Source organism: Nyctibius grandis, chromosome 1 (assembly GCF_013368605.1).
Source record: "Nyctibius grandis isolate bNycGra1 chromosome 1, bNycGra1.pri, whole genome shotgun sequence".
Lineage (NCBI taxonomy): Eukaryota > Metazoa > Chordata > Aves > Nyctibiiformes > Nyctibiidae > Nyctibius > Nyctibius grandis.
Genome location: NC_090658.1, coordinates 63,340,029 through 63,484,207, shown reverse-complemented (window position 1 = coordinate 63,484,207; position 144,179 = coordinate 63,340,029). Strand labels below are relative to the sequence as shown.

The window sequence follows — 144,179 nt, the reverse complement described above, 5'->3', positions numbered from 1 at the left end:
GATTCAAGTCAAAAGTAAGCCTGTTTGGACAGTTTTAAAATGTTTGTGCTATGCAAGAAACCTGGCAAGTGTGTGGTACCGAAAATGAGAGTTCAATTAAATCTTTGGAAAGGCACAAAAACATGCAAGCAGAAATATTTAATATCCTGCTAAGCTGAAAATGCATTCAAACTAAAATGAGAACTGAAGTGACTGAATAAGCAATAGGAATAAAGGAAGTGAGTTGTCAAAATAAAATATATTTGGGAATGGCCTGAGTGAAATTTTAATCCTTGATTTCATTTTCTTGCATGTTTGCACATTTGTTCCCAGCAGTGAAAGCATTATGACCTTTGACAAAAAGGTAAGGCAAGGAAAGAAAAGAAAAAGTGCTGATGATTCAGCCTTCAGGCTCTCCATAAAATTTACTGGAAAGCAGGATGCAAAGTTGTGTTTGCATGTCCCACTGTGGTTTGTCATGTTATTTATTTCCCAACACTGCTGAAGAAGAACTGGGACAACTCAGGATAATTATCAGAACACTTTTGGGCATCATTCTTCCATGGAAAGAAAAAAAATACAAACAACCCTGTGCTCAACAGTACTAGGTTACAACATTGTACTGAGGTTAGATTATGTAGTCATTTTACTAGAAGGCCATTACATCTTCAGGACTTTTTGCTGGAGTGAGAGCAATGGACTAGCCTGGCAGGTCCTGCTTGTATGCAACAACTCATCAGCCTCAACGGGCTGGATTCATTTGGATTCCTGACACCTCAGGGAAGATTTTAGAATTGGGTTTATTTAGTTTTGTTTTTTCTTATGTCTGGTTTTTATTTTCCCTGTAATTTAAATGATAACACTACCTAGAAACCTGTCAGGAACAAGGACCACATTGTGTCTCCAGGGTGTAGGACCTGATGTACAACTGCAAAACCAAAAACATGGTTCGTGTTCCTCAAGCACTTCTAATAAGGATGAGAAAGGATAAAACTGAGATAGAGGCGGAATGGGTGTCCAAGAAGTCAATGGTATGTCTAAAGGCAGTTTAAAGCAAAGTTAAATATGGTTACACAGGCTCAAGTCACCCTTCTGGACATATCTGGTGAGACAAAATTGGTCACCTTAGCAGTCAGGAGTTGCATACTTTCTGCGAAAGAGTGCTTGTTTGTTTGTTTGTTTGTTTCGAAGCCATTGAGGCAGAAGAATGTTAAACAGTGACTTAAAAACTGACGAGATTGTTCATGGATGATGATGATGAAGTTCTCTCCAAAACAGGTGGGCTAGCACCAAACAAAATGTAAATATACTTGTTGGAAAATACAGTGGTTACACAATATCATAGGGTGGACAGATGTTAAATTGAGCTCCTGAGAGCAAATGAGAGATGAAAGACAGATGGAGTGTCACGATGAATGAGCTTGACAGTGAAGTCAGGAACTTTTTGTCTGATGAATACCTTTGGATGGATGTAGATATGAGGGTGACAAGGGTGAAATTATGGAACTTCAAGTACACTTCCAGTACACTTGTATTTCGAGTCTATTGACTTGAACAGAGATAGTGGCCACAAAGTGGAAGATTAGTTTCTAGTTGTGAATTAGCTGTTAGTGTTCATAATATTGGGCTGCACCAAGGGTAATAGTTTGGGAACAGGCTCAGGAAGAATAGTTAAGTTTTCATTCGTATCATGGAATGTGTGAAACAAAGTACGTAAAATTCTGCAGCATTTTGAACATGTTCAGAAATGCTTCCAGAAAAGTTTTATTTTTTTGAGCAAAGGTCATTTCTTCCCTTGCAGAAGACATACTGCTGTGATCATTTATAGTCAGTGCCAAGTTCTAAGGTTGAAACCTTAGTTGGAGCTACAGAAAAGTACACACCAGAGCAGACAGTGCCTCTGTTTCTGAGGATCCATCTGATCAGTGGTGATTTAACACTGTGGATTTTTTGTGCTTTTTATGTATTTTTGGATCTCCTGCATGACAATGGTTCTGATCTTGCAAACTGCTGCGTCTTGGCAGCCTCTGACACCAGAGATGGTTGCTGCTGCAGTCAGAAGGGCTGCATGCAGATGGAAAGGTCAAGCTGCAGAAAATAGCTTGCAGGTTCAGAGGCCTGACTGCAAACACTCCTACCTTAGAACAAACCCAAATTGCCTTGTGAGTGCAAGAGGCATTTAAAATGAGACCTGGCAAAAACTGGTAAAAGTTTTGTATGGGGCAGTGTCACATCAACTATCTTGAGGCTTGAGCAGCCATTAGTCAGAGTAGCTCTATCTTCTTAAAATTCTGGGTTGTAACCCAATCTGTGTTTGCTTTATCACTAAACACTGCTCCATCTCTTTGAGAAGACAATTCTGTATTGAGCAGATGTGAATCTAACAACCAAAAAACCCCCTCTGTTTTCCCAACAGAAACACTTATTTGTGTTTGGATCCTGGAAAGATTGTAGCTCTCTTTTAACTCTCTTAAGAAACAACATTATTTTTGTTTCTCCAATTATTTACTTACCAAAACTCCAGAGCATTTTTGTGTGCTGTGTAATTTGAACAACAGTTAATGATGCACTGTTCAATTCCCTACAAAATCTTTACCTCAAAATCTGCATAGAGACTGCATTTAAAGAAATAAAATAAAATAGAATTTAAAAGCTCAGCCCCAGGATAAAGCAGACTCTCAGAATCCTTCGCTGCCCACATTTAAACAGTCCCGACTGAAGCATGATCTATTTGTCTTGCATTTATCCGATACTACACAAAAAAAAGGTAGATTATCATGGGAATATTATAAGGTGACCAGTATAATCTCATTTCTAAAAATAATTACCCCAGTACTGCATACAGTAGCGATGAAAGAAAGCTCTTTTTGCCTAGCTTCAAATTCACCTCAGCTTTCTGGATTTTGCACATTTACCGCAAACACCCACAGAACTGAGTCTGTGTTTGAAATGAAAAGATGTGGAAGGGGGGAAATGTCTGAATGAGAGGAATAGCCTGAAAAATATGGACAACATATCCTCAGAGAGTAAAACTAACACAGGCACACTGTGAATAAAAAGAACAGAGATAGTGAAAGAGATATAGATGAAAATAAATAATATGAGGGCAAAAAAGCAGTGTCAGTTTCCCTATCTATTTAATAATTTGTTGTTGGAAATACGTTTAGTCACAAATTATGCACTAGTAGTTAATTATCTACTTCTAGATTCTCATGTCATTATTCATCTTTGAAAGTATCTGATATCATGGTCATTAATGAGTTCCATATTTTTCTAATAGGTTTGCCAAACCTGTATTATGACTGCTCATTTATTGACCTTCTTTTTGCCATGTGGTTTGATCAACTTTAAATTATTAGCATTTAAATATGCTAACAGAGTATTGAAGTCTCACAATACATTGTTGTTTGTAGCAAAATCATTAATGTGATAAGATCCGGATCAAAAGGAGTGTTCACCAAAGTGAATACAAATGATACAATATGGAATTAATATGAAAAGATGAAACACGGTGAACAATAGACTTCCATTAATGTCTTAGCGAGCATATTAATGACAAAATTGCTAAAAGATATGATGGAAAGTCTCTACTAAGGAAAAATAAGGAACATTTCCTAGAATATAAATACTTTCTTAAATGAGAAAATTTAAAGGTTGATTTGGTATTTTTTCCTGCAAGCATGTGTCAAATTCGCTCATTTGTCAGAAGCACTAGTTTACATAAATAATAAAACAGATAAATGCTTATGGTAATAAACAGTGTTCCAAATGCTACTTTGAAGTGATCGCGCAGACTACTTTCCTCTGGGCTGGTGAGTCATTCAGGGAGTAATACAAATTTACCCCCACAGATTGAAATCTAAGCCAGGGATTCACAGTCTGGGGGTTGATAGATCATGAGTGTTCTTTTAAAGAGAGCTCATTAGGAATCCTCTTGATGAGGCGTCTTTGCTCCTTGGGGTAATTCTGATGTAGATGATGTAGAAACACTTGTGGACACGGAGAACAGAATCTTTCCAGTCCCAGCTTGCTTTCCAAACCAGTGAGTTATTATCTATTCTCTAGTGAATAGGCAGATCTTTCACTAGTGTTTTATTAAAAAGTTTGAAGACTCTCAAAGATGGCATTGCCCACCTGCCACAGTTACATTGTGCTATCAGGAATAGTGTGATACTGACATCAGCTTCCTGATCCTTTTCCCAAAAGAAAACAGGAAAATATGGAGCATACTAATCTTTACAATTAATGCCATGTTTCTTCATATTCCCTTTCTCTAGCTATCCTCAAAATAATTCTGTTTGTGTCTGGATCCTTATAATCTTTAAAGACATTATAACAACATTGTCAATATGACAGATGTTCTTGTGTGTAGTTGTAACTCAAAACAAAAACAGTATATTCCTGATAAGATATATTTTGATATAGATAGATATAACAGAAAACTCACATATGGTCAACCATAAGGATAATATTAATTCCTACATCTTCTGTATTCTGAAATGTAAACTTCCAGCCCTAAATAAGTGGCAAAATTCTCACATTTCTGCATAAGAAAACTAATATTGCCCCTCTAAACCCATGTCTGGCTTTTTAGTAGTATAGACTGGTGGAGCAAATAACTAAATTGAGCCATAAAAATTGTCTTGCTTCTATGTGCTGTTTCAGAGAGAATGGTGGGTAAAATGTATTTATTCTGTTAATGTGAGGTCACTTCATGTATCAGAGATTGCATAGTTGACAACCACACTTGAGTTACAGTAAAGTTTTCAACATAGCCAAATGGCACATCATATAACTTCTGATTTGTTTTAATAAAATCGAAATGTTTGGTAACAATTTACAGTTACTTCTTGAGAGTTTCGTAATCTATGCTTACACTAACTTAACGTGGCTGAGAGAGATACGTGAATTTTAATTCTTCATCTAGAAAGTTATATAAGACAAGTATAGGGACAACATCAAGAGGAATAAAGTCAACAAGAAGAGAAGAAAGATGTTTTTAGGGGACTTTTTAATCACAAATCAGTAGCCCCACCCAAGATAATCAATTGCTATCCAGGGTTTATTCGAGTATCCAAGGCTCAGGACAGAGAAGGACTGGGAAACTGCTTGAAAATTTTTAAAAGCAAGCAGCAGCTCTGAGAAGAAGACAAGAGACTCATAACTGGAGCTGTGGCACACAACCAGTGTTGTGTCTTCCTGTATTATCACCAGATACTTAAAGAGAAAAAAATGAACTCTAGAGATGTCTCAGTAAAAAGGAAGACCTGATACCTTTCTCTTTGCAATACAAATACTTTGTAACGCAGCTCAACTTCACTCAGATCTTTGGAGACAGGGACTTACAAATACAGCCTGGAATGTCTCAGAATATCTGATCCTTTTGAAAAATAGTGTTGATGTGGAAACTGAAAAGTAGGATTACTTGAGCTGTGTTTGTAAAATAGGCCAACCGCATGAACAAGAAAAATCTGAAATATTCACTTTTTAATAAAGAAAAGTTCTTTTATGATTAGGTTATTTACAGAAATTGTATGGGAGTGCATTTGCAGTGCTTGTGTTGTAAAGAGAAGATTGCTCATAAAAGCAGGGAGAAGAGTGTTTTGATTTCTCAAGTGGGACAGAATGGTATGATTATGGGCAACGTATGTTTATAAAGATTTGAAACTGTAAAACTTGTGTTCCTGAAGAGAGGAATCAGTGAAACATGGTTTCTTATGCATTTGTGCCCTGATTCTTTTAAATACATACTGTCAACTTCACAATTACTCTTCTTTTCCCTGTGGTACCCTCCCCTGAGCAAGCAACATTATTTGTGGTGGGTAACCTGGTGCTGCAGGTGTGCTCCCAGGCCAGCTCACTCCTTGCTGCTATGTGGGTCTGTCTGCCTGTCCTTTGGCAGGGGCAATAATTCTGGGCTTTACTCCACCTGATTTTTACTTTTCCTCACAGCTCTCATAATAACTTATCTTTCAGATTCCAGCCTCTCTTTCAGATCTGATTGATTGCAACGTTATTAGAAGGGGATTGACAGACAGACAAGCATGACCAAGCAAGACTTATTTCCTCAGAAAACCAGGTGAAAAAATGAAAATGTAACTAGTGAGAAGTAAAGCAGAGAATGACTGATTTCTACATACACTACTGAGCAAAAAATTATGAAGACATGTTGTTACCTAGGAATGTAGTACTAGTCATGTGCAAATGAGCCAGACATGGAATGGCATATAATTGAACACGGGAAACCAAGCAGGGTAAACCAGGCCAAGGTAACTCAGCATCGACTAACCTTTGTGAGCAAAGGTAATATGAGAAAGATCTGACCAGATGCAATGCAAGTAAGTATAAAAAACCCAATAAAGCCACTGATCTGAAGGAATTGTTCCGAGCTCTTCACTGCTTTACTGAAGTCATACTGTTTTTTTAAATCCCATGTGCTTGGATCAGCCTTTCAACTGTAACAAATAGAATTGGTGGCCTAGATTCTGATAGTTTTTATATTATTGTCGTGGGTAAGTTCCCTGAAGTCGTGGAGTTATTTGGATTTGCAGTGTGAACAAGGATCTGTCATGGGGACTTCTTACACCAGTATCTCTGCTTGATCCTTGTTGTAAAGTTACAGGCTGGCATTTTACTGTGCTTTCTTCTTAAACTAGAAAGATGAAAGAGATCAGGTAAATGCAAAACATTAGAAGTCTACCAACAATGTAACTGATTAAGCAGTGCAAAAATAATATGAAATCAGATCCTTTGCTTTTTTCTGAACCTCATGGTCAGCTTGAAATAATTTTCTGTTTTCATGTGTTTTAAAAAGCATTAATCCTCAGTTAATGTAGAAAACCTTTAAAGTCCCAACTATGGCAGAGCTTTTGTAGGGTTGATTATTCCTGCTGTGCAGTTTTAGCAGTTTTGCATGTGTAACTGTATATAAGCACGCACACACACACACATGCAGAATACAGGAAAATATTCTTCCTTACTTCATTTCACTAGCAGTAATTCTAGGTGTGGTAAATATTTTTAGTACATATATATGTATTTTTAATGAAAGTGTCCAGTTTAACAGTTGCTGTTATTTTAGTGGAGGAAGACAGACAGCCTTTCCAGTTTCCATGCCTCTGTTTTCTATATTTTAGAATAAATTCTTAAGACAGGTCCTTTCATTGAATGTGTTTTCCAATTCTTTGCGCTTATTTATGGCTTCTAGTTGCTATTAAGCTACTTCAAAGTAGCATTTTGCTCAAAATGCAGAGTCTGGGGATTTTCTTAACTCAAATGAGCATCAACTGTGCTCTGAACATGTACATATCTGATAGCACATTTGAAACTAGAATGATAAATCTGAAATGTACTCTGGTCATAAGACAAACTGGCGAACTGCAATGAGTTGTTTGCCATGTTGCTACTAATCCAGTGCCGCCTGTTGCAATGCACTAGCTAAGTGGCATTTCTAGACTGCTCATTGTGTCTTGTTCTTTGTTCATTTTTCTCATTCTGTGTATTTGAACTACTTTAGCTGGAAGTACTTAGCTGAGAGATTCACAGAAAGAACACATAGCATGGGGTGGGTGACCTATGAAGTCAGACACGAAAGGTTCCTGTTTGGCTATTTCTCAATGCTGTTTCAGTTGAATCTGAGGCATTACCAGCTGTGACATTGCACAGCAGTCATTTTGTTTCCTCATAGTAGCTAGACAGATTTATAAATTTCTTTTTCCTTGTTCTTTATGATTTTTTTTCCTGTTGTTGTTCTAAAAGAAGAGGACAGAAAATGTAATGGGATCTGGAAGACAATTCATTATCAAATTCCTTTTACAATTGGTGCTCTAGGAGGAGGGTCGCACTACAGAAGTATTTGAGGTTGGGGTAGAATATCTATTTAATGAGTTCTTTGGCAAGTGAAAAGCTTTTGTTGCTAGCAAAATCTTTTTTTTTTTCTTTTTTTTCTTTTTCCAAGCAAAAGCTGTGCAACAGAGTGGAACTGAGGGTCAAAGTTTAAATACAGTTTGCTGTGCCACCTGGTTTTGATCTAGAGATCAAGCGTGTGACTGGCAACACTCACTGTCACAGCAGGGAGACCTGGTAAGGGGGAAGAGAGCAACATTTCTCTCTTTATTTCTCAAATTGTGAAAGGTGTGAGATTGACAGCCTTGGAAAAACAAGTCTCCTGTTTTATTCACAAAGAAAAAAGATGGCAGGACAATCATAATACAATCTTCTCCCACAGTGCTTTGCCCATTTGTTTCAGGCCTGCTTTAGCTGAACTGTCTGGAGGGGGTGAGGAGACCACTTTTTCTTTTGACTGATTCAGTCTTTGTCCCACTGCTACGACTCCCCACCGGGGTGCCAATTGTGGTCCCCGTCTTTTCTTGGGTAGTTGCCACCTGTCCATTAGAAACTGGACAGGGACCACGAATTCACTTCACATTGGCCACAGGGTACATGTCATAGGCTCAAATTAACATTTTAGATACTGTGTCTGGATTTGAAACAGCAATTTAAGGTGAAAGGCAATGTATCTTCCTTGATTACTTATTTATGGAGTTACTGCATATTTGAGCTACATCCACTTGACTAGTCTACATCTACTGTAAACTTTCTCTACTTAACTATTATTTTTGTTTTTAAAGAGTCGTTAAAGGCCTGAGGCAGATTAGGACCCATTTTGCTACAGGCTGTACAAACCATGGTTTGTTTTCCTCTGCTGACAGAAGAAATTTGCCTCTGAGTCCTATGGCTGGCTCAAGGGTCTCTTGTACCACATAAGTCTCAAAGTACGGCCTCACCCAAGGAATTAAAAAGCCCTGAAAACCCATCCTTAGTAATCAACGAGAAAACATTATTATTTTATTGAGGTATCATGACTACGGGAGAAAGACCACGTGAAAAGAAAAAGAGATCAGTATTAGATATAAGAATAAACATAAAGATGGGCCAGAACATGAAAACAAAATGAACAGGTATCTGGCCAGTCTGACTGGGTATCTTTTTTTTTTTCATGAGTTGTCCAACTGGCTATAAAGGAACTTTTTAGGGGATGAAATATTTGTCACTCTGTATCAGAATCTAGTTAGTGATTTAGAGACTTGTCAAAACTGCACAACTGTATCCTTAAGGGGGGACCGTAGGGTCATAGCAGTGATTTGTCTGTAAGACTGTGGCACTGAAGGAGCTATGATATATAAGGGTGTTGGTAATGTACTGTACAGTGGACATCCAGAACAAGATACCTATGTACTAAATCTACCCCTGTTCTGTCACTGGGAATAGCTATCATAATAATATACAAAGATATAAGCCAGGAGATAAAATTAAAAAAACCTACCAAAATAAGCATTCCTGCCATATTTGCACAAAACCAGGCACACTCCTTCCAGTGTTAGGCAATAAAAGGAAATGAACATGAACTGGGAGACAAAAATAGCAGTGCTGGCAAAAAAGTATTTTCTCATTATGGAAGACAGACATGGGGACAATTCTTTTTTTTAACCTTTATCAAAAGCCAGGGATTTACAATGATTAATACTCAAGGAACTGAATCTGCAGAAGGACATGGTGCTTTGAAATAGTTTGCTTTGATATACCTTGCTGACCAGTGCAAACCTTAGATGCTGTTTCCTGCAGAGAGCGTCTAAAATGCTACACTGCAATAGATACTCTTTTGGTTTGGATAAATTCTGCAAAGCGATGTGCAGCTCTGTGAAGACAGCTCAAAAAAAATCTTACCTCACAAGTTATAAGACACTTCCATTGAGTATTTAAATACCTGTGTTATAATGATATTCTCGAGTGTTGTATAATGGACACTGTTAGTCCACTGGAAGGGTGAGTGGGAACCTCTTTTTTTTTTCTTGTCAGAAAAATGGATGTCCAAAGCTGTCTGGCACTACAGTTGTTACCCTTAAGGTTACAAGTTTTCAGTTACAGTTTGATCTTCTAGGTTATTTTTTGATTTATTTTGTAGCTTGCCTAATTGCCACAAAGTTGTTCTAATCAGGAAAGAACATCTTGTTTGCTTACTCTAAAAGTGCCCACCCAGCCTGCCCACTAGTCAACGTCTCAGCACTGATATCGATTCCATGTTTGCTATCTCTAATGAAATAAAGGACTCCATTGCATTCTTCACAAGGGAAAGATGTATCCACAGTAACCACTCTTAAGACTGAAGAAAAATGTTTTATTTTTCTTTCATTCAGTCTATGCATTACTCATGTTTTTTGTTGGAAATCTGATCCCTGTAATTTAAAAAAGAAAATTCTCACTGCAGTGATAGCAACTGGTTAGTTCAGAAAGAATCAATGTTTAAGACACAGTCATTTCAATGAGATGTTGTATCAGTTTTCCAAACTACACACTTCCTTAGTGCACTCATCACACATGATCAAATGCAATGTTTTGTCAGTTTTTAGACACTTTGCTATTAGAGTAACATCTTTTACTTCATCAAACTAAGGCTCTGCTGAAGGACAGATTGTACAAATAAACATCAGTTGGAATGTTTTTAAAGAGCAATTGTTTACTGATTGAAATACAAAAACTGTTGCTCATGCTTGAAGATCAAATTACGTGCTTAAGAGAAAGCAAGCTACATAATTCATTGACTCATGACTCATAAAAAACATCAGGCTGTATCTTTTGATGTGAAGACTTGCAGAATCTCTTGTCTTTATTAGATGGAGCAGTACATGACAGGTTTTTCTTAAAAACGGTGCCACTATATATAGCAATCTCATAGTCATTAAACTGTAATCCTTCTGTGAAGGGGAGCTGTGAAGAGGATGATCTGTAACATTCAGGTTAAAGAGTCTTTTGTTTTAAGACAAAGTATTATACTGATGTTAAAATCCACCTGAATTTCCAGAGGGAAATTTTGCCACACAGTCTCCTGTTTTGGTTCACTGGGAACTAGTCATGGAGCAGTCATGCAAACGTGGGAGGAGAATTTAATGGATCCCTTTCCTTATGCACCGTGAAGCCAGGCTTCCAAAAAAACACAGTGCAGAAGGGAAGATGTTAGGATGTATCTGGAGGGTATGGAGGGAGTGAGAGGCAGAAAAGTGATATAAAGTCAGATGAAAGGTCAGCTGGGCCCAGACTCATCTCTTGGCAGCTAATAGGGGAAGACTTCAGCAAGGGGAAGCACACAGTGACATTTTCCCCCAGATTACCTCTGCCCTACTGTGGTTTGTGACTCAGGAACTTGAAGTCAGGTATCATGTCTTTGTCCTTTATAGCCTTTAGTGGCCAATGCCACAGCACTATCTAATTGCCAGTAACACTTGGCAACCATCAGGTCCCAAAGAGATGAGCTGGGGTTCTCCCACAGGGGTGTATAGATGTCAGTGTTGGCTCCTGTTTATGCCTTTCAGAGAGGTCCAAACTCTGAGCACAGAGGAAGGACAGGAGTTTCAGCTGAGGCTGTTAGTGGAAATGCATTGAGGATTTGTTCAGAGTATTTTTCCTGTCCATGCCTGTGGATAAATTAGTGTTTTTCCATGACAGTTTTATATGTATGGTTAATAGTGCTGGCTGGGTCACTAGAGCTTTTGTGAGGGAATAAATACACTTGAGTATGAAGCACACATAAGATACATAAAAAATAAAAGGAAAAAGTTGACCAATTAAAAATAATTTTCTTGAAATAGATCTACCTGGTCAGATATAACTGAAATTGGCAGTAGTGGTGTACTTAATGAAGTAGCATTTCCAGTGCTGTTACCTTAGTCTCACACTGTAAGGGGTTTCTCCGAAAATCTCAGGTATTGGAATCCTATGACTCCAAGAAGATCTAAAATAAAAGAACAAATAAGTCTATTTTTCAAGACTGTGGAAGCAAAACTAGATCTCACATTTTTCAAGATTCATAAAATGAAGACAGTGAACTCCAGACAGGTAACTATCTGCTTTAAAGATAATGGGCTATTTTCTATGAAGTGGGAAAAAGGATGGGGGGATTCTATTAAAGAATCTCAATCTCTGTGATTCATGATTCAGCAACATGGTCAGACCTCACAGTTGACCTTGTTTTGAGCAGGAGGTTTGACTAGAGACCTGAATTATACTGTGGTCCTGTGATTCTGCATTTCTGTAGAAGCAGAACAGTGTGTAGACCTAGATAATATTGACTGAGCAAAAGCTTGAGACTCCATACAACTTTGTTGTTATCAAGCCTAGAAGATATAGCCAGACATTTGAAATACTCAGGAGACATTTTTTACTCCTGTTTCATAAATTTCTGTTTGTATCTGGGAACAAACTGGTATCAAGTTCTGAGGTCTATTTTCTAGTTTGTTCACAATAGCCACAGAAAAATACAGGGGGACTGGGATCAGTGTGATCAAACACAGATGTATACTGTACTGTTGTCAACTGTCATGCTAGTCACCTTAGACTATCTTAATAGCAACATAGAAAAATGGGTGCTTTTGAGTACTAATGGTATAACCTGGTTAAGGTATCTCATTTAAGATAAGATGAATTGCTTGCTAGAAGGTCTGTTTCTTCCTCCTGACTAAAAAAAGCTAAGATAACTAGCTCAAAAGTAGAATCCCATCTTGGCTGACCCAGATACATTGTTACCTCCAAAATAAGATGGATAAAAGAGAGAATAAAAGAGGAGCTGATTATTTCATTTTCATGCTGATAATTGAGGGAATGAGTCTGTTGCTGTGTTGCAAAAAAACTGCAAAAGCCTTTGCATCTTCCAACCAAAAAGTGGGAGCTGAATCCCTATCTTCAGAGTCCCATGCAAGTGTATTCCTTACACAACTACATCCTCTTCTCTTGTTGTTCTAGAGCAGACAAAGCATGTAGGCCTCAGACCTGCAATAAGGTCTATACAGGTCTTCTCACTTACCAAGCAGAGCTGCATCCATTTCAGTGGAGACAGGATTGCTGCAGAGGAATGTCTGCTTGCAAGGCCAGGGAGTGAACAAGAGAAGGGGAGAAGGAATTTATTAATTCAAAGAGCAACACAACAAAATATAGAAAGAAGGGATTTAATTTTCAACGTACTAATAAAAAAGAAAACTCATATTTTTGTGTGCATGAAGCCCACAGGCCATCTGCTAAAAGAAGCTCTCCTATGTTTTATTAATTGTGTTGTTGGTAGGTAATAGGACAGTATTTGTCCCATAAAACTCTGTCTTTGTTTTGCATCTCTCTGAATTCTCAGAACACGTTTCCTTTCCTTACACAGCCTTTCCCCCACTGCTGCCCCCACCTGTCCAAGGCTCTGATTCCCCTCTCCTTCTGACTTCATGAGATTATTGAAGGTTTATTTTGAAGCACCAGTCTTCTCAAACAAGCACAGTGTTATCTGAGGTATGGACTGTATTTGAAAACAGTGGATAGGCATAGATTTGAATCAATGAAGGGGCGTATGCAAGATTGAAAGAAGGACAAGGGAAATCTGATGTGATTCTAAATAAATCAGCCTACACCAAAAGCGGAAAACAAAGGGGTTTATAACTTTTACAGAAAGAACTGGAAAAGGAACTGAAAAATCTATATGTCTCTATTTCCCTTACTGTCACTGTCCTTTTCATATTATCTGTTAATCAGTTTTGCAGTTTCTCTGTCAGAATGTCCTGGTTGACTTAGGGATACTGAAATGTATTAAAATGCAGGGTTTACAAGTATTAAGACTTTAGTCCTGGACGTTGCAACATTCCCTGTGGTATTCGGGATCAGCTGGACCAGATGTAACTGCAGGATTTGTGGCTAGTCACACAGCCATGAAAGGATCTGTGCTTCTTTCTACACTTCTGAACAAGCCCCTGAAGTTCAGAGAGATGCTAGATGTGCATGAAGCAGCACCTGATAAACTCAGCGGAACAGAGAACTGTCAGTTTCTATGTCTGTAAAATGTTTATTACAGTTTTGTGACACTCCAAGGGAAATGACTAGACAACCATGCAACCTACAGAAAGGTAGCCATATGTGCTATAGGGCAAACACTACTAATAGTCTGTGAGATGAATTCCCTCAGAAGGTTTAAAAAACGCCACTGTGAGTCCAGAGATAATGGTTCTACTGCGTAGATAAACTTGCACAATTTCTTTCTTTTAGAATGTCTTTACTAAACCATCTAATATTTGAATTAGAGCATGACCATAAAATCTATAAGGTTTCTTTTATTGACTATTATGAAGAAAACCCTGTAAGATAGGTTATATGCCCTGGAGGAGTACCGGTCACTAACGTAACACAAATAGACACATAAAACTCTGATAGCTATAAAATCAAAGTAATGTACAAATATAAGTGTTTATGAGTATATCAACCAGCCTGTTGCCAACAATTCAGGTATGCAGAGGTACATACCTGCTTATAATCTTGCAAAGCTCAAATACCCAGAAAACCTTCCTCATTACCCAAAGCATAAATTATGTTTTTTAAACAAATCTGCCTTAATTCCTAGTTTTAATCTAATTTTCTGTTTCACTTAAAACAGATTTTAACATGGTTAAATTCTTTATCACTATAGACAACATTGTGACAGTGGCCCATTTGAACACAGTAGGAATGAGTTCTGTCTCACCTGCTGAAATAATGGGAGACTCCCCCCTCTCCTGGTTTCATTTTTCTGACTTTCGGGGAGTTGTTTCCAATACTAGTTTGTTCTTTTGCAGAAGATGCATAGTCATCTGAGCATTCAACTCCTGTCAAAATCTGACTGGTTATAACCTGATCTATGACTAAATTTTTTCATCTCATTTGCTTTCATACCCAGCTTTGAGATTTGTTCATGAAAGCCATTGCCAGACTGAACCAGCTTTCCAAACCCCATAGTGCTGGTGATGGCTAAAAGCCATTATGGTCCTGTGGATTAAAAAGCGTTCTTTCTGTCCCAGTGATTTCTTGTTAGCTGCAGGCTGCCCTTACGCTTGCTGACAGGTAACTCAGCATGGAAACCATAAGCATGTGGGAGCAGTGGTATCTCAGAGACCTGCAGCAGACTCAAACATAGAGTGGTGGGGTGAGACCTGTAATGATGAAAAGTTGCTTGAAAGGTGAATTTCCTCCACAGCCGAGCTCTTCCTGGGCACAGAGGAACATTTTTTGTGTGTTTTTATAGCCCATCACAGCAGCTATAGCTGTTGAGTTTATGTAGAATTATGCAGCATGTGCCATTACCAGTAGTCTTTTTTTTTCACCAATAATAGTAATTATTTTAGGCAAAGTTTTAAACTTTTTTGGAAAGGAATTGTTATGAGTAAAGAGCTCCTCTCTTGTCCCATCTCACTGACCTCACTCTTATCTTCAGTGTGATTAGAAGATATCTCCTGAGTTTATTTTTGCCTATGTGAGTTGGCCTCCATCTTTATTGTTGAGGCTACGAGAAGAACTATGCACTTCAGCCAGACGAGAAAAGGGACAAGACAAGTGCATTTTTATCTTTGGGAGTATAAGCAGCTTGGAGTACTGAAAAAAAGTACAGGACTTGGAAAATGACAGAACATGGAGCAATGTCAAAGACAGGCAGTACCAGCACACTGCAAAGGAAACCATTGAAATATCTGAGATTGCCTCATATTTTTTGGTGTTGTGGAAGATTATATGCCATCTGTGTTAGGATGTGCATGAGAACCTTGTGACAATGGCCATCTTGCATGGCCTGAGGCAGGGAGGGTCTGAAATGTACCTAGACCACAGATCAGTGTTGGACAATGTTCAGAGATACTGCACATCCCAGGTGCTCTTCAAGATTCAGATAAAATGGGTCTTGATAAAGCAATAACTCAGTTAAGGTATCAGATTAAAGCATGATGGTTCTTGAAATAAAGTTGTTATTTACATGACTGTATCCTCTCTCCTTCCCCTTCCTAGTGCTTGACAGCAGGGAGTAAATAAAAGCGCCTTTGGATCTTGCCAATTTACAAGTACAACTTGCATGGGCAATCAAAAGCAAAAAAGAAGAAAAAAAGGAAGATAATATTATTAGCAACCCCCAATTATTCCCAAATGCTTGCTTTTGGCAGTGCAAACAGTTGGAATTTCTAGCAACATAAACCAATACATTACTGAAAATCATGCCTAAGCATTCAAATAAAATTCATGGACAATTTAAAATTATCCTTGCAAGCTATCCAGTAACCAGTTGTTTGGACTGCAGGGTTTTTATGAATAAAATTGTAAAGTAAACCTACAATGTAAATATCCAATCCAAAATGCCCTAGCTTTCTAGCTGCAGAGTCCAAAACAAATTATTTGCATGCTGTGTCTGAATTCTGAAGTGGACAGAGAGCTAGTTTGCTGCTGGGTCAGAGGGTGAAGCTTTGAACTGGCTCACAAAATGAGACCAACATGGCTGTCCTTCCCTATTTGCAGAGCTTCAGATTTTGCTTGGCACAGGAATCCTTTTGTTTCCCAGCATAACCTTGAAAATATTTTCAAGTAGTTTAAATCGTGCTTGTATATTCCTGGGGACATATCTACTTGTGACATGCACAGACAGACCTCTGCTCTGGGAGAGGGAGATGGAAACCTGCCCTAATGTATATCTGCATTAACGTCAATTAGAGGTAGCAGGTGTTGAGCAAAGAGCCCCTCCATCCTGGTAGCGCAGCTTCTGAAACAGAAGTGGAGTATTCCTGGCTGTTCAGGAATGTGGGCAGAGATTGCCCTGGGCCATCCGCATCCATGTGGATGTCCTCTCTCTAGGCTGCCCTTTTTCTGTAGGTTGGTAGGACAGCTTTCTGTGATCGTTCTGGCCAGCTCAGAGAGTAGCATTTCTAGGTCATTAGCAATGTCAGTCGGCAGCTTTCTTTGAGCCTTTAATATCTTCATGAAAGACACATCGGCTAAGATCAGTCTTTATCAGAATAGGTTTGGCAATATTCATTCTTGTTTAAATTCTATTTACTTTACACTTAGTGCTTGGATACCCCACAAACTCCCATCATCATCTGAAGCTGAGAAAATTACCCCTGCACTCACCCTGGTGACTCTAGATTGTTATTAGAAAAGCCACGATGATACTTGTTTCTATTCATTATTTCTGGGAAGATTTTTGCAGAAAATTTTAAGAAATTTTCTCACCAATCTTCTTGTATTTGATAAATCTCTAAAAATATCTTTCTTAACCTATTTATTTTCACCATTGGCCTCATTTGAGATATCTGTAAGAGACATCCTCTTCACAACGAATGAAAGACCAATTTTATGTCAGAATAAGAAGAAAAGAAGAAGGAGGGAGGTGTCTACCAAATGCCCAGAAATGTTATGAGCCTGTGACCCTTGATACATAGAAGGGAATGAATGAAAGGCACCAAAAGAAATGTAAGGAATTGCTTCAAGACAGCATGTAGCTCCTGTACCAGAAAAAGCAGATGGTAAAAAGGATCATGTAGAAAAAAGATGCAAAGATTCGTATCCCAGAAGCCAACATGCAATACAAATAACAGTGCACAGCTCCTTTGTTATCCCCAACTTAGTTTCAGGTGTAACATAACAAGAAAGCTCTTCCATTCAGCCTCAGAGGAAAAAAAAATGCCACAGTTATAATGCTTACAGATGTGCCAGTCAGCAGGAGCTGTTGGAACATGCCAATTTAAATGTTTTTTTTTCTGAGATATTTTTGTCGCTTGTCTTGCAATGTCCTATGTATTCGCTTTTCAGAAGTTAATATTTTGCTTTGCTTCATAGAATACTAATTCATTCCTCCCAGAAGGACATTTCTCTCATGAAGTCATACACTATTTTATCAATCACTTAAAATCAAAGCCAAAACCCCACAAAACAGGACAGTCACCATACCCTTAAGGCTGTCCTCAAAGAACTCATACCATGATGTGATTTTGCAACTGCCTTTGTAGCTAACTGCTCAAAATTAACAAGAATGCCTTCCGTGTCTCATTCACTTCTAATATATTTCTTCCCCTCTTTTTTCATAGGTGGTCACAGACTTCAGCAACAACAACAGGGACACATGAAATGCTGAGATCGAGCGTTCTTGCAGTGCATGTCTGGAATGCCTTCAGTCTACCACATTGTGCTTTTGAAAGCAGACTGTGTCTGCTCCAAGACTGCAGGCTTTCTTCATATTGCAGTTCTAGACCCTCTTTTACAGCTTTGTGGGCCAGGGTAGCTCAGAGGGTGCTGGTATTCATCAGTGGCTTTTTAACTGTACTTGCACCCTGTTTGCATTCCTTCCACTGCAGACACTATCACTGCCTTTTGACCACTTACATTAATTTCTGTGAGACTTCCTTGACGATGAAGGTACTAAGAGACAAAGGTAAATCTGAGGACTAAGTAACGGTATTAGAATATGGGCAGCCTGTTAAATAATTCTCCTATTCAGAGGAGGATTAAAAGGGTACTGCTTTGCAGGACCTGGTTAATGACTTTACATAAGAGAGGAAATAGCAAGTACAGCTTAAAAATTAACCAGGATAACTCTTACTTTTATGGACCCCACAGATAAAACTCTCTGAGTTCTTCTGCTTTAAAGTAGGTCTGATTTTAGTGTGGCGCTGCTATAGGGTTGTGGCAAGCTTATTATGCAATACCAAAAATGTGGTCTTCCCTGTCTGAAGTCAGTAAATCATCCCAGCTTTGCATCATAATTCAAATTTAATTGTTATTTCCTCATCCCGGAATGAGCATTCTGCCATATACAGATGGTCAGTGAATGCCCTCAGCACCCATCATTTTCTATTTACTCTGTCATCTTAACACTCGTTTTTCTCTGCTATCATGGTATTCAAGTTCCTGACAACTAAATGTGCTCTCTCTTCACCAGATGCAAACCATGCCAGCAACTTCAAATCTGATATGGAGGGAGAAGCTAGCCCTGAAGACAGGGTGAAGACAGACTGGATTATTGACTGAAACAAGAACAATTTGCCCTCAAATTCTTGTAAACTCTTGGAAGTCACAACAATATCTCACAGTTCACAGCAAAAATAGTCCCCAGTGGCAGCAAGCGAAACAGTGGAGTAGGAATAGTGATGCCTATCCTTCACACGGTGCATCTTCTCTCCACACAGTGACTCATTATGACGTCAGTCTGCATGGGAAAACTGCGATACTAGTACCTGTATTGCAGTATATCTGCTAAACATAATATTATTTAATACAGACACAGGGAAAATGAAGAGTAGGGACTTTCACTTCCTTTCTTCTTTTCTGGGGTGAATTGTGCTTCCAGATGCCAAATCTGTGACAGTAAATTAAGTATGTCTGGCACTGTTCTCTGAAGCCAACTTGAAAGGAGCAGCCCGTGTCCACATTAACTTGCTCTTCTGGTCCCTCCCTGTTCTGAGTCCCTAATAATGCCTAAGCTGTGCCTGAAAACTGATCAAGAGAAAAGATCATTGGCCTGCAACAAAACCATGTGTCTGTGCTAACAATTTAACTAACAGTATCCCAGTGCTTGGGAACATTCCCTTGAGTTATTTAGCTTACTAGTGTAGATGCACTCAATGAGATTGAGGGTTATGAGAGTGACTATTCTTTCCACATGGGTTATTGGCTTTGCCTGTTGCCTTTCATAAGAAGTCTTTTTCATCTGTTTGTTGCAACTTGACCTTATTATAAACGAAGACTGTGTGAAGCTGCTGATATTCATCACCAGAAAACAATGTTTCTCCTTAAGGGGTTTATACCATATTTATTTCATTGCTTGTATAAAAGAGCTAAGTAGAGAGTGCTGGACTGACTACGATTTTTTAATTAAACTTCTACTATATCAATTTTTATTATTTAATTATGGCTTTTATTTCTATAGGCAAGGCTAAGCGGAAATGCCATCAACTTGTATGTTAATTTACAAGCTGAATTAATACTAAATCCACCTATGTCGTGTCTAGAGTTCATCCAGTGAATGTCTATGTTCTGGTGTAGTCACATCTTTGTGTCAGGGTACTTAGAAAGCTGGAGATCTGTCTGTGTCATCACTCTCTATTTGTTTATTCATTTTTCCTATTACTCTTTCATTTCTCTGAACAGCATTTCTTCTCACTTCTAATGAGTTGTGACCTCCTTTGCACCAATAGAGATGGTATTGACAGGGCTGTTGATGTCCCCTGATATGAGATGGTTTGACCTGGTTTCCTGCTGCTTCTTCTCCCTCTTATGTTTGTTTGCGTGCAGTGATATATGCCTTGTGCACAGAAGATAAGAGAAGTTAGAGCAGGAATAGCACGGGAAGACAGGCCAAGTGGCATCAGGAGAGCATGAAGAGCTGTCGTTGTAAGCCAGTGATGACCTAATGTTGTTGTCATCTGACAACTGCTCAGTGACTTACATGAAGTAAGTTTGGAGGTCTCAGCCCAAATCCTTGTGGCCAAGTGACTACATCATAATAACTACTGTTGTAGCTGGCGCTAATTGACAGTACTGGGAGTCTCCACTGGCCGCCCAGGTACTGAACAGGCTTCTGGATTTGATCAAACCCACTGAGCAGGTCGAGGTTGGGCCTATGTACTTTCCCTGGAGAAGGCTGGGTGTTTTTATTGAAAAGTTCAGCTCTTCCATACTCTCGTGGACTCTTTTTCTTTTTTTAAAGAAAAAGAGTCAAATATTTAGTAGTGCAAATTTATACATATTATAAAACATCTGGCCCTTGACGACAAACTCTGTTTTGCCTCCCACTTGGTTGCCAAGAGTAGATAGATTTAATTTTTCTAAAGAACTATTAGAGTTCCACTAGAATCTATTTAACCAATATTTAGTCCTACGAATTGTATTTGGTTGTAGAGCAACAGGCACATTTATTTCCTTGCTCAGATTTTAAATGTCATTTCCTGTCTATTGATTCTCTTGGCATTGGTTACTGATCATATAACTCCCAAATGGTGTAATCCAAGCTGTGCTTATTATTTGGCTCAAACCTTATTTTAAAAATCTGTAGTAATCTGAGTTAAATAAACATAACGCTAGAAAATATACTCTAGGGAATAAATCTGCATTGACAGAGAGGTGGGTAAAATAGATCTTTTCCATCTCTGCATATGACTTTCTGATTAAAGAAGGTAATAGCAAGAGATGGATGACTGCCTAATTAGATATTAGTAAGGAAAGAGTGACACATGTTATAGGATACTGCTAGAGGATGACTCTGAGGGTTACAAAGTGAAGTATTTAGGACAAATGAGCCTGTCACATTAGATAAAGTAAAAGACACAGTTGGGATTCCAAGAGCTTCTCTGACTCACAATTAAGAAAATGTCTCCACAGGAGTCTGGCTAAGCATATCAAAGATAACAGATACAATATGTTGAGGGTTTCTAGCCACCTCTATGGAGGAAGCTGCCTTTCAAAGGTGACCAGAAAATGGGAGGAACTGGAGTTGTTCTTCCCCCTTTTGAGGTTTCTTTTTCACTATGTATATCTGAAAGTATATCTGAAGAAGTTTTTGCATAATTATGATTATTTTTAATATAAGAATGCAATTTTCCTGTGTGAATATCTGTTTTTACATTGAGAAGTAAGACCTTGTTTGTGGTGAGAAAAAAATTATGAGAACCTGGAAAGGAAAATATGGCAGGAACTGAGTAATTGAGACGGGAAGTGTTTTCTAGTGAGGAATTGCTGGCTCTTTGGGTTCATTTTTTTTCACTTAATACTTATGTCAAGGTTTAAAGCTGGGCTGGCTATTAAATGGACGACAGATGCTCTCTATTAACCCTTTCCTTCCCCCAGAAGGGGGAAGGAAAAGAGATAACGGAGAGAGACTTACCGGTTGGAAAGTTAAAACAGTTTTAATAAACAATAACAATGAAAAAGACTATAATAATAATAGAGAAAATAATTGAATATATACAAATATACACAAAACCAAGATCAAGCTCCCCTGGTGATGTTCATGTCACCACTGGTGCTACAGGGCAGGCTCCGGGAAGTCCTGGACTGGACTCACTGGCAGATGGGAGGTGGATTCAGGAATGCACAGATTGGGATCAAAGGAAGGAGAAACGGACAGAGTCCTCTTTGGACACCAGCCATAGAAGAAGAGAGAGCGACTATTGTGATCCCTCAGCTTTAAACTGAGAAAGATGTGTATGGGATGGAATACTTTGTTGGTCAATTTTGGGTCACCTGTCCTGTCCACTCCTCCCCCCAAATGTGACTCTTCTACGGTCTGTCACTTGTGGACCATAAGAAACCTAGCAATAACTTTGGCTTCTCTAGGAATAAGTATAAGCAAGAGCCTTTCTGTATACCATTCCTACTGTTATCTTAGTAATAACTATAAACTTCAAGCATTATCAATCCTAGAAGTGGACACTGTCTGAAAAACATGTATTCAGCTTCAGAAACTGCAGTTGCTTAGAAGAAACTTAACTGAAAGGAAAATCACTGAAAGGAAAATTAATTCTGTCCTAGTCCAAACCAGGACACTTAAAACACGGAACTGGCAGAAGAACAATGCTTTTGAAACAAACATTTTCTTTTTTCTTTTTTTTTTTAAAAAAATGTGGTTTTTTTTAAATTGTTTTCAAATAAATATATGAATTGGTTGACTTAATTAAATAAAAAAATAGATGACAGCTTTCACCTTTTTACAATTTTTAAGCCCTGAGTTATACAACCACTTTGTATGGAATTTATAGGGTCCTGTTCACTTCAGTGAGTGCCCCACAGCCTTTATTATACACAAGAACAATGAAGGAACAGTTTTTTTGAATCCCACTAAAATCCTCTCCTGCGGTTAAGTAGCTAGAGACTCTGCAGGCTTAACTTCTTAAAGTCATTGCTAAAATGAGGGTGCCCAGTTCAAATACTGTTGAGACTTCAGACGGGACAGTTCAGGGAACTGATCTCTTGGTTTCTCGAGGCTAGCATCTTAACCATTTGTCAAACGGAGTCGTCGAAGTGCTGACTTCATTCTCATTTGTTATATGACAGATGTCCAAAACATTGCTATCACCTTGGAAAGGTCAGAGTAGATACTCTTCACTCAGAGTGGCATACCAGCACAATCTGGAGACCATTTGAAATTCAGTGTATTTGGGAACACTCCATACTGCACCTAGGCACTATTTACTCTGGAAATCAGTAGACTTTTACTTCTGTTGGGTTACCACTTGCGCTAAAAGCTGTGACCACTCTCGATCCCTCCAGTTTTGCAGCTAATCCCAGTAGGTCCCATAGGTTCAGAAAATTCAAACAACCTAGGTGTGAAATGAAGTATGAGTTGAAAGGTAGGTCACTTGAAATTGCTGTCTGTAATGTTAGAAAATCTAAAGCTGTACTGCTTGTAGTATCAAAACAGAAGAATCAATCTAGAGATGTACAGGAAGAATGAAATACCTCTTTAATCGAAGATTAACAGATGGACTATGATGAATTTGAGAACCTTGCACCAGATACCCTGTTCCCTCATTGTCCTACACAGTCAATACAATCCTCTATCAGTACAGCCCAGATAAACATGTCTGTATTTGTTAAGGAAAAAAAAAGAAGAAAGATTAATTCAAATTTTCTTCCAAGGAACATTTTTATGTATGATGCACATAAAGGTTAAATGGCATAAATCGCATGCATGCATATAGTATTGAGTTATTTATCACCTATTAATATTTTTTAACTTACACTTTCTTTCTTTGTTTTCAAACTCTACAATTAAAGTAAATAAAAAAAAGCCTAAGAAGCGAAACAGTATAATTTTTCTGAAGCATAGGTGGAAAACTTGAGGGCTTCTGTCAAAATGCCTTTTCAAATTGAAATAGAACAGAAGTCACTTGTGTGACATGAATCTTTATCTGATATTCTCATTTATCCATCCAAATAAGAGTTTGTCATGACGTTCCAAAGTATATAGATTTTAGTGAGAATTGTTTAAAAAAAAATTGAGAGACCAAGAAACAGGACTGAGTTTTCTGACGTAACATTTACAGTGTTGAGAAGAGAGGGCGTGGGCCATAACTCACTAAACTGAGATCTTACTGATAAGTAGAATGGAAATGTAATCATGTGATAGGTAGAAAGTCTAGAAAGGTTTCTAGTTGGGAATGTGTGTTGTTTTAATTTCATATCTATTGTTGTATGATTGATATATGTCTGAAATGAAACTTCGTACACTTGCAATGATGGTACAGTAACCTGTCTTGGTGCCTTATGTTTCTACTGTGAAAGTGGCAACAAAACCCATGATAGCTGAAAGCGATGTTTTTAATTTTGACTGCTGGGTCAGCATTGCTGGGATGCGTGACCCTCAAAGCCTGCTGTCAATTGAAAATAAAGTGCTGCAATTTCAGTTTTCCTCTTCTAGCGATTCCTAATTTTTTTCCAGAAATGCAAATATCTCAATATTTCCCCGATATTTATGGCATTAAGCAATTTTTTTCCCTTTTGCATTACTGGAAAAGGTAACTGCAAAAAATGAGAAACATTCTTTACCTTATAAATATTAAGGAAAACAGAGTTGTGATGTAAAATTGTAGCAGTATGTGGAGTGAGTGATGTCAGAGTATTTAGGGCTCTTTTATTATGAAAACAAAATAATTCTGTTGGAATTCATTGTAGTAAGATGCATATCACTGAAGTGAACAATACAAAATTTCTAAGCCATTAAGTGAAGAAAAAAACGAAGATAAAGAATTGTATAGGAATTAAAAATTGGCAACCAGCAAGATGTTTCCATGTGGAAAAATTATTTCACTGATCATTCCACATATATTATGCATCTGCATAGGCAAAACATTAGGCCCTATGGAGTATTCCCTAATAGTGTGTCACATAACTTCCTGGCAAGCATGCATGGAAAACAGAAGTGGGAGAGAACGTTTTCTTCAGTTGATGTGATTTAGGATCTGCTGTCTTTAGATGTTCCCGAAAGGGTGTATTCTGAATTCTTAGTACCATCAGGCGAGTAGAACTCTAGTGTATAAACCCATATCTGAAAAAATTTCTGCATCGGTATCCATTTTACTGTTTGAATGATTTTTACATACCATACATTTTTTCCTGTGCACGTATATTATTATACTGTAGGGCATTATTTCAGTGCAAGTTATTGCATTTTGTATATGTGCCTTGGGACGTGTTAGGGCACATTTTCTAAAACAGTCGATACATAAATGAGGCTGTTCAACCATTACTGGTGAAATACCGAGGTAGGTGTTAGAAAAGGAGATTATTATCACTAGTGTGGACAATGCTGATTTACACTCTTGGGTATTAAATGTTCTTAATTCTGGCAGTTGATTTGACCTGTTAATTAGTTAACAAACTGGGAGGTCAGGTATTTGCTGTCTGGATAATTTAACAGTTAAATACATCATGAGTTTGCCAGAAGATTTTAACCAATTTGAGAAGTTGTAAAGCGAAGTTTCTAGGGTTAGGAACTGATATTTCTCATTTGCTGCTCTTTATAAATACCATGAAGAAAAACTATGATAAGTGAGATGAGGTTTGTTTGGAAACCAGATACCTGCATTAAACAAAGTGTTTTTTCTTCCCCTGAGGTCATCTGTGTGTGTCTCCTTATCGTTCATTTAAATGTTGAGTCACTTTGTTTTTCCTTACTTATATTTTAGCTATGAAGCAACTTAATATAACAATTAGATACCTTTTTAATATGTTGTTCTAACTGTGTTGCTTTTAGAAATAATATTATAGTATTATGTGCTACAATCAAGCTGCATAGATCTGTCCCTTGACATTTAACTTATGTATATAGTTCATTTTAATAATGTTTAATAACTTAGGCATCTAATAGCTAAAACTTAACACACAAATGTTCTTTCTTAAAAAAGGAGTCAGGATAATTGTGTGTATGCACAGGTCCACAGCATAAGTCTGTTGTTTAACGTCTGACTTCTTAAAATTTAAATCTCACATTGTTGTGAAACTCTCCTGTTGATTTCTTTATACCTTCCATAAAGATTTAGCCATTAAAGGATTAAAATTAATAGTATTTAATTTTATTTTATTAGTATATAAACTTATCAGTAAAACCATATTAACTGTGGTTTAAAACATTCTTTGTGTACGTAGTGTGTGGCTTTGACTCAACAAAATACTTAAGCATATGTTTGAGCCTGTAACAAAGCACTTTGGGCCAAGATTTCATTCCAAATAGTCATTAAAGACAAAACTCCCTCTGATTTCAAGGTGCCAGCATTTTAATTTGTAGAAAACTGTAGTTGTGTATTTCATTTATATATAGATTAAAACAGTCTGTGTGTGTCCAGATCCAAAAGCTGCACTGCGTGTGTAGAGTTCCAGTCATGAACTCTGAGCAAATCAAATCATCCCATTGATCAGTGATATACATCTTGTTAGTTTGAGAAGCTTATACTACCACAGTGGAAGCGTTCATGGTATAGCCGCTATTTGATCTAAAGATAAAGTCGCTAAAGATACATGGTGCTGTGCAGGGACGATACATGCAGGGAGACTTGGATGCAAACACACATGCTCATACCTTGACCACACAACTGGGCACACATGTGGTAACGCAGAAGAGGAGGCAAGCATCCTTCAGGAGATGACCTGTGCAGCATGGTCCAGGACAGGACCAAATTTACAAACAGTGGCTTGACACTGACTAAATTTTGTCAAGTAACATCAGATAGCTCCTTACTATGCAGGTGCTGTGAAAACATGTCAAAGAAAGGGAGCAATTCAGAACAACTCATCAGACCTTCTCACTTCTAAGAAGTTTCCTTGGAAGAATTGTGTAGGGAACGGGCCAGGCAAATTGTTCTGGTAAGCCATCAGTTGTTTTTTATACGTGGAGGACCTCCTCCAACAACTCAGCAAAGAGTGTATGGCATTCAGTAGCATTTCAATAAAGCGTTAGTTTATTTTCCCTTTTCTATTTCCTGCCACATGCATAATAAATGAAACAAAAGCCTCCCTAGTCTATGCCCCTGGATCTCACAAATCTGTAGGAAGTGGCAAATGCTTAGGTGTCACTCCTAAACAAATGCAACATCCTATTCCAGACAGTGCTGGAAAGACAAATCAGTATAAATGTCCTTCTGAGCAGTAAGTAAGCATATTAAAAAAGGGTAATATGCAAAGGTGGCCATATAATTTGAACAGTTGATGTCCTGCATTTGAGCGACATTTGGACACTACAAAATCTTGAGTGAGCTTTATAAAGCCTTATTCTGACTTGCAGAATTTTTAATGAGTAACATAACGTAAACTTAAAGCATTGCCAGATAAAATATGCAGAGCGTTATGGAACTGTTAACACATGTAATACAGTAGATGAAGTATGGGATGTCGAACTTAATGATCTTGTTCACCAGACAAGTGTATAACACATGTAGCTGTGCAAGACACCAACTGAGGAAGCAAGCCAACCTTTGGAAGCTAGTTAAAATGTTTATACAAGTTTCTTTCCACCTCAGAATCTGTAGCAATTACTTTAAGCTAGAGGGTTTCTAAAGCGTAATGAAAGTCCCACTGTCCAACAATTTGGTGAATGGAACTCCTTACCCACTTATACCCTAACCTAAAGACAAGCTTTAACTATTGAATGGCTACTCTGCCATTGTTGACTTTATAATACCTTGTTTGGACATGCAAAGCCTAATAAAATTTTGTAACAGAATAGAGATAGAGAACTCCAGAAAGTGTGGAAGAGCACAAAAACTGTGAATGTGAAACTTTCTCATTCTGGGAAAGTATATGCCACACCACCTCACCTGAATTTCATTGTGGCTTGCCAGTACTACAAATCTGTCTTTGAACTTTATAGTAGTGAACAAGAAACACCAGTATGATGGCAAGCAGATATTTACCTGATAAAAACTTGTTCTGTTGGTCCAAATTTGTTTAAAATATAAAACAGTTTAACTCCATGGAAGGATATGTAGACCATGCATCATGGACCTTCCTGAGTCCAGTATAAAACTGACTCCATGCTCTGTTCTCTTTGCAGACCAAGTGCAAGGTCCTGCACATGGGTCAGGGCAATCCCAAACACAAATACAGGCGGGGTAGAGGATGGATTGAGAGCACCCCTAAGGAGAAGGACTTGGGGGTGGTGGTTGATGAGAAGCTCAACATGAGCCGGCAATGTACGCTTGTAGTCCAGAAGGCCAACCGTATCCTGGGCTGCATTAAAAGAAGCATGGCCAGCAGGTTGAGGCAGGTGATTCTACTCTGCTCTCGTGAGACCCCACCTGGAGTACTGCGGTCAGCTCTGTCCAACAGAAGAAGGACATGGAGCTGTTGGAGCAAGTCCAGAGGAGGGCCATGAAGATGATGAGAGGGCTGGAGCACCTCTCCTATGAAGAGAGGCTGAGAGAGTTGGGGCTGTTCAGCCTGGAGAAGTCTCTGGGGAGACTTCTAGCGGCCTTCCAGTACCTGAAGGGGGCCTACAGGAAAGACAGAGAGGGAATTTTTACAAGGGCATGTAGTGAAAGGACGAGGGGTAATGGTTTTAAACTGAAAGAGGGTAGATTTAGATTAGATCTTAGGAAGAAATTCTTTCCTGTGAGGGTGGTGAGACACTGGAACAGGTTGCCCAGGGAAGTTGTGGATGCCTCCTCCCTGGCAGTGTTCAAGGCCAGGTTGGACGGGGCTTTGAGCAATCTGGTCTAATGGAAGGTGTCCCTGCCTGTGGCAGAGGGGTTGGAACTAGATGATCTTTAAGGTCCATTCCAGCCCAAGCCATTTTATGATTCTATAATTCTAGGACTAATTTGACAGAAATATGATCATGTCCTCATGTCTGTTTCAGACTAAAAAGTATTGCTGGGTGATCTGTCAGGACACAGGACACAGCCAATAGAGAGAAAACGTATCTTCTGATTTGTCTGTTGAAGGGACTTCTGTCAATTAATCCGATCTATTTCCTTTGTTTCTATAGGGAGGCTGGTTGGCTAGATTTGTTGTCTAAAACTGGGCCCTATATAATGATGGCGAAAAGTACAAAGAAACATATGCCATATTAAAGTAAAACTGCATTGTCCCAGAAGGAGAAGTATGTGATACACATCAAAAAATTGTTTTCAGAAGTTGTGTTAGAAATATTAACAGAGGTGACACATTCATACATTAAAAAGCATCATACAAATTAATTTCTCTACCCTTTTTTTGCAACTACATATATCTTAATAGGAAAGAAAGTTTACCAGAATACAGCCATTATATGGCAGACTAGGAATTTGCTGGTTTCGTTGTCATTTGAAATACTATAAATCTCATAACATTGATCTTTCTTCACCCTTTACAACAATGAGCAACTAGCAAGTGAAAACTCTGAAAGATAACACATATGTAAAGAGGCAAGCACTTATTCATGTCACATCTCTGAAACCAATGGAACTACTACCTTTGTTCTCTGATGGCTGAAGTTCAATGTTGTTTTTCTAGTATACTAAATGATAGGAAGGTTTCACAAATGTTTTCTCTTTATAATTTTGTTATATAGTTCCTTTGTGTTCCCTTGTTTCTTTCATAGTTAGTTTAGCCTTTTTCCCCTGTTCCCTCAAGCGTCTCATTCTACAGGCAACTTCAGTTTCTTTTAACGCTCTTTGAACCCTTCCTATAGTCATATTTTTATAAGTTTTATGTTTTTTTAAAATTTATTTTATGCATTTTTCATTAATCTTCTGCTTCAGAGAGTCTTTTTTGTCATAAATAATATCATGGCTATTTAACCACAGCAACATAATTGTTAGCTTGGATTTAGTCCTTGTATTGAATAAAATAAAATTGAGCATGTTAACAATTTTTATTTTTTGAGTTTATTTTAAGTCAGCTTTTTGAAATTAGTGTTAAGAGCAAGATTTAAGGGATTTGATGATCAGTAACTGACAAATGTTAATCAGTGTAAGGTTTCTAGAAAGCTGTTGACTGTTATGAGAATCAGAAAGCTAAATCTGAGATGGTATTCACCTATAGCTCGGGCATTGTGGCATTGCCACTAATACACAGAGAAACGGAAAGAAAAAAGCAGTGAAAGTCAATCTGCCAAGACAGCACCTAGTGTAGTCTCCTCATCACTGCTCTCAGGTAGGAGAAATGTCATTCCTCTGCAGACAGGGAGTAGCCTAACAAAGAAAGGAGATATCTGTGGCTGAAAAAAAAGTCTGTGAGAAAATGATGAGAAATGAGCTCATTCAAACCAGTGCTAAAGAACAAAATCAGCGAAAGTTGCCTTTTAATTATACGGAGTAGTTTCTTCATCAGCTATCTGGTGTTTGTACAGCACATAGGTAGTAAACAGGTCACAGCAGCTTTTAGGTTTTAGTAAAAAGTTGAAGTGTGATTTAAATCAGTGAAACTAACTTTGTACAGTAGTATGCAAAGCAAATTCTTTTCTACTTGTTACAGATTCCTCATTCAGTCTTTACCCTTCATTTCAGATGGTAAGAAACACAAATGTTAATACTACTCCAGGGCTGACAGAGGTCCATTAGTATGGATGAGAAGAAGTGAATGCAGTGAAATCTGGACACAAACATTTCTTTCCACCTTTGCAAATTTCTTCATCCTAGTTTTTTAACATTCAATGTTGGCAAAATGATAACTTGCGCATTCAAGCTGGTCACAGTTTTGTCTCCAGGGTGAACTTTCCAGCTGTCCTCGGCATAGATTACTAACCTTTTCATTAGCCTTTGATCTTAAACCTGGCCAGTTTGCCTTGAGACGTCTTTCTGGACTTGATAGCCACAGTTTCAATTTCTGATGAACATCTGGAGGAGGAAGAAGCTGAACTGACTGAGCAGCAAGTAAAGATCTTTGTGACAAGACTTTCCTATGCTATACAGACTATTTAATATCTGGGTACCAGACTTTCAAATTCATCTGTCAGCATTGCTTTTGAATATTTTTTCAGACAGATAGCACTAGTGATACCATAATGTCTTTGTCAGTCTTGGCTCATTAAGGAGAAAGTTGAACTCTAACTTCATGTTCTCTTGCTTATTTTTCTGCCAGGATCAAACTGAAACAGGAGGCATCCTTTGGCTTTAAAAATACACTAGAATTTTTACTAAAATGATTTGATATTTCCATTGAGCTTGCTCTGACCATAGCTGAAATATTAGCATTCCAGAAGAATCATGTGTAATTACACTCAAGCAGAGATGAATTTTCTGGCATGTGAGAATGACTGAGAATCTTCAGGCAGAAATCAAACTGTTATTAGCTTCTTAAGTACTTGTTGCTGCATTGACTTATATGTGATCTTTGCCACAGTGCCATATACAAGGCATGTTTCCTTCTGAAATACTGGTGCCAGAGAGCTTCAGTGTTTGCATCTCTTCAACGATGACAGCACTCAGTTCTGAGGTCATGCCTGGGCAGCAATTGGCTACTGGGAATTGTTTCTGAGCTGGAACACTTCACTTAAGAATAGTAGAAATGATTGAAAATAGGAAAAAAAAAAAAAGTCAAACAATCCTAGCAGTAATAATGGATTATTATTAATTATTAATTATTAATAACAGCAAAAAACCTGTTGAGGAAACAGATGGGAATTGGCTGGGCGTAAACTCTGTGTTTCCAAGCTGATAAGTTAATGAAGTGTTAAAGCAAGAAAATAAAACCAAGAAGGTTTGGTTTCTTTTTTTTTTTTTTTTTTGTTTTTTTTTTTTTTTTACCCCTGGGCCCTGTGCATGGGACAAATGCAAATCTTCATGGTCAGGGGCAGTAAAATTAGGGATGAATCAAGGCAGCATTCTTCAAAATTCATAGTTTCTCCAAATGCTGCAAACTGCAAAGGTCCTTTGAAGCAGGGTGGATGACAGATGCTATACATTTCCATTTTTTCCATCAACATGAGTTTTACCACATGTAGTCTGAATAGACTTCTTTTCAATACCTTGCTGCCACTTTTAATGAAAAGGCTACTTTTTATCATCTTCGCCATCTACACTTCAGGCTGCACTCTCAGTTTGAAGACTATTTCTTTCCTCCTTGAACTGCCTCACCCCAAACTGGCAGTTTAATAGTTTGCCAAGCAGACTATGATAAAGAATTATGGCAATAGAAATTGATGGTGAGTAAACAAGTGCTAAAAGATATGGTTCAGCTGGGATTTTGAGTAGAAAGATAATCACACTAACTTGGGTGAAGATGTACTTGAAATGTAAAGGTTTTTTTTCAGCAGCTAGAGAAAGTAGCATGAGGCTTCCTAAAGGATGAACCAAAAATCCCTACAAAGGCAGATACAGAGGTGGGTGACCTGAGAATCACAAGCACGCCTCTACTGGTGTACCAGACCAGATTCTCAGGACACCCACCTCTGTATCTGCCTTTGTAGGGATTTTTGGTTCTGGTACTGGTTTTGGCTGGGACATTGTTCTTCATAGAAGATCGTATGGTGCTGACAACCCCCCATTTTAGCTATTGCAAAGCAGTGCTTACACAGCCTCAAGGGCTTCTCTGTGGACTGGGGTGCACAAGAAGTTGGGAGGGGATACAGCCAGGACAGCTGACCCAAAGTGGCCAAAGGGATATCCCAGACCATGCGATGTCATGCTCAGCGATAAAAGCTGGGGAAAGAAGGAGGAAGGTGGGACATTTGGAATTATGGCATTTATCTTCCCAAGTAACTGTTCCATGTGATGGAGACCTGCTTTCCTGGAAATGGCTGAGCACCTGCCTGCTGAAGCAAAGTAGTGAATAATTCCTTATTTTGCTTTGCTTGCATGCACAGCTTTTGTTTTACCCATTAAAAGTTGAATCTTTACCTAAACCCATGAGTTTTCTCACTTCTACCCTTCCAATTCTCTCCTCCATCTCACTGGGGAGTTAACAAGTGGATGCATGGGGCTGAGCTTCCTACTGGGGTTAAACCACAAGAGGAATGAATAGAAATAAGAGCTGCCCACATCTGCATAGGATTTTCACATGGCAAAACACTGAACAGAGTTGGGTGGCTTTTTCTGAAAAAAAGATGCCAGCAATGTTGTTCTGTGTCTTTTTGCTCAGTATTCCCATTTTTTAGACACTTTGTCCAGGAAATAAGGCCAAGGCTTAAGTTCATTTGAACCTGCATCTCACAGACTTTGAGACATTTTGGAAGGTTAAAGTCATCTTCTCTCCCTCCCCCTTGAAGCTGAGCAGAAAGGAAAGCTGAAGAACTGTATCAGCCTGATAAAAGGGCATCCCATCTTCTACTGGGAGAGGGTAGTTCTCCTGCTCCAGCACCTGGTCTTGGAGTGGAGAGTGGGCTCCTTCCATCCCTTCCCCATCCTGAACAACCATTTTCTTTCTGGTTAGGTGCTTGCACAGCTTGCAGACCTTTTGGCTTTTCCTGGGGGACCTGAGCAGAATGGGTGGTGTTCTCTGCTTGAGCCTAAACCTCAAGAACCACTGCAGAATTTCTGAGCACAGCTAGGTATGTAATTTTAGATGCCAATGACATTTTATAGAAGCACTTGGAAGATGCCAGTGGGTTGTGCTTTGTCTTGCCAAAAAAAGTTACCTTGGGAAAGTATGGAATCGTAGAATAATTTTGGTTGGAAAAGACCTTTAAGATCATCAAGTCCAACCGTTAACCTAGCACTGCCAGTCAACCACTAAACCATGTCCCTAAGGACCACATCTACACGTCTATTAAATACCTCCAGGGATGGTGACTCGACCACTTCCATGGGCAGCCTGTTCCAATGCCTGACAACCCTTTCGGTGAAGAAATTTTTCCTAATATCCAATCTAAACCTCCCCTGGCACAACTTGAGGCTGTTTCCTCTCGTCCTATCGCTTGTTACTTGGGAGAAGAGACTGACACCCACCTCGCTAAAACCTCCTTTCAGGCACTTGTAGACAGCAATAAAGCCTCCCCTCAGCCTCCTTTTCTCCAGACTAAACAACCCCAGTTCCTTCAGCTGCTCCTCATAAGACTTGTGCTCTAGACCCTTCACCAGCTTCATTGCCCTTCTTTGGACTCGCTCCAGCACTTCAATGCCTTTCTTGTAGTGAGGGGCCCCAAACTGAACACAGTATTCAAGGTGCAGCCTCACTAGTGTCGAATACAGAGGGACGATCACTTCCCTAGTCCTGCTGGCCACACTATTTCTGATACAAGTCAGGATGTTGTTGGACGCCTTGGCCACCTGGGCACACTGCTGGCTCATATTCAGTCGGCTGTTGACCAACTGCCCCAGGTCCTTTTCTGCCAGGCAGCTTTCCAGCCGCTCTTCCCCAAGCATATAGCAGTGCATGGGGTTGTTGTGACCCAAGTCGCAGGACCTGACGCTTGGCCTTGTTGACCCTCATAGAGCTAGCCTCAGCCCGTTGAACCAGCCTGTCAAGATCCCTCTGCAGAGCCTTCCTGCACTCAAGCAGATCAACGCTCCCATCGAATTTAGTGTGGTCTGCAATCTTACTGAGGGTGCACTCAATCCCCTCGTTCAGGTCATTGATAAAGATATTAAAGAGAACTGGCCCCAATACTGAGTCCTGGGGAACACCACTTGTGACCGGCCGCCAACTGGATTTAGTTCCATTCACCACAACTCTTTGGGCCTGGCCATCTAGACAGTTTTTACCCAGCGAAGTGTACACCCGTCCAAGTCACGAGCAGCCATTTTCTCAAGGAGAATGCTGTGGGAAGTGGTGTCAAAGGCTTTACTAAAGTCTAGGTAGACAACATCCACAGCCTTTCCTTCATCCACTAAGTGGGTCACCTTGTCACAGAAGGAGGTCAGGTTAGTCAAGCAGGACCTGCCTTTCATAAACCCATGCTGACTTGCCTAGTTGTTCTGTATGTGCTGTGTGATGGCACCCAGGATGATCTGCTCCATAACCTTCCCTGTCACCAAGGTCAGACTGACAGGCCTGTAGTTCTCCGGATCTTCCTTCTGGCCCTTCATGTAAATGGGCATCACATTTGCTAATTTCCAGTCACCTGGGACCTCCCCAGTTAGCCAGGACTGATGATAAATGATGGAAAGTGGCTTGGTGAGCACTTCTGCCAGCTCCCTCAGTAGCCTTGGGTGGATCCCATCCAGCCCCATAGACTTGTGTGTGTCTAAGTGGTGTAGCAGGTGGTTAACCATTTTCCTTTGGATTATGGGGGCTTCATTCTGCTCCCTGTCCCTGTCTTCCAGCTGAAAAGGTTGGGTACCCAGAGAACAACTAGTCTTGCTACTAAAGAATGAGGTAAAGAAGGCATTAAGTACTTCAGCTTTTTCCTCATCCTTTGTCACTATGTTTCCCCCTGCATCCAATAAAGGATGGGCCTCCTTGGCCCTCCTTTTGTTGTTAATGTATTTATAGAAACCTTTTTTCTTGTCTCTTATGGCAGTGGACAGGTTAAATTCTATTTGGGATTTGGCCCTTCTCATTTTTTCCCTGCATAGCCTCACGACATCTTTGTAGTCCTTCTGAGTCACCTGCCCCTTCTTCCAAAGCTCATAAACTCTCCTTTTTTTCCCGAGTTCCAGCCAAAGCTCTCTGTTCAGCCAGACCGGTCTTCTTCCCCGCCAGCTTGTCTTTTGGCACATGAGGACGGCCTGCTCCTGCGCCTTTAAGATTTCTTTCTTGAAGAGTGACCAGCCTTCCTGGACTCCTTTGCCCTTCAGGACTGCCTCCCAAGGTACTCTGCCAATCAGGCTCCTAAACAGGCCAAAGTCTGCCCTCCAGAAGTCCAAGGTAGCAGTTCTGCTGACCCCCTTCCTTACTGCTCCAAGAATCAAAGAAACTGTGAGTAGATTGACTTATCTCTGGTCAGCATGTAACTGCAGATGATTGGGGAGGGGAAGGCTCGGAATTATTTATAATTTTAAAAATAACTCTCTTAATAATTCTAATAATCCTTTTGGTTTATCTGAAAGCCAAATGAGAAATAATATTAATCATTGTCTTGTAAACTATTGCTTAATAAATAGAAATGAAATGAAAATCAATTTGTTTCAAATCCTTAGGAATTAACTCAAACCTGAGTCTTCAAAATACTGCATGAAAATAATTTTCATTTTTCAACCAGCTGTAATCCTAAACAATTAAAATCTTTAATAACAACTAGTCTAAATAAAAAGAGGTTAATTTTAGTGAATATCTTTTGTGACCTGAAAGCCAATTATGGTCTGATTTTCAGAAGTACTAGCAGCTGTAGATTTTCAGGAATTCTGAATGCTGGGCCATGTTTTCCATATCTAATATTTATATCCAATTTGAAAAGTATTCATCTTCGTGATTGTGTCCCTTTTTTTGCTTTCTCCTCTGGAAAACTGAATAATAGCCATTTTAAAAATATTTTGAGATTCTTTGATAAAAGGCACTATATGAATGCAAATTATAACACTTTTAGCATGCTGGCTTTCAGTTTATTCTTCTCTGTGTGGGAGTTATCAAATCTGATTTTACTTTAGACTTATTAATAGATGTATTAATAAAATTATGACTTTAGAAAGTCATAATTTTATTAATACAATAAAAATGAACTAAATGGAAGGAATGTTCAAGATCTGATGCAGTTTTGTGACAGCAAAGACATTTTCACAAGAGGAAATCCATACTATGCTACCACCTTAAATCTCTTTGTGCATTTTTTTCTTCCACGCTGAGGATCTTTAAACTGCTGTTGAGGTTCACAGAACATGATTCTTGGTGTCAGGAACTGTATCCCTACTGAGTATCCCAGGTATGAGACAAAGTCTGACAACTGTCCCTGAGCTCACCATTCACTGACTTTAAATACAAACCCTGACTAATATTTGTGGATCTGTCATTATCCCCTCCTCAGTCACGTTCCAGAATGGCTAAGGGGACAAGGTGGGAGGGAGCTCAGATCCTCATGCTGTGTGAGCAGACTATGAAAGATGAGTTTACAGAACTGTTAGTTGTTGACCTACCTCTAAAACTGGTACCAATCATGTGAGCAATTCTGTTGATCTGTTTCAGTCTGAAGGAGGTAAGATCATCTAGGATTCAATTTGTTTGTCTTCATACTTATGGTGCCCATGATAGCTAGCCATGCAGACATATATCCTGTGTCTTAATTTGGATGAAATAGTGGGTTCAGAATATGGTTGGGCCAAAGTCCAGGCTGAAACATGAGATTACAGATGCAGAGTAAATAGATACCTTGACTATATGGTTTTGAGACACCTTCATTCAAACAGATTCATTTTTTATCAGATATCTACAACAAAGAATGCTGTAATCATTATTCTTTAATGCTTTCTGTAATTCTTTAATACTTCCTCTTTGCTACTTGCTTCTATAATTTTCCCTTCTGTTATGTTTTCTTTCTTCATCCTCACTTCTACTGAAATGTCTTCGGTGGATTTCTGTGTCTCCAGAGTCTATTTATTTGTTTACTTATTTTTCTCACTTTCCTTTATCTTTCTTCTTGGCTTTTGACACCATTCCTTTTACCAGGGGGAAGGGGCAAACAAAGGCAAATCCCACTTACACCATAAGATTTTGCACCTCGCTTTCCTAGTAGCAGTGGTCAGAGAGAGGATACTGGATTAAACGTAACCACATAGCATGACCATTGTACTCAGCATTGCCACACTGTGCCTGGATCTGTCCCCGAGTGACTTGACCCAAGTTAGGCAGTAGGTTTGCGGCAGGATGTAGGATTTGTCTAAGATGAGTGCTAGCACTGAGAAAGATAAGCAGCTCAGGAGACCTGTAATGGGATATAAACACTGATGTGCTGCCAATCTTTTCACAATGGGCACCAACAAAAATTTTTCCCATTGGCTTGTGACAGAACTCATATCAGGCGCATACACTTGCAAAAGAGTGTCAAGGGACTGGCAAATGTATTCCTTTATTTTGCAAGCAAACAAAAATGCTCTTTAATAACCAAAGACGCAGCGCTTCTCAAAAAACTCCTAGTAAATGTGCTTCTATTTTGCATTATATTTTATTTGTATCACTTGATTTAAAAAGAGGTTGAAGATATTTTAGGAAACAACTAATGATAAAATCTGCTGTATTTCTGAGCCAAGAAGATGATCTATATGAGCTCCATGAATAAAAATCAGCCTGACAGTTCTGAGTTAGCAATAACTAGAAGGGCAGTGAAATACAAAAAAGGTGGAAAAAGTAACCCATGCTGTCCTTTTAATTTTGACATTGGTGTCAAAGGGCATTTCTGAGTGCATAGAGACCTTCATATCTCTGTAATGACTCTAAATATTGGAAGCAACGACAAAGTACTGTCAGGAACTGCTAGGTCACTGAATTTCCTTTCTGCAGTGATAGACGGACACATAATGAATGTTTTAGAGGGACTCACCAAAAAGTTTATCTTTTTTCCCCTCTGTGTCACACTCTTCAAACTGTCTTTTGTCTCCTAACAATCTATCATAAACCAAAGGCTTTAGGCAAAATTCTGTAAACACAGAAAGATCAATATTTAGGAGAGAACAGAACTGTTCCTGTCTTACCACTTCTTGGAGTATTTCATATGAACAGTGCAATGAACTTAGTGTTTTGGTAGTTTGCATAAAAAGATGTTATTCATGTGCTCTTGTTAATTTCTTCCTGCACACTGATTTCCCACTATTTTGCCATGCACTTCAAGAACAGAACAAAAATACCCTGCTATATTTATATTCAAAGTGTAATATGAGATACAAAACTTGGATCTCTACAATGAGGGCTGAAATGTTAGTGATCAGTATAATAAGCAGTGTGCACAATATCCCAGCTGCTTAGTTAACCAAGTTCATTGCAGGGATCAGGAGACACATTTAAAGGAAAAGTTTGAGAACAGTTCTTTTAACATTTATTTCTGGAGAACAGAGTCACTGTCAAGCATGTTGTCCTTTTAAAGGGGAATAAATGGGCCTGTGACAGAACCCATCCTATTTTGACAGTCACTTACAGCTGGCGTTTAAGGGCCAGGACTGATAGACAATAGCATACTGGGGGCACTTTGATGTTGTTTGTCCAGATGGTATTTGTCTTAATCATCTGTCAAAATCTCCAGTGATGCCAATCTAAGGCCTCTCAAGAGTAACTTTCTGTTTTAAAGATATAGCCCTATTCTTAGACTTTTTTCCATGCTCCTATGTTTAACGGCTCCTGAATGGTGCTGACAAGGAAATTTTTCTTGTGAAACTCTAGAGGTATTTTGACTGTTGTTCTGATTTTTTGGGAAAGCCGGTTGCTCCTCGCAACCCCAACACTACATTAAAATAATATACTGCTCAACAAGTATTCAGTAAAGAATGTAAAAATGAACTTAACTAGACAAGAATGTAGCTGGCCTGACTTTTGCATTACATTATACCCATAATTCAGGCATTTTGTTTGCCTTACAAGGTATTACAGGCAACACTGTAAATGCAGATCGGAGCTGCAGTAGCATAACACAACATAGCTAAACAGCTGATTTAATGAAGTAGGAATTTAACACAATGCTTTATTCACTGAATTTGAGTGTTGAAGACCAGATGGTGTCAGCAGTATTTCTCTCTGACTCTACATTCAGAATTAAAACAGATTCCTGTATTATCTTAAAGTTTTCAGCCCAAATCTCACTTTCTGCTTCCAGCTAACACTTTAATCATATAATCATACAATGGCTTGGGTTGGAAGAGACATTAAAGATTATCTAGTTCCAACTCACCTGCCATGGGCAGGGACACCTTCCATTAGACCAGATTGCTCAAAGCCTCATCCAATCTGGCCTTGAACACTTCCAGGGATGAGGCATCCACAACTTCCTTGGGCAACCTGTTCCAGTGTCCCACCACCCTCACAGGAAAGAATTTCTTCCTAAGATCTAATCTAAATCTACCCTCTTTCAGTTTAAAACTCTTACCCCTCGTCCTATCACTACATGCCCTTGTAAAAAGTCCCTCTCCTGCTTTCCTGTAGGCCCCCTTCAGGTACTGGAAGGCTGCTGTAAGGTCTCCCTGGAGCGTCTTCTTCTCCAGGCCAAACAACCCTGACTCTCTCAGCCTGTCTTCATAGAAGAGGTGCTCCAGCCCTCTGATCATCAATTGCTTTCCTGTATTCATTTTTCCCTTTACATTTCTAAGGTACATGTTGAGTAATTAGTTCATGAGCCAAAAATAATCTGCTGCTCAATAAACCAAAGATTGGAAGTCAAGGGACTGTTGTATTAAGGGCTTGGACAGCACAGCATGCTAAATGAAGAAGATGTTCACTCCTGCCTGGTGATTCATGGGTAGACAGAGTTCAGAGGCTTCTTTCCATGCAGGGATCCTTATATAAGGCACTCCTAAAGGGAGAAAAAATATTCCAAGAAATGGTTTTCTTTGTAGTGAGCTGCAGAACAAACCGAGAAACTCCAAAGAACTAGTTCTTAACCATTTTGACTGTGAAATGAAAAACAATCATCACTGCAAGCAGGTCAAAGTTCCTCACAGTCTGCCGAAGACAAAAGACTTGCATTCACTAGATTTGATTTCAACCAGAAACGGGATGACTCACTACTCACTGGAAATTTAACAATCTTATTGCCGTGACACAAGAAGTCATAGTGGATTTCTCCTTATCCTATATTGACTACCTCCGACAAATCGCTGCTGTGGTCAATTCTTTGTAGGCAGGTGTTTTCAGCATTTCAATCTGAGAAAGTGTGTGAAGCTGTCAGGCTAGCAGGAAAAATTGCATGCTCAGCTCTCCTCATATACTGTGGTCCTAGTTTGTTTGTATCAGTAAATGTTTTCCCTCTCAGCAGTTCTAATTCATTTAGCTCTGTTGTGGGAGATAGATGTAAAAGTCCAATTCTGGTACTTTTTGGGGTTGCAAATAATTCCAGAAAAATAGTTCCCAGTGTCTGAGATATATTCTGGTAACTGAACCACTTTCTGTCCCAGAAAGCAAAACAAAGTCTCTGGAAATTCCCTCAAGGACTTGTCTTTGCAAAAAATCCCCATCTTCCCCTTAGAGTCTTCAGTGGAGAAGCTGCAGTTATCTTCTCACCTGTGCTCTTACTCTGTCCCTTCTTATTCCCTCACACAGAATCTTTAAAGCATTAGTCTAGCTTGTTGCTTCAGCAGATGGGCATTCACTGCCTGCTGTCACAGCATAAGCCGTCCAATCTGGTCCTCAACCCAAAAGTTCAAGGACTAGAAAACCCTACTTGTCTAATGGACTTGGATAGAGATCCACCAGGATGGAGGAAGATGATGGCCAGATGTTTCTGGGGAGTTTCTTTCTGACTGAATCAAATCACTCTTTTTTTTTTTTTTTTTTTGGCTTTACAGTTGTTTTCTTTTTTCCATGTTGCAGCATAGAATCATAGAATCATAGAATGATTTTGGTTGGAAGGGACCTTAAAGATCATCTAAGCTCCAACCCCCCTGCCACTGGCAGGGACACCTTTCCACTAGACCAGGTTGCTCAAAGCCTCGTCCAATCTGGCCTTAAACATGGCCAGGGAGGGGGCAGCCACAACTTTTCTGGGTAACCTGTTCAAGTGTCTCACCACCCTCACAGTAAATAATTTCTTCCTCAATATCTAATCTAAATATATCCTCTTTCAGTTTAAAACCATTACCCCTCGTCCTATCACTACTTGCCCTTGTAAAAAGTCACTCTCCAGCTTTCCTGTAGGCCCCCTTCAGGTATGGAAGGCTGCTATAAGGTCTCCCCATAGCCTTCTCTTCTCCAGACTGAAGAGCCCCAACACTCTCAGCCTCTCTTCATAGCAGGATTTGAGCAGAAAATATAATTGCCCCCTGAAGAGAAATGAGTGGGTTGCAAGTGGCTGGAATGAAATTGCTTGCCATTGCCAAGAATAGAGCAAAATATGGGGGTTTGGGATATGATCATATCCTGCATGGCCAGAAGAGTAACAGTTTGCCAGTGCACCTCCTAAAAACATTACAAATGGATGAGTAAGTGTGAAGAGGCCGAGGGGATGATAAATAACACTTTAAAATTATCACAGTGCAAATCAGAAGAACTGGGATGTACGGAAGAAGTTGCTTCTAGTCTTATAATCTTTAAATATTGAATTATTTTATATTCAGATATATAAATATTAGCATCCTTGACAATTATGTCAGCACTAGCAATTCCTGATAACTGTGATTTATTAACTTATCATATAATCACAGAATAGCCCAGGTTGGAAGGGACCTCAAAAGATTATCTGGTCTAAGCTTTCGTGGGAAAGGCAGCCTAGATGAGATTATTTAACACTGTGTCCAACTGCATCTTGAAAACCTTCAGCAAGGGGGACTCTACCACATCCCTGGGGAGGTTGTTCCAGCGAATGGTTGTTCTTATTGCAAAAACTTTATTTCTTACATCAAGATGAAACCACTCCCAGTGCACTCACTTGTCTTCTCTATGTGGCTCCTTGTGAAGAGAGAGCCTCTGTCCTCCTTGAAGCCATGCTTTAAGTACTGAAATACTATGATGACGTCCCCCTGAGCCTTCTCTTCTCCAGGAGAAAAGACTTAACTAACTCCTTCAGTCTTTCCTTACACGGCAGGTTTTCAAGCCCCTTGAACATCTTTGTCACCCTCCTTTGGACCCTTTCCAGTCTGTCCATATCTTTCTTGAATTGTGGGGACTGGAAATGGGCACAGTACTCCAGGTGCAGCTTGACAGGTGCTGAGGAGGGTGGGATGGTCCCATCTCTAGCTCTGCTTGTAATGCTCCTGTGGATGCAGCCCAGGATCTGATTTGCCTTTGTTGCTGCAGCAGCGCACTGCTGACTTATGTTCAGCTTGTTGCCCAGCAGGACCCCTAGGTCACTTTCAGCAAGGCTAATCCCCGTCCACATAGATCCTAGCCTGTACTGGGCTCTTTGGTTATTCTGACCCAGGTGCACAACTTTGCTCTTTGTTAAACTTCATACTGTTCTTGGTAGCCACTCTTCCAGTTTGTTCAATTCTCTCTGTAAGACGGTTCTCTCTTCTGAAGCATTCACCTCACCACCCAGTTTGGTGTCATCAGCAGGATCCTGCCTAGCAATTTGTGCTCAGTAGAGATGAATTACAACAGAATCAAATGCCATTTATTTAAACTCTGAGAATGACTTGGTTAGGTGTACTACTTAAGCTCAGATGTATTGTTTGAAAGTTTTAATATTTAACATGCGAGTATTTGAACAAAAATGTGACTATAGATAGATAGGTTAAATGGCTATACTTGACGAGGATTTTGAAGACCTAACACAGCTCTTGGATTGGTTGCTTTCTTCTTATATGATCTCTGAAAAGCCATTTCAGATTTTTGTGCCTTAGGTCTCCATCTGTAAAAAGGAGTGATGATGTTCAGCTTTCACCTGTCTTTTCTAACTAGCTTAATTACAAATCCTGTTGGGCTGCGACATTCATTACAGGTATTGCCAGAATTTAAGACCCTGAGCAGTGCTGGAATTTCTAAAATCTATCACAGCATGACTAATAGTTTGGAGAATGTCTTTCAACAAATGAATATATCCAAACAGCGTTATTCATACTCAGATCATTCTCTTATTTTCAGCCTTTTCTTGCTAAGGTTGCCTCCCATCGTTCCCCTACTCACAAAGCGAGTAATAATACATAAGTTGGGATGCATTAAAAAAAATCCTGAAGAGTTTGGAAACAACGCTTCATACACAGTCAGTCCACTCCTTGGAAACTGTCTGCTGTAAAAAAGAAATGAACAAAGTAAGACTTGGCCTGAATAGTTTGAATTCTGGCCTTGCTGAAGTCAAGGGCAGAATTCTGATTGATTTCAATGGAGTGAGGATTTTACTCTTTGAGAATGACTTTGTGAAGTGAAAAAAGAGCTAAGACTAGGATTTCCAGTGGTACCTAAGGAAATTAGTACTTCTGGGATGCCTTGAAAATCCCAGCCTAAATCAGTTTCATTGTTCCAGCAAATGACTCAACCCCTCATATTTGGTACTGGCTTTCTGTCTCTAGTAAACCAGATGGATTAGAACTGTTATCCTAAAGAGGAAAGACCCAGCCTCCATTTAGCCACCATTTGAGTCATCTAGACTTACAATATAGAGCATAATTGTTTCTGTAATCCTTTTGTAATATCTGGAAACTAGTTATCCTGAAATTATGTATTTTAATTTATTTTCAAAACATTAAATATTAAAAGTGCTAACACATGACCTCTAGATGTAATTAATATAAGAAATGATAAACCAGGCATATAATTAAATATCCTTTCCAAAAATAGAGTACTGAGGGAAGCAGTCATTAACTAAGATTATATTACCAAAAGGGAAAACATTAGTACAGTCAGTCATCATTGTGAACAGCAGCACAACAAGGTTCCTTCCTATGCCTGTGGATAGCTATTTATAGTATAATGACATGCGCTGGAACGGCCACATGACATCTCTTCCAGCATCTGAACTTGTGGATATCTATATCTGGAGAAAGAACACAGCAGGCAATATTTATGTTCCCCGCTCTTATTCAACTGAAAAGGTGTGAAAAAATAAAAAACTCAGTGAACAAGGATGCAGCTTTTATTTCCCGCTTTGTTTAAAGGAGTGTATTTTTAGCTGATTCACCTGTTATCAAAACAATTTTTCTTCCACAAAAGAAATAGGTCTCTCATTAGAAGGCACAGAGAAAATACAGACTATGCCAGCATGATCTAGCACAAAACAATCATCTCTCTCAGGAATTTGAATTTAATGTTGTCTAGTTTAAACTCGTAACTTTCAAAGAGGGTAGCTGATGTTTTAATGCAATTTGGTTTAATAAGAATTGTATCATTAAATCCCCTCATTATTCTGACAAAGTAGGAAAATAACTAATCATGTGGTGGAGGGACAGGTTATAGATAAGAGTGATAAGATATAGAGGGATAAGAAGGCAGACAAATACAGGGAGGAAAAAGGAACGACAGAAACTGTCAGATCTGACTAGTGAGCAAGAAAATATCCTATCCTATGCTCCAAATAAACTGAAAAAAATCACTTAAAACTATCTGCCATAAAAGGACTGAAAGAAATTAATGTGGTAAAGGTGAGGGGCAAGCTGTACCATTCATTTTCGTCCGAGTTACTCTGAATTTCCTGGGATTAGACTGCTCTGCATGTAAGTGGAAGTGGGCTCTGGGAGGCTGTCACGGTTTAAAGCTGGGCCAGTTATTAAACCTGTGGCAGATGCCCTCTGTTATCCCCCCCCCTCCCCCCAAAGGGAAAGGGAAAGGGAAAAGGGAGAGAGGCTTCCGGGTTGGAAAGTTAAAACAGTTTTAATAAACTATAATAATGAAAAAAAAATATAATAATAATAATAGAAATAATCAAATATATACAAATATATATACAAAACCAAGATTGAGCTCCCCTGAAGTCAGCCACGTCACCACCGGCACTGCAGGGCAGGCTCCGGGAAGGCCCAGGCTGGGCCTAGCAACGGTCGAGAGCTGTATTCAGGGACGCACGGATCGGGATCGGGGGCAGCAGGAAAACAGACGGAGTCCTCCTTGGACACCGGCCATAGCAGAAAAAAGCGCGACCCTCGTGATCCCCCCCCTTTATACCGAGAATGACGTGTGTGGAATGGAATACCCTCGTTGGTCAATTTTGGGTCACCTGTCCTGTCTGCTCCCCACTGCAGCTGCAACCCCCCTTCGGCTCTTCACTTGTAAGCAGTGAGGAATTCATCAGTGACCTTGGTTTCTCTAAGAATAAGTACAGCAAGAGCCTTACTGCACAACATCCCTACCAGGACAGAGGCCCACTTCTGAAGAGAGTTGCTGTTTACTGCTTCCCTGTCGGGGAGAGGATGCATAATGTAATACATATTTGTATGGCGCCCATCTCTTCTGCAATTGCTGTCTGTTTATTGTGTTGATAGGCTGACTTGTCTTCTGGGGATTCCTTGTTTCTAGAAAACGAGCTAATAAAATTCACAAGTACATTTCTTCTTGTTTGTTAGTTACCTCTCAGCATAGTCCTCAGCATTTTAGTCCTGGCCAGCTCAAAATACTCTGTTTCTTTGTTAATTTTACTGACTTTTCAAATTAGCATGTGCATAAGCTATGGCACACTACAAGTGTACGTCACCTGGTGTGGCACCAACATAATGACATCAGAAACTGACACTATAGCAAATGATTCTTCAGCAAATTATCAGGATGCATGGACCAAAATGTGCAAACCCACTCCATGAAGGTCAGCAGCATTTATCAACCAGTAGTATCACATTGTTTCTTTCATGACAAGTTCTCTGAGATCATTAAAGCACTCTACCATCTTCCCTCCCTCTCTTTGTTCCAAGTTTCTGTGTGTTTGTGTTTCCAGACTTAGAATCATAGAATCATAGAATGGTTCTGGTTGGAAGAAACCTTAAAGAGCATCTAGTTCCAACTCACCTGCCATGGGCAGGGACACCTCCCACTAGATCAGGTGGCTCAAAGCCCCATCCAATCTGGCCTTAAACACTGCCAGAGAGGGGGCATCCACAACTTCCCTGGGCAACCTGTTCCAGTGTCTCACCACCCTCACAGGAAAGAATTTCTTCCTAAGATCTAATCTAAATCTATCCTCTTTCAGTTTAAAACTGTTAACTCTTGTCCTATCACTACATGCCCTTGTAAAAAGTCCCTCTCTGGCTTTCCTGTAGGCCCCTTTCAGGTACTGGAAGGCTGCTATAAGGTCTCCCCAGAGACTTCTCTTCTCCAGGCTGAACAACCCTGACTCTTTCAGCCTGTCTTCATAGAAGAGGTGCTCCAGCCCTCTGATCACCTTTGTGGCCCTCCTCTGAACTCGCTCCAACATGTCCATGTCCTTCTTATGTTGGGGGCCCCACAGCTGGATGCAGTACTCTAGGTGGGGTCTCATGAGAGTGGAGTAGAGGGGGAGAATCACCTCCCTCGACCTGCTGGCCAAGATCCAGCCCAGGATACGATTGGCCTTCTGGGCTGCAAGTGTACATCGCCAGCTTATGTTGAGCTTCTCGCCAACCATCACCCCCAAGTGCTTCTCCTCAGGGCTGCTCTCAATCCATTCTCTGCTTAATCTGTATTTGTGATTGGGATTGCCCCAACCCACATGCAGGAACTTGCACTTGGCCTTGTTGAACTTCATGTGGTTCACACGGGCCCACATCTCACACTTGTCAAGGTCCCTCTGGATGGCATCCCTTCCCTCCAGCGTGTCGACTGCACCACATAGCTTGGTGTCGTTGGCAAACTTGCTGAGGGTGCACTCAATCCCACTGTCCATGTCACCGATGAAGATGTTAAACAGCACCGGTCCCAGTAGTGACCGCTGAGGAACGCCACTCGTTCCACATCACACTTCTGCTTTCATTTCTTTCTTATTTCTGTACTTTTGCAGACATGTTTTTTTCTCCACGTCACAAGAGTCCGCCACTAATGGTTTCACCGTTCCCTAAGGTCTAAGGTTGCAAATTCACCACTACCCACACATGTGCGGAATAACTAATGCAATTGCTTGCAACATATGTATTCTGAACTGTCGAGTTTTTCAGCCTTCCTAACTAGCAGAGTAAGCACTGCTATCTTCTGTTTACTGGAGGTATGTACTATTCCTTGTAACCATCTTGGAACACACACTATTTCTTACTATTTACCTTACTTTTGCTTTAAATTTAAGTATCTTCATGTACCCAATATTGTAGGTAGATTAGGGTACGGCGACCGGAAAATCTCGGGCTGTAACGGAAGGTAGGCGTGGCGAAAGGAGCAGGATGTGTCATTATCGTGCGAGTTCGTACGGGACAAGACGACTATATAAGGCTGTTGCGCAGTTAAATAAACGCCATTTGTTGCATCCTCACATTGGTGTCAGTGCTCAATGGCCCTGGGGTGCGGATAGCCTCAGGCCAGCCAGCAACCGAACGGAGCTTGCTGCAGACAAGCGGCAACAAATATTTATCTCTATTTGAATAAAAAAGGAATGGAAATTCTATAAGCTGTGCTTCCACTAAGGCTGGTGATGTGTCTTCCTCTTATATTGACAGCTAGGCAATACAGGTGTTTCCTCTTAAATTATAAAGGCTCAAAACCACACAGAAATCATATGTTTGATTCTTTCTGTTAGTGGCTTACTTGCAGGCATGGCATTCAGATCTTCCAGTCTTTGTAGAGCTGAAAATGTAGATCCACTATTGTCCCAGAGGGACTGAGGTTTCCATACATACAGCAAATTACAGATTACTTTCCAGAGTTGTAAGACATTGTGTTACCACTAACACTGATGGTCTACAGCAATGCCAAGGTTACAAATTTACTTTACACAGTTTAAAGTCCACCAACCTCCATTTTTACTTTATTTTTTAAATGAAAGTCCTTGTGTCAATCAATTATAGGAAATTATAGATCTACTTAAGAGTATATTAGTTTCCTTACTTCGGGCAAGGAAATAAACTTTGAAAACTAGAAAAGTCTAATATTAAAAGCCTACTATTTAGAAAAGTTTTATTCTAATGATAGAGCTGGATGTTTCTAGGAAGAATTCTAGTCCTGATCCAATTTTCTCTGGTTTTCATGATCAAATATGTTCTCATAGAAATAAGTCTGAGCTAAAGTAATAGATTTGTTTTTTTTCTTCAGCTGTGTACCACCTGTAACACTTGTATCAGACTTCCTGACAGACTTTATGATCTTGTTTTGGTTTTCTTTATTTTTCCTTTTTTTTTTTTTTTTTTAAATATAGCTTAGTCTTCTTTGTGTTTCAATGTTTCTGCAAGACTTTTGTAGTTAAGTGAAATTTGGAATTGTAGAATACTTCTCTTTTTTTGATCAAATCATGTAAAATCTTACTGAAACTCTTAATTAGAGAAAGATGACTTAAGTCTTGAATGAATGACTGATTTTATAAAATGAGATAACTAGGTCAGGGCCACTGTCCTAATCTCCTAGGGTACATGAGCCCCATAAGTTGAAGACCATGAAAATAATAATTACTTGAAACTTCCTATTACTCAATAAAAAAAATAAAGGCTTATCTTGGGAATGCATCTCTTAAAATAGTAAGTAACTCCAAACTGTCTTTGGAACGTGTTAAACATGGCATTCTCATCTTCATAATTTCCTCTTGTTCCAGGAAATCTGTGAGTGTGAGATGCCAAAAAGACATTCCTTTTTTTTTTTTAATTTCTAGTTAAATATTACAAAAATAAATTAATCGTACAGGTAATATATTATTAATCTTGTTTAACAACTGTTGAACTGATTTTAAGAAGCTGTCATTAAAAATACTCTCCCCTCAGACAAAAGAATAAAAATGCACAATTGTTTATGTGGTTGTTCACAAACACATACCCTCTGCAAACGTATCCTTGTCTGTTGGGTATGATGTGTGAGTTCTGGGAAACATCCCTGCACTAACAGCACTCTTAGGTACCAGTGATGTGAAAGTAATACACCAGCCCAGTATGAAGTCATCACCTTCATAGATGAAATTACATAATGCAAAACATGCTCATATATTCAGAGTGTCCTTACACACTTTTTAAACCATTTTAGACACTATAATTCTTTGAAAATTTTATATCAAGAAATTAATTATTAAGTCTGCTTTGTGTCATCTTCCCAAAGACACAATGCAGATAAGAATAAGAGCTATTTCTGTGTTTCTGGAAAAAAGCTAGCAGTAACTGGCTCAAAATATTTTTATTATCTTGTCTGACAATATTCTGCTTGGATTCACCAGGAGTTCATTATCAGTCTGGTAGTCGGGACTGTCTGAGGATCTGGATGACACACATATATGAGGTTGCAAAAACTGTATTTCCTTCTCTGTAGCTGAGAAAAATGGGACAGGTCCCTCTTCTTTCCTGCCTGCAGCTAGACCTGATTTTGAAGGATTCTACCACCTGAATATGCTTTAGGCATTGTTGGTTTGTCTCCTCAGTCATCAGGTCTCTGGCACCTGTGTACTCTTACTGCTGTTTTATAATGAATATTAATTCAAACCCTGCAGGTTGCTTCAGTACTCTTTGCTCAGCTTTAGCAAGGCTGGCTGAAATACAACAGCTGAGTTCTTCCCTCCTCAAATTATCAAGATCTTATATTTCTTTTTGTTTCTATGCTAAGCAAATTTGAGACTTATTAATTTTTCAAACTCCCCCCCCCCCCCAAAAAAAAAAAATCCCACGTGCAGGAATCATGTCAGATTCTAATGATCTGGTTAGATTCACCTGGATCTAAGGGACAGACTGTAAAGTTAAAGTGTGGGAAGAAGTCACCTGCATTTATTTTTCTGTAGCTCATACTGTATTTGAACTAGTGACCTAAGGCTCTTATTACAGTCACCAGGGGAAAGTAAGAATCTGGTCTCTTTTCAGTGTCTGATTTGAAGCAGGATGAACTGTGCTCCTGTTTTCATACTTGAATGGTGCCTATGGATACTTCTCTTTTCATCCATAGTCTGATAATTTCTTTATACAGATGCAATACGTTTAGCTGTAGTGCTTGTAAAATATAGGGTCTGTATCTTATCACCTTGACACTTACTTGGGAACTGCAAAACCTAGAATTACATTTCTGCATTAAGTCAGTCAGATTAGAAGTAAGGGCTCTCACACACAGGTGAATGCTCTACAGTATGTCATCTTAAGCAGAAATTCCACCCCGGACCTAAGTTTCATTGACGTGTATTTCTACAAAACTTTTTTTTTAAAAAATGACATTTTTGAGAGGATTCTATTCATATATTTCTAATCAGTTTGGTCATTGTTAACACCCATCTCTTTACAATAAAGCCTCTGCCCTCACAGCTGGTTTGCAAATGCTTTTACCTCTATATTACTTCCTGAAGACTTTATTTTGTGGTCCCCTCACCTTTCACAAGTGATCTTCTCAAGTAATCATATAGTTATTATAAAAACAAGCTAGGCTGGACACTGAAGTATAAAAAAGTGAAGCATCAATTAACAATACCAAAGCAAGTCTGTGATTAGTTTTTTCCATTTGATCTTTGATAATTTAAGAGGGGAAAAAATGCCAGTATTTTCTCTTTATGAATAAACATTAAGTGGACAACTAAGCTTTCAGCAAAACTTTCTTTCTGTCACATGTGGTCCTGAGGTGTGGAATATATTTTAAGTGCAGTAACTAATACAAGGTTAAAGGTGAGCAAATCTATTATTTTTAGCGAAGATAAGACAGAACAGCAAACAGTTTCTCCTGTGTAACCTAGTTTCTAATTTTCTCTGGAGAGCAGTGGATACCAGAATAAAGATGTGATTTAGGCTATGGAAATTATGCTTGACTCTTTTGAGCAGTCCCAAAGAAAGATCTGCTGCTCATTTTTCTTTCTAAAATATCACTGTACTGCAGAACCCTAGAGCTCTTATTTTCCAGGAGGAATAAAGGGATGACATCAGGAATGGTGCTGTACATCTCTAATTGCCACCTTGCTTTGTCTGTGGTGAGGGACAAGTTCTCATAGCCATACCTAGTGCATCCCAAAGTACTGAAAGACTTGGGAATTTGTAATGAGACTCCTACAATATCCAGCAGCAGCTCCTGGGAGCTGGTGGATAACATTGTTGTAAAAAGCTTATTAGCATTTTTTTTTAAATTGTTCTTACTGGTGATTCTGCCCTCCCCAAACTTCTACTGCTCCTGAGAAGTGGTGCAGAGCCAAGGGAAACCATCTCTGCCCTGTCCTGTGGGCCTGGCAGATGGAGGCTTGGGAATGCAGTATGGACTTCTCAGCAAAGTCACAAGAGCTTGAAGTGCAAAGGAATTTATTTAAATTATTTCCATTCGTACAGTAAGATTTGCTTTAAGCTGTTTAAAAAAAAAAAAGTTATGTGGTTGATGTGTATGTTTCTATCTTTCCCTTCCTGTAGGAATAAGTGGGGAGAATGCCTCTACAAGGTGTACACTTAACTGACCCCTTCATTCAGCTCAGCTAATTTCTTTCTTCTTTAGTCACACTCCCTACGCTTTCCTCAGGTTAGATACAATCAAATCATTCTGCTTTTGGTGATATTTTGAGTCTGGATTTTAAGCATCCATCCACTAGCTGAAATGTTTTTATCATCACCTGAATGGCTTGTTTGCCCTCTTGTGTTCCTGGCATCTGAAAGGAAATGTTCTGAGGGTTTTTGATCTGCCACTCCAGAGCCAGTTCCTCTCTGCCTCAGGTAGGATGGGATTCAACAAATGCAGAAACTGAACAGTCCGTAAGTCTCTTCTGTCAGTCATTCTCACCATCTTCTTATTCTCTGCCCATGATTTCTGTATTTGGACTTTTTTCCTTCTTGTGGTGGGTTGACCCCAGCTAGCAACTAAATACCCACCAGCCTCTCACTCACTCTTCCTGCAGTGGATTGGGGAGAGCATCAGAAGATCAGAAGTGGAAACCTCATGCATCAAGATAAGGCCAGTATAATAAGTGAAAAAAACCCTCATATACAAGCAAACCAAAAGAAGAAATTAATTCACTACTTCCCACCAGTAGTCAAGTTCCAGACAGTTCCAGCAAAGAAGGGCCTCAGCACACTTAACAGTTACTGTGGAAGACAAATGCCATAACTTGAACCCCCTCCTCTCCCCCCTGCCACCTCCTTCCTCCTCCTTTCCCTGAGCTTTTATTTCTGACCACAGTGTCCTATGATATGGGATATCCCTTTGGTCAGCTGGGGTCATCTGTCCCAGCTGTGTGCCCTGCCAACTTCTTGTGCAGCCCCAGCCTACTTTCTGGAGGGGCTAGAGTGAGAGAAAGAGAAAGATTTGATGTTGTTCAAGCACTGTTCAGCAATAGCCAAAACACTGCTGTGTTATCAACACTTTTTTAGTCAGAAATCCACCATAAAAGCCCATATGAAGAAAATTAACTCCATCCCAACCAGACTCAGTACACTTCTCACAGGTGGACATGAGTTTCAATGAAAGTTCTCTTTGTTAGTCATCTGTCTATCATTTTTATTGGAGAGATCTGACCACTGAGATTTCTTCTCCACTTCTGTGAGGATAAGAACTTTTACTCACTCATTTGCTACACTGAGTTTCCACTGCTGCTGCTAAAATGTGTAGTCTCTATTATTTGAGGACTTAGTTTATCTGGAACTATGATCACTGGGGAAATGGATTATTTCCTAACAGATTTCAGTGGAGTTATATTTCAAACTATTTTAAGGCACTAAATCAGCACAGGATTTAACATTCTCTGCAAGTGTATCCATACCTGTTAGAAAGCAGTAGCCACGCACATTGTAATAAGAAGGGTAAAATTGTATATATACACAAGTATGTGATTTCAGCAGCCTAATATAATTGCAGAGGTGAGATTACCTGCTGACAGAATTCTGGTCTAAGTACAAAGATGTTATGAAGACACCACAGAAGAATTTTGCAAGCTCATGGAGTTTTCTCTTACCTTTGTTTACCAGTTAAAATACATCTAGTATTGGCCTTTTTCATAAACCATCCCTGCTACATTATGCTGTAGCACTCTGTTAAGCAAGTGTTTTAAATTCTAATTAAACACCTTTGCTAAATCAAAGCCACTGTCTGTAAGCACCTACTATTATGAGCTGCTATTACTGTAAGTCACAGTTGCTTGCACAGTAACTAATTGTTACCTGGTTACTACTACGTTGTTACCCCAGTCCATGCAATTCTGAGTTATCGGTAGCTGTACTGATTATTGGCTGAAGAATAGCTATGGATTGGTGCACTCTTTCAATTCACAAAATGTGCTTTAATTGCACTGCTGGTATTAACTGTGCAGTCTGTGTCGGGATCAAGAGGAGCTGAAATTGGCTATGTTTCTGATAATCCTTTGTCTGTAGGAACAGTCTGTAAAGTTGTTCTCTTTTCCTGCCCATAAATTGGGGCACAAGATAGCAGTAAAATGTGAAAGAGTGATGGACAGGGGAAAGTTTGCCAGTACCACACTGATCTTTGGCAGTGCAAGTGCGTAACTCCGGTCTGTCATTCTGTATGTGCTGATTTAAGTGCTTTTACCAAATTTTGTTTGTTAGTTATCAGTGGAGCTCTGTAGAAGGTTTAGTTAGAAAAGACAAGCTAAAAACTCTCAGGTTCCTCTTAAGGAGCTCTGGGAACATTGTTACTAAGAGTATTACTTAAGTTACAGAGCTTAAGAGAGACCAGTTAATTAGAGGAGTACAGCAAACTCACTGATGTTGCTCCAGCAAACAGTTTACTTCACCTGACAATCAATAAATAACAGGTTAAATAACAGGCTGGTTGAGTAAACATCTTGAGATCATGAGACAGTCCTACGTGGTACCTCATTTACGGTATAAGTGTATTGAAGCCGGTGAAATTTTGCTGTTGGAAATCTGCAGGTGAGGTAGCACTCTCTTTGGCATTTATCACAGCACAGTTATTCTCAATTCCCCTGCTTAAATAAAGACAATTAAAAATTTGATTTGCCTATAAGTGGCTTGAATACTTTGCCAACTGTAATATCTATTGTTAGTGTCATAGCAAAAATGACCGAAATACTTTTTCCTTATTATTGCCATACTACACACAGAGCTTAATCTTTAAAGTGAAAGCCAACAGATGGGACCATGGGAAAATCCTGTTCGACAATTACTAGGGCAAAACTTCTGGACTTTCTCAGTTGTCGTATTTCAACAGAGTTTCACTGATATAATGGAATAATGCTTATGAACCTCCTGCTGAGGGTTTGTCTGACCACTAGCTTGTAATCAATGATCTGTTGAGTGGGAAGACGACTAAATGATTCAGGAGACTAATAATGGGTAATGGAGCCTTTGATATTGCTTTAAATTTGGCCTCCTTCTGCCATGACAAGATCTAATTGAACACTAGGAAAAAGCTGATGAGCTTGAGCTGCGATTCTCATCAGAAAGCTTTCAGAGTTCCCTTACGCTCAAAATACAAAGAAAGGACTGAATATGCTTAGACAATTCCCTATTCCTGTTGCAGGTTCTACCAAAGCTAACAAAGCACCTGGGATCAGCAACAGAATAAGCAGCAGTTGTTCTGTTCATGTTTTGTCATTAAAAAGCAGGTTCTAGTCTGTTTTTCACTAGCACTCATTAAAAAAGATATGGGATGAAGTACCCTGCTCCACATCAATATCTCTCTCTTTTACCCTGTACCATTTTAACCCAGGGTGTGGAAGAAAAGTAGTAGCATTCAGACTTGGAGCAATTGTTATCAACTTGTTTTTAGCCTTGTAAATTGCTGCCTCAGTCTATGTCAGACCTGAAGGAAGGCTCGTGTGCTTGAAAGTTTGCCCGTTTTGCAGCAACGTCATCTGACAATATGTCCTGGTTTGGCCTAAAACAGGCCAATTTTCCTTTCAGTGATTTTTACTTTCAGCCAAGCTTCTTCTAAGTAACTGCACTTTCTGAAACTAACTGTGTGTTTTGCAGACAGTGTCTGCTTCCAGGACTGATAACGCTCGAAGTTTATAGTTATCACTGAGGCACCGGTAGGGATGTTATGCAGAAAGGCTCTTGCTGTACTTATTCTTAGAGAAACCAAGGTCACTGCTAAATTCCTCACTGCTTATGAGTGAAGAGCCAAAGGGGGGTCGCACCTGCAGGGAGGAGTGGAGAGGACAGGTGACCCAAAATTGACCAGCGAAGGTATTCCATCCCATATACGTCATTCTCAGTATAAAGCGGGGGGATCACGAGGGTCTCGCCCCCCTCTGCTATGGCCAGTGTCCAAAGAGGACTCTGTCCATTTTCCTGCTGCCCCCGATCCCGATCCGTGCATTCCTGAATCCAGCTCTCGACCGTCGCTGGGCCCAGCCTGGGCCTTCCCTGAGCCTGCCCTGCAGCACTGGTGGTGATGTGACTGACGTTGGGGGAGCTCGATCTTGGTTTTGTATGTATTTGTATATATTTAATCAATTTCCATTATTCCAATATTATTATTATGCTATTTTCATTATTATAGTTTATTAAAACTGTTTTAACTTTCCACCCCCTAAGTGTCTCTCCCTTTTCTCTTTCCCTTCCCCTTCTGGTGGGGGGAAGAGGGTTAATAAAGAGCGTCTGCCAACGGTTTAATAGCCAGCCCAGCCTTAAACCGTGACACAATACTACCTCTCCTACAGTAATAGGTGCTGAAGTCTGACCTATTGCTTATCGTGGGTCATGAAATTCCCCCAGATACTTTGTAGCTGAGCACAATAACCTGTGTTTCAGCTGAAGCGCTCTGTGTTTGGCTAAAGCATAACTTGCTGAAAGGCACCAAATGTTGTTCTTGAGATCTTAGTAGCTCAAGAATCTATTTCCTTTGGAGCTTGTTCCAGTGGTTTGCTTCCTTATAGTTAAGAAACGGTGTGCTTATTTCTCACTTAATTTTCTTGACTTCAGTTTTCAGCTCCCAGTTCTTGTTATGCCTCTGGTAGATTAGAGAGCCCTTGTATTTTCTCCCTGTGAAAGTACTTACATGCTGTAATCAAGTCACCTCTCAATCTTTTTGATAAGCTACACAGATTGAGCTCTTTAAGTCACTTAAGACAAGGGTCGAGATTGCTGCTGCTAGCTCAAGTATTCAGACCTGTTTTGGTCAAAGATTACTAATTAACGTCATTAGAAGTGGACAATTCTTTGTGAGTGAGTGAGCCTCACAAACAACTCTCAGTTGATGAGTTTAATAATGCAGACCAGAATACCTGTAAGCCGGTTATCTATAATTATGCATATACTCAGGAAGACAGCGGATGCCACTTCTTCATTTTAAAGTGGGCTGTGTAAGGGAAGGGTATTTAGTGACAAGAATGAGAAGTAGAAGCTCTACAGCATCATTATTCCTTTTTTTTTGATTTAAATGCTTGCTTCTGTCCTAGCATTTCCTTTTCTCCTTAATTTTTTTAATGCTACTTTCTGATAAGACCAAACTGTTGGCATAATGACTAGGTAGAAATTCGAAGTATCAAGCACCTTCTTGAAATCACCTCCTCTCAGTTTCCTTGCAAGCTAGACTAACTGTGAATATATTTAATATTGACAGATCGTTCAGTTTTTCATGTTTCTGTACCTCTGCAAAAAAGTTTGGTGGCAAAACATCCAAGGCTACATTTATACAGGAATAAATATACTTGTTTCACTGCTTCAACAGGAATGTGCTGTGTCTGATTTTATTTCTACAGTAATTAGCAAACTACCCTTAAGGTATCATTCATCATGAGCAAATCCTTGAGGAATTTATTTCTATTTGTCATCTGAAAGCAAGACTGAGTTATTATTTTCCTAAGTTTTGGCTTCATGATTACCTTAAAGCAGGAACTAACCCACCTATGGTCAATCTGGCAAAGTCTTTATGCTTAATGTCTTGTGGAAATACAGAGAGTCAGACTTGAACCTGTGTGTGCTGCTCGGTTCTCTCCTCCGTGTTTAATATATTCATGCAGAGCCTGTGATATGGGAATAACCGTTCACATCGGGGCTTATTTATTCCCTTGTTCTAATCACTTGGGTTCACAGAGCCAAAACATGTAATGTTACTAGACTTCTATCTGGAAGATTTCTCTTTTCGCTCTAGTCCATTGTCATCACCTGTCAGCACCAACCTCTTCGTTGTCAGCATTGTCAAACCTGACAGCACGTGAAGCAGGGAAAGAAGTGGACAGAACAGAATTTTAATGAAACGTCTTCACATTCACTTTTAGCAATGTCAGTTCCTCACCACACTCGGTATTTCAGGCTTGCTTGTGACAAGGTTGCCATCAATATTGGAAATACATTCAAAGCAGAAACTTTTGAACAACTGGACTGTTTCAGTGCAGTTCCACCTAGCACAACACTCCGCACCGCTTTATTCTGCATGCACATGTGGCAATGGTATGAAGCAAAATGTTGGGCAGGATTACAGTGTCAAACTGTGGCGACGATGTTAGCTTGCTTTTTGGCTGATTGCCCTGAAGGAGGGTAGTAGAAGGGTGAAAATACTTTTTGGTTTATTGCTAAGATCACATTCAAACCAGAATTAGGGTCGATAATGAGCTTTCGATTGTGGTGACTAATGATAAAGAATGAATTTTTACTCTCAAATGAGATGTTTGAAGAGGATGCAAATATCATGCTATTTTTATAATCTATGTTAAATGAGCTAGAGAGTGACCTGTGTGTGCTTTTGGACGTCCATGCTGAGACAGCTTCTCACTCTCTGAGTTAGAGAGCAGGATGCAGACTGAAACCGCAACGTTCACCTGGACCTGGCACCAGTATGGTGTTGGGGAGGGTGCTGTTCTCTACGGACAAAGCCTCTCCCAGTGGGTCAGCTCTGCATCCGTCCCTCTCTCAGGCAGGCAATCAGACATATGGTAACGTATTTGTCGTACTCTTTTTATAAGACAGCCAACTCAACCTAGTAAGTGCTTGCTAGCTTCTACAGTATTATTTTGGTATCTTGATTAAATTCTCAGCTGATGGAATCCTGTGATTAAATAAGCAACTTCATTCTTCCAATTTTTCTTCTGTTTTTCCAAGTATGCCAGTATAACATTGTGACTGCATCATCAATAAACTGTTTCTGTCTTTCATTTCAATCTGAAGAGTATGTGAGCAGAGTGTACCCTAAAGATACAAAAGCCACACACAAATAAGAAAGAAATACAATACATTATCATTAAAAAAGATTTCCATGACTAGTTGAAATATCATTATTCTTTTGTAACCGGTTCTATGATTTCTGGACATTTGGGATTGCCTTAGTTTATGCTGTAATAATTTCTATTTGAACCAAATGTCTGGTCTTTTATGAAGCATGACACTTGTTGTTTCCATTCTTTGTTACGGTCTTTTGAATCTCCTTGCTATTTCTCTAATGGTGTGTGGAATACTTTGAGGGCCAAACCATTCAATGAGAGACTGTAATTAATTTTTTTCCCAAAAAATCTATTAAGTATGCTTTCTTGACATTTTGAGATTTCTTCTTTTGTCTATCATGTTGATATTCTGCATGTAGTTTGGAATAGTCTGGGGAGTCTTTATGTTTTCAAATCACTGTTGAAAATGATGATGTTATGTATTCTGTTCTTAAGCTAGGCTTTAGTGTATGTGCACACACACTAAGAGTCGTACTGAGACATGACATATATGTTTATTTTTTCCTTGAAGAAAAATATTGCCTGGCAGTCAAGAAGACAGAGAAGAGTATTTGGCAAAAAAAAAAAAAAGGTTTAACTTTGTTCCAGAAAGTACGATGCTGAACTTATCAATGGAGTAGAACAATGTTTTACTTGCATACTTGGAAATGGGTGAGGGAGCAGGTTAACAGAACAAATTGAGAGTATCAGGTCTGTCTGCTTTCATGTCTGTTTGGAGGGTACTAGTCCAAAGAGACATAGCATTTGATCTGGAGAAGTGCTTTTCTCAGGCACACAGATAAATAGTTCCTGACATGAATGATTTAGCAGGACATAATGCAGTGATGAGCCCCCCAGAGGAGGGAAGTACATTTCATGTTTTCCTTCAGTTTTAGGGTAGGAAGAATGATGAAGCTGAACATTTAGCCAGTAGAGGCTTCTAAGGAGAAAGAGCAGTGTGTAAGGAGATGAGAATCCAAGGGCTGTGAGCAGCAGTGGGAGGAAAAGCCTAGAAGTGTTGGGGTGGAAAACAAATTTTAAGCAGACACTCAGCTGTGCCAGGGACAGAAGGTGAAAAATTGAGAGCTGAGCAAAAACCTCAGACTTTAATATAGGTGGAACCGTCTACCAACAAACTGTGGTCTTTCCACACAGAGTGACAAGTGACTCCAAGAAAAGGTGGGGTCTACAGTACTTAATCACTCTCCAGAGGAGTATGGGCCAAAAAGGGTTAACAATGCCAAGGCAGAGAAATTCAGTTAACAGTCCTCTTCATTAGACTTTCCCAAAAGACTAATGCTGGACGACAGTTTTGGTTATCCTTTCTTGCATTTGTTGTCAGTTGTCTACAGGATTTATACCTTCTATCAAATGTCAGCCTCAGTTAAACCCCTATCTTGCTTAATATCTGGATTAATAAGATCTACTTCCCCCACCTTGCCTGGATGCTGTGCACAACTTGCCAAAAGGATTTGTAGGTTACAAGTTGGGGACAGACCTGTTGGAAATCAGCGTAGGGGGAAGGGACCTGGGGGTCCTAGTGGACAGCAGGATGACCATGAGCCAGCAATGTGCCCTTGTGGCCAAGAAGGCCAATGGCATCCTGGGGTGTATTAGAAGGGGCGTGGTTAGCAGGTCAAGAGAGATTCTCCTCCCCCTCTACTCTGCCCTGGTGAGGCCGCATCTGGAATATTGTGTCCAGTTCTGGGCCCCTCAGTTCAAGAAGGACAGGGAACTGCTAGAGAGAGTCCAGTGCAGAGCCACGAAGATGATTAAGGGAGTGGAACATCTCCCTTATGAGGAGAGGCTGAGGGAGCTGGGTCTCTTTAGCTTAGAGAAGAAGAGACTGAGGGGTGACCTCATTAATGTTTCTAAATATGGAAAGGGCAAGTGTCATGAGGATGGAGCCAGGCTCTTCTCAGTGACATCCATTGACAGGACAAAGGGCAATGGGTGCAAGCTGGAACACAGGAGGTTCCACATAAATATGAGGAAAAACTTCTTTACGGTGAGGGTGACCGAACACTGGAACAGGCTGCCCAGAGAGGCTGTGGAGTCTCCTTCTCTGGAGACGTTCAAAACCCACCTGGATGCGTTCCTGTGTGATATGATCTAGGTAATCCTGCTCCGGCAGGGGGATTGGACTAGATGATCTTTCGAGGTCCCTTCCAATCCCTAACATTCTGTGATTCTGTGATTCTGTGAAATGAGAATTTAAGAATCTTCAAGTGTTGTCCCCTAGGTACACTGAGGCAGAGATATGTTTCATTCACTTCTGAATTTGATTCAAGATATACAGGAAGTTTATGATTTTATCCACCATTTTGCAGGGCTAAGCATGGGATTGTTCACAGTAAACACTTCCACATACTGCAACCCAAACATCTTACAAACTGATGACAGCCAAGTCTTTGTCTTTTGCTTACTGAGCCTGTTCATACTTTTTCAATCTTCTAGCCATGGGACTGCATCTTTATTTCTTGTTAGGCGTATGGTCTGGGACGTGGTGGGTAGGCTGTGTCTTATTCTCTTGCAAACTGATTCAGGAGAACGAGCAGGGATGGTGAAATCTAAACTGATGATAAAAGGAGTTTCCGCAGGTGTCTTGCCAAATGGGTCCACAAAGGCCGAGTGGGGCTGTTTTTGAAAGGAAGCAAGCTGCCCTCTATTGGCCAGCACACGAAATTTGGCCCTTTTCCTTTCTTTGTGTAAACGAGGGATTAAGTGTTTGAATCTGACATTGTATCTTCATCAGAAAAAGCAGATATATGTCTTTTTACAGGCTGCTACATTGAGAAGTGGTATGAAATTTGGCAAAAGATAAATAAACATGAAGATGACACTTTTGCACTCTTTAAAATATTTCTTTGCTTTTCAGCCATGTTACAGGAGAGGTAAAGAAATATAAGAATCTGAATTTTCATTTGGGAGGATTTTCTATTGCATGCACTTCTGTATTAATTTTATCAGCGTGGATAGGAATCCAGGAACATGAGCAAAACCTAGACAATGTATAGTGTACTGGGCCAGTAAATGTACACAAGTATAGGAGCTCTGCTGGTAGTGATTGCATACAGTACGAGGGTTAACCTGAGCACAAAACCAATCTGGGGACATTAGGAACTGGGACCTTTTCATGCTCTGAACTGTATTTCAGTAATTTACTGTACTTGTTCCTTCACATCACCTCCTTGTGAGCAGAACTTCCTACTAAGTGACATACTCACTGAATACCGCAGCGGCTGGTACCTCTGGAAGTGCTGTGAGAAGTCTTCACATTTATTGATCTTTGTAGAGGAAGCTACAATTTAAAGCAGTTTACAGAGCCTTGTTAAGCAAGCAGAAGTGCTAGACTCAAGTGTTTGTGTATGACGTGCTCCAAGTCCAGTAAATATTATTGTTTGATTCAGCTTTACGCTCCTGTAACATACATTCTTTTCTTCAAATCTTAATATGTTATATTGGTAGAAAACCCAGGCACTGAAGTAAATAAATGAATCACATTATCATGTCCAGAGGCATAATGAACCTACATTATCCCATTATGCCCCATGTTTCTCGCATGATTTGAGGTAATCTTTAACAGTGGGAAAAGGTCTGTTCAAGTATGTTTCTATCTGTAACTGCCTATACTACTTTTTTTGATGACAGACAGTAACCAAATATCCTGGACTGGCCAAGAGAGTTTTGGGATTTTGATTACTGCTCTGGCAGCTTGAGAAATGTCTTTAGGACTCTGAAGAGATGAAACGTGCCCCTTGCATAATCCAAGGCAAAGGGCAGATTCCTGAACAAAGGAGAAATGCTCCAGCTGCTTTTTTTTTTTTTTTTGCCTAAAATGGTCATCCTACCTTGATACCTCTGCTTACTTGTCAATAACTGCCTGGGATGTTTTTCTGGCTGCTAAATTTCTGTGTATTTTGTTTTGTTTATATTTGGTGTTAGGGTATGCAGTTTTTTTCTCCTAAAATTTCCTTGCAAAATGATATTGCCCAGCAAAGTGTGGTGAGGGAGCTGGGAAAGATACAGAAGAATTATAATTAGAGGCAGGCTCAGGGTTTATTGACAAATGCTATGTTTCAAGTGTATATCATGCAGTTCTCACTAAAATGTTTTTGTCTTATGCACCCAAATTACTTGCAACTATTGCACAGTTGGAAGTAGTTGTTGCTATAGAAGCACTGGAGCTGCTGACAGTGCTGGCAGCAGGAACAGCAGCAACAGCAGAAGGTACTTGATTATCTTATGGGTTTAGGAATGAGAGTTTGCATTTTATATCCTATTGCTTCTCATTGCATTGGGAAAACAATGACAAGGAAAGGAACGGAAAGGAACGGAAAGGAAAATATTATTTATTTTGTTTTATTATTTTTGCATTTACAAATTTGGTTTGAACTCATCTCAGGTGGATCAAATTAGCTGAATTTGCAAAATGAGGACAGGGTGGTGTTCACAAAGGTTTGGGTTTTCTCAAAACTCTTTACAAATAGCTGCCAAATAATTCTGAAAGAGATGAAAGTCAAACAGTCTCAACAGGAACTGTAAGAGGCAGTAGCTATGGTGGGGCTGTGGGGGAAAAAGGGAAGAAAGAAGCCTCTAACAACAGTAAGAAGAACTGCCTTCAGTAGTAAAGGACATGGGATGGATCTGTGCATATGCAAGAACTTGCATAGAAAAAACACTCTTTAGTTTGTAGTCTATGCCATGACTTTCTCAAAATGTTGTCTCTTATGTGGGAGAAATCAGTGTTCAGCTTTAAATGTTCCTTTTCAGGAGAGGAGTACTTGCATGTCACCTGGATGGGTGGGAACAGTACTGTACAGGAGCAGATGAGATCCTGTGTTTCCTCTCCAGATTTCAAGAAACAGTCCCAGGAAGTCACTCTCTGCTCTCCCACCACATGGGAAGCAGGAAGATGCTCTCCTTCCCCAAAATTTCATTATGGTCTTTACTTCACTCTTTTGCACTTCTGCATCCAGCCAACAGCCTCTCTGCTCCACCTCCCTGGCCCATCTCTTCAGGGCACAGCTTCTGCCCAGACTGCTGGGCTGAGCAGGATCCCTGTGTGGCACTGCTCTCGCTTCTTTTCTTTCCATAGGATGTGAGCAAGAGAGGGCAGTGGGAAGGACTCTCTTGTCTCCTGCTATCCAGATCTGAATGAATTTTGCTTCCTTCTCTCCTGTATAGCTGGGGAGGAGCCCCAGCCTGAGAGCAGTCTGTGTGCACTCCCAGTTTTAGGGCACTGCACGCAGCAGGAGAAAGAGATGAGCATTTAGCGGGAGTACTGAGGAATTCACACTTCCACAGATTAGAGTCTGTTCCTAATTTCTGATTTAACAATAATGTTTGAGAGGATCTAAAATGCTGCGCATTTGCTCTTCATTAGTTTCAAAGAGAGAAGCAGTGGTGTCAGTTAGAATTTCATGCTTTTCTTTTTTTTTTTTTCAGTAACCATAATGTGAGAATGGAGATACTGTGAATACCGAGTCTGAACAAAAGCCCATCAAAAACAACCACCTCAGTGTAAGCTCAGAGTAAGCAGATAGTGATCATTCTGTTGTATGTTCTTCTAGCCTCAAGCCATCTGTGGCCCAGGAAATTTTTAAGCAAGAGGTGATGGTTTTGTATTTAGTAGCCCCAGACTGAGTATTCTTCCATGATGTTCTTCAGATGATTTCCAAAGCCATGTAAACGTTTGAATCCACAATGCTGCAAGCAGGTCCAAGGCTTCAGTACGTGCTCTGGGACAAATGGTGCCTCCTGTTTGTCTGAGCCTGCTGACTGCAGGGAGTCATTTATTTGATGCCTCCTAGTTTTTGTGGCAGAAGAGACAATAATGTCATGATGTAAGTCATGTCTGTGGTGAACTCTATAGCAAAAAATAAGCAAAAGGTAAAGATCTGAGAGTTTTGTGTGGTGGAAGAGGATTTGCTACTTGTATGTATCTTAACTGTGTGTATCTGAACTGTATATATCTGAACTGGGATGAACTTTGCCAGTACAAGAATAACCTTGAAGATGGCTCCAAATAAATCTAACCCCTGTCTTTCAGAACACCTTAATCTTGCATCCTGACAAATATTGCCACACATAGTTCTGTATAGATAAGATGGGAACTAAAGGCTACTGAAGTTTACCAAATCCTTTTCCATCCAAGAAATCCTAAATAAGCTTAGTATAGAAAAGTGGTTTAAGGTATCTTAGTTTCATTCTGTGAGTGGCTTGCAAGGGTTAAATGACAACATTCTACATTTTGAAAATACTTTTCATTAGAGGAAAAGGTACCCAAGATGATTCCCCCCCACCTTTTTTTTCCCCATTTGAACCTGCCTAAATAAGGATTCATCATTGTTAATGGGATTTTCTTTTTCATTAGTGTCACTAAATAAGCTCTACTTGGATAACAACAACAACAAAAAATGGAGCCAGAAGGTACAATCCTGTTCTAGTGGAGCATACCACTAATGTAAATAGTTTGCTTGAAAATATTATATATCTTTTTTTGAACTGTTAGAAACACTGTAAGCATTTCAGATACTATCTCATGCAGTTAACAAAATGCCTAGGAAAACAATGAATTTGTTTAAAAAAGGCGTTTACTGAAACAGAAAAAAAAGCCTTATACATAATAATAAAAACAAAGCTTCTAAGTGAATAGTACACAGCTCATTAGAAAGAATAAACTCCCAGGGTCCCTGAAGGTAAAATACAATAGAATGTAGCCTATTTAAAACTCCATTCAGTGAATATGACTTTTGCATACTAAAGCAAATCATATTTCATGACAAAATGGATTATTTTAAATGACTCATTTTTTACTATTTAATGTTCTTTTCATATAAGCTGCATTTTCCACTGAACAGTCTTTGAGAAACCATACTTTTGTAAATGAATCATCAGGCAGTAGTAAGACTTCTCTATTGTTTATTGAACATATAAATATTTGGTGATGTATTCGAAGTATAAAGTCTCCCTGTAGTATGCTGTAGTTATTTACAGCTGCCATGTTAAAAGACAAGTATTTCAAAATTATGTACAGAAGCCATTGGCAAACAGTAGGACTATGTGGAAAAATACTGACATACCAATATGCCAATACTTAACTGAATTTCTATGATTTTACAAGGTATTTTCTTTTTAACACTTATCCTGGACCATTTTCTTCAGCTTTTCTTTCAAGCCACTAATATGTTCAGAGGACTTTGAAGAGGAGATGACTCAAAGTCAACGAATAACATTTTCATTTGAAGTCAGGTAAAGCAGTAGATGAATTTTGCAGTTGGAAGTAGTACGAAGAGTCTCTTCATGTTCATTATAACATCCATAAAAGGATGACCCTTCCTGAAAGTGAAGTGCTTGGTTAATCAGTACTTTGCACCAGTTCAGAATTCTTAATCCTATAGCATTGTTGACAAGATCACAGCAAAACAGCTGAGGATTTTCTTTAGTGCTGCCAGCCAGAAATGACTAAAGGTGTTTAAAGGCACAGCCCCCACTGACAAGTGGGTGAGGAGTGCAAGGTAAGAGAGTAACGCAGAGGCCCTCAGTTTGAAAAGTCTCCTCCAGCTGATGTACAGTAGCCAACGCTGACTGTGCCAGATGAAGTGTGTATTTACTGCTCATTTGGTTTGCAGTTCAGACTAGTCTACATGACATGTGCCATGAGTGTGGGCTTGTGACACATTTGAGCACACTGTTCTGTGTAAGAAAGAACTGTGTGCTGTATTGCCAAACTTTGAGGTCAGTTCTGCTGTTCTGCTTGAAGACAGATGATGTTGCAACTACATTTGGCTGTCAACACAGAAACCCATTCTCAATCAGCTAGAAGCTGAGATACATAGGAATAGCAGACAGTATTTTTGGAATATTTCATTGCATTTTCATTCCTCTATTTCCATCTCATCTGATTTCTTTTGTTTGTCTCTGAACAGTTCAGACTTACACAAAGAGGCTTTGGATTAAGAAACACATTCTGAGACCTAGCTTCGATAATAATATGATGCAACTGCAATTCAATGAGAAGATATACCATTTACTAACTTTGTTGGTAGCCTGGGAATTTTATTGAGTGTCCAGATGTGCTGACTGGGCAGAAGTGTTCTTCAATAATTCTGACAAGTTTTTCCCGGTAAGAACCTTTCCCTTTTAACATTATTGAAGTCTAAGTCATTTGCAGGTTGGATTACTTCAAAAAGCTCTAGACTGTGTTATGACCTTAAAGAAACAAGGAAAAGAATAATTTTCACCTAGCCTAGGAGGCACTGTACACCCCAGCAATGGTCACAGAAGGGTGTGTGATGTGTCAATGAACGGAGGATTTTCAGTTAACCGATTCTTAGGTAGTACAGAATCACAGAATTGTTTTGGTTGGAAAAGATCTTTAAGATCGCCAATTCCAACTGTTAAACTAGCACTGCCAAGTCCACTGCTAAACCATGTCCCTCGCTACAATCTCCTTTCAGGTAGTTGCAGAGAGTGATAAGGTCTCCTCTCAACCTCCTTTTCTCCAGACTAAACATCCCCGGTTCCCTCAGCTGCTCCTCATAAGATTTGTGCTCTAGACCCTTCACCAGCTTCGTTGCCCTTCTTTGGACTTGCTCCAACACCTCAATGTCTTTCTTGTAGTCAGGGGCCCAAAACTGAACACAGTATTCGAAGTACAGCTTCACCAGTGCTGAGTACAGGGGGACAATCACTTCCCTAGTCCTGCTGGCCACACTATTTCTGATACAAGTCAGGATGTTGTTGGATGCCTTGGCCACCTGGGCACACTGTTGGCTCATATTCAGCTGGCCGTTGACCAACACCCCCAGGTCCTTTTCTGCCAGGCAGCTTTCCAGCCACTCTTCCCCAAGCCTGTAGATGTGCGTGGGGTTGTTGTGACCCAAGTGAAGGACCTGACACTTAGTCTTGTTGAACCTCATACAGTTGGCCTCAGCCCATTGATCCATCCTGTCAAGACCCCTCTGCAGAGCCTTCCTACCCTCCAGCATATCAACACTCCCGCCCAGCTTGGCATCATCTGCGAACTTACTGAGGGTGCACTTGATCCCCTCATCCAGATCATTGATAAAGACATTAAAGAGAACTGGCCCCAATACTGAGCCCTGGGGAACACCACTTGACCGGCCGCCAACTGGATTTAATTCCATTCACCACAACTCTTTGTGCCCGGCCATCCAGCCAGATTTTTACCCGGCGAAGTGTACACCTGTGCAAGCCATGAGCAGTCAGTTTCACCAGGAGAATGCTGTAAAATACAGCCATCCTGAGATGAAAATGGAGGACAATTGCTGTCAATAGTGAGTGCTTGGCTTTCCTGTGTGCTTTCCTCGGTTTTGGCTTATCAGAGTTTATGTTCAGTGATTTCCACATTTTCTGTCCCAGGCTGCTTTATATGCTGCTGTGGGTAGGAGGTTTGAGTGAATAGTTTGACACAAGAATGAAGAGAAGTGTTTTTAAATCTGGAGAAGGTTATGGTTTGAATGTGTATGTTTTACATGCACTACTGTGCATATTTTATATTAAAATGCAAACTGTGCATTTTAATGCACAATATGCTTCCATATTGTATACACACCTAGAACTCAATAGTGGATACTTGAAAGGCTTTGGCTTAGATGCAATTTCTTGAAAACCACTTTTTTTTTTTTTCCTGTAACAATGGTGTTCTGGCTGAACCCAAGGACTCTGCTGTCCTGTTTCATTGCAGAAAAGGCACCTATTTTATGTTCTTTGCTGCTCCCCTCCACCAGCAAACCAAAGATTATGTTGAACACTCAGGTGGCAGTACATTGTTCCTACTTAGAGCTTGGATATTTCTTCTCATGATACCAGAAATAGTGTCAATCTCTGGTAATAATAATGATAAGAGTTGGAAGAAAATGTCTTTCCACTAGGCATTGGACTAAGTCCCACTTAATTTCACAGGATACACTGACCATCGTATTGTTGGCTGCTACCCAGCACAGCCAACTAGTACAGCCTGCCAGCTGGGGATGTAAAGCAAATACACAACATTTTATTTGTTCCTGGAAAAGTGGTAAACGTTCCCAGCATTTTAAAATTTTCGTTCTTAATAGTTTTAATTGAAACAGGGTTGTAGGAATACTAAAATTTTTAAAGCAATATGTTTCAGGAGAATAAAAAAATGAGGGAATGGTGGAGATCTGTTTTGTTGTTAATTTTTTATTACCAAAATTTCACTTAGCATGTGAAGAGAATATATTCCGCTCAGTTTATTATGGGAACAATGGAAATGTTCAAACATAGGCAAAGATTAAAAAATGTCTCAAAAAGGGTGAGAGAAAGAAAAATTATGGAAATTACGTGTTTTCAGTTACATTTGTTGTTTGTAACTATTGTTTATATGCTAAATGCACTCCTAGGTAGTTACTATACTTATCTGATAAGCTTGTGGGCTATGCAATAAGTGTAATTTATTAAGCATCATTCATATCTTTCTTTAGTAGTTCAAATCTCTGATCACCATCAAAGAGCTGCTATTTGGGCTGTTCTTTTATCTATTTTTTAAGTCTTTGTATTTCACTGGAAAATAAGTGTGAGATTTTCTCCCATGAACAGTCTGAATCCAACTAAAATTCATGGCCATTTATTACAATATCTCTTATAACTTATATGTTTAACACTGGGTGCTCTCAGTTCATTCCCCTATCCAAAGGGTAGTCATGTGCCACTGTAAGATGAAAGGTTTGGCTGAGTTGAGGGAGGGTGTGTGTGTTTGAATGTAAAATTTTGTGTCTGTCTTTTGTGTGTAAAACATTATCTGCAGTTTCTTTACAAGAGAGTTTCTACACTACGTGCATGTCCATGCCACTTGACTGAACTAGCTGACTGCTGGCAGAGCTACCAGATGTCAGGCTAGTCCCAATGCTACAGGCAGGACAGCAGCGTGAGCATGGTACTCTGCCCAAGTTAATAAGACTGGTGTTGGGTTAGAGGTCCTACGTAACTCATTTGTGACTCCCTGTATGTGACTAATGCAGCCATTATTTTCACACCACGTTGCATACTACTGAACTTCTAATATATAAACCTGGACACCTCTAACTGGCATATATATATATTCAGAATCTTACACAGACTGCATGAAGAGGAGGAGGGTAGACCTGTTGCAGATATCTGCTCCATTTTGGTACATCAGGGTGCATTGTTGCTTTTAGGAATCGGACATGTTGAGATGGGTAGAAACCTGCCCAGCACACAGATTTGCCACTGATTTCAGGGACTGTGTGCTTGGGCTAAGAGAGTTTGAACTGATGAGCTGTAGTCAGCTCCTTGGAGCTGCCTGTCCCTGCTAGAGCTTGTGTATAGAAGCGATTTGGGACCAGAATGTTTAGTAAATATTTAATTAACTGAAAGGTTATTAGAGTGCAACGAATAACTGCAACTCAACTTTTAGCTTCCACTCCTGTCACTCACTCTGCAGTGTGGGAGAAGTAAATTGTGATAAGGAGCCACGTGAGTTTTGTCAGCAAGACTAGCTATGACTTTTAAATATATTGTCTGACACCCTAAGGGGAGCCTATAAAAACTTGAACGTGAAATCATTACACTGTTTTGTCATGCCCAAATGACAATAACAACCATGAAACTTTTTCTGTGAAATGCCTTTAACAGGCTAACTTGATTTGCAATGATTTAAATACTGAAACAAATTCCCTCTATTTCCATCTTGCATTTAAACAAAATGACAGGATATTGGCACCACCACTGCCTCATCTTACTATAAATCAGCAGAAATGAACAATCTGTCAAGTTCCTTATCTGTGCTCTTTTTAGTCTTGTACAGTATGTGCATCTCCAGAAGAAAAAACATCATAAATACTTCTGTGCTCCCTCTCTGTTTGACTGTTTTTAATGTTCTTGTTATAGCTAAAGCTCTAGAAACCTGGAAAAACCTCATGGGTAGTTGAATGGTCTTACTGGTGAAGAAAAAACTGGAAACTTAAAGCAGTAATGGTAATGCTCATCTGGTAGTATTGGTAATGAAGAAGTATCATGTATTTGACTGAAGATACTTCCTAGAAGAAATGGTGTTACTAAATTCAGCCCACGCCAGTACAGGACACAAAACAGTTCTTCTGTGGGGTGATGATTGGCCAGCCTTGCAAATAAAGACTAAGACTCTTCTCTGAATATTCCTGATGTTTTCAACAGAGAATATGCAGGAGCTAATGTGTTGTGCCAAGAATCCAGTCAAGTGAGAATATATGAGTCAGTCAAAAAGCTCACTTACAAATTGAATTTGAATTTAGATTTACCTAGACTGTTTAGATTTACTAAATTACTTAGGCTGATTTAGATACAGATGAGTCAAAGACAACTTGCACAGCATTCAGTAGCATATAAACCAAATGTATTGATGGATTGCTTCTATTAATAAATAGATGCAGGTTTTTGTTTTCCATGATGATATTTGCATAAAATAGTGCTTTAAATAGAAAAGATGTAGTACTGAATTTTGCATATAAATATACATACAATCTCTATGTAAAATTAACTGAGAAATCTTCTTATGTGAAGCAGTCTATCACATCTATAGTAATAATCTCCTCTATTGCCTTTGTTGAGATGTTCAAAATGTGACTCTAAGGTGACTGTTCAAATAATCATGAGGATGAAACCTCATGTGTTCCAGGTAGCAACAAGTATGCTCTGTATTGTTTTTTATTTTTTTTAAGTCTAGTAGAGATAAACAACATGATGCATAAAGTGGTTATTATTTCTAAATTCAAATGGAAGGTATAAAACAGATCCAGACTATGCCTGTACCAGTGTGAAAGGGGCAGAATGAGGTAAGCATGTTACAAGAAGATCAGGAGAGCAAAGGGAGAAAATGGGACAGATTTTGCAATTGATTTTAGCATTTCTTCCCAATAGGTTGCTCTTCTAAAATATATTTGAAGCAATTACATCATAATGTCTGAATCTTTTACTTTTCTGCTTATTATTTATTCTCGGATAATTGGAGAGTATGGTTCTTAACATACTACTTTTGTCTGGCTTATATGTGATACACTTCCCACTGTCCCCTTTTGCTGGATGCAAAGCCTACAAAGTAGCAGAGATAAAATAATTGTGCTGTATGGATTATGCTGTTGTAGAGGGCTACTCTGTAGTGTGCTGTGAAGAAGTTGGAGAAGAAAGTCTATAGTTCCAGAACAATGTAGGAAGAGGGGCTGCAGGAAGTTAATTGTATAGACCTGCTGAGCGAAAACATGGTATTAGTCACAGCAAGAAGGAATATAGCATTTTTTCTGTTCCAGGGTCACATGGGGTCACAGAAAGACACTGAAGATTCAGGCTAACATCTGAAAGTATGGGATGAATAGGGCAGTTTTGACACTTGACAGCAAAGAGAATTTCTTCTCTATTGTGGAAAAAAACCCGTTAATGTTGTGATTTCAGCTTAGGAATGCAAATAGCAGTCTGGCACACATGTATCTAGAATGAGCGAAGAAATAGTCAAAGAACCAACAATTGCAGTAATAAACACATGGACAGATAAGGAAGCAAAATCTTACAGGAAATGGTCAACCTGGTGAAATGGTGCAGGAAGTCACTAGCATAAATAACACTTTATGATTATTTATTGAAGGAAAGTGGCATCTAAGGTTCTCACTGAGAATCAAGACTTCATTCAATTACATACTGCACTAATATGCAACTGTTATTGCTGCAAAGGGCTTAAGACCTGCCTAAAAGCTAGATCTACTAGAGGGAAGTACTGAACGTACAGAAGGAAGATAAAAACAATATGAAACTACACAGACTGTAAAAAAGAACATTTAAAGGCAAAACATACAGAACACAGCTCTCTAATTTTATCCAAAACTGACTGTGTTCTACTAACATTTCTCACCAAGTTGTTACCTCTTGTTAAACTTTAACTTTTCTTTTTCCCTGTCCTCTCCCTCTCCCTCTCCTTCCCTTTTCCCCTATTCCTTCTCCTTTCCCTTTTCCCTTCAGCCATTCCCTTTTCCTTTCCACTTCTCCATTCTATGTTTTTTGGTATGCTTAAAAGACTGGAAGATCTGTTGGCTCCATTCGTCTTTGGAATAAATATGTTGTTTTTTTCCTTTACATCAAAATGCTTTCTTTTCTCCTTCCCTGTATGGAAGTCATTTTGCATTACATGAAACCCTCAGTAGTGTTGTGGGTTCTGACAATCCTTGACAGTAGCATGCTGGCGTTAATTCGCACGTAGACTGGTGACCAGTATCAGTCCCATGTCTTACCAAATGGCTCCACTACTCATGCCCTATGCAACTTATAATGGAAAAGCTACAAGGATACTTACTGCAGTGTTAAGTATAATATGCAATGTACAAAAGCTGTAAGAGGAAAAAGCAATACAGAAAAGTGTAAAGTGACAAAGCATTAAGCTAATCCTACAAAGATCTTGACTGTCATGCAGTACACTTTCCAAATACTTGGGAGGCACAGAGAAAGGTTTATTAATGATTCACCATCCTGCCAACACTGCCTACATTTCTCATATGCAAACATTACTGTTTGGGGAGGGAGTGGGTGGGATTTTCCATGCATCAGATTGTAGCCATGAAAATGACAGCATTTTTCCCGAGTAATTAAAGCATTACCAAGCAAGACAATGATTGATGGTGTATTTAACAGTCTAAGAAAACTGCCTGCTTTTCTTACAAATATGTTGCATGTATATGAAGAAGAAAAAGAGTGTGGGAAAAGACTTATAGCACTCAAAAAATGCTGCTCACAGTATTCAGTTGATTTTATTCATTATCATTTTCACAAACCACTTGTTTGATTTCTCTTTTGTATTTTCAAATCATTATATCATTGCCAGAAAGCAAAATTACTGCTTTGAAATATATGTGACATAATTAACTGGGTACATTAATGTTTGTGACAGAAGCACTCCTTAAGTTTTTAAGCATTCTGAGAGTTACAAAGATGTTGCTAAAGTTGGCAACAACAAACTGATTTTCTGTCAATACAATAAAAAAGAGATCGTCTATACTTCCTGTGTCTGATCAGCTCCAGACAGCAGAGACATGCATATAGGGTGATGTATGGCAGAGGGCTATGCAAAGAGTGGTGCACCATTATAACTAATATACAATCTTGAAATTAGAAGTGAATAGAAAAAGAAATTACATGGCTTTTGTGCTTTCTTCAGCACAGGGTTAAATTTTCTTGGCAGAAAGGAGAATTTTAGGGAGAAGAGAGTAAGTATGGGATAGATTAATTTATTTTCTCAGACCTAGTAATGCCATATTACTTGGCAAATTAATAATTTTTAAAGAAAAAATGTATATGTTTCATACCAAATGTTACAGTAATCCTTTCTGAGACGGGTGACTATGAAATCAAGGACAAAAGACAGGGTCTTTCAAGGAATATTGTTTAAATGTGTGAACTTAGTGTATATGCTTGTCTTCCAAGTTGCAAAAATACTTTAGTGAGACACTGCTGAGATTGTCTCTGGGATCACAGAATCACAGAATTACAAAATGGTTGACGCTGGAAGGGATGTCTGAAAGTCATCTGGTCTATACCCCCTGCTCAAGTAGGGTCACCTGGAGCTGGTTGCTCAGGTCTATGTCCAGATGGCTTTTGAGTATCTCCAAGGAGCGAGACTCCACGACATCTCTGGGCAACCTGTGCCAGTGTTTGGTCACCCTCACAGTAAAAAAGTGCCTTCTGATGTTCTGAGAAGACCTCCTGTCTTTCAGTTTGTGCCCATCATCTCTTGTCCTGTCACTGGGCACCACTGAAAAGAGCTTATCTCCACCTTATTTGCACCCTCCCTTCAGATATTCAGTGTTGATTGGCGGGGAAGGATCACCTCCTTCAACCAGCTGGCAGCACTCCTTCTAATGCAGCCCAGGATACAATTAGCCTCCTTTGTGGCAAGGGCATGCTGCTGGCTCACATTCAGCTTGGTGTTCACCAGGACCCCTAGGTCCTTTTCATCCAAACTGCTTTCCAGCTGGTTAGCCCCAAGCATGTACTGGTGCATGGCGTTGTTCCTCCCCAGGTGCAGACTTTGCACTTCCCCTTGTTGAACTTCATGAGGTTCCTGCCAGCCTATTATTCCAGCCTGTCAAGGTCCCTCTGGATGGCAGCATGACCGTCTGGTGTACCAGCCATTCCTCACAGTTTTGTGTAATCAGCAAACTTGTTGAGTGTATTCTCTGCCCCATCATCTAGTTCATTAATTAAGGCGTAAAACAGGATTGAACACAGTATTGACCCTTGCGGTACACTGCTAGTCACTGACCTCCAATTAGACTTCATGCCACCAATCACCACCCTCTGGGCCCGGCCATTCATCCAGTTTTCAATCCACCTCGCTACCTCCTCCAGCCCATACAGCTTCTCTATGAAGATCTTATGGGAGACAGTGTCGAAAGCCTTACTCAGTACAAGGTAGAATCCTGGGCAGGTTGACCTCAATTAACAGCAACTTAAGAGGTGAGGATTCAGCTGTGCCACCGATGAAGAGCTGTGCAGCAACATAGCCCTTTTCACCACAGTGGAGAGTGGCCAGTCACCTGGGCAATGCCAGCCAACAGCAGTTGGGGGATGACAGGGGGTGCCCAAAATCCACCCCAGAAATATAGCTGTGTCTGCTGCTCAGGACATTAACTTGGGAGCTTTTGATTGTATGTCTTCTTGTCAGACAGCATAGTGGTAGTGCCTGTGCAATCCTAGTGCTGATTTGCAAGCACCATAAAAGCAGAATAAAAGTAATCTCCAAGATGGTGGTAATGATGAAACAGCTCCTAAAACCAAATTCTTCTTCTCAGCTCCTGCACTTTATCATCCTTTTAAAACAATTACAAATCAACAACATTTCCGTTTCCTTTCCTTCTCCCTTTTCTCCTCTCTTCTATATGCTGTCCTTCTCACTATTATATATTTATTTACTTTTTCTCTTTTCACTTTTCCATCAGTCAGTCTTTTCAATGGTCTCTTAGACTATAATTTTCCCGATATTCCATTTAACCTGTACATAGAGCGCACCACTTTTATTAAGGCATGAGTATTTTCAGCACCTCCACCTCTGTAAATGGTAAGTCATTCCTTTAGAGTGACACTACTGTAAAACAGATTCAATTGGGAGAATCAGAGATCCTAGCATTTACAGTGGACCTATGATAAAAATTTAGCCTTTGAATATTGATTCAGAGAGGTTAATAAGATTTACAAGATTAAGACACTAAGGCTGTCAGAGTGATACTGGGATAAATCATTTAAAAAGAAGGGTTGAGCAGACAGTTAAAAAAACACCAAACCAATCAACAATTATTTATCAATTGTGGATGCACTAAAAATCCTCATTTTCACAGAATCACAGAATGGTAAGTATTGAAAGGGACCTCTGGAGATCATCTAGTCCAACCCCCTGCTGAAGCAAGTTCACCTAGAGCACGTTGCACAGGATTGCGTCTAGGCAGGTTTTGAATATATCCACAGCCTCACTGGGCAGCCTGTTCCAGTGCTCTCACCCTCAAAGTAATGAAGTTTTTCCTCATATTCAGATGGAACTTCCCATGTTTCAGTTTGTGCCTTTTGCCTCTTGTCCTGTTGCTGGGCACCACTGAGAAGAATCTGGCCCCATCTGCTTGACACCCACCCTTAACGTATTTGTAAGTATTGATAAGATCCCCCCTCAGTCTTCTCTTCTCCAGGCTAAACAGACCCAGCTCCCTCAGCCTTTCCTCATAAGAGAGATGCTCTGGTCCTCTAATTATCTTTGTAGACCTCCACTGGACTCTCTTCAGTAGTATCTTTCTTGAACAGAGCGGCCCAGAACTGGACACAGTACTCCAGGTGTGGCCTCACTAAGGCAGTATAGAGGGAGGGGATAACCTCTCTCAGCCTGCAGGGCAGAGTCTTCCAAATGCACCCCAGGATATTATTGGCCTTCTTAGCCACAAGGGCACATTACTGGCTCATGGTGAAATTGTTGTCTGCCATGATTCCCAGGTCCTTCTCCGCAGAGCTGCTTTCCGGCAGGTCAACCGCCAACCTGTACTGGTGCATTAGGTTCTTCCTCCGTAGGTGCAGGACCCTACACATGTTTTTGTTGAACTTCATTAGGTTCCTCTCCACCCAACTCTCTAGCCTGTCGAGGTCTCGCTGAACGGCAGCACAGCCTTCTAGTGTAACGGCCTCTCCTCCTAGTCTTGTGTCATCAGCAAGCTTGCTGAAGGTATGCTTTGTCCAGGTCATTGATGAATAAGTTGAACAAGGCTGGACCTAGTACTGATCCCTGGGGAACACTGCTAGCTACAGGCTTCCAACTAGACTCAGAGATGCTGATCACAACTCTCTGAGCTCTGCCATTCAGCCAGTTCTCAATCCACCTCACTGTCCACTCATCTAACCCACACTCCCTGAGCTCTCGTATGAGGGTGTTATGGGAGACAGTGTCAAAAGCCTTGCTGAAGTCAAGGTGGACAACATCCACTGCTCTCCCCTCATCTACCCAACCAGTCATGCCATCGTAGAAGGCCATCAGATTGGTCAAGCATGATTTCCCCTTGGTGAATACATGTTGACTCCTCCTGATAACCTTCTTTTCCTGCACATGCTTAGAGATGGCATCCAGAATGAGCTGTTCCATCACCTTTCCAGGGATGGAGGTGTGGCTGACTGGCCTCTAGTTTCCTGGGTGTCTCCTTCTCACACTTTTTGAAGACTGGAGTGACATTGGCCTTCCTCCAGTCCTCAGGCATCTCACCTGTCCTCCATTACCTTTCAAAGATGATGAAGAGTAGCTTCGCAATAACATCTGCCAGCTCCCTTTAATCTTAGTGCGGGTTCCATGTATTTCCGTTACCAGGGGAGGGGTAAATACTTTCAAACATAAGGTATCACTGCTCTGTGGATGCCAGGATAACTCTAGCTTTGTGTCTTTTCCAGCTTCCCTTTGCAGCTTGCCACTGAAACAATATGGTTTAGTGTGCACTGGAAGTGTGGTTTTATTATTCTGTGCCTTTCCGCTTTGTGTTTAAGACCACAAACAAGCCCTCAAGTTGATTGCAATTAGAACTGCATGAAGAACAGTGTGTTTCTGGCTTATCAAAGAGAGGGGGGAAATCCTGACTCTCCCACATTATTTTCTTCAGCCCACTTAAAAATATCTGTTGTTTAGTACTGTGGTCTCTGAACTCTCCTTGCTTTAGTGTTCAAAGGTACACATATTTTGAACTGGAAAAAATGCTTTGAAGCAAAAAAAATGAGCAGATTTTTGTAATGACTAAGACAATTTCTGGAAGATGACTATTCTGTGAGGAATCAGAGACTCGGAGTTAATGATGCCAACCAGGACTAGGAGCACTTTCCTCACAGAAGTATTTAATCTCATTCATGCAGACACTCCTTATGCCACCCACATATTTGACATAAAACTTTTTAACAAACTTAGGATATGTGCACCAACATGAGGGCGTTGTCCATACCGATGTTTATGCTGACTTCCTATTCTCAATATAAAATAAATAATAAATAAATAAACCCATAAAATAACAGGTTAAAATGCATGGTTTTCTCCTTTTCTTTTACGTAACTAAATTAAAACTTCCCATTAGCCTCCCAATTGTTTTTCTTTCTCCCTGGAATAAGTTTGAAATCCAGTTGCAGAAACAAAGGAATATGGTTACAGAAGTACTTACACAGAAAATTCTAAGAAATTATCTTTAGTTGGTTTTGTGCCAGCCATCTTAACTACATGTTTTATGGTATAGGCCCAGCTTCCCTACTAGACCACTGCATGGGTGGAAATATGCGTTTGTGGGACACTGAAGAGTAAATTTCCCCAATGCATCACAATTACAGAAACATCTGTGCAAAACAGCTTTGATCCAGTTCACTCTGAAAACATACATCATTCATGATGGTCTAGTGACTGCAGATTTCCCTGCACTGTAAAGCCAGAAACAACAGCAAATTGGTTCAAGACACACTAATAAAGAGTTTTCCTTCTGGCACCTGTACATCTCAGCTGTTGTTTCCTTGTCTGTACTGTAAGGGTATAATTCCATTTAACGTTAGAAGGGAGACAGATACATTTTGCATGCATTAATGAAATCATATAGACAGCATGTAAACACAGGCAGGAAAAGCATCTGAAAAGGTCACTTGAATAAAAATAAGTTGGACAAATGAGCCAGTTTTGGTAAAATAAAAATCACTTTATACTTCTATTCGGCTCTTGAGCCAAACCTCTGTTGAACCCTGTTTGAAAAGTTTCCTCCCCTGCTTTGTACAAATTGGTTCAGGCTGGGTAGGGAAACAGAATGCCAACATTCAATAAAAAACCTTATTTTAGCTGAAGAAAACAAGGGGTGTTTTTTTGTGATTCCTATCTGTCTCTTTCTACCCCTACAAACTTTTGTATCTGCAGTTTCAGCCAAATCTTCCAGTTTCAACCAAATTTGACAGATGGCCTGTAGGATCTTACTGGCAGTGATATGTCTCACTTTCATTGAAATATGTGACTTCGTAGGCATGAGAGGCCCTACTGATGTCCCGTCTAAGGGAAATGCTGCCACATGAACTAATCACTTCTTAGATACCAGAGAATCTACTACTGCAAGAGACTCAATAAATACCTTATCTGTGGAAAATCTTATTGAAGCACCAATTAGCTACCAGAAGATCAAACCATGAAAGTCATAAGAAATCAGATTTCATTAATTTTCCAAATTTGGAAGTCTTTATTATGAAATACTAAGGCTGGTTTCATAAATATAAACTTTTATATTACACTAAGATCCAGCTGAAGACATGTTAACTGAACACATTTAATTTTCTATTACAGGTAAAGAAACCACAGCAGTTGTAGGCCCGGGCATTTCTTTACTTCAAGCTTTATTTGTAAATCACATAAACACAGGGACAGGTAAAAACAAATGATGGCCCTGAAGGGCGATTTTGATATATTGTTCCACGGATCAACAAGTTTATTAATAACACTACTATTGAAGATATAGAATAGGTGTTGACAGTCACTAAATGTATGAAATTGCTTTTCCATCTACCTATTAATCTCTCAGTCTGTCAAAGTGAATAGAATCCTAACTGGCCTCCACATCAGTAAGTGTTTTGCAAGTTGTAGATTTCTCTGTTAGAGCATCTGTTTTCTCCCCTTTCATCTCTTCCTCTTCCAAGAGCATATCACTGCCTATAGGACAAAACTTATTTAGTTATCTTTGGGTAGATATGCTGCAGCTGGTGATGTATGCAAGGAGGCAGGCAAAGCTGACATCTTCAGTTGTCATTAGACCTTATTTACCAGAAAGGGTGAAGACCAACCAGTGTGTCTCAAAATACAATAGGCAAGACGACCCTGCAGATTTTCTCTCATTAGAAGTGAGATGCAAGTATATATATCTTACTGCTGAATTCATTCACTTTTTTATAATTATTTTATCAGTAAACAGACCATTTCAAATTGCCCCCCCCATATTAATTTCAGAAAATTGCAGCATGAGAGAGGTGCATGATTATATTCCTAATTAAAACACAAATACAGTAATTACAGTTTATATGCCATTATCCTGAATCTAGACAGGATGACTTTAAACAGCAAAACAGTCATTAATTTTACTGTTCAAAGAAATGCTCATAATCTTTTAGAAATGTCATATAAAATATTCATTTTGAAATGCCCTACGGTGATTTCTGAATTTATTTAAAGTGGGCTGTTGATAGCTCTTTTATAAATAAGCAATTACAGTACACTAAATATATCATGGCCCATCACATTATACATTCTATAATTTCATGGATGAAAAACCTACAGCTGATCTGCATAAATGTGGTGCATCTCACAGCAGGTGAAGAGTTTGATTACAGAGGATAATCAGTGTTATTATTTATAGTAACCATTTATACCTGTTATTTATTAAAACCCAGCAAATTAGATATTGGTTTATTTAAGGAAGTTGCTGTATTGTAGGCCGAACTAGGCATAAGAGTATTAAACCCATGTAAAATGCACTGTTACATTAGTAGTTTGAAATCAACCAAGGTCATCAGGGAATGAGAGTTGTTAGTACTTGGTGGCAGTGGAGAACGCTATACTGAGCAAGCGACTGGGGTCTGTCCAGATCCCCCTGGACAAATATCATCACTGCAAACATCATTACCCCACTGGCAATATCAGATATCCTTGCTAGCACATTAGATGAAGAAGCCAAGGGCTGATTAACTGCAGAAAGGTTGAAACAATCTCTGGTACATTTAGGTGATTTTTCTAAACCTGAGCTGAAGGATTTTCGTGAGGGTTGCTCTGCACAGATTACATTAGTGCTACTTACAGTGTTCATATTCCTCAGTCATTTGAGACAAATGAACTTTTTCTTATAAAACAATGTTAATTAAAGGATAGTCTTGTTGATTATTTGAGTGTATTCATAGGACTTGGAAGACTACACACACAGAGCTTTTCTGCTGGCAGCATGCATATGTTTCTCACCTTGTCTGAGTAGTGTTATGCTTTCCCCCTCTTGCTCAGCTCCTCATACAAATGACTGCACACAGGGGACAGAAAGGGTCATCAGCAGGGGCACAGCAAAAGAGGTGACATACCCACAGCGGATCCTTTTGGCCTCCCTTCTGTCTCTGTGCAGGTGCTGCCAAACTGCTGAAGGGAGATAGCAAAGGGAAGACTGGTCCAGCACTAAGTCATCATCCCAGTGAAATGGCAGTTCTGTAGATGCTCTTCAGTAAGCTTTCAACAAGATTTCAGCTTTCGGCCCTTGAGGATGGTGCCTGGCATTCCTTTGAGACTACTTAGAGCAGCAGAGATCTGGGATCTGCTTGTTCTTTGAAGAAGGGAACAATGTCTCCAGAGAAAATTCAGACCTATGACTGACAACTGGTGGGATGACAACAAGAAGTTAGTTTAGAACAGAAGAAGAAACATATTGCAAGGACAACTTACCTGGAAAACCACCTACCATGACAGTGTTGGCATTTTGGTGACAGTAGCATGGCAGGTCACCTAGTACCCCCAATGTATATTTCTTAATTGAGCATTTAAGTTTGTATCAGTGAAAAGTATCTCAACATACAAATTCTATTTCATTTCTGCAGATATATGTTTCATTTTTTAAAAGGATGTTAACTCTGTGCTGAAATTACTGAGTATATATGTCTAGAAAGAAGTCCACTTCCACTTCAGCACTTCTCTTTGAAAAAAAACAGAACAAGTGAAAAAAAAAAAAGAAAAAAACAGAACAAGCATGGCTGTACAGTGTAAGAATAGCCTGGAAAGGAAAATAAACCTGTTGTTTTCCTTGCAGTTTCAGGGATGGTTCCTACGATCATACCAACTGAGCTTAACTGAGTTTCCTAGGAAGATAAACTGTGTTTATATTAAACTAAACAGAAGTTTTGTGCATACTTGCATATACTAACTACACAGAACAAAACTGTTATGTGATTTGGAAGCCATTTTCCTCTTTGCAAAATTCTGTAGGTTCTCATCATAAGTTGAAATAGGTAATTGTGTTTATTGTGGACAATAGTCAAAGATTTAAAACATTTGGCTTATCTATGCCTTTAATTTCCAAGTACCAAAACCTGAGAAGAAATACATATCCTATTTCAATGCAACATAAATATGATCTAATAAAAATCTAGTCCTAATAGAAAAAAACCCAACTGTGTGTGAAATTCTCATCTCCCGTGAGTACAGGTGTTAGGCTGTCCCAAATGTAGATAATTAAATATATGGGAGGTGCTCACAAGTATTAAGATTAGGACTAAATATCCGTGACTTTGAAGTGAAACTAGAACATTGAAATTATTGAGAACCTAAAAGTTAACATTGCTATTAATGAAGTAAATACAAATGACTTAATATATAGACAAATATTAAATACTTTTGTGCTGAAAATCTAATAACTGGAAATATGCAAGCTGAAAATAATAAAACCAAACAATCAAAACAGTGAACAGTGATACTTCTCTTTTCTATATATGAATGTTCCTGCATTAGACTTGCTGCGTTTGTGGATTACCCTGTATTATATGGAAAATGCTAAGCCATAGCACTACAGATGGAAATACCTAAGAGCTTTTCTATTCTTTGCTAAGTCGTGGGCGATGGGAGAGGTGCCTGAGGACTGGAGAAAAGCGAATGTCACTCCAGTCTTCAAAAAGGGCAAGAAGGAGGACCCGGGTAACTATAGACCAGTCAGCCTCACCTCCATCCCCGGAAAGGTGATGGAACAACTTGTCCTTGGTGCTGTCTCTAGGCACATCAAGGATAGGGGGATCATTAGGGGCACTCAGCATGGCTTCACCAAGGGGAAGTCATGCTTAACCAACTTGATAGCCTTTTATGAGGACGTAACCCGGTGGATAGGTGATGGTAAAGCTGTGGATGTGGTCTATCTCGATTTCAGTAAAGCATTTGACACGGTCTCCCACAGCATCCTCGCAGCTAAACTGAGGAACGGTGGTCTGGATGATCGGGTAGTGAGGTGGATTGTGAAGTGGCTGAAGGAAAGAAGCCAGAGAGTGGTGGTCAATGGGACAGAGTCCAGTTGGAGTTCTGTGTGTAGTGGAGTCCCTCAAGGGTCGGTACTGGGACCAGTACTATTCAATATATTCATTAATGACTTGGATGAGGGAATAGAGTGCACTGTCAGCAAGTTCGCTGATGACACAAAACTGGGAGGAGTAGCTGACGTGCCGGAAGGCTGCGCAGCGATTCAGAGAGACCTAGACAGGCTGGAGAGTTGGGCGGGGAGAAATTTAATGAAATATAACAAGGGCAAGTGTAGAGTCCTGCATCTGGGCAAGAACAACCCCATGTACCAGTACAAGTTGTTGACAGACCTGTTGGAGAGCAGCGTAGGGGAAAGGGACCTGGGGGTCCTAGTGGACAACAGGATGACCATGAGCCAGCAGTGTGCCCTTGTGGCCAAGAAGGCCAATGGCATCCTGGGGTGTACTAGAAGGGGTGTGGTTAGCAGGTCACGAGAGGTTCTCCTCCCCCTCTACTCTGCCCTGGTGAGGCCGCATCTGGAATATTGTGTCCAGTTCTGGGCCCCTCAGTTCAAGAAGGACAGGGAACTGCTAGAGAGAGTCCAGCGCAGAGCCACGAAGATGATTAAGGGAGTGGAACATCTCCCTTATGAGGAGAGGCTGAGGGAGCTGGGTCTCTTTAGCTTAGAGAAGAAGAGACTGAGGGGTGACCTCATTAATGTTTCTAAATATGGAAAGGGCAAGTGTCATGAGGATGGAGCCAGGCTCTTCTCAGTGACATCCATTGACAGGACAAAGGGCAATGGGTGCAAGCTGGAACACAGGAGGTTCCACATAAATATGAGGAAAAACTCCTTTACGGTGAGGGTGACCGAACACTGGAACAGGCTGCCCAGAGAGGTTGTGGAGTCTCCTTCTCTGGAGACATTCAAAACCCGCCTGGACGCATTCCTGTGTGATATGGTCTAGGCAATCCTGCTCCGGCAGGGGGATTGGACTAGATGATCTTTTGAGGTCCCTTCCAATCCCTAACATTCTGTGATTCTGTGATTCTGTGATTCTATTCTATATTTCAAATTTCAAAATAATGAATTTCTGTCATTTTTCCAAGAGATCAAAGTCCCTCAGAAGATCAAGTTTTTTTGGAGGAAATAGCTGGATAAATAACCTTATAATTGGATTATAATATGAAAAGATAATTTGTTATAAAAATGCATTATATATTGCCTTTTTGTGTCACCTAATTATTAGTTACTTACATGTTACAAAAGAGCAAAACAGAAATTGTTTGACACTGAGATGATGTGAAGAAGACTTGTGGATAATCTGAGACTGATGCACTGTATCTGAGACTGCTTAGAGGTAACCTTTGGCACAGAGAGGCTTTGAACTGGAACCAGTTCCTCTGTTCTTCCAATAGCCTGGGTTGAGAATATGATAAGAGTCTTAAGACACCTAAAGAAAAAGAGTTTTCAGTTGCGCTCTTTGGTTTCAATGGACAGGAGTCACATCGGGACCAATCTGAGTTTCAGTGAGATTGTTCCTGGCTGGAAACAATTCAAATATGCTCACAACTCTTTTCTATGGAAACATTTTAGATGTCTGTTTTAGGAACAAAGGTCTCAATTCTGACTAATAAATCTTCTCAATTACATGTAATTACATATAATAAGGCCAAAGAGACCATTAGATAATGTATTCTCATCTCCTGTATTATTTAGACGGTACAATGTTACATTTAACTGATACGTCTTGCAGAGTGGCATCCAATCTTAATAGGTAGGTATCACCAGATAAACAACTCCTTGGCAGTTCATATTCATAGTTAATCGTGTTCACCAGTAACAATTTGTGACACATTTAGATTTGGATCTGTCAAGCTTTAGCATCCAGCTGTTAGAATTTCTTCCCTCCCGCCCCAACCCCCCCCCCCCCCCCCCCAAATCTTCCTCTGCTATATTTAGGGGCAGGGCAGTAGAAATAGTCAATTTTTCAGTAAGTAATAGTTGATGCTGAAAATGAAAAAAATAAAAACAAAGATTGGAAATGGTGTCAGCTAAGGATTTATTTCCTGCCTAAAAAGTACTTCCTTTCTGGAAAGTTGTAAGAAAAGCAATGAAAATGATGGGTTTCATTCATAAATAAGTCATGGTGTTTCACCACAGTCCAGTAAGTGAGTCATTCACTAAGGTTACAGCGGATTTGGTTCAATTTGTGCCTTTGCCTGGAGGGGAAAGGAACACTCATCAAAAAAGGGTGGAAAGATGAGAGATCTTTTCCATGTTCTCAACCTAAGGCAGGACCAACTGCACCTAAATCCAATAAATACTTTCTGTAAAAGAGCTAAATCACTAAGTTTTCAGGTAATCTGGGAGAGTATGATCTCATTTTTATCTGTTGATGCTGTTGTATTTTTTAAAGAAACAACTAAGCAATTATCAATTAAATAAGCATTAAGGGAATATTTAGATATTTAATGAAAAGTAGGAGAGAATGATGAGGAGGAACTTGCCTTTCACAATACTTTGTAGGCTGAAAGTTAAGGCATATTTTCTGGGGAGGTATTGGTGCAAATTCCTTTAGATAGAAAAGGGAACTGAATCTAGGTCTCCTTAGGTTTATGTAACCGTACTAACTAATTTTCTATTGAGAAAACTGTGAAGAAAACTTATTAAAGTACTAACAAACTCAATATTAAGGATGACTTAAGTACATTGTGGGGGGCAAATTTGTCACACATCTTTATTAAAAACTTACTTGCCAACCTAGTTTTTTCCTGTAAGGAGAGACTTTGTGTATATTATAAAATCATCTCTAGTGCTGCTTTCTAAGGTACTGTGTACATTGATTTGTTTTTCTCTCTGAAAAACTTTTTGATAATTAGAGTTCTAAATAATAACTTTTTCCCTCTTCATACTATGCAAAGAGGTCTCGTTTGTTCCAATTTTGTTGAAAGTACGCTGCTTATATACAAGTCTTCCATTCAAACATTATTTTCATCTTAATATCATAGAATGAATCATAGAATCATAGAATGGTTGGAAGGGACCTTAAAGATCATCTAGTTCCAACCCCCCTGCCACAGGCAGGGACAACTTCTAGGTGAGACCAGGTTGCTCAAAGCCTCATTCAATCTGGCTTTAAACACTGCCAGGGAGGGGGCAGCCACAGCTTCTCTGGGCAACTGTTCCAGTGTCTCATCACCCTCACGGGAAAGAATTTCTTCCTAATATCTAATCTAAATCTACCCTCTTTCAGTTTAAAACCGTTACCCCTCATCCTGTCTCTACTTGCCCTTGTAAAAAGCCCCTCTCCTTCTTGCCTATAGGCCCCCTTCAGGTACTGGAAGGCCGCTAGAAGGTCTCCCCAGAGCCTCCTCTTCTCCAGGCCAGCCCCCTTCAGGTACTGGAAGGCCGCTAGAAGGTCTCCCCAGAGCCTCCTCTTCTCCAGGCCAAACAACCCTGACTCTCTCAGCCTATCTTCATAGGAGAGGTGCTCCAGCCCTCTGATCATCTTCATGGCCCTCCTCTGGATTCATTCCAACAGTTCCATGTCCTTCTAATGTTGGGGGCCCCAGAGCTGGATGCAGTACTCCAGGTGGTGTCTCACGAGAGTGGAGTAAAGGGGCAGAATCACCTCCGTTGACCTGTTGGCCACGCTGCTTTTGATGCAGCCCAGGACACGGTTAAATATATGCATGTGAAAGCTTGAAATCCAGCAAAGATGTAGACAGGAATCCAAATGTCTTTGAAAGCAAATACCTAAAGAAAATTCTAGGTGTTAAATGGAATGAAGTTACAAAAAATGTCAAAGTTCATCAGGAATTTTAACAAGTTCTTATCTCCCAAGATATCCAGAAAAGATAATGAAAATATCTGGGGTTTGTTGAATGAAACCAGAACATCTGCCTTGGCTGACATGCAATTGAGCAAGAGCAGGAACATGCAAAATGGCCAAAGAGAAGAATCTTTCCATAAAACAGAAGTGAGACAAAGGATACTTAACATTAGAAAAATAGAAAGAGATTGCTGGGGTGAACAGTGGTGAGAAAAATCTGTCTGTACCAATATCTGTGGTGAAGAATAATTCAGATTCAAGTAAGAACACTACCTTTGACTGAAAGTAAAATAAAAAAAAAATTTCCAAGATATTTTGCATTTTTGCTGTGATTTTTCCCCCATAGAAATTAGGCCCTGTTGAGCTAGAGTCTGCACATAGATAAAAAAGACAGTGTTGGTTCAAGATAACAGATTAACAAAGAAGATGACTAGGCATATGAGATTAAATGTTTTTAGTAAAAGATGTTTTAACTCTTTGTCTTTAAATTTTGTTCTAGCAGGAACTTTGTGTATCACAGTGAGTAAATATTATAAGGAGCGGATCAGAAAGCAAATAAGGAAACGATCCCTACTCTTGCTTGCAGGGCAGTAATTCTACAAAGTATAATGAATCATAGGGTATATAAAGCACCTTGCTGTAAGAATTTTCTGTAGAATTAATCTGGTAAAGATGTTTTAATAAAAAGTCAACTTTATATCAGTAAATTGAAAAAAAGAGCCCTAAACAAGTGAGGCATTTTCATGTAGAAGTGCAAAAAGAGAAAAAAATCACTGATATATCAAGATTATTTTTCCAGAGAAGTGTTTAGAAAAATAACTTAGCTCTTTTTCTGGGAGTTTTTTAAGCAGTCATTATCACAAAGATGATGTGGATGATTTTCCCAAGGGTAAAAGAAGTGTTCTAGCACAAAAAATTTTACTTTTCTTCAGTGCTACTTGGCACTTTATGGACAGCAAAGAGAAAAGATTGGAGTACAGGTGGGAGATTATTTATCAAGAGGGTTTTTGTAATAGACAAGGGAAAAGAGCTAGGTGAAAGAGAAATAATAACCAAATGGAAGACTGAATGCTCTCTACTGGAAATAGTGATAAGTGGAAGCTGAAGGTATAGAAAATTGAAAGTAAAGTTGAAGACTAATGATGCTAATAAAAATGAGATTTAAATGATTCTCGAATTTTCCATTGAATTAATTTGTAAGAAAAATGCAACTTCTAAAAATCGGATAGTTTTCATAGAAAAAGCTTCCAGTTAATTTTACATGTATAATTTCCATGGAAAAAAGTTTGATTTTTTTTCCCTGTGAAAATCCTTTTTTTTTTTTTTTTTCCAGGCAAGAGAAAAAGGTTAGTGTAAGAATTTTACCTGTATTGCAACAATCCTTTTTTGTTGGGCAGTCACAATATATTTAATAATTAAAAAAGGGAAAAAAACCCACCAAAACCAACAGTAATCTGTACAACCTTTTTAGCACATTGCCTTATGGGCGTAATTCAAGAAACTCGTCATAATACGTACTGCACTGAACAAGCTCTGTGGAGCTTCATGATGTGGAAAACACTGTGGGAAATGTGATATAGCTGGGAATTCTCATATTGCCAGTCATGCTGAGACCAGACACCTTCCTGAATAAAAAAAAAACAAATCAAAACACCCCCCCAAAAAAAAGAAAAGGTAGTCTTCTATAAGGTAAAATCATAGAAGGTTGGAAATAGTGATTTTTATGGATTGGAGTACTTCTAGAAGTTATCCTGGAGTAACTGTAATGTAAGAAGGAAGTCAGATCTGGAAGCATGTTAAAGTTGGTAGAACATTTGAATGGTGTTAAAAAAAAAAATCTAATTGTAGGTGTGGATATTTGTGACAAGTTGATGGTCACAGATAAGATTAATGTAAAGTAAATAAGAACCATACAATCCAACCTCAGCATCACACTGGGATCACCTTTGATATTGATTCCCTGGAAGACAGAAATATACACACTATATTTTTCAAAATAGCAATTTTATAATTTCTATAGGATTTTCCCAAGTTGTATGATATTGTGTAATACTGCACAAATTTATTCACTTGTATTTTTGGCTTTATTTTCTATGAGAAAATTTCAAATCCTCCAAAACATTGTGTTGCAAAAGGAAAGTGTTCTATTCACTGTTTTTTTTTTTCCCTACTAGTTATAATAATCAATAATGTTATGTAGTGTATTAATTCCTGTGTCCTGTTGGATAGAGTTAATTGGGTCTTAAATCTCTGTATCTCTTGTGTGTTAGCTTTTCATCTGCAGCTGTCAGACTCCACCTTGTCAGAATGAAGATAAAATATGCAGCAGAAGGAGCAAGGTGACAAATTTTAACTACAACATACTTGAGACTTTTCCAGGTTTCTCTTTGGGTATGTAAATCAGTCAATAGATAAAGACTTAAGTCTTGGCTCAGATGAGCTTCAAATCTATAGTGAGAGAAAGGTAGGCTTCAGTCATGAACAGATCCAGACAAACAAGATTAAAGTTCCTAGGAATCTCATAATTGAGAGACTGGATGTCTCTAGATCTGAATTTATCTTTATTTAAAAATTTACAAATCTGGGATTTTGTTATAAGATTATTTCAATTGGAGTTTTTGCAGCAAAGCAAAAAAGATAGGTTAGGTTATTTGAAGTGAAGCTAAGAGCAAAATAGATTAGATGTATTTTAACATCATATGGAAAATTGTTCTTCCCATATTGACAGTTTATGTCCTCCTTGTCAAAGAAGTAGATTTTTTGAAGAGTGGATGTTGGAGATACTGAACAGTAAGAATCCAGGGAATTTCCCTGATGGATGTATACAATAACACCACATTTTTGTTTGTCACTTTTAAGTCAACAGTCAGAGACTGTTGATGCAAACTATGCAGCGGTGGTGTAGAAATGTGGGACAAAAAGAGAACATTGACAGGCAGAGGTCACTAAATTAGTCTGGAAAGGTTATCTTATGATTATCTCTTCATTATCTGTTTATGAATGATCAGGAATTAACATACATTAACTACGTATCATTGCTGCAGAGGTTTTTCAGCATTTCTTTAGTTTTGAACTAACAAGGTCAGACAAATATTAGAACAGGTTCTTCAAGATCTTTACTCCAAAAAAGACAGATTACATAAGATATGGGCTATTTTTGTGTATTCAATATCCACTCTAATACATGTTTTTCAGGTCATGATATATAAAGTTATATGTATGCATGTGTGAGAAACCATGGGAGTAGAAAGAAGAAAATATTATTTCATCTGCCATAACAGCAGTAACAGTGATGACGTGTTTGAAAGACTGTAGTTTTCTCTTCAGTGCCTAGCTGGGACTGTTCTAGATGAAGAAGGGGGTTTCACTTAGCCTAAATAATGGTACTGAACTTCCGCCTATGAAGAAGACAGGCTTAGCTAGCTGAGTGAGGCGAATATTTGCTTTTCTCTGTTCTCCCTGTCACTTACTCTACCATAACTATACATTGCACTGATGGAAATAAAATAAGATGGTACCATAACCAGAAAAATTAGTTATGCTGTGGTGCTGGGCAGAAATTATGAGCTAGTGGCTGAAAGACTTTGTAAAGGTAGGACATACCTTCATAGAAAAGATATTTCTTCAGCTGGTCTTATAGGAAAAAAAGAAATAGTACAGAAAATACTCTTAGAAGGCTGAGAAGGTGTAGTAGCACTGTATAATCTTTAAGATTGGTAGTGGGTGGAACCTGGGTGTAGTGTAACACAAACTAGCCAGGAGTTACTCAGTGGGGATTGAAGTGGCAGACATTGGAGTAGCTTCAAGAAAATAACGTTGTTAGAAATAATATCATTAATCTGAGCCCATTAGATGGAATCTGCCTAAGAATGAAAACTGAAATATGAGAAATTGTAAAAAGAGCATTGCCATTTTTAGCTTGGATGGTGGCAAATGGTCGAGTAAGAGAAGGAACAAAGCTGACTGCAGTAGCTGAGTAAGTTGGTCAATTGCTCCTGAAATGGAGAAGCAGCAGAGACTGAGGATTCTTGTTAGAAATGGCTCCACAACTGACTGGGAATTTGTTACTTGATTCTTTTCTTTCTCAACTGGTCTGAATGAGAAAACCTTCACACGTCATGCAGAATTAGCTACTTACATTACAGTGTACGAACATTTAAAGTTTCACTTTCCGTTTGTAAATTATACTGTGTGCTTAGATGTTCACTGACATCTTGCTGTTAAAGCTTTTAAATATTTTCTTATTTCAGTAAACAGATTACTGTGAATCCTTTACATTTTTTTTATCTTGGTGATACTGCAAAGACAGTTGTCTAGCATTTGACCCGTGACACAAGATATAGGGAATGTAAGTAATAATGGCAATGTAAGGATGAAGTTAAAATTTGTCTTGTTACAGCTGTAATGCAGATGAGCATCTGGGTCATGTGTGTGTGCACGTGCATATCCAGGACACTTAGCAATTCCCTGTTAGTCCAGGAACTCCCCAGTTACTGCTTTGTAGGTTGAGACAATGGACTGACTTGAAACAAGGTGATGGACTGCACTGGTAGCCAGCTTCACAGTAAAGCACTTGACTCACTGTTAAAGGAGCTCAGGCAGTCCTGGTGATTCCCCCAGGCAGCTTCTGCTGCCCCCAAACCAGCTGATAGGCACAACCTTTATGCTTAAGGTGTGTTGATTAACTCCCTGGGTGAATAATCTGGCTACGGCAAGTACTACCCTGTCAGTCCCTGGTATAGAATTGATCGAACTGCACATAGGAAATTTGAAACAGTATAAACTTTTCCTGTAGATGCAGTAATGGTCACATAGGACAATCTTTTCTATATAGTAAAGACAACTAGGAGATGTTTTGTACATGATTTAAGATAATAAATTGAAATGGATCATGCATCCACTGCAGTGGTCATGCAGGACCGTGGACCAGCTGGGTTCCAGCTCCCAGTCTTGCTGGAGATGCTCTTGCAAGGACTCTTGCAATGGAGACTCCTGTCAACATCCCAACAGTGACTGGCCACCTTGTACGAGAGATTTCATTCCCCAGGTGAGCACTACCCCATGGAAAAGTCGGGTACACTCTGTGAGTATTTGTGCAACATCCATTCAAAACTCAATTTGAATAATTTGAGCCGGCTAACATCCAAAACCAAACTCAAGTGTTGCTACCAAAGGGACTTCAGAGTACTTTTTTTGTGTGGTTAGCATTTCTGTTTTCAACATCCATCTGAAGATAAAGTAGCCCAAATCCATGTAATGAAAGAAATGTTTGTAGTCCAGGCTAGCACAGAAGTAAACTAAAAGTAAAAAAAGCAAAAAAAGGAGGAAAAAAAGCAAAAAGGTATGGAACAAAAACTTTAGACATTTAGAAAATGTTAGAGTAATTGTGTTTCTTTTCCTTGCACACATTCTGTCTGAGATGTTAAATATATTGGCTGGTGACCCGGAAATGAATTGGGAAGTTACGGTGCTAACTGAACAGTTGAAGTTATTCGTGTCATTGGGTTTGATTAATAGCTTCACTTTTAATGAACTATTAGGATTTAATTCTGACTTCAGTTACTCATGAGTAAAAATCTACATTGAAGTTTCAGATTTATTTAGATTTTACATTAATTTAACAAATACATATGACAAACAGATAACATTTTCTTTGCAAATATTGGCACTTGTGTAAAGACAAGGTGTAAGTGTAATAAATGCAGCAAAGAGAACATATTACTCCTTTGGAACAGTTTCTTCATGTGTTTTCCTTGTGTCTTCTAGCATTTTCGGATTATTCAATCTTTTTATACATAGCAATATTTTGTGCTCTTTTTAGTATATTTTGATATCTCTTCCTCCACAAGATGATACTCAAATACCACAAAGTGATAGGGAAAATTTAAATTTTCTTTTACATTTTCTTAAATGTCTTTATACTTTGTAGTTTATGGAATAATGCTCCTTTAGGAAGCACATTGGCAGGGGCAAAAGTGACTGGTCCAGTGGCATCAGCCTCCCCTGCAGGGAGAGCTCCACCAGATGCACCACTGGAAGTCAAATCCTCTATAGTGTCCAAATTTCTGTAACTACATAAAAAGAATTCTTATGTAATTGTTTAAGATTAACTTCTGGAGCTCAATCATCACTGTTATTCTTTTTAATGCCCAGGAAAAAAAAGTGTCAAAAGCTGTTTATTTGAAATAATGCTATGCCAGAGTACAGAACACTCCAGGTGCAAGGTAGAATGCCTCTGCAAATTTCTGGGACTTTAATAACCTTTTAGAGACTCACCTTGCTCCATATCACATCATGGTCTGAAATGTTATCTTCTAGAGCAGATTACACATAAAAGTGCTAAGAGAAGGCAAATTCTTTTTTGCCATAAGCCTTGAAAACCAATGAATAAAATATTAACAAGTACAAATCTATACAAAATCCAAACTGTAAACTTTCAGTGCCATGGGCAGCTTTCTGGGAAAACAAGAAGTTAGAATAGCAAAGAAAGTGTAATGAAGTAAAGGAAAAATTGGTATCAAACAAGTGAGGAGCCCTAGGCCAAAATTTTTATCTGGAATTAAGTCTTTTACCCTAATGAAAGCATACTGTCATAAGCTATCAGGAATATAATTATTATTAAGGGGCCAAAATAAGAACACTCTGAAAGGAAATATGAAGAAATTGAAAGTTGTTTAGGGATAAAAACACAGTCTTTATGCATACAAAATAAAAAAGAAAAAAAATCCAAAGTTCTTGCTCTTTTAGATTGATGTGAAAACTACTATTTTTTATCAACCGAGTTTCCTGTTGCAGAGGAGCAGGGTTCTGTTGTTGCTGAGGTGACAGTTTTTAAACATAAATGTTCCACATTGTACTTTATCTCTCTCTCATCGCCTCTGTCCCAGTGGAGGAAGATGCTTAATCTGCTCTGTGACTCATTTTTATTAAGTAGGCCTCAGATGCATAGTGCTTAAATAGATGTAATTTTTTTTTCACTTTTCCCAAACTGGTGTCCTCATTTATCTGCCATTTAAGCACACAGTAGTGCTGTTGACTCAAGTGACCTCCATTGACTTCAGTGGAGATACTTACATGCTCAAAGTTAAATTTCTTCAATGCTTTACAAGTCTGGCACTTAGGAAATATACATTTTGTGCATCTTCTTCCATGAATGAGGACTAGTAAATTGAGATCAGCTGTCATTTTTTTGCATGCATGTGGCACCACTTTGTAGTTTATCTCTGTGCGAGGTGTTGCTAGTCAGAAGAACGTATCTTTTCTCGATTGAGAGTAGTAAACCAGCTGGCCTCAGGGTTCATATCTGGGAAAGCTGAGCCTGAAAGGCCTGATACAGCATAAGATCCCAGGTTAGATGAATAACGCCTCACAGCAAAAATTTTGATATTCCAACTACAGTTATAAGTAATGGGTGTTTTGAAGACAGTTTTTAGGAGATAGTATGAAAGTTCTGGAACTGCTAACAGATATAGATTTGACTACATTAAAAGTTATAACCAAAAAAATAGCATAGTAAAGGGACAGCAATTCATTAACATTGATTTCAATTCATGATCTTTAATGTTTAATCTTTAGTGGCAGAGCAACTCCAGATGTAGTAGCGAAGGTAATGTTTCTGCCTCAGTTTTGGTAAGAAAAACACAAAATAAATGAAATCATGGAGAAGGCAGTATTTTGGAAGAAAACTCCCCAAACACTGGATAATCGCTAATGTCTTATGATATTTTTCAGGCTTCACCACAATTTAACTATTGAAACAATGCAGAATATTTATTATAGTCTGCAAATATATAGCAAACAAGTATAACAAACTGCAAGTATAGCAAAGCAACATATTTATATTGCTTTTCTTTTCCTTATCAGTTTATAATCTATTCTTTTGGCTTTGTTTTTTTACAAAATCTCACTGATATAATTTGTTCTCTACCTCTATACAATGATAACTTCTTTGCTTTAAAACTAATCTGGAAGTCAAACCTTACCAAATAGTAGCACACTGTATTGTGATAGACTGTTTAATTGATGTTATAGTATATTATTAATAATTATTATTGCATAGCTACCTAATAATATTACACTATTATCATAATCTATTTTTATTCTAATATACTCATATAAGGTATTAAGAGTCAGAGAATTAATATACCAGTAAACTGAAATGTGAGACTGATCTTGACAAACTGCATGATTAAGATCCCACTAGGTTAATTGGGAGAAGAAAAAAGCTCACATAAATGAAGTGTGTTAGGTGTCTGAAGGTGTTAAAATGCAGCTGGTAGAATTTTTCAGATGTGCTAAATTTAGTTTCTGATGTAACCACTATGGAGTTTACTCTTTAACTAATCCTGGAGAAAAAGCTTTGCCCCCTAAGATGCTCTACTATGTCATTGCTACAAAAGGTGAAACAAAATCATTGTGAATAACGACATCAGGAGGAGAACAGAATGTGCTTTTTCACATATGGTTATTCTATTGCATGTAGCACTTTTAATGGGAGATTCTGAATAAGTAATTAAGTGTAAACTTCACTTATTTCATTTGGACATTTACATTCCTGTAAATCATTGCAAAGGTCACTTTCTATGGATTTTCAATGAGGTCTGAATGTCACAAAGTATTTGTTTTCTTCATACGGATAGTTGCAAGCAACACTTTTACTTTTTATGCACCGACTCACATTGTTGATTTTTATCTCATCAAAGTTACAGTAAAAATAAAAGAATTTATAAACTAAAAATAAAGTGAACCTTATGTAAGTAGTTCTACTACCGAAATATTATATATATTTAACTATGTTTTCATATTTGTGTTACTGTGTGACAGTTATGGAACTAAGAACAATGTAGGGTAAAGATGCCTTTAATTTTTAAAGGAAGCAGAATTAACTGAAGTAATTTTACTCTGAAGGGTCTTGTAATACAAATGTGTTTCAATAGTCTGCAGATCAAATGTGCACAGTTTACAAGAAAGGTGTTATCAATTTGTATGGCGTTGCATTTCTGCAGCTTTAAACTCTTTCTGAGATTTGAAAAAGTAAGCTGTGCTTCAGCACTAGTGGTGACTCAAGTGTATTAAACACAGACAACCCTACTTCCCTTGGGCATGCCTAATAATGAAACTTAGTTGCTGGATTGATGCACAGATCCCAGGTGACTTTGCCATTAGAAAAACATTTTAAATTACTCCTTATTGGTTGAAACAAAAGGAAAAGAGAACCAAAATTTCTTCTGTATTCTTCAACTGTCTCCCAGAACTCCTGGATGTCATTTCTAGTCACAATAGGAATTTATTTTAAAAGATCAGCTGATTAATTGTTTTTAGAAAATATATTTCTTTAGTTACATGTTAATCATAACATTCATGTAAAAGCTGATATCAGTTATACTCCCAGTACAATTTAAAGGTAAGCAAAGTGCCACAAATTGAAAGTGATACTTCTTTAACTTGTTGATTGATTTTTGTATCGAGTCTCAAGGAGAACTTTGAAAGAAAGGCCAAATACTGTGAAATTCCAGTGGATAATGATATTTTCTTCACTTGATTTCCAGTTGTATTCTTTCAAAATGTGTATATATATAGATAGAGAGAGATAAGAATACACATTTATATATATTTAGATAACTGATCTGTAGGAAAAGAAAACCCAGTACGAATAGTTACGTATTTAAGTTGCATACTGATGTTGTGAAGATAAGATGGTTAATGAAGTCACATGAATCAGGGTAAATGTAATTATCCCAAATTAACGTATCAGAAAATGGAGACAGAAAAATTATTTGAGGAAAAGACCACAGGGGCAGCAGCTGATATGCAGTTGTCCCTGTTCTGCATGTATTCTAAAGTTTGTCTGTGAATAAGATGGAAAAAAAAGGTAAGTTTTCTTTTCTTGCATAGGGAGATTTAGGGTACATTGCTAGACTGGCTGAAGCCCATTGGAGTTTCGCTAGTGACCTCACTTTGTGCCAGGGTTTCACCTTCAAAATGGGCTTTTCATAAAGTTTTTCATAAAGTTCTTCATAAAGGCTTTTCATAAAGTTGTTCTGAGTCAGAACAACTTTGCTCCCAGTGAGGCAAAGGTGAATTTTGCTGAATTTTGTTCTTACCTTCAAGGAGTAGAATGTAACTCTCAGTCTTTGATAAATGCTGCACAAAGTCCCACCTAAAACACATATCTTTTTTTTACTTCATTCTCAATTTTGAATAACTATAGTGTTGGCACAATTTGCAAACTAATGATTCAAAAGACAGAGGTTTCTCATGCTTATAATAATATTGGCAACGGCAACACAGGTCTTTCATTGATTGTCTAGCTGTTCTGTATCAGAATAATTGTGGGCAAGAGGCTTGGGAAGTCTCTCTGCTTGTTCAGACTCCTGAGATTGTCAGCAGGAGTGCTTGTTTTGATGTGAACAGCTGTGCCAGACCAAGAAACAACAGCCTAAAGCTGTTGAATGGCCATCAGATGGTAAAAATGGCTTTTAGCCACTTCTGACCTTATCAAAATCAGCCTCTCCCAAGTGAAAGCTTTTACAGCTCTCCTCCAGTGCTTCACAAAGTCTACTTCCTAATTCATTCATAAAGGTTATCTATAATTTTTTAATTTACTGTGCTCTCAGAGAGACTTTATTCCACATCATTAATAACTTTTTTCCTGAATAATTGCAACACTCTTCCCTGCATACTCTCTACTTCTTCTGAAATATTGTGTATAGTCTGTAAAGGATTTAAGAACTTCTAAGCCAAAACTTCCACCCTGAGAAGAGAGGAATAATCCCTTCAAAATGTGAGCAACTTTAAGCCCTTCAGTCTGACAGCGGTAAAAGCAGCAGCAGACATGTTAACTATATCTTTGAAAATAAGAGCTATTTTTTCCCCAAATTTATAGCTTGAAATTTTGAAATATATTACCATTTTCCTCCCAGAAGCTTCACCGTCAGTTACTAAGTAAAACCATCATTAATCACAAGCAGCTATAGTCATGTGCTGATTGTAATTTGGTCACACTGAACAAAAGACGAATGATATAGAATACTAGTAGCAATGATGGTTTTAATGTAGACATTTATCATTGATTCAGGTTCACTTGATATGACTTTGGGATAAAAAACAGGGAAAAATTGCCTTGCTGTTGAAAATTTTATTGCTATTAAATCATAATTTTGGCAAAGATCTGCAAATAAGACTGGTAGAGCTTTCCTTTCCCATTTTTCCTCTCCTAAAAGGCACAATTACAGAGGACTAAGAAGAACCCAGATGCAGTGCAATTAGAAAAGTGAATGCTGATTAGTTGTCGTCTATCTAACAGCTAATAATAGAAGTACAGTTTTTGGCAAGCTATCTATTTATAGGAGTCATTCAGCTTACCGAGCTCATCAAAATAGGTAAGATCCTATAGGAGAAGGATAAATCTATATGCACTTTCTTCAAAGGCTTTATTCCCCCACCTCACCTCATAAAACTCTTTCAAACAGCCCTGCATAACAGTGCCAGTGGCACTGAGACTGATGACACACTTAAGAAAATCTTCATTATCTAAGTTTGTTCCAAAGTATCAGACAGAAATACAAGGCAATTGTATGTTTGTGTGACAGAAGAAAAAGAAGAAAAACAAAATGATTGTATGCTTTTCTTGTAAAAAATACATTATGCTGCGTGTGCTAAGCACCTCTTCTCTGAGGTAACCTCATAGTTGTAAAACTGACAGGAGCAACTCAGCATAGAAATGCATCTATAATTCAAAATTATCATTAAACCTTGAAAGTGATCTAGACCTACGTGACTTCACAAAGACATACGGTCTTGGAATTGAGTCCTAATTCTCCATCAAGAAAGAAATATACCATTTTGCATGTGAAAAGACAGAAAATCAAATGTGTGTCATTCTTGTTTTGGCTTTAACTCTGAGAATGGAATCCAGAAGGTCCATCTGTGAGTGCAGGAGGGCCAAAATGTAATGGCTCTGAGTCAATTCAGGCAGGCAGGTGCACACTGGGAAGAAAAGGTTACTGTACAAAGTAAACCTGAGGTACATGATGAGACTCTCCAGGGAATTGTTTAAGGGAGTTTAAAGCAGATTGGGGTGGGGCGAGGAGGGACAGAGAGAGAGAGAGGCGGTTAATTAATGAGTTTGTAAATGTCACAGATCTGCAGGTCATCAATACTATATGGATTCAAAGAGTCACTTGCAATTAATACAGCCCATGAAGATATTTCCTTTTCCATAGTTTTGTTTTGTTCGGTGTTGTTTTATGCAATGAATGAGTTGCACAGCTAGATGTTGTCTGCAAATGCTGTGACCTGTGATTAGAGCTCTGTGGAGGCCATGTCCATAGGCCAGCATGTGTGAAAGAAACAGTGATAGTATTTATCCAGAAGAAAAATCTTCACCATTCAGTAGCAAAGTAGGAATCTTTCTGTAGTCTTTTTGGATAAACATACTTTAAGAATTGTAACTCTTTTGCATGTTTTACAGGAAAGTTTTTAACCCAATATTAGGAATAATTTTCTATTAAATTTTAACAGTATTTGGGAATAAAGTTTTATTTGTTGGTAGCCTAGATAAATTCTTGAGGACTTTTCTTAAGGCTGTGGCCAGATAGTACTCTCATGATTAAACAACAGCAGTGCACTTCTTTTCTGTTTGATGTCTTAAAGCAGTTACACAATTACTAAATGCTGAAGATGAACTTATCAAATAGCCAAATCAAAACTTACTAATGTGGTTTTAGTAGATAGGTTTTCCCCATTTCAATATGCATAGCACATATTTTTGTTCCATTTATCAACCGTTTTGGAATGCATTTCTACATTTTATAAAAAAATCTGCTTTGGAGGACATTACTCATGGGCATATTTTAACTTTGAAATCAGCTGTGCAATGCAATATGTGTAACATAGAATAATCTTTAAGATTCCTGCTAGCTGGCACTGAAATGAATCTTCAGATTCATTGTTTCCACTTTCCTGAAGGACTCCCTGAAGATTACATGGAAAACAATTCTGTCTTGATGTCTAATACATATCATATAAAAACTCCAACGCATAGTGACATTGGTGAACTCCAGCAGTATAGTACACTGGATAATTTTCTATATACTGTATATTAACAAAGTTTGAAGAATTTAGTCCTTTGCATACAACTTTCTAGGATGTCAAGCTGCCTCACTGGGTGGGCAAAGACTGCTAGCTAGTGAGTGATGGCATAAGGCAGCATATATTTTGGAGATACGGTGTCTCTTGTGAGAAAATGGGGAGTGGTCTGCTTCATTACACCTTAAGAAGTTCTAGGAAGTGTCCTGTAAGTCCAATGTGACCATACGCAAAGGTGCCAACAATAGCCAAGTCTCATCCAGAATCCCATTTTTCTTGTTATGTCTGATACATAAATGAAACAAGAGTCTCAGAAAGTAAACTCTTCACCAATCACTGGGTTATTTAAATTTATAATCCTTGAAATATGTGTTGTTCTTACTGCATATTCTGCAAGTGCTGTTCTGAAACTTGTTGCATTTTTTTGAGATCTGCATTTGTTGGGGCTTTTTTGGGGGATTGTTTTGTGTGTGTGTGTGCAAAAATAGGGAAAAGATCATCATATTTCACACATAATTAGCTGATCCATCTGAGTCTGGTAGAGTAAGACTGGAGTTGTTCAAGAATGATTAGACTCTATTTGTGTCTGAGTGCCACGTAGTTGGAAGTGTAGTTAGAGGTTTGTGCTCTTAAAAAGTCGTGTTAGAACTGAATTTTAAATTACTTTCCCACAATTACAATTTCTGTTGCTGAAGTCACACAAGGAGACCTTCGGATTTCCAGTGATCCACGCTGATTTTGGCATCTCCTTTAGAGAACAACCTTCCCTCAAAAGCACAAATATGTGTGTATTTAGCCCAAGTAAAACCTGCCCACAAGCATCCAGTCAGCGAATTTGCCCTGTGCTTTCTATCTGATTACAGGAGAGTCAGTAGCCATTAACAGCACGGAGCAAAATCCCCAAACAACTTCAAGGCTCTGATGATTTACTAAAACCTTTAACAATACAGTTTATGCTTCTGTATATTTTTCCTGTCACTGTTGCAACTGTGATTTATATGAGGAGCACCTGTGCCCGCTTTGGAAATATAGGCTGTGTTGTGCAATCACTTCTGAGCTATTCTGCTCACTGTGTACTTTGATGAATAATACTCACTTTGCACAGAGAGACATTCCCAGAAAGCTTGGAATTCAGGATGGAGAGGAAAAACCCAGCGTGACCCAGGTGAGGGCCCTTCTCAGTCAGAGTCAGGGCCTGACACAGATGGGGGTTCCCTTGATTGTCATTTTAAAGCAGACCCATCACAGAAGAAAGGTCGTTCTAAAGCAGAACTATCACAGGAGGAGGACTCGGATGTAGAGATAACCTACCACTCCTTATCCCTGAAGGACCTGAGAAATATAAGGAAAGACTTCAGTCATTATGACGGTGAGCCTATTATTACCTAGTTGCTCCGATGCTGGGATAATGGGGCGGATAGCATGCAATTAGATGGCAGAGAAGCCAGACAGTTGGGATCCCTGTCCAGAGATGGTGGTATTGATAAGGCGCTCGCAAGAAAGTCAAACACTATCAGTCTCTGGAGGCGACTCTTGTCAGCTGTAAAGAGCAGGTATCCTTATAAAGATGATGTTACGAGCCACCTAAGCAAATGGACCACTATAGAAAAAGGTATTAACTACCTTAGAGAACTAGCTGTGCAAGAGATTATTTATAGACACCCACGGGAAGTTGTAGATCCTGTAGATCCTGATGAAGTGGAATGCAACCGATCCATGTTCCGGAAGGTTGTGAAGAATGCTCCACCGACATATACCCATACATTGTCAATATTAGTCTGGGGAGAAGGTGATATGGCACGACCTAGTGTGGGTAAAATGGCTAACTGTATGCGAGAGTATGAAGATAGTATTTCTTCCCCACTGCAGACCCGCATCTCAGCTGTGGAAAAACTGACTAAGGAAAACAAGGACTCATTTAAACAACTGTCAGACAAACTGTCCAGGATAGAGGATAAACTTGACTCTCTACCTACACAGGCCCGCGTTGCAGCCATTAAGAGAAAACGCCCTCCTACAGGACCGGCTCAAAGGAAACGGAACACATCACGAGGTATCCTGTGGTTTGCCCTATGTGATTATGGGGAGTACATGAGCAGATGGCATGGACAACCTACCAGTACCCTACAGGCACGAGTACGTGAGTTGCAAGCTAAAAGAAATACCAGAGAGAATTTTCCTAGGAGGATGGCTGCTCCATTTACCAGTGAGCAGGACCCCAGTCAGGGTAGATGGGCCTCAAATCCCTTTTTCCCAAATGTGAATAAGGGAAATGAAGGTCTAATCCCTGTGAGCAGCACAAATCCATTCCTTAATTAGGGGGGCCCTGCCTCCAGCCAGGTGGAGGAGAGGGACAACCGAGTTTATTGGACTGTGTGGATTCGATGGCCTGGCACATTAGAACCACAAAGGTATCGAGCCTTGGTAGACACTGGTGCACAGTGCACCCTAATGCCATCGGATCATAAAGGGACAGAATCTATCAGTATTTCGGGAATAACAGGGGGATTTCAAGTGTTATCTGTATTGGAGGCCGAAGTGAGCCTAACTAAAAATGAATGGAAAAAGCACCCCATTGTGACTGGCCCAGATGCTTCGTGCATCCTTGGCATAGATTACCTCAAGAGAGGGTATTTTAAGGACCCAAAAGGGTATAGATGGGCCTTTGGTATAGCAGCTGTAGAGACTGAGGACATTAAACAGCTGTCTACCTTGCCTGGCCTTTCAGAGGATCCTTCTGTTGTGGGGTTGCTGAAGGTTGAAGAAAAACAAGTGCCGATTGCTACTACCACGGTGCACCGACAACAATATCGCACCAGTCGAGACTCCCTGATCCCCATTCATAAACTGATTAGACAACTGGAAAATCAAGGAGTGATTAGCAAGACTCGCTCACCCTTTAATAGCCCTATATGGCCAGTGCGAAAGTCTAATGGAGAATGGAGATTAACTGTGGACTATCGTGGCCTAAATGAAGTTACGCCACCGCTGAGTGCTGCCGTGCCAGACATGCTAGAACTTCAATACGAACTGGAGTCAAAGGCAGCCAAGTGGTATGCCACCATAGACATTGCTAATGCGTTTTTCTCTATTCCTTTGGCACCAAAGTGCAGGCCACAGTTTGCTTTTACCTGGAGAGGTATCCAGTACACCTGGAATCGACTGCCCCAGGGGTAGAAAGACAGTCCTACTATTTGCCATGGACTGCTCCAGACTGCACTAGAAGAGGGTGGAGCTCCAGAACATTTGCAATACATTGATGACATCATTGTATGGGGTGATACAGCAGCAGAAGTTTTTGACAAAGGGGAGAAAATAATCCAAATTCTTCTGAAAGCTGGTTTTGCCATAAAAAGAGGCAAGGTCAAGGGGCCTGCCCAGGAGATCCAGTTTTTAGGGATTAAATGGCAAGATGGGCGTCGCCACATCCCGATAGAGGTGATCAACAAAATAACAGCTATGTCCCCACCAACTAACAAAAAGGAAACACAAGCCTTCTTAGGCATTGTGGGTTTCTGGAGAATGCATATTCCAGATTACAGCCAGATTGTACACCCTCTTTATCAAGTGACCAGAAAGAAGAATGATTTTCAGTGGGGTCCTGAAAAACGACAGGCTTTTGAACAGATTAAACAAGAGATTGTGCATGCAGTAGCCCTTGGACCAGTCCGTACGGGACTAGATGTTAAAAATGTGCTCTACACCGCAGCTGGGGACAATGGTCCTACCTGGAGCCTATGGCAGAAAGTACCAGGGGAGACTCGAGGTCGACCCCTAGGATTTTGGAGTCGAGGATACAAGGGCTCTGAGGCCAATTACACCCTAACTGAAAAAGAGATACTGGCAGCATATGAAGGTGTTAGAGCTGCCTCAGAGGTAATTGGTACTGAAGCACAGCTTCTCCTGGCACCTCGATTACCAGTACTAGGCTGGATGTTCAGAGAATCACAGAATCACAGAATGTTAGGGACTGGAAGGGACCTCGAAAGATCATCTAGTCCAATCCCCCTGCCGGAGCAGGGTTGCCTAGACCATATCACACAGGAATGCGTCCAGGCGGGTTTTGAATGTCTCCAGAGAAGGAGACTCCACAACCTCTCTGGGCAGCCTGTTCCAGTGTTCAGTCACCCTCACTGTAAAGAAGTTTTTCCTCATATTTAAGTGGAACCTCCTGTATTCCAGCTTGCACCCATTGCCCCTTGTCCTGTCAATGGATGTCACTGAGAAGAGCCTGGCTCCATCCTCATGACACTTGCCCTTTCCATATTTAGAAACATTAATGAGGTCACCCCTCAGTCTCCTCTTCTCTAAGCTAAAGAGACCCAGCTCCCTCAGCCTCTCCTCATAAGGGAGATCTTCCACTCCCTTAATCATCTTCGTGGCTCTGCGCTGGACTCTCTCTAGCAGTTCCCTGTCCTTCTTGAACTGAGGGGCCCAGAACTGGACACAATATTCCAGATGCGGCCTCACCAGGGCAGAGTAGAGGGGGAGGAGAACCTCTCGTGACCTGCTAACTACACCCCTTCTAATACACCCCAGGATGCCATTGGCCTTCTTGGCCACAAGGGCACATTGCTGTCTCAAGGTCATCCTGTTGTCCACTAGGACCCCCAGGTCCCTTTCCCCTACGCTGCTCTCCAACAGGTCTGCCCCCAACTTGTACTGGTACATGGGGTTGTTCTTGCCCAGATGCAGGACTCTACACTTGCCCTTGTTATATTTCATTAAATTTCTCCCCGCCCAACTCTCCAGCCTGTCTAGGTCTCTCTGAATGGCTGCGCAGCGTTCTGTTGTGTCAGCCACTCCTCCCAGTTTTGTGTCATCAGCGAACTTGCTGACAGTGCACTCTATTCCCTCATCCAAGTCATTAATGAATATATTGAATAGTACTGGTCCCAGTACCGACCCTTGAGGGACTCCGCTAGACACAGAACTCCAACTGGACTCTGTCCCATTGACCACCACTCTCTGGCTTCTTTCCTTCAGCCACTTCACAATCCACCTCACTACCCGATCATCCAGACCACCGTTCCTCAGTTTAGCTGCGAGGATGCTGTGGGAGACCGTGTCAAATGCTTTACTGAAATCGAGATAGACCACATCCACAGCTTTACCATCATCTATCCACCGGGTTACGTCCTCATAAAAGGCTATCAAGTTGGTTAAACATGACTTCCCCTTAGTGAAGCCATGCTGAGTGTCCCTAATGATCCCCCTATCCTTGATGTGCCTAGAGACAGCACCAAGGACAAGTTGTTCCATCACCTTTCCGGGGATGGAATACCCGGAAAGGGTAAGGTTCCTACTACTCATCATGCAACTGATGCTACATGGAGTAAATGGATTGCATTAATTACACAGAGGGCTCGAATAGGAAACCCTAATCACCCAGGAATCTTAGAAGTGATCATGGACTGGCCAGAAGGCAAAGACTTCAGAATGCCACCAGAAAAGGAGGTGACACGTGCTGAAGAAACCCCACCATATAATGAACTACCAGAGGATGAGAAGCAGTATGCCCTGTTCACCGATGGATCCTGCCGTCTTGTAGGAAAGCATCGGAAGTGGAAAGCTGCAGTATGGAGTCCTATACGATGAGTCACAGAAGCTACAGAAGGGCAAGGTGAATCGAGTCAATTCGCAGAGGTAAAAGCCATCCAGCTGGCTTTAGACATTGCTGAACGAGAACAGTGGCCAAGGCTGTATCTCTGTACTGACTCATGGATGGTGGCAAATGCCTTGTGGGGGCTGTTAAAGCAGTGGAAGCGAAGCAACTGGCAGCGCAAAGGGAAACCTATTTGGGCTGCTGAACTGTGGCAAGATATTGCTGCTCGGCTAGAGAAACTAGTTGTGAAGGTACGTCATGTAGATGCTCACATACCTAAAAGCCGGGCCACTGAGGAACATCGAAACAACCAACAAGCAGATCAGGCTGCTAAAGTATTCCAAATAGATTTGGACTGAGAACATAAAGGTGAACTATTTTTAGCTCGGTGGGCTCATGTCACTTCAGGTCATCAAGGGAGAGATGCAACATACAGATGGGCTCGTGACCGAGGGGTGGACTTAACCATGGACTCTGTTGCACAGGTTATCAACGACTGTGAAACGTGTGCCGCAATTAAGAAAGCCAAACGGTTAAAACCTTTGTGGTATGGGGGGCGGTGGTTGAAATATAAATATGGGGAGGCCTGGCAAATTGACTATATCACACTCCCTCAAAACCGCCACGGTAAAGGTTATGTGCTTACCATGGTGGAGGCAACCACCGGACGGCTGGAAACATACTCTGTGCCCCATGCCACTGCCCGGAACACTATTCTGGGCCTTGAAAAGCAAATCTTGTGGCAACACGGCACACCAGAGAGAACTGAATCAGACAATGGGACTCATTTCAAAAACAGTCTCATAGATAACTGGGCCAAAGAGCATGGCATCAAATGGGTATATCACATCCCCTATCATGCACCAGCCTCTGGGAAAATTGAACGGTATAATGGGCTGTTAAAAACTACCCTAAAAGCAATGGGAGGTGGAACCTTTAAAAACTGGGATAAGCATTTGGCACAAGCTACCTGGTTAGTTAACACCAGGGGATCTATCAATCGAGTTGGTCCTGCTCAGTCAGACCTTTACATACAGTAGAAGGAGATAAAATCCCTGTGGTGCATGAAAGGAGTCTGTTGGGAAAAACTGTCTGGGTTCTTCCTGCTACGGGCAAAGGTAAACCCATTCGTGGGATCACTTTTGCTCAGGGACCTGGATGTACTTGGTGGATTATGCTGCAGGATGGTGAAGTCTGATGTGTCCCTGAAGGTGATCTAATCCTGGGTGAGAATACTTAATTCAGAACTGTATGATGTTAATTGCTGCATGATACTAACAGTGTTCATAAGTGTCTTTCAGGTTAAGACAGTGGTGATGAGACCGGAGCTAGCTGCAAGTGACGTCCAGTAACCTCCTCGAGACTGACATCTTTAACCTGCAACCCGTGGGCACGAACCATGACTAAACCATGTCTCCTGCCCTGAGAGACTGCTAACCAGATGGAAACCCACAATCCTGAACTAAATGAACTTAATGAACTTTTGTATAGAGATGAATCATAAACTAGTGATATCTGTATATATAGTTGAAAATGAAAAGTTAGTGGTGATCTGAGTATGATGTGAATGGTATGGAATAAGGGGTGGAATGTCCTGGTTTAGCCTAAACCAGGCCAATTTTCCTTTCAGTGATTTTTACTTTCAGCTAAGTCTCTTCTAAGTAACTGCACTTTCTGAAAGTAACTGCATGTTCTGCAGACTGTGTCTGCTTCTAGGACTGATAATGCTCGAAGTTTGTAGTTATCACTGAGGCACCGGTAGGGATGTTATGCAGAAAGGCTCTTGCTGTACTTAGTCTTAGAGAAACCAAGGTCACTGCTAAATTCCTCCCTGCTTACGAGTGAAGAGCTGAAGCGGGGTCGCACCTGCAGGGAGGAGCGGACAGGGCAGGTGACCCAAAATTGACCAACGAAGGTATTCCATCCCATACACGTCATTCTCAGTATAAAGCAGGGGGATCACGAGGGTCTCGGCCCTTCTTCTTCTCTTGCCCCTTCCGCCTTCCCTTGCTTCTTCTGCTGTGTTTGGGTGTTTCTGCTGCTTCTGGCTGCTTCTGCGGCTTGAGCCTTTGGCCAGTGTCCAAAGAGGACTCTGTGCGTTTTCCTGCTGCCCCCGATCCCGATCCGTGCATCCCTGAATCCAGTTCTCGACCGTCGCTGGGCCCAGCCTGGGCCTTCCTGGAGCCTGCCCTGCAGTGCTGGTGGTGACGTGGCCGACATCGGGGGAGCTCGATCTTGGTTTTGTATATATTTGTATATATTTGATTATTCCAATATTATTATCATACTTTTTTTCATTATTATAGTTTATTAAAACTGTTTTAACTTTCCAACCCAGAAGTCTCTCTCCCTTTTCCCTTTCCCTTTCCCTTCGGGTGCGGGGGGGAGGGTTAAAAGAGCGTCTGCCACAGGTTTAATAGCCAGCCCAGCTTTAAACTGTGACACCTGTCTACTTCTAAAATTGTGTCTGTTGTCTGGTGAAGGTAACCACCAATTTGTGTGGGGTGGCATGCTTCCACTGCACACTTAGAAAGGTCTTGATGGCTGTAGGCTACTGTGCTCTTGCCCTTTCCTAAGACCACAACAAAAGGACACGTTGCTGGCACCTGTATCTATAATACTAAAGGTCCTATTTAGATGCTAGATTAAAATAGCCCTTGGGATAACATGAGTCTTAAGTGTATTTAAAGTGTCCCTGGAATGTGTTTAACTGAAAAAAGTTGGTGATGTGATTGACAATCACTACTAATAGGCTTAGCTTATACCAAAATTTCTGTTTGAACAGGAGCATTGCCTGTACTAAACTGTCAGCTTGAAAGCTGTGGAGAAGTTCCATTAACATCCTACAGACATTTGATCAGCGCCCGTTGAGGCTAAGGATCCATACACTTGGAGCTTTGTAGAAACTTCTTTCTTTTTTTTATTATCTTTGCAGGTTCCTTGTACATATACAGCCTGAATAAAATAATCCTGGCAAAGGTGCCACCTAACCCCTGTAATCTCCAGACTCCTCTGATCTTCAAATATAATCTTAATAGTGTTTCCTCTTGTAATGACTCTTTGTTTGAAGATGCTACTCACATCTTGAATTGTTTCATACTCTTCTCTTACTTTGTTGAAATAATGTTTGCTAAAACATTAAGATTTATAGTTCCTTCCTTTCTTCTTATCATCTCCAAGCTAATAATAGTGGATACTAATAGTAGTTAGTAATGGTGGCATATTATTATTATTATTATTATTATTAAAATTTAAACAAAAACTTTTTTTTGTAATTTTCACCTTTTAGGTAAAATCTGAATCTCAGACCAAGAGCAAAAAGCTTTCAATTTTCCTGGGCTTTAAGGGTTCTTTCACAGTGGTTCTCACAAACAAGTGATTAGCTATTAAGCTCTCACTGCTCAAGACACAAGACATCTTTCCTAATGGAGGAGTTAGATTAAACGCGACATCAGATACTACTGTGTGTGGTATTTAAGGCTGGCCAGAAAACAAGAATTCAGTTTTGCCAAATCATATAAAGATTTCTGGCCTTGGTTTTGTCCCACATCGGACAGATCTCAGACTTTAAAGCCAGTGGAATGGGAAAGTGAAACTGGATTTCCTACATCCCTGTGCTGTGAGTACCAGCCTGTAAAGCCAGTCTCCTAAGACGTTAGGTTGGCACTGTACCACCTCATTTAAGAATTGACTGGTCATTAGGTACTCCTGGGAGGAGGGATGTCACCACACTCCAGTAGCAGTCAAAGTACTTACCTGGGGAGAGAAACCTCCTTCTTCAATTTTTCTGTGGAGTCAATGGGCAAGTGATTTAGTCTTTGGTTCTTCTGCATCCCAGGTGAGTGTTCTCATGGCATCTTTGCCTCCCACCAAAATCCTTACTGTGGAAGAACTGCAGACTAATCTTCATTTAACTACTGATAAAAATTGTTCTTTCAATGATTGTAGCAAAGAATTTACACAATGGCAGGCAGCAAAGAGTGCATTTTCAACATGAGAGACGGAAATATGGACACATTAATATGTATTTTCTATCATGTTAAGAATAACTTAGCCCCTCTTCTCTGTTCCTCTCCCTTGGCTCCCCCAACCCCTCCAACTTGCGAGTTTGCCTTGTGGAAAATTTCCTTGGGATTTTGTGGAAAACTGCTTAATTGGGTATAGGTGATTCTATTCTATAATTACCCTTTCAGAAGAGTTTCAAACTAGATGGCAAGCTATACCACCAAGACAAAGTTAGTGGATTGAGTCCCAATCATGCTTCTGAAAATAATTCCTATTTAATGATCCTTAGAGTGAAAGCTGTATGTTCACAAGATGATGTGAAACACAAAAGGCAAAAAAATATCTTCCACACTGAAACTGCAGCTTCCTGAAAGCCAGTGTGATTTTGTGTGGGTGATAAAGTTTACACACTTAGAGCTTTCTGAAAAAAAAAATCCTTTGAGAGAATCTGCTGCTGTGACTATAAAGTACATTAAACAATTTTTAAACCCCTTGAATTCTAAAGAAGTTGGATCAAATGGAGTTATATTTATTTCTGGAAGTACCATTTTTTCTGTGTTATCTCTTCTAAGGAAAACCCTCTTGACTTATGTCTTGCTGGATAAATGTCTTTTATTAACCAGAAATTTATTGTTTTGAGACATTCTAGAAGTGAGACAACTGTTGTAATAATATTAAATGCCATTACATAGTACAAGTCCACAAAACCTAGTCAAAGAAAAAAGATCATCAATTAATAACAAGAGGGAATAATCTAGTGAACTTGCTGTGTAATAGTTACTGATCATGTGTCTGTCTTCTTTTTATACCTCACATGGTAGGTAAATGAATCAAATATTTGCTGCTAAATACTTCCATTTTCTCAATATCTAAGAATATGCAAAAAGGTACTTTTGCTCACCAATTCCTGATTTGTGAATTAAGAAAAAGCTCGAAGAGAAGCGTTTTCCCTAAAGGCCCCTGGATTAAGCACTTCTCAGTTTAAATATTCTTTGACTCTTTGCCATTCACTGGCTTTATCAATCTTTTGCACTTATATAGCACTTTGCAAACACTATTAAAGATATGTCTTGCCTCATTCCTGTGTGAAAGGTAAATATCATGTCATATTCATTAGAAAATGTAGATGGATTTATATATACACCAGAGAACATACAGTTAACCAATAAGTTTTCTTATACATATTTGTCTGTGTTTTTCCTGCATTTTTAATTTTTGCAGAGAACAGTATTGCCGTGTCATTTAACAGATGTGTTCATGCCTACAGATTGAACACATTCTAAATTCATAGGAATGAATATATATGTAGTCACAGCATGATGACTCTCAATTTGTGTTGGTGTTACCCGTTTGAAATTATAATGCCATGATAGGCCAGGTTCCTCATCTTCTGCTGGGACATAGTTAGTATCCCTGCTGTAACTTTCTAGGCTATCTTAATCACTGAAGTGTATTAAAGTAATGATATTGCCCATAGAAAAACAAAACGTGGGTGTTTGTTAGAACAGGGTTAAGACCTGGACTGGAATCTGTTACTTACTTGCTTATATTGGCAGTTTATGGGGAATGTCAGAACTGCCCAGTGTTAATTTATTTAAAATATATACTAGTCTTTGTAAGATATACATAGACAGAGAGAGTGGGAGAGAGCATGCTATAGACACGTAAACATGTATGCATGTATATAATATATAGAGTACATTCAACTTTATGTTTTTCTTTCTACACACCAAAAGATATTTTTATTCAGAGTGCATTCTGGAATCAGTGTGTTACAAAAAAAAAAAAATATCTATTTATTCACGTTTATTCTTAACAAATTATAAGAATTATTGAAGAACTCTTCTCCCTCGCTGCTCCAGTGATGCTGTTTTCTGGGCTATGTTGAAAGCAGTGTGATACAGAATTCCTAGCTGAGGGAGGTGTCAAAAGGGAGAGATGGGAACATATAATTAGTCTGGCTGCACATTACATCCCTGCATCCTGTGCTGAACCCCACCAACACACTAGAGCAAGCTTTTCCCTCTTGCCCCCATGTGCAGCCTGGCAGCCCCAAACTTGTTCCCCAGCAGCCCCACTGGTCCCAGGTTGGCCCAGGTGCTTCCACTGAAAAAGAGGGGAAGCACAGCCTAAGTATTGAGGGAGATGGGGCAGTTACTTTGAGGTGCAGAATACAAAAAGACTTTACTGAAGGAGGCCTCTCAGTTGTTTACTTTGCTGCATCTTTCTCCCCTTTGGGAAGGTTGAGGAGGCTCAGCCAAGAGCACTCACCTTCTGTAAGCTATGGCTTTTCATATTGCTGTAGATTTCTCTCATATTCCAAGTACGTTTGCTGGACTCCCTCTATTATCAAGAATTTAAAAGAATAAGTAAGTAATAAGAGAAGAGAAAACATTTGATGCCAGACCAAAATATTTTTATTACAGCTCTGACTGCTATGTTTGACCTGCTAAATTGAATACTAAAATGGGGCCAGATAGGTCAGAAGTCCTCTTTTGCACTTCTGGCTTCTGATTTAGAAGAAATAATGGCAATCCTCTCAGTCAAATTCACAGTAGCAATGCCATTCAGTAAAGGATCAAGACCTCCTTTCCTTAACCTGCTAGCAATTTGTCTTGGAATAAACGGTAATATCTAGCCAAAATTTCAAAAGCATTGCTTATAATTTTTTTTCCCCCTTTGGCATTTAAAAGTTTTTTTCCCCCTCTTTTCCATGGCAAGCTCTTTTAATAATATATATATATATTATTTTTATTAGGAAACATTCAATAGCACTATTATCTGCCTATGGGTTTTTTTCGATGTATGTCAGTGTAGATAACAGTTATCTCAGTTGCTATCTAGAACATAATTAATACTCAGACAGGATTAAAAGAGAGGGCTATCTAGAAGTAACATCATTTAAGCTAAATGCTATGATTGAGTTTTAGTGCTTGATTTATAGAAAATTGGTATGAAATGGTCATTAATTTCACCACGAATGAAACATCTCTTTTCATGAGGAAAACCAAGATGTTTTATTTTTTAGTTGAGCATTTTATTTTTCAGTTCTTCCAGTAAACATCTAAGCAGTTATTCGTAGAGCTCTTGCAGTGAGTATCCTGATCTTAGTTCAAAATCTGATTTTCTTGCATATTTCTTGCAATACAATAAACTCCATTCTTCTCAGCCAATAAGCTCTCTTCCCCATTCCCAGCTGCAAGGAAGATATTTATGGTTCAGCCTATTGTTGCTCATGCCCTACAAATATAGTGCTGGAAAAGTTTTTTTCCTTTTTTTTTTTTTTTTTTAAGCCAGCCACACACTCTACAGTGACTTTACAGAATAGACAATAGAAATTCCACACACTATATTCTGGGAGTTCCTTTCTCCTATTCAAACACAAGACTAGGAAACTTATACAGCAGTAAAATATGACCTTTATGGTTTTTTTTTTTTAAAAAAGCAGTTTCAGAGACCATATTCCCTCCCAATTTTGCAGTGTTTCAGGGAAAATTTTGATCTTTTTGGAAAGGAAACAATGTCAGTGAGGTTGTGTCATCTGTTTGTGCTACAAGGGTTGGGTAGAGGAGACAGGCCTGAAGTAAAGCCCCATGAAAGGAAAATGCAAGCTGAACATAACACCTAACTTCTCCAGGGGAAAGTAACCACTTGCCCAGTTGTTATGTGCATCATGATGATTGGCACCTGCCAATCAATACTTGTACATCTCCAGTCAGCTATCAAACAGGTAAGGCTCATGAGATGAAGCTGTGAGCAAAAGGGGAAGTTTGCGTTATGTGTGAAGTACACGAAGTCTTGTGGAAGGGTGCAAGAAGTGCAGCTGGGGAGGCAGGAGACAGAGAACGCTGTCCTTACCTAGTATTGCTGTGGTAAGGGCAGAAGGTACAAAAGCACAAACTTCATAAGTTCAGCCACCTCCCAGATCCAACTAGCAAAAGTTTATTATTCCAGATGTTAGAATCTGTGGTTAAATACACTGGTATATCCACCAGTAAGTATGTTAGGTATGGAAAAATGTGTAGAAAAATGGATTTTGCATCTGTTTAGTGTATAGGTTGTACACACTATGAAAGTATGTGAGCAAGTACAAGGAAGGGGTGATTCTAAAAGGGAACACAGCAAGCCAGGAGCACCTGCAGTTATGTGGGCAGTCAGTTACCCTGCCAGGAATCAGATGAAATATACTTTTATCTTTGATCATTTTATAGCTTCTCCTTATGTACATTCTTGGTACTACTTTCTTATATGTTCTCTCTGGCACAGCACTTTCATTTATTTCTCTGTCAATTTATTGCCATGTGTAACATGCACTATTGCTTAGTCACCAATTAGTCACAGGACTCCAATGGGATTATACAGCTGCTTAGTGCAGGGGTAAATTTGGCCCACACCATATGCCCAGCTGGATATGGATAAATTAAGAGTGAACATATTTTGCATAGATATGATACAGTACATTTGATCTTAAAACTGGCTACAAATAAAAAAAAATAATTATTTCCCAAATGCTTGATTAGATCTTGAGGGCTAAATTTGCAAAGATGTGTGTGGGGAGTTCCATGAGTAAATCTTGTTATTGTTAAAAGGATTTTGGTATTTATCTCCCCACACAGCATTTAAAATCTCTCAATAACAAGAATAACTAAAAAAGGCCCACTAATGGCATAAAAAGTGTAAAGAACAAGTTTGCAAAATTATCTTCTCCTCTGCTTTCAGGTTTGGATTAACAGAGTAACAGAGTCACTCACAGTATTTTCCAAATTCAGGTAACAAGCTATCATATATCCATGAACAATTGATAACTTTTAACTTGCCACATAACTTTGGAGCAGATCTGTTCCAAATAACAGAATCTGCTTAATTCCCATGATATCACTTAGGCCCTGATCTTGCAATCACATTTGCACAGATGGACTCCTGTATCCAGACAGAGCCCACATATGCCAAAGAGGCTCCACACAATGAAGGCATCGACTCGTGGAAATCCAATTGCAAGATCAAGACCTTAATTCCCTTTAGCTTTGTCTCTTTCTAATGAGAGCTGTCAATTACTTATAGTAATTAGGTGGGCAATGGATGTTAATGGGACGAGATTTTAAATATGCTACTTCAAAATTATATGAATAAATCATACAAATTTCTTTGCCTGTCTTTTACCATATGTCCTCCTTCAAATCCTTGTCATTTGTTTTACATCTGTTAAAAAAGGCACATAATGTACAGGTACCATGGTTGACTTTGAAGGACTTTAAAGGTGATGCGTCAACTTTTCGATAATTGTCACAAAAAAAATCTTTTAGCTAACAATGGAATTGTTGGTTTTGAAAAGAAAGTTATGTATTTGCTAGTAAAGATGCTCCATTTTGTTCTTTCTTTTTTATGTTGCCAGTATTCATTTGTGAAACAAAATTTTCTGCACTAAATTGCTCTTAATTTGTATGTCAGAGGAAATGATACTGTAATGCTTATTTTGGTTATAAGGGTATGATTCACTCCTACATTCTTTATGTTTAAGGTTGGTGTCATTCATCAACATCATACATCAAACCTGGTGGGGTATTTATCATTTCCTCATAAGGCAGATATCGTGTAAATAGTTGGCATTAAAATGCAGATTTTAATCCATTTTCTTGAATTTAATGCAACCTTATGCAAAAGATATATTATAATATGCATCTTAGTATGCCAGGCACTGGATGTCTCCTGTGGAGAAAATGAGTTTAAGTTAAGCAGATATGCCTTCACACTGCAGAGTGTTCAGGTGCTGGATCAGGTCAGTGTTAGACAATTACAGGCTCCACTATTTAAATAGAGTCTTTGCAGAGAGCACCGTCAAATAACTGCACAGATCTATTCATTTTTCCAAGCACAGGCAATAATTGGTAACTGCTGGCATTACGTACAAACACTGCGTTCCTCCAAGAATAGCCCAGTGTGATTAGCTCTCAGTAGATCGGCTGTTCTTTTCCAAACTCTCTTGAGCGGCCTTTCGTCTATACGCATTTACGAATAAAGCCATTGTAACTGAGCACAGCTGATGAGTCATCTCACTGAGTTCTGTACATCTGTTCCAAAACAGTTCATTGTTTTCTTGAAAAAAGAACAAACTTCTATTTTTAAGAAAGTCTGGGTTCACAACATTGTTATTAAGAAAAAGCTCAGGCAGACATTTTATAATCTTAGCCTGTGACATGAAGAACACTCCCGCTTCAGTCTAACAGTAATACATAGCCTAAAAATGCCTTTTTGACAATGTTTTTCTATGTTGACTTTTCTCTCTCTTACCTAAATGCAGAATTCAAACTATGTTTTCCTCCCTAAATCACATTTTAGTTCCAGGGATTAGGGATGATTCAAAAGTAATTGAAAGCAGAATGCAGCTGGAGTGCTCATGTAGTTCATGTATAATAAGGACTCCTACCACTTCTGCCCATTCCTGGTCTTTTGAAATGCAATATTTCAGCAGGCTGTTTAGTTCACACTTCTTCAAACAGCCATGGATACACAGAGCTAAAAGGCCAAGAGTTTAACCTTTTATTTAAAAATAGACAACTGTGTATCTCTGCACTATTGAGGAGTCTGAAAAGATAACAAAATGTATACTTGAGCTAAATCATGTACTATGTCTTAAAATTATTAATTACAATGGATAAATTTAGATCTATAGATACTGATGTACTATAACAGAATACTTTAACTTGCAGCTCTGGTGGGTAGAACTTTGATGTTTCCAGCTTTGATTGATAGTGATTTAGCAATCATCAGAAGAGCTTTAATACTTACAAATGAAATAATTTGTTTAAATATTTGTTTAACTCTTAGACACTAATGTCAACTTGGTGATTGCTAACTCAGTAGTTTAATAAGATCAAAATTTTGGAACTGAGAATATAAAGCTCATTAGTCATAGCAAAACTAGAGTATAATTTATTCTACCTTTGAGCTGGGAAATAGACTTCTTGACTTCACAATGTACCCTGTACTGCTCTGCAAAGATCAGCCTCTCAAACACTAAACCATAACACTTTTGCAAGCAGTAGGATTTTAATTTTCACAGTGAATGTATTATGAATTTATCAAGGCTTTTAGAACAGTAACTGGAGCAAACTTGCTTGGTAAAACAACAAAAATGAACATACAGACAGAAGTGTTGGTAGTTAACAGCATTCTTTGGAATAACAATTAAAAACAACCACAGCTGCAGATGTTTTCTAAAAGATCAAACCAGGTGAAAAGGAAGTTATAATCGTGGAATGGAGAACTGGTGTGAAGAGTTGGATGGAGTCATATTTGCATCTCTTGAGGGGAGGTGTTAATTGTTTGCAATGCAGAGTTACAAGCAGAGTGACGATGGGACTTTTTTCCTTCCTCTTTGGAGCTTAAAGTAGAAAATAATATTTTGTTCACTGCAATATTGCAACAATCGGACAATTTCTCTTTCTGAAAATGTCCCTTGGACTTTCAGTTATATTTTTGGCTTGCTGCATTTAGATACCAGTAATGCAAGAGTCCATAAGATTTCACAGGAAGATAAGGCTGCTGAACACCACCTGAATCTTCACATGCAGTCTCTTTCCAGGCAAGGATGTCATAAAATCTCATAAACAAATAAATTGCCAAGTAAAAGCTGACCTTTTAAAAACCACTGTCCCTACAGGGAGGCCACTGAGAATCTCAATGTTCTTACAGCTGGAAAACGGCAAGCTTAATTTTATTCATGGGTGAATGTCCTTGTGTTGACATTGTCCTTTAGCTTAAATAGCTGTCCATCTTGATACAATTATGTATTGCAGCCATGGTCCTGCTCAGTATTTGCTTCATTAAGCTAAAGATCTCAAGCTTTTTTCGCTTATTTGTTTAATCTTTCTTCTGATAAAGTTAGTCTTCCTCTTTCTTCTGAGATCAGAGCATGCTACTCCAGCTGATATCTTTGCAACTCTTCTGACACAGCATTCAGTGATTTCTCAGGTCCCTTGGATACTGAAAATTGTGAATGTGGTGTTCATGTTGCTGCTGTTGAAAATGAGAATGCAGGGTTATTTGTTTCAGAAAGCATCTCCAGATTTTGTTTTTACGTTATAAAACCTTCAGCAGTTAGGTACTGTTTTGAGATGTAACAACATGGCCAGTTTGACACTCCCACAGCTTTGCACAGCTGAAGTCTCCTCAGTAAAAATGAGACATTACTGGTGCCCTTGTGTCAGCAAAGGAGTCTTGAACCTTGGAATTTATTCCCTTCCTGCATTGTCTTTTGCCCTTCACAGTCTAGATTTATTAACCTTGCACACTGCAAAGTTTGTATTTCTAATCTGTCTAACCTTGGGAAAAATACGTGTTGACAGGTACAGAAACTATTAAGCCCAGTTGGCCAAATATTCATTTATTTTATACTCCGGTTTCATAGGAAAACAAGGCTTACATGGTTATGCTGTGTGTGTGGCTACATGTAACTGCATACACATATCAAAGCTGTCTGTCCATTTGTCCCCCACATGTACAGAACAACTTTTGAATTAGTTTCCTGATTATAACCAAATTTGACTGAAAGGTAAAGTTTACACAGATTATTAAGTTCCTGTAGGATTTTGTGAAAGTAGGTAGGAGGGTAAAAGACTGGTATCAATTCCCTTCCAACTGTGGGAAAAACTGCACTGTGAATTCAGTCTTTCTGAGACACCAAAGACTCCACACTCAGGAGAAATACTTTATGAATGCTCAATCTTGGAAAAGTTTCAACAATAGGTTATATCTTCTTCGACTCTGATATCCATAAGAAACCTAGTTTCCTTTGTCTTGGAGCTAGGGGAACCACTTTGTGAACTGTGCTAGGATTAAGCAAAACTGCATGTCTTAAATATTTGATTAAGTATTCTGCTCTCACATCATGTACATATGTCTCTCTTGAGTTCTGAACTCTTACTATTTGTTAGTCTGAGTAATCAATCACAATATATCTAATACTTATACAAAATCACAACTTCCACATCTGGCTGCTTGCCTGTGCACCTGATGATTTCTCTATAGAAACTGTACAAATTAAAGAGAGAAAAGTAAAGGGTCTTGTAGAAGTAAAAGCATCACAAATATACTTAAAATACTTACAGTTCAGAGGAAAAAATGTATGGTCTTTACACTTGGGATTTAGCTGAGGATTTATTTAAGGAGCCAGAAGAGAGATGACAATAGCGTAAAAGGAACAGTAAAAAAGAATTACAATCGTACAGTACGAACAGAGAAGCAAGAATGAATAAAGCCATCTGTCAAGTTCATGAGTTTTGTGCCTCTGGAGAATGCTGTGGCCATTCTCTTTCCCCCAGGCTTGGTCATTAGCAAACTTTTTACTTGTGAAAACAGTAAAAGGCTATATAGTGGCTGTGGCAAAGTGCAAGCCACAGACCAAGGGAAGTAAGACACTCAGATGAGCTAGAAGGCATGCATGTTGCTTTGGGTGCTAGTCATTTTTAAAAAATGTCTGAACTGTCGCTATTGAAAACTTTCTCCTGTCAGAGAATTTCTGTGTCTCTGACTTCTCCCAGCACATTGTGTGCTTTTGTTAGAGGAAGGAAACAAAGTTCAAATAAACAGCTCTATGTATGATATTTTAGTTGCACTGGTGTTAATTGGGCAGGGATTTGGGTTTTGCTCACCGGTTGTAACTCTCAGTGTCTCATGTGTTTTTGTTTTTCTTATTTTTTCTTATTAAGCTTTCTTTTTTACTGGAATCCAGACACTGGGAATTTTGAACTGCCTCTTATGGCTGAGTCATATACAATGAACTGAGGACTGAACTTTTGATGTTTCCTGTAGAAACTACTTCAAAAATGTTATAGAAGGTTATTTATATATATATATTTCTAGTACATGTACCCATCCTGTAGAAGTCTTCCTCTGCAACCATACTTATTCTGTAGAATCTCTCTCTCTCCCGCCTGTGTACAGCCCCTATCCCAAGGATATATTTTGTTCAGTTAAGCTCTTCAGCAAATGAGGCATCATCCTGGAATCACAAGATGAAAAACAAGAAACACGATGGACACATTTCACAGCAGATTGTTTATTTATTTAGAGAGAAATTGTCCTTTTATTACCTTCCCAGAAATGCTTCTTGGTCCCAAAAGGAGACTGGAACAGAATGTCGCTCACTGCCATTTGCCCAATTTCTTTTTACTGTTGAGGCATGAGTGATCTGCTATGGTGCCAGTGCAATATCTTTAACAGGAATTGTTCTCCCAGCTACAGGAATGAAGCAGGGAAAGAAGTTCCCTATTTTGCATGATCTTGTCCTCATATGGAAAAGACAGCCATTTATCCCTATAAAGTGCTGACCAGTCTAAAAATTGCTGGGACTGGGAAGCAAAAGAAAGCTTTGCTTCCTGCATTCGTGTATAGGTGGACCACTACATGGCCCATATTCATTTATTTAACGGGGTTACCTTTACATGATTAGCTTCTGTTCTTCACTTCTATCCATAGTAATGTTATTTTGGTTTATGAATTAAATCACCAGATGTCAGTTTAAGATGACAGAAAATTGGCTTTTAGAAAAATTGTAATTTCCCCTCTCAGTTTTGAAGAACTTGTCTTCAACACTGAGCCTTACCTGTCATATTCAGGATAACACTATTGTGTCCTTTGTCCGAGATTCTGATGCCAAAAGCATTTGTTGCCTGCTTGAACACAAAGACAGAACTCTTCTACAGCCTCTAATGGTATCCTGGTATCTATTTTTGTGATGTCTTTGATTTGCATGTGAATCTCAACTTGTGATGAGCTATGTGTAGACCTATGCATTCTCACAGCCTGTGCCATACACATGGGAACACGATGTTGGACTCCAGTGTGATACTGAGATTCAGTAACATGAACACAGTTCTGTTGCTGTTCCAATCCCATGTGAGTCCAATCAGTATCTATTAATATGCAGATTGCGAAAATTCCAGTTGTTAAAGTGATGTCTGTTTTCGACAGTAGCAATAGCTACTACTAATAGATCGACAATAGCTTTATGCTCAAACCCCAACATTTATAAATGCTCCTGGGTATATTAGTTAGGTGCACACTACTGTTACAGTTTATTGGAAGCAGTCTGGGTGGATACAGAGTTTTACAGCTCGTCTTTCTAGTTGAGATGCTGACAGGGATGGTTAAGCTTTTTGGGACATAACAATGTTGCGATTTGTTCAGCTTCCAACTGGAGAAGGTCTGTTTGCACACAGGATTCATTCCAGAGAGACCTGCACAAACAGCAGCCCTGTTTGCAAGTCTCTCAATGGCCAGGCATTTATAGCAATGTCTTGTTTCCTTTACAGACCACGACCAGGGTGGAACAGAGTTAAGTAATCCATCAATTCAATTTGAACTTTGACATTGAGCACCTTGTCATTGAGCCATTGTCAGGCTCCATTGAAAATACCTCTTCAACTATGGGAATGAAATGGATCATCTTAACATCTTCTCGGGTGTGGAAAGCATAGTAACAACCCGAGCTTTGATCAATGTATTTTCCTTCAGAAAGCTGAGAGTCTTGCAAAGAACAGGAGGCTCAGTGAGAACACTCCAGATTTACCAAATCCTGTTGTTATTACTGAATGCACACACACACGAGTGCGTGCGTGCACAGAGTTTGTGTATACTCTAATCTCTTATAAATCAAGACTTCTGAACTATCAGATAGCCTTGACCTGGTGTCTGGCTGGTGGTTTGGCATTGTGGAGAAAAACATTTGGCATATCTGATTAGAAGCTCACTGTAGATTGTAAGGTGAATTTCAACTATTCCTTCTAAAACAAATTACCTCACAAGGCACAGACTTTTAGCATTTAAAACATTGTGGGGAAAAATATTCTGACCCTGAGATTGCTTGTCAAACACGCCTTGAGAGTTTTGTTATTATTGAAAGTGCACAGACTTTATGTCTGTATAACTCAATATTTTTAAGTACCTGAATGACTTGTAAAACCATGCCTCATTTAAGGAAGGAACTTAAACCTCATATTGTCCAACTTGCTCCCAGATTAAAAGATTTCAGATGCTTTAGAAATGTACATTGATTTTAACTGTGTTTAATTTTAACAATTCACGTAAGGATGAGTAATAAAATAAGGTCCTTCCAGATGTCCAATTTTGTCACAACTCAGGCTGTTTCAAATGCCACATCTGCTCGCTCCTCTCCCAGCAGTGATTCCTGCACCAAACTCATAAGGTCTCCCTTGGTCCCTGTCCTGGCTTCGCTTCAATCCCCAGCCCAGACCCTTCCTGTCAGTGTCATTTCCACATCATGTCTGTCCCATCAACAGCTTTGCCACTCCCGGTGGTGATTTTCTTTCACTGAGGTAGGTGAAGGAATCTCGTCATGAGAAAGTGCAGCCTGCCCATGGTGGCCCCTCATCTTCCCCAGTGAAAGCAACAGGTACCCATGAAGGGGCAAGGGCAGAGGTCTGCCTCTCCCTTGGAGCAAGCTCTCAATCCCAGGAGATGGGACTTTTCCTCTGGTATGCCAGAGCTGCTCTTTTCTCCAGGAGACGAGGTTTAGCTCCCATCAAACTCATCATATTCACCAACGGCTCCTAAAAAGATGAGAGTCAGCAGCCTTTTAAGTGAAGGATTTAGGTGTTTTGGAAAATCTTGTGCTAACACTTCCCAGCTGAAGTAAGGAGTTATTTGTGTTGAATATTTCCTTTTTTTTCTAAGGTTTTGAAAAAGTTTAGAAGTGACAACCTTTTACTAACCTAATAATGCCCACAGATGTACAGTTTAATTTGACAACTCCAAATTGCTGTGGACAATGAAGAGATGATAGTAAGATTGAGGCAATGGGTGGGGTTATCCTGGAATCCAAAAGCAAAGCAGGGCATATCTCCTCCCGGCAAGGGTATCCCTACACAGAGCGGGTCCAAGGAGGTCCCTGTCCAGACTTCACTGCTGTGCTGTGCATTCACATCTTGCTTTAACACCAGTGAGATCCAGTGCTACATTAAAACAAACAAGATTTGCAAGACTTTTTTTTTTTTTTAATGTATGTAAACCCAACAAAAACATCAATGCTAATATTGGGGTTTAAACAGTCAGCCTTACAACAATCAAACACAGATTAACGATACTTAGCTCTGCAGGAACATTTAGATCTTTAGATCAAAATGGAATACTTTAGAATAAATCTGTTGTAAGTTTTATTTTGGTCCTACAAAGATCTTGGAATGAATGGCAATCTTATTCTTATTTCTGAGTACTACAGAATAATTGATTTTTCTATGGGTGATATTTGAAAGGATGTTAGCAGTAGTCTTAAATAGACCAATAGTAATGTAATTTTAATATCTTAAAGAAAATCATGCTGATGTTCTTATGATTTCATTCCCTTCTACTTTAAAGGATATATTTAGTAGCATATGATGATCCTTAACATTTAGCAAGTACATGTTTTGATTCTCTTTATTCAGGTTTATAGTTTAACATATGCATTTACACATACTGCTTTAAACACTGCAGGAGGGAAGCACTTTTCATTTTATCCATCTTCAGTTTTTGCTTTTATTTTCATCTCTTCCCACTGTGCTAAGATCCTCAGAAACATTAACATTTTTGATCCTGTAATATTAATGAATCACATCAGCATCATGTCGTAAGTCAGTATTTCTCTTCCCCATCTCCACAGTACCTTGTTTTCTTCCCCATCCTGTTAGCTTAACTCACACCCTCAAAGTTGCATAGATTTTATCACTGGTGTTTAAATATGCTACTGTTACTGAGGGGTTAAGCAGGTAGGATGATTGCACTAATAAAAATTGATAAGTAGTCAGGTTATCCTTCCTAATTTATTGCTATGGCAACAGACAGCACATGTGGCTTGTTGCTGAAGAACAGAATGCTAATAATCAAATGTGTCTTACCCAAATGAATACATAACACAGCTTACTAATACAGTGCCTTGACATTGTATACATTACTGAACAGCAGTATGCATTCATTCTGCGTCTAAGTTACTTGATGCATATGCACATGAGAACAGGAAAAAAGAAAAAGCACGTCTGCTACATTAAAGCTGTTCATTAAAGTAATGCATTTTGAATAGTATATTCAGTGAAAAATCCAATTCTCCAACACTTATCTCATTTATTTCAGTAGGTGGTTGGTATACTAGGAAAATGCAGTAATGCATAGTCATTGTGAGATGTCATAAAAATAACCAACACAGCACAGAAGTTCAATTAAACAATAATCTTGGGGAAAAAATGGTCATTACTAGCAGTTAATGGTTGGTTTGTTAGTTAATGGCCCAAGGCAAAGCTGAAAGCAGTTAAGCCTCTAACAAACTGGTTGTGAAATACGGCAACAATGGTTTTGCCGGGGATTTTCCCCCCATTATGTACTACATATGGTAGTTTATGATAGAAATAATGTCTTTATTTTTAAAGGCAGTAGTTGTTACACAGGATGTTATTGGAAATATCAGGTGTTTCAAGGAAATAAGCAATTGATTTTCTATGAACAAAGAAGAAAAAGATGCACTCTTTTACATATATGTGTAGTATACATATTATATATGTATATAGTACATGTATTTCATATTAAATATAAAAGCTAAGCTATACACATTATATATAATATATATAATATATTAGAGACTATGTATAATATATGAGACTATTTGTCAATTTGGAAATTTCTGTATCATTGTAAGTCCACAGAGTATATATCTGTATACATACACATGCATTTATACACATATATACATAGGCACATATATGCACATACGTATATGTACTTTATATACACACACTCACAAACACATAAATTCAAGCTTTTTTTTGCCCAGTGTTCTCTACATACTTCAATGAATTGGTAAGGAGAAGAAAGGACATGAGAAAAGTCTTTCAAAGTCAGCGAATCAGCTCATCCCAGTGTTTTACAAACATAAATCTTCTGCTTCACCTGAAATTGTCAATACCATCATAAGTTTCTTAACCTGAGATCTTGTACCACACTGTTTGTTTTGCACCATAATCTCAGAATTAATTTCTTTATCGGTCATGCTTTCTATTAAAGCCCTCAGCCCTTGCTATAACCAGAACAAGCTATGGACCCAAAATTATGAGGCTTGAAACACTTATACTCAGGAATGTAATATTGTATCTATTTTAACTCAAAGCTTTGTTACATTGAAATGGATATTTTGCTCATGAAAATTGTTGGGATGCAAGTGCAGTCTACTTCCAGAGAGCAAAGGGTGATGGGGTTTTAATCAACTTCCTAGAGATTTAAAAGTGTCTTGATAAACTGAAATGGTTGTTGAAAATTGCCATGATGTTATAGTAAAAGAGTTTCACAATGAATCTGAGGTGAGGCAATTTCAGATAAGACAGGGAGCCATAAAACTGTCATAAACATAAAGCAAACTATATTTACAGTATGAGTACCATATATTCATTCTGAAAATTTTCTTGAGTACAGCTCAGTGTTAGATCATTTATTTAGATGCCAGTGTAGGTAGGTTGCTAATTCTAGGAACAGTGAATTTGGACTAGATGATTGGGTTCTGGTGTTAGCTCTCATTGAGCAATCACAAAAAAGAGCTAAAGTCACTGAGCAACAAAGGCATAGGACCTATGAAAAATCACTTCCTTAGTGTTTTTAAAGCACTTTCATGGCCAAAGATGCTGTATAAATGTTCGATATTACTAGTTTTACGCATATATTATGTTGCTTTACTTGATTCAGATCAGGTCTAATCACAATTTTTCAAATAACTCCCCTCTGCATCTGGAGAGGAAATTAAACCAGAAAGTCTTCTGTACATCTGAAAGTATTTTGTGTTAGAGTTTGAGAGAAGGTACAGTCAGACACAAGGACGGGATGGAGAGGGAGGAGTTGTGTTTGTCAGGAGACAGCCGCCTTAGGCAGTGAGCTGTTTGCTCAAACAGCGGCAAGAAATAAGAGTGAAGAGTGAGAGCCATGTGTACAGAAAGTATCAAAATAGGTGCAAGAGACAGCAACAAAGAGAGACAGAAACATGACTCTATAAATGGGCAGGGACAGGTAAGAAAGAGGAAGCTAAGGAAAGAGAATGGTGGAGGCTAGGATTGGGAACAGGGCCTTTAGATGGGGAGCAGAGTAAGTGCTGAGGAGAAATTAAGCAATCAGAAATCATTACAGAACTGCCTGCATGACCTTAATTTTCCCCTCTTGTGCATGCACATTATGAGTCTATCTTTCATTATGTAATCTCATGCTATTTTTCCCCAGGACAGGTCGTGTCCTGGGGAGGACTCGGAGCTGTGCGGCGGCGGAGACAGCTGCCACCCGGCGTGGGGCTGAAGGGAGAGCCGCTGTTTTTGCGAGTGGGGCTGAACAGAGAGCTGTTCCTGAGCTACCAAAGCCTCTCTTAAAGGAAATGAAACAACATCTTTTGGGCATTATCCTGACAGTGGCAGTGATGAGAATTTCAGACTAAAACCTGTGCATGTTTTCTCAGAATACACCTCTCTGGGATGTAAGAGCTGTAGGGTAAAAACCTTGGGCTTCTTAACAGAGAAAAAGCATTTTACTCCCAGGCCGTTCAGAAATTCACAGGTCAGGAAAATTCAGGGACTGACACTCAGAGCTGGGTTTCAGTATACTTCAGAATGCAACCACATGACACCCAATATCGTGCATCAGCAGAAGAGGATAGACATGAATATTGAATAGCTGTCTATTCAGTATATACAATTTGCATATAACATATGAAGCTGCTGTCAAATCTATTTTAAATGCTTTAGGAAAGATGAGAACAAGCAATGATTTCAGGTGTACTTGGAGAAGTTCAGATGCAACTTTTCCCTCATCATATAGACATGCTTTGTATCAGGTGGTGATAATAGGGGCTCTAGCCTCCCTAGTTCTGCTAACTACAGTCTCTGGAAATGATGGATGAGGAGCTGTGAGGGGAAAAATGGCTGCATAGCCAGACTAGATGTTGGGAACTGGTGGGAAAAAAAAGGCAGAAGATGGAAAGGGGAAACAGACTTAACTAGACAAATCATTTAATGTGAAATATGTGTGGAAATACGCAGCCTTAAAAAGCTACAGTTTCCGAGTTGTGAACTCTCTATCCAGCTCTTTAGTCTTCCTTCAGTAATTGATGTCTGCTCTGCATAGACCAAGATATGCACGGTTCAAGAATGACTTATCAAGGTTCAGAGCTGATTTCAGTGACAACCCTCCTTCCTGCATCCCTCACCTCTCTGTCTCAGTCTGCTACCAGGGATCCCAGCCCTCCTTCTTCTTATCCGTCAACCTTTTTTTTTGGCTCGGGTTTTCCATAATCATCCTCACTTCTTTCTCTCAGTTCACATACCTTTCTGCCTTACTGAGATCCCTATTTTTCCAAATTATAGTAGAGAACTTCTCACTTTCTTCCCACTGCCCAGGAGTGGCAAGAACAGTGTTGTACCACCAGCATGAAAGATGTTTTCAATCCTTCTCTTCAAGGAAATGAAGTTTTGGGCAGCCAGAGTTGGAAGGGAAGCCCTGCTTCAGCCCTACACTCCAGACTGCAAGATTGTAAGTTCGGGTGGAATTGTCAAGCAATTTATCTGCCAGAATTTAAGCAATCATCTCTGTTGACTGTCTGAGTTAACTAAGATTTAAGTACATTATTTGCTAGATTTGAGAAAAAAAGTGAAAGTGTGAAAAATGATACATCACCGATAGAAAGATTGCTCCCTACAAATTTTCACTTCCCTGCTCCAAAGCTCATATTTGTTAGAGCTTGTAAGTGTGTACATGTGCATGTGTGTATGAACATAGTTCTAGAAAGTGGTTGAAATAATAATCTGAGAAAAAAATGTAGCCACTGGAAGGCACCTGCTATTGCTAAAATTTAATAAAGTATTAAGCAACTGACGAAAATGTCTTATAGTGGGAAGACTGTTATATCTATGGCACCTATAATTACAAAGTTGCATAGCAATGAGTTGATGTAAGCACACTGATGAACATGATATAAGCATCTACAGTATAGAGGAAGATAGACACACAACGGGGAAGTTAACATCTTGTTTCTTTGAAAAGATGAACTGAGACTATTAGCTGAGATTTTTGAGAGGTTTTGACAGTATTGTAGTGTATATTTTTTAACTGGGAAAAAAAAAAAATCTCATTCACCTTTTGAAGATGTAGTATATTTAAAGGCTAAATTGTGATCAATACATGCATTGCTTTTGTAGTAGGAACCGAATGCTTCAAAACCAAAGCTATGAGATGGGACAGGGGAGAGGGTGGGACTTAGCAGGAGAACTAAAATAGCTAGTGTAAGTATTAAATTTGAAGACAAGATTGCTAGATAATGGGGGGAGAAAAAAGGTGATGAAGCTTGGAGAACAGCTGGCACCAGCTGGCACTTGCTGGACAAGTTTTGACGTTGGGAAACTGAGACTGGAGAATGGGAAAGAATTGAAAACGAGTGGTGGAAGGGGTCCTGGAGGAACAGGAGGTCACGAATGGGATGTGTGAAGCAGACGGGCTGATCTGATGGGAGGAATACACAAGCTGTACAATACTCCTTTAAAATAGCGTTAAAGCAATAAAGTCACACAATGAAAAGCTAGAAGACACAGAGACAGAAGTAACCTGTGCAAACACAATTGTTATGGAACTAACTCCCAGGGAGCTCTGCTGAGTGCAGAAAGCCTCCAGGACTGTGAGTGGGAGCTCTGGGGAAATCACAGTCTTTGAGACTGAGTCATTTAAGTAGTCTGTACTCCTTGTGGTTGAAGCAATGTATGCATTTCACCTCTTACCTTTCTTTGAGCAGAGTCCAGTCCTTTGCTTGAGCCGCGAGGATATACCAGTCTCTCAAACACAAGAGAAGGAAATCAGAGAAACCTTTGTTTGCCCATCTTTAGTGGATGATGTGTGTTAGTCTCAGTGCTTAAATTATTACCATGTCAATTCTCTGATGCTGTGTTGTTATACCTGCAGCTGTGGTCTATCTTTATAGGGGAAATCCCTATTCAATTATCAGCTTCTGCTGAAATAGTTCAGATGATCTCAGCAGAGAAGCAAGAGCACAGCTGGGTGAGAAATTTTCTAGCAAATGCTGAAAATGTAGAAGCTACTAATGGTGGTCTAAAGGAGAGGTTTTGTGTGCCCAGTTTTTATTCTGAAGTATAGAACAATGGCTTTTTCTGGGTTGGGGCAGGGAAGAGGGTATGTCTGTACTGCATTTTGAAGCTATTCCCAATCCCTGTTTGCAGCTGGTACAGACAGTGAAAGGTGGCCAGGGAGTGCTCCTAGAGTATGTGGGATGCTAGGAAGGGCAACAGTCTTACTCCAAAGGGTTGTACAGAAATTCTATGTAATACAACCAGGTGAAAAGACATGAGAGGACCATGGCATTTTGTGCATACAGCACTCGTGCAGCCAGCAGTACAAATCCTTTAGGTACAGCTAGTCTATACCATGTATTACCTGGGCTGAAGAAGCAGGATACCATTTGTGTATAATGATCTTAAATCACTGCTTTACAAAAATTATTTTTAAAAAGGAAGAAATTACTGTTATGTTTGACTGAGAATGCCCTTGCAATACAACATGATGAGAAGGTGTGCTTCAAAATTAATTGGAATGGGGAAAAATCTGAGGAGAAAAAGTAATCCAAAAGACAAAGTTATTCATGTGAAGAGGACTGTTGTTTTCACTTTCTAGTTTCATGAATTGTTAAATCTCTCTTTATTGGTAAGACTCTAAAAATGAGAATGAAAAGAGGATCCATTCCACAGACTCAGTCCTCTCTACTGACTGAAATAATAATAATAAAAAAAGACAAAAAAGAAAGAAAGAAGAACGTAAAGCCTCTGAAGAGAAGAAATGCAGCCTTGTGTAAAGGTGTGCTTAGCAGCTCTGTTGTTTTTTCTTTGATTTTTCTGAGGGGGAATTCATCTTCTGAAATGCAAGTAAATCTTCAAAAGGGGATTTTTCTTTTGGAATGCAAATTATTACAGTGATGCTTCCCACACCACTGAAGTAATATGGTAATGATACCATGCACTGATCCAGCTATTTCCGTTTACAGCTGTCAAATACTCATAGATTAATTTCATAACACCCTGTGAAGCAGATAAACATTGCAATTGGAGCTTTACTACTGGGGAAACTGAGGCAAAGTTTACCATCCATGATGTTACAATCACTGGTGAAAGTGTTCAGCTTCTGCACAAACCTTGTCTTTGACAGTTAGTGAACTGCTTACAGGTGTTAACACTTGCGTTTGTGGGATCAATAACTACATGAACTACAGGTATGGGTATGTTTATACAGCACAAGCTTGTTCTGAAGAACAAATCTGGTAAGTATCCACATTGCTAACCACTGCATCTGCTTGTGTGGGCTGCTCGGCATTGATCTTCCCTATGGTCAGCAGCACTCCAGAGGAACAGAGCCTTAACATGCTCTTAGCACATCTCTAGGTTCATATTTTGGAGTTAGGAATAGGCTTCTTCATCTACCTGAAGGTATCCCGAGGTCGTTTTTTCCTAAGCACGTTTTGTGGGAGTTTTTGACATGGCTCCACACACTCCAACAATAAGAGTGGGAAGAGCAGGTATCCCAAGGTCACCATGCTCAGGTATGGGCTTGAGCTCACTGTTTATCAGTGAAAACAGTCTTAAATCTCTCCATCTGCTAACTTCCAGTAGTCTGCTTTTTCTACAAAAAATGATGCTCTTCTTTCTGCTGAACTTTTGGAGGGACTGGAGACCATCCCTCTGGGGACACCTTTTCTCTGTGAGTTTTATTTGTCCGTGCCAAGGTTTGAGGCACTGCTGCCAATGATAAATATCTCTGATTCGAAGTGAGAAGATGCAGGAATATCTGCTGAGATATATGTATCCATTGTGTGAAATTAATGCAATGGAAGAATTGCTTCATACATCACATTTGTGCCTGTAGCATAAATTAGGGAGTGTGCCAATTTAACCAGTGTCTTTCATAACTTTTTTTTGTGCAGTGTGAGAGGATATGGGACTTTGCAAGAGAAATTTGTTGCTCAGTAGAAGTGCCAATCTTCTGGCACTTAAATCTCCTCATTTATAACCAAAAATGAACTGTTGGATCTTTCTCAAACTAGAAACCATTCTGACCTTAGAAACAGCAAATGTAACAATATTGGCCGCAAGCTTAGTTATTAAAATAACTGTTTTGTTAAACCTGAAAGTGGGAGAAAAGTTCATGTTTTATTGATCTGTTGTTCATTCTATTTTGAACGTAGTGGTTTGGTAGCAACCCTTGATGCAGAGATTGATTATTTAGTAGCAGAAGGAGCAAAAAAATGTGGGGGTGGGGTGGGGTGTGTCACAGTCAAGGCTGCTTAAAGAAGTTAAAATACTCACTGAGTAAGTCTGAGATGCCCTATTCAATGGAAAGACCAAGGCATATTTACTTGGAAATGCATATGATTGATTTGATACATTAACATTGCCTGAATGAGAATTTATTAGAAAGGGAAGACCTAATGGCAATAGAGATATAAACTGAAAGCAGAAATCCCTTTCGGTCTAAAAGACATAGAAAAGTATGATAAATATTTTACAATATGCTAAGTACTGTTTAAAGGGAGCCAATAGCTGAAGATCATTATCTACCTTTAGCAACATTTTTTTCCTCTCTTTTTTTCATCTTTCCTGTCTTTAATTGTGCTGTTCTGAATAGCAGCCAAGTTAATGAGTTTTCAGGTCTAACCCTCATATTTTCATAATACTCTTACCTGAGGAGAAGTATTGATTTCCTTATTTATTGTCTGATTTTATTAAAAAGTAGAGTAAGTCAACATAGAATGAATCGGTAGAATTCACTGTCACAAGATGCCACCAGGCTCAATGGGATTCAAAGAGTGATTATCCATTTAAATAGATAATGAGAACTTCCGTAGCTTCACTAGCTCATTAGAATGATCGTGTGATCACAATTTCTTTTCCTTAAAAGATGAAGCATGACCCCTAAGTTTCAGAGCAGAGACTTGATTTGCATTGTGAAGAGAATTTTCCTATGGGGAGAATAATCCACTTGAATTCTCACATTTTTCCTTGAAAGACCACAGGTTACATACTGGCTTTGATATATCACCAGTGTGATATGGCTATGAAAATTCTTGTATTGCTATCATATTACTATGCATACTCTTTTTTGGAGATCAGTTTGGCTTTCGTTGTCTTTGCTCTTGCTGGTACTGTTTCTGACAAGAGTTCATAGTGGCTTGTATTGAATCTTAATTCTATCAGTGTAGTCCTGTAACTCCAAACTCAATACTCCAGACTATGCTCATTTGAGTTGAATCATTCACACTGATCTTTTACAAGTTACATTACAGCACTTCATGAAAAATGCCTTATGAAAAATAACAGGGGGTACATGTACCATGGCATCAGGGAAGAATCTTGTCCAGTACCCAGTGGTAAATTCCAAGATTCCCCACTTTTTTATGGTATGATTTTCCCTTCTACTTAGATCGTATAGATGAAGATTTACATGTGGGAGGTAAGACATCACATTTGAACCCAGATTATTCATGCTCTGTAAAAGCTTGTTTGAAGAAAAATAATGTAGATGGCTGAGCTTTATGGAGCATAGTAGTACATACACCAACAATGACTTTAGAAGTAAAGTCCTCTTGTCAGTGTAGAAGTAAAAAAATATTTTTTTCTTTTTCTTTTTTTTTTGCTATTGACAGTGTTTTCTTTACAGGCCATATGATTTTCTGTTTTCCTCCATGCAGTTGGGTGCACAATCAAATGATTGCTGTCATTCTTTTATTTGATGGCACAAACATCCGCTAGAGAAGTCAGAGCTCCCAGCTGTACTTTTTCTCTTTGATAAACACTTCTCCATCTTGTTTGTTTATTTAATGTGTGCAGCAGCTTCCTTTGCTTCTTTGCCAATGAGGGTTTTTTTCTACGTTGTCTTTTTTTTCTGTCATCCCCAGAACAGAAATTCCTCCCTATATAATATCCCTACAGCTATTATGAAATCACCCAGAAAAATAAATGTTAGAATGTTGTCCCTGATGATTGTTATCACTATAGGCACAGGTGAGCTGCATTATGCTAGAGAAGTGTGCTATGAAGAACTACTGGTACAGGACATCCCTCCCAGAACTCCCATGTTGGGGTTCATCATGCAGCTGGTCCAGCTCATTCTTTGCAGCTGATCCACCTCTCTCTTTCTGCTTTGCACTCATGAGAGTGGTCTGTGGAAGAATGGGGCTGTTCTGTTCCCCACAGCTGTGTGTGGAGTCCTTTCATCTTCTCTCTTCCTGCATACTTAGGGAGCAAGCTGCTCCTATGAATTGACTCACTGGCTCATTCCTGACCACGTAGAACAGACAAGCTCCTTGTAGTTATATGCTGATGAGGAAGGAATGTTATGAAGCTAATGCTGAATTAAACAACGAATTCCAGTCATTGAAAATCAATATTTTTCTCAAGCTGCCATCTACAGGTGTTTAGCTGCAGACCACTGATGCACTAGCTGAGTCTTATGCACGAGATGCTGAGAGACTGCTGGGAATTAATTGGTGAATTAATTAGAATAAAAAATCTGTGAACAGAATGAAGTTCTAGAAATAGGTCTATCTGTGTGGATATTTTCACCATAAGAGTTTCCTTTTACCCTGCTGGTCTCATGGTGTCAATCTATAAACCCAGGGTAAGAAAGTTCAGAGCAGGTGGTCCTCTGAAATAGCTGCCAGCACTTCATGTAAACACAAAAGACTGGCATAACCTAATGCTTTGCTTGTATGGCATGATTCACTTTCAGGCATACTGAATAAAGTTAACAGTTACATACACGAAGGAAGTAGATTGTTCTATAAAGCATAAACACCTATGAATTCAGTTGTTAAATTCCCTTGCAGCTGGTTTACATTTCTTTGTAGAAGACAAAAGTAAAAATGCATATATCATGTTGACAGTTACTTCTGAGAACTGTAGTATTACAACTGTATGTGTGCAGATGTTGATTATGTCTTTTGCAGGTTAGGTAAAGGAATGGTAATAGTTTTATGTTTGTAAATATTTATTGCAGCTAAATTAAATCTATTTCTTTACCCAGTTAGTCATTCAGACTAACAGGCATTTTAAGAGTTTGTGGAAAAGAGGACTTTTTTCCACTTGCTATCATTCACATGGTTCATCTCTTTCACTTCCTTTTCCAGCATCTGCTTGTCACCTTCACTTACTGGTCTCTGGGCTACATTTCTGACTGCTGGCTACACTTCTGGCTGCTGGCTCTTGTGCAGCCTTCAACGTTGTGCTCTGCTCTGCCTCTTTCAGGATGTGCCTCATATGCGGTAAGCAGGGAGCAATCAGCAGAGTAAGGTAAAGTTGACACTGAGGATCTGCTTGCAATAGGCAGAAAAGGTTCACAATGTACCAGTGGTCAAAATACCTTGAGCTTCTAATGTCCACATAAACAACAGAAAAACAATCTTGGAGATACTTTAAATGCTTCTTGCAACCAAATGACTGAAAGATGTAGGTTGAAAGCATAAGGTGAATAAGGAGAATGGGCTGCTATAGCACCATGGTAATAAACATGTAATAATGTACCTCCTGTGCAGCAGTGTCCAAGAAGGATTTAGAAAGGCAGAAAAAGTGGAGGAGTAGGGAAGGTGAAAATATAAAAGACTATTTGGCAAAATTAAGAGAATTCCCAACAATGTTTCCAAAGATCTCTGCCCTCATCCCTGAAAAGACAAAGCCTCCTAGCTGCCCTAGCTGCCACGTGGACTAGAGAAAACATTTCCTTGGAGAGCAGACTCTAGTTACCTCACATCCAACAGCAGAAAAGAGAAGAGCGAGCTGCTTTATAGGAACAGGGAAAAATAAACCAACTCAGGGAATTGTTTCCAGACAGAGTGCCATTGAGCACATAGATCCTCCAGTCTTCTTTAGTTGTATTAGTAAGCGCACACACCCTTCTGGAGCCTGCCACTACTACAAGATCCTACAGAGGGAATATGGAGTGAATAGACATGTCAAGAAGACCCGGTGTAGGACAGGAACTTGGAAAAAAGACATTTTACTATCTTTCTAAATTGATTCACAAAAGTACTAGGCACGTAAGTCCAAAATCAGATCCTCAAAATCCTGCTTTTAGCTCAGCATTGACTATTTGTCATACTAAGACAGAGTCTGAGTCTGATAGGTAAGTAACTGTTGAAGCTTCCAGATATCTAGATTATGTATACGTCATGCATGTACTTAAGTATGGCAACCTCTGTGACCGGCATGAAACTGCATACAGTGTGCAGATGTTGCCTCCAGTTCAGCTGCAATCATTGCTTAGAAGAATCAGGGCTGGGACACCTAATGTTCAGTTTGTGCATGGTCCATCCTGATCAGTGAGGGAAGACTTTGTGAATAACCATTGGGAATTCTAGGGCAACCTGGAAGAGAGATAAGATCTGAACTTCTGCTGAACTGTCATTCCCACACAACATCCTTGTCTCTAAATTGCAGAGACATGAATTTGACGAACGGACCACTTGGTGAATAAGAAATTGGCTGGATGGTCACACCCAAAGAGTTATGGTCAACAGCTCAATGTGCAAGTGGACACCAGTGACAAGTGGCGTTCGTCAGGGGTAGGTATTGGGACCGGTCCTGTTTAACATCTTTGTTGGCAACATGGACAGGGGGATTGAGTGCTCCCTCAACAAGTTTGCCGATGGCACTTGCAGCCCAGAAGGCCAACCGTATCCTGGGCTGCATCAATAGAAGCATGATCAGCAGTTGAGGTACGTGATTCTGTCCCTCTGCTCAACTCTCGTGAGACCCTAGCAGGAGTATTGCATCCAGCTCTGAGGCCCCCAACAGAAGAAGGACATGGAGCTGTTGGAACAAGTCCAGAGGAGGGCCACGAAGATGATCAGAGGACTGGAACACCTCTCCTATGAAGACAGGCTGAGAGAGTTGGGCTTGTTCAGCCTGGAGAAGAGAAGGTTCTGGGGAGACCTTCTAGCGGCCTTCCAGTACCTGAAGGGGGCCTGCAGGAAAGTGGGAGAGGGACTTTTTACAAGGTCATGCAGTGATAGAATGAGGGGGGACAGTTTCAGATGGAAAGAGGGTAGATTTAGATCAGATCTTATGAAGAACTTCTTTCCTGTGAGGGTGGTGAGACAGTGGAACAGGTTGCCCAGGGAAGTTGTGGATGCCCCCTCCCTGGAAGCGTTCAAGTCCAGGTTGGACAGGACTTTGAGCAACCTGGTCTAGTGGAAATGTGTCCCTGCCCATGGCAGGGGGGTTGGAACTAGATGATCTTTAAGGTCCCTTCCAACCCAAACCATTCTATGATTCTATGATAGTGTAGAAATACCCTAGCAGGACTGGGGCAGTTCTTCTCATAGGCCATAGCCCAATACAGGCTGATTGTCCCCTTGCTACATCAATCGGTTACTGTGCTTTTTATATTAATCTCCTGTGTTTGACTAATTCTTTACATTAGACTTTCCCTCTATGTAATGTATATGTCATATGCCACAGGAGCTTGTTGACAAAAAAGAAATCTCTTTCCCTCGCCCAAAATTCCTGAGACTATCTTACTACTAGACTCCTCCAAATTATTAGCTACAGTTGTCATACTGTAATCATCCTGAAGCTGGCAACAACAGGTAACAACTAGTGTCTTTTAAGAAAGGCTAATTTCTGATTTAGATTTTTAACTTGGTTTGTAGTTTGCTTAAGAAGTCTGTTGTCTTCCTCATTGTGTTTCACACTGGATTCCTTCATAACACAATACTTTTTGTATTTGTCTGAATTTTCTGGTCTGGGCTGTGCAGGCAATGCCCCACTGAGCAGCCTCCTCAATACATGCTAGTACCAGTATGAGGATGCTCTTTTTCACTTCCATCTAACCTACCTTCACATGTTTAAAGAGAGATTTCTCTACCATAGTGACTACACAGGCATTGGCATAACTACACTTCAAATACAGAATTAGACATAACAATTCAAGTGTTTATTGTGTGCATTTGAATCAATAGCCACTTTTGGTTTCTGACGAAAGAAAATATTTCATTTCCAAACACACCAGAGATGAAATTTTACTACTTACTATTCTGTTCTTTCTCTTTATCCTTTGCCAGCCTTATTAAAAAGAGATACCATCAGCCCCTTTTCTTGAACCTTCTCATCAGTCATCTAAATCACACTATATTTTGCTTTTTTTAAAAAATCAAATGAGTGAGGAGATAAAAGCAATCTCAGAGGAAGCTCTTTCAGTGAGACTGGGAGGTGGGATGTGATGTTACAAGATCCCAAAACAAAGTGAAACACATGAAAACTCCAGCACTGCCACAACAACTGCTAGGGGCTGTCTGCAAAGGAAACTCAGGAAAAGCTGACAAAGTTTAAGATCTAATTAATTGCAGTGTTAAGTCTGCTTCTCTAGAGTAGACTTTGGCCAGTATAAATCAGTGAAATTCTGATTCTGTGATTTCCAATCTAGTAACCTACTTTATTAACCTGTGTCTGTCCGTAAGACAGATTTTCACAATGTGCTAAGTGACAAAAAACCTGACAAAACCTGAGCCTTCCAGTTGTGCCCCATAAAATGATTAAATAAAAATGACATTATAGGGTTCTATATTCATTTTCCTACCGATTTCCAGCTCTAATTTGTTCTACTTATCAGCTGGAGAATAAAAATGCTGTTATTTTCCCCTCCTAGTAACCAGCCCTGTGAGCACACCTTAGATTTGGGAACTAAGCCAAGATTATGTTTTGGTTTTGGTTCAGATATTGCATTCAACATTTTTAGTAATGCAGGTGCTGCTGGCCAGATTAGGTCTATCAGGACATCTGTACAGTCCCTTGAATTTTTATTATGCTCTTAGTAACACCTCTGTGAATGCATAAACCCTTGTGGTTTTACCATGTAGGGAGGGTATAATCTGAAGACTGTGGGTTTGTGTGAATGTAGCCAGTGATTTCATTGTAGACATCTGTGTTCGTAAGTTGTAAAGCATACGACAAAATGAACCAACCGTGACACCTATATTCAGGGTTCATTTGTAAAGGAAAAAGAAATGGAAATCTATTTACCTTGAAATGGTAACTTATCAGAGCCAAAAATAAAGAAACCTTGTCTTCCTTTTTATCACCTGTATTTGTCAGGTAGAAATACAGTTCATATGAATGCTAAGAGATTATTTCTTGGGATGAATACTTGCTGCATACAGTCTTTTTTATTCTACAGAAAACTAATAATTTATTTTCTTTATTTCTAGATGTTAACTTAAAAGATATCTTAGAATCATCTTCAGACTACAAACTACTTTAATATTTTCTAATTTTCTGATTAGAAATGCTCAATCTTTTAACAAATTTTGAAAAATTACACTAAGCCACACCAGTTCCATTTATTTCTGGCCATGGTCAGATTTCTGCAGGTCTGGTCTCTGTCTGGTTACTCAGAACATCTAAAGATCTAGTCCTATGTTATGTGCACATGGAATGTGAATACCCATAATGTTAGACTTCCATTGGATGTAACAAGATTTCTTCTGTGAATCAGGTTAAGCAAATCTTAAGTGCTGACAGAATGGAGCATCTTTAGTCAATCAATCAGTAGAATCTTGTAGGTAAAATATTACCTGAAAGTTTTGCTATGTAGTGTTGATCATGTATGTAAAATAATTTGTGGAGGTATTTGTAAGTAGTAAAGAATTCAGTCACTCGAGGGAGTAATACCCTTTTGTTTGCCACTGGAATCCTCAAACGGCAAAATCTCTGCAAAATTTTTCTCTTAATTATTCAGAGCATTCTGCTTAAGACCACTGAGCCAAGACATTGTCTTAACTGCCCATGTGTCATCAACAGTTAAATTCAGGTATTTCTGAGTTTTGATATGCTCAAGTGCAGAAGATACCACCCAGTATCTCTGAATGTTTTTTGAATAAGAGACTCTTAATTCAAAAGGTTGTTGACAGAACTGACATGGGTAGATCACATCAAGCACAATATGTCATTCCGTATTTGGAACAGTACATATTGTTTTTCTCCCTCTGTGGATGTTTATTTGAAGGATGAATAGGTCACTCTTAGCAGGAGTGCTCATCACATGAGTGCCAGATACAGAAGTCAGATGAGTCAGTTCCACACAGACTACAAATTATGCATGCAGGATAAAACTATATTCATATTTGCATTTGACCTAAACTTCAACTTTCAAAAATAAGTTTAAGAGAAATTATTCTGAAATTCAGAAATTGTTTTCCAGAAAGGAAACAGTTTAAGCAACACAGCTGAAGAACAAAGAAGTCTTTGCTGGTAGGAAAAGAACATATTGAAAATGAAATACTGTATGTCAGTCTGCATGAGCTCAAGCCTGTATTTAATATACACTTTGAAATGTGTTTATCGGATGCATGATTGATTGATAGTGCTGCAATGTTCAGATCTCAGCCACTGTCCAGTCATTGCTTGTCATTGTAAAATATGACTTGGTATAGAAAAAAACACTCTTTTTGTGTTGAATACAGTACAAAACCTCTGTCTTCCCAGTGTTTCTCTTGCATATGGTTCAAAAAAATTAATTTATTCTTTCATGATTACTTCTATTTCTTTCATTCTTTCTTTTCTTCTTCTTTTTTTTTTTACCTGCACAATTTGGATGCAGGACTGTTACTACCTGCTTTTTACAATGTGTATGAATGAACATGAGGTGGGAAAGTCACACAGCTCCTTAAAGGAACTGCAGCAAAGTCTAAAAAAAGAAAGCTGCAGTGATCAAGAGCACAATGCTGAATACATCACTCGTATTTGTATTCTTTCTTCACTGTCTTAAGAAATGGGAGCTACTGGACATGTGACTCAAAATGTCCCTGTCCAGGTCTGCTGTTTCGCCATAATAGAGCCATTATATTATTTGCAACATGTGCTCAGATTTCAGAAGCGTTAACAGATGATGAATAGTATAGGAAATAAATATGATAAAAATAGGCGAGGCATATTTGCAGCAGAATTGCAGGGTGATGGGGATTCTAATGTGCACATGTTGACGAATTAAAATGGAGCCACATGTACTAACAATCTCAGGAGAAAGGCTAGTGATCTTGCAAATAGCCTCATGAAATAAAAACGTGTGCTTGAATGTTGAGCCGGGGGAGTCTAGGGGAGTGAGGGAAGAGGAGAAAGTATTAATCAGCCTAGTAGGTCAGCTAATTATACCCATTCTTATCCAATTGAAATGTAATTGGGAATGGGAATGTGGGTTCCTTGAATGACCTACATTAGCAGCAGATTTCTGTATTCCTCTTGGGCAGTGAGCATTTTAATAACTGCAGAAGTCCAGACAGTGCTGAGACTTCATTAGGTCCCAAGCTGTGGTGGGAGATGCCCCTAACAGATTGGCAGTGACCATAAACTCACATAAGCATACCAGGATCCTTTCTTCTGACCCACTTGCTTAGCATGAGTCAGAGTGCTTCATCAGCATGCCATGCAAGTACTGCTAGCTCACCATGCTGGCTTTTAATGACCCAGAATATTAGGGAGATGGTCTCCCCTTCTGGTCAGTGATAATTAGGTGCAACGTGGAGATGCTAGAACCTTCAGGAGAGAACATTTAGACAGAACAGCTTGGGATTTTTTTTTTGAGTTGATAATAAAACCAATTCCACCTTTAAATGCGTAAGTTTGATTTTATGAAGCATGTGTAATCTTTGTTCGGAGCAGGATGAGAACAGCAACTGTCAATTATAGTAGTGGTAACTGAGGAAAACATAATACCTGACTCTTTTTGCAACCAGTAGTGGAGCTAGCTACCATTCCAGAAAACAATTTATAAACCAGAGAAACACTCCTAGTGGGAGCTTTGGAAGAGGGGGTGTTGCTGAGAAAAGACAAGTGGTAAAAGGAATGGGTCTAGAATGATTGCTCTTGAATTGATGGTGCTGTAAGAGCAAGAAATCCTTGCTGAATCCCATCTCCTTGTACTCCTGTTTCTAAACAAATAGAAAAATTGAAGATTATGGCTTCCCAGAAGATTATATATAGCTTCTCCAGCAGGTAATATTAGTTAAGTTGTGCAAAACAGAGTTTGGATGCCCTATCTGCACTGAGGTAAGCAACCTCTATAATGTACTCTGGTTTGACTGTTTTCTTCTTCTTACTTCATTCACACTCAGACTCCTAAATTGGTGTCATCTCTGTACACATAATTCAGTTGTAAATGGTGACCATCTCTGTGCTGTGAGATAGTGTACCTACAGGGTGTTCATCACTATCTAGGTTGCTTTGCTGATCGTATCACTTAAAAGGAAAACTGAACAAACCAGTGGGAAGAATTTTTATGCCTTTCTTTTCTTTCATACTTTTTCTCAACTGAATAACTTAAATTCTATCTTGTTTTCTAATTTAAAGCACATATGGGCAAGACAGCTTTTTAATGAATATCTCAGTGCCTCAATACCTGTTTCTGACACTTTCATACAACATCCCATAAAGAAGTAGACCTTAACATATATTAAAAGCTGTGTAATGCAAAGAGTAAGTGTGAAGACATTCTAAGTGACACAGATCCCTTTTCCAGAGCCGTAAACAAGTTGGGTGTAACTTTGAAGTAAAATACTCCTGTTTCCTACTTGTTCTTTGCTTCACTTACTGGTGAGAATGTAGAACAGGACTGGTCACTGTAAAGCAGACTTCTTTTCCAATAACCTATCTCTGACCCCAGTTGTTTCCAGAATTCTTACGAAAAAATAAAAAGAATGAGGCAAACATTTTTTTGGCCCTATGATGAGTAAGAACATAAGTAAGCCTACTAGATTTTTCAGTTTCTGTGCGTATACAAATCTTTCTACACTTTCAACTCCCTTTGGTGTCTGGCTCTAAACATTAACTGTTTCTGCTGGTGTATGTAGGACTGCCTGCTTTTGCAGTCCTTGAAACTGCAGGAAAAGTAGTCCTTTTAAGTTTCTGTTTGGAAGAAAAACTGAGATGTGCTAAACTTGAATGTCTGGTTGGATGTGCTTAGTAGCAGATACATTTGAAGTGAATAATCTACAGGACTGGTCGGTATCCATGCTTGTAGGTCACTTCTGTCACATAGCCCCTAACTAACCCCAGGTTACAGAACCATTTAGCACAGAGCTATGATTACTTTCCCAGAGTTAAAATGATTTTATTTGGAAAAAATTACTGTAACCCTCTTTTTAGAGGACAGAGAAGACACTAAGGCAGAAGGAGCACATACCTCACTGCCCTGTTTTCCTTACCCTGGGTTACAGTAGTGTTATGAGGCACAGAGAGGAGCGACATTTATGTAGTTATAGAGGATGTCTATGACCAAACCAGGAATAATTTCTGCAATTGTGAGAAAGACACAGTGTGCACAGCTTACAACGGAGCTGCTTAAATGGCCTGATTTAGAGTTGCTTAAATGGCTAAAACAATCTTAGTGTAGTTTCAAGGGCACTTGGTTCCATACAGCCTTCCATGAACTGTCCAGAGTCTCTGTGAAGGTCTCCCCATCCCACCTCCCTGTGCAAACCTGGTGTGAAAAACAGTTTAATAAGGCCATTTAAGGAAATCCTATACAGTGAGCATGGAGGTAGCTTTCCTTCAGGTTCTTTTAACGCATGGCTAGATCCTGTATTGGGTTTTGCTAATATTTCCAGGGTCTTTGGTGTCTTGTCTGTCTTATAACACAAAGATGCCTCTTCTCTGTTTCACAGAATCACAGAATCACAGAATGTTAGCGATTGGAAGGGAGCTCGAAAGATCATCTAGTCCAATCCCCCTGCCGGAGCAGGATTACCTAGATCATATCACACAGGAACGCGTCCAGGTGGGTTTTGAATGTCTCCAGAGAAGGAGACTCCACAACCTCTCTGGGCAGCCTGTTCCAGTGTTCGGTCACCCTCACCGTAAAGAAGTTTTTCCTCATATTTATGTGGAACCTCCTGTGTTCCAGCTTGCACCCATTGCCCCTTGTCCTGTCAAGGGATGTCACTGAGAAGAGCCTGGCTCCATCCTCATGACACTTGCCCTTTCCATATTTAGAAACATTAATGAGGTCACCCCTCAGTCTCCTCTTCTCTAAGCTAAAGAGACCCAGCTCCCTCAGCCTCTCCTCATGTTTGTCACCATTGGGCATCATCTTTAACACCTCTGCGAAGCTAATCTGGTAGAAACAAAAAAAATTGATGAGGATTCAATTCAACAACACAAAACACTTGGAATAAGCCTCTACCATGATTTTACACCTAGACCCATATTAAAGTAGGAACAAAGCTTAAACCGTTAGCTAGATAATGGATCTGTGGTAAACAAGTCATTGGAAGTGTTTAGGCTGACTGCTGTTTGCTCAATAGCCTGGTTTATTTTGTTAGGTTCATGACAGCTAGTGAGTCAAAAGTAAGCAAGCAAACAAAATATTATTCCCTAAACCAATAATGAACTCCCATACACTGCTGTTGGTTGAATTGTTCACTGTATAAAGTAATATTGGTTATGAGATCAACGAAGTTAGTAATACTTGCAGTGCAGTCCCAATTTTTAAAGCTCTATATCAAGTTTTTCAATTTCCTGGGCTTTGGGACATCTAGAAACACAACCGTTTTATTTCAGACCTCCTGAGGAGAATTTGCATTGAAATGCAGCATCATGGTGTGATGATGTGCATCAGAATGTGACTATATGATGCAAAAATGCAAGGTCATCACCTGATGAGACACTATGGGGCATATATACAAATGTTATGATGCAGCAGTGCAGAGCTACAGTGCTTCTCCTCTCCCTATAAGACAAATCCAAAAGGTATCACTCATGGTTCATGCTGAGCACATTGCCTGAAGGATGATGTGACAGTGACAGAGAACAGAGTGGAGAAAAGAGCAGAGGACCCATAACAGGTGTCTGATGTGTGTAAAAATGTGTGTTGAAATGACTCGCAATGACTGCTGGATGTTAAAGAACATACTTGAAATAGACGAGGTAGCATTTTAAAAAATACTGAAATAACTATGCCCCCTTTCTAGTGGGTGCTTAATCCAAGTACATCTAGCTTGTAGTTGCTGCTGCTAGTGAATTATACTTATGGTGCTAAAGTGCAAAGCAGATATTTGCAAGTATTGTCTACCTAGAGCCTTCCGACTATTGTTAGCCAGAAAGCAGCAACCAAGCTGCCTTAAGGCTAGTTCAGGTATAGTGAGCATAACAGAACACTGCTATTGCTCTCTAGGTGTAAAGTACATAGACTTGTTCATAATCTCAGTCATTTGGGCAAATGTGACTACAGTTAGTTGATAAAATGCTTTTGTAAAATATTCCCTAAGATCAGTATTTGTAATGCTGTTGTGTGAGCTGACTTACAGCACTCTTTGCAGATTAGATGAAATAATTCTGATGGAAATGTTTTTGTATAAATGTTAATATTTAGTCTAAAAGTTAAGAAAATAAAATTCTGTGAAATAAGAATGTTTATACATTTTATGAATGCTAATATTGATAAAACAAAATCTTTAAAGGGGTTTTAAATATATTTGAAAAACTGCAAAAGAGAGTTCTGAAGTAAGCTTGCTTTCTGATATGACAACTCTAGCCAACTTGGAGGATATTTTCTTTCTTTCAGAGAAATCTGCCTACTCAGTTGAGTTTTCCCAAGGTCACTGGTTCTAATTTGCAGTTTTCATAGTTGGTTGATATAACTGTGAATCATTAAAGCCTAAAAATGTGTAATATTATCCTTGGTAACTTTTGCCTTTTCATATACTTCAAGAATATCTCTTTTTCTTCCTCCTGCGTGAAAAAAAATAAATATGAACGTGATGGTAGGGAAAGTGGATACCTGTGGGTATTTTTTTCT

General features: G+C 39.3%; 1 long non-coding RNA gene across 4 annotated transcripts; it reads left to right on the top strand.

The window, feature by feature from the left end:
- Positions 1-35,480: 35,480 nt before the first annotated feature.
- Positions 35,481-107,669, top strand: LOC137671270 (uncharacterized). 4 transcript variants are annotated; one of them, XR_011049406.1, is made up of 7 exons: positions 35,481-35,553; positions 63,731-63,816; positions 65,450-65,536; positions 66,214-66,410; positions 67,211-67,584; positions 101,705-101,860; positions 106,631-107,669. It is a non-coding gene; the product is annotated as an uncharacterized lncRNA (long non-coding RNA). The 4 variants fall into 4 exon arrangements; XR_011049409.1 differs by lacking the exon at positions 106,631-107,669 and having other exon boundaries at positions 63,731-63,805; positions 101,705-102,017; XR_011049408.1 differs by lacking the exons at positions 101,705-101,860; positions 106,631-107,669 and adding an exon at positions 80,932-82,261.
- Positions 107,670-144,179: the final 36,510 nt, after the last annotated feature.